At 36.6% G+C, this 123404-nt stretch overlaps 2 protein-coding genes across 3 annotated transcripts; both read right to left on the bottom strand.

Annotated features, from left to right (window-relative positions):
• Window positions 1-47963: 47963 nt before the first annotated feature.
• Window positions 47964-55800, bottom strand: LOC139119604 (glycine receptor subunit alphaZ1-like). The gene is made up of 9 exons (XM_070683447.1): window positions 55651-55800; window positions 55005-55096; window positions 53991-54058; window positions 53326-53546; window positions 52499-52581; window positions 52079-52213; window positions 51626-51858; window positions 51145-51282; window positions 47964-49088 (listed from the first exon to the last, which is right to left on the bottom strand). The coding sequence occupies exons 1-9, from the start codon at window positions 55698-55700 to the stop codon at window positions 48714-48716; spliced, it is 1395 nt and encodes a 464-aa protein (XP_070539548.1). The 5' UTR covers window positions 55701-55800; the 3' UTR covers window positions 47964-48713.
• A 6481-nt stretch (window positions 55801-62281) lies between these two features.
• On the bottom strand, window positions 62282-115467 carry LOC139119734 (prominin-1-A-like). 2 transcript variants are annotated; one of them, XM_070683608.1, is made up of 28 exons: window positions 114717-115467; window positions 88379-88449; window positions 87981-88189; window positions 87120-87240; window positions 86540-86606; window positions 86283-86372; window positions 85322-85518; window positions 81767-81871; window positions 80705-80768; window positions 80370-80446; window positions 80069-80145; window positions 79593-79745; window positions 77538-77664; window positions 76859-76962; window positions 76275-76359; window positions 75681-75827; window positions 74984-75070; window positions 74435-74527; window positions 70947-71000; window positions 70423-70506; window positions 69969-70037; window positions 69460-69549; window positions 68364-68479; window positions 67932-67949; window positions 67549-67581; window positions 66701-66724; window positions 65883-65927; window positions 62282-65148 (listed from the first exon to the last, which is right to left on the bottom strand). In XM_070683608.1, exons 1-27 carry the CDS (start codon window positions 114967-114969, stop codon window positions 65924-65926), a joined length of 2619 nt encoding a protein of 872 aa, XP_070539709.1. In that variant the 5' UTR covers window positions 114970-115467; the 3' UTR covers window positions 62282-65148; window positions 65883-65923. The 2 variants fall into 2 exon arrangements, with proteins under 2 accessions (XP_070539709.1, XP_070539708.1); XM_070683607.1 differs by lacking the exon at window positions 65883-65927 and having other exon boundaries at window positions 114717-115453.
• Window positions 115468-123404: the final 7937 nt, after the last annotated feature.

Below are 123404 nucleotides of genomic sequence, written 5' to 3'. Positions count from 1 at the left end.
GTTCGCCAAAAATTGGATTTTGGAATTTCACCAAAATGTAGATTCGCTGTACATTGGAGTCTATGAAGAAACTATGAATAATTTTTTTCAATACAAAAATAGGTAAACCTGTGTTTGTATGTACTCTTGATTATTAATGTACTTGATTAGACTACGGTGGTTACAAATGGATAAAGGTGCAAGAAATTGGATTTTGGAATTTCACCAAAATGTTGATTCACTATACATTGGAGTCTACATGTCTGAGAAAACTATGAATAATTTTTTTCCAATACAAAACTATCAAAATCTGTGTATTTATAGACATTTGATAATTCATTGTAAAGTACTTGCTTAGACTAGAATGGTTCAAGGTTGATATCTGTGCAAGAAATTGGATTTTTGAATTTCACCGAAATGTTGATTCACTATACATTGGAGTCTATGAGTAAACAATGAATAACATTTTTACAATGCTAAACTAAATTAATTTGTGCTTTTATAGGTGTTTGACAATTGATACAAATGAACTTGATTTAAATAAGGTATTTGAAAGTTCAGATGTTGACAGCAATATTTATATTGGAATTTCACCTAAAAGTATAATTTCACTTCTCATGGTACCAGAAGTCTACAGGTAACTGTTAAGTAATTTCACTGACAAAACTTGCTATATCTCTAATATGTAAGTAATAGGAAATGTACATTGCCCTCAGTGAGCTCAATTTAGAGTAAGACAAGCCTCAGAATTGCCAGGGCAAGATGTCCATGTGACAGATAATTATATTTTTGTTCAGATTTACAGTAAAATAACTTCAGAGAATGAAATCATGCAGCGAATCATTTTTATCTCCCAGAATATTTCTGAACACTGAAACTGCGTTTTGACGGGACGGATACTTATGAAAATTAAGTGACCCCCCCCCCCTCTGAGCTGTTTGAAAAATACATGACCCCCCCCCCTTTGCAGTTTTCAAATTTAAGGTGACCCCCCCCCTTGGATTTTGCCGGCCCAACCCCGGCCGTAATAACTGAACGCTCCCTTATTTATGATAATTTACTGACTGTCGGAGTCTAAAATTAAGTTTGCAGTCGATGTCAACTTGTCTGCCGTATTTGAAAATCAGAATGTCAAGAAGCCGGGATTATACATATGGTACTACCCACGATGGGTGTTGACGATGATTCCAATACCCCAATAGCTGCTGCGACGTTGGATTTATAATTGACAGTTTCCTGTCACGGCATTGGTCTTAGCGTGGTTGTCCTTCTGTCTAGGTTTACGAAAATCAAACCCACGAGAAGAGATTCAGATAATGTCTGTACATCAATTACAGTATCTTACTCCTGCACCGACAAAATTGTTAATATTTCTGCAAAGCGTTGCAGGATTCCCATTTTTTTCAAGTGCTCTATAACTGTACCAGTCCAAATGAAATCGAAAATGTCATGCTTTTCTTCATAGATTACAGATTCTTAATTCGCAAGATGTTTATAGATCTTAACATGTCATAATGCCACCGGCTGTTTGACTTCCTGCTGAACGGGCTGCTTGTCGTAAAACTTTGGTATAAATTGTCACACTCCGCAATAACCCTAATCACCAATGCGGCCTCAGGGTAGTGTTACGTCACTTTTGTTGAATTCTTTGTTTACAAAATGGCTGCATTTCCCACCGTTAATTCTCAAACTTGCAGATTACACCGCAGCCATAGCCGTGGGGTTAATTAGAATTGTACATGAATGACAGGAGAGACTAAAAAATTACAATGGTTGAATTGTATAGAAAAACGAGCAATGTGGAGTTACAAGTATCTGAAAATCTGTAAATGTACATAAATGAAAGGAGAGAGACTAACCTCGAGGTTGTGAGTACGGTCAAAACTGTCTGGACCTACGCCGAGAGCTGGAAATTGGCGCGCTGAAGTCCAGGGGGGGGGGGGGGGGGGGTACTTTAAATACTCCAAAGCTCGTATGTGGGGGCGCTGTCAAATGCTATGTAAATTTGGGCGAATGTTTAGGCAAGCTGGAGACAGTGTGTCAAGTTTTTTGATCCATTGTGATTCTAAATGTTTGCGTAGTTTGTCATCCTGTTTATTGACTTGGATGATGCCAATTATTGAAACATCACTGATACTGTGTTGATCAGAATTAAAATGTATGGCGACCGGGGTATCTTTTTTATGACGCACTGAGGAGAGGTGGTTATTGAAACGAAGTCTGAGAGATGTTTTAGTTTCCCCGACATATTGTTTATGGCAGCGTTGGCATGTGAGGAGGTATACGACGTTTTTGCTGTTGCAGCTGATGGCATTTCTGATTGTGTATGTTTTCTTGTTGACTGTGCTTTGGAACTGTGATGTATTAAGGGGCTGAAAACACCTGAAGAAGCTCTAAATTTAGAGCGAAACGTTGTGTTTGAGGTATAATAAATACGTTTGGAACCTAACAACCAGGTGTGGTAGTGTGTTTCAACCCACGTTTCTTCTATATATATATATATATATATATTATATATATATATATATATATATATATATATATATATATATATATATATATATATATATATATATAACATATATATATATATATATATATATAATATATATATATATATATATATATTATATATATATAATATATATATATATATATATATATATATATATATATATATATATACACACACAAAATGTATACAATGTGCCCTCCCGGTTATCACCATAATGGCTTTATGGCAACCTCTGAACTTGGGCACAGAGAGTACGGTAAAAATATATATATATATAATATGCGAGGTCCTGTAGAATCCCGTGGGATCCTTAGGTTGAAAGATTTGGTGATGAGTGTAGCCGTCTACTCACCATCCACGCACAACAGAATGAAAAGCCCCATCTAAGAGTCAGGACCGCCCACATTGTACCGACTGATCCATTAGCTCAGTTGGTAGAGCATCCGTAATGTCTACGGGGGGTTTGGGTTCGAGTCCCGCGTGGGTCACTTTTCATTACCACTGTATTTCATATAATATATATATTTTAATATATATATTATATTTCTAAGATTGGTTGGTTGGTCGAGGAAATGATTATTGATTTTCGCAAAAACCAGAGTGCCGATACTTCACAGATTCACGATCAAGTTGTCCAACAAGTTCTGTTTTTTAGATTTTGAGGCTAAACTATTATAAACACCTTAAAATTGGACAGCCTTATTCATTCTATTGTCAAAAAAGTATAAAATGGCTCGTTGAATAGAGACATTTAAGTTTTTGCCAAATTATTCTAAATTGTTTTTTCAGAGCAGTTACTGAGACTGTTATTACTTTTTTCTATCGCTGCAGGTACGGCAACACTACACGGCAGGAGAAATACAATAAAGACTACTTCCAAACTGATTTGATGCGATAATTCATCCATTGATCCATTTGCACATCAAACAACCTCATTGCGGATCTCTCTCACCCGTCGCATTATGTTTTCCTCATTCTTCCTTCTTGGAAAACGTTTTAAGTCTACAACTTGCAGGACTTATCGTCTTTAACAATGTATTTTATCTTCGAATACTTCAAAACTGTAACATTTATTAATAAATTTATGCTTTTAACGTTTGTTGAATTTTGTATTGGAGTTTTTATGTTGCTCTGTTATTTAGGGACCGAGCACAATTAACGGCAGGGGGGCCGGAAGAGAAAATGGGGGCCACGAAAAATAATGAGTGTTCTTGGGGTGGGCCATGAAAATTCCAGGGAAGGTAAGGGGTGGGCCACCAAAATTTTTTACACCATGACAGACAGAGAATATTTTTCAGCATTTTTGTTCCTTGTTGAAGCTGGAGTTCCTTGTTAAACTTCTTGTAGCATGATGAAATACCAAGTCTTAAACCTCACAATGCAGTTGTTTTGTGTAAAATGAGCAATATTATTATTGAAAATTGACTTGAGCTTGTTAGACTAACTTGGAGATGTGCAGTGAACACTGTCATCATTAAAAATAATTCATGTCTAAATCAATGCTTCAACTATAACAACTATAACAGCACTGAATGAACTTTTAGATTGTTTATAAGGTATTTGGTAATTTCATCATTCTTTGAGATTAAAATAGTACAACACAATACTGAAAAGTAGCTGTAGGTGTTACAAGTAGTAACGCTTGAACATATGTTATTTTGTTTGTTTATTATTTATATATTTATTTGTTTATTAGTTATTTCAAGAATGCAAGAATTTTGTTTTCACTAAAGCATATATTAAAAGTTATAAGGATTATATATATGTGAACAACTTTGTACCTATGTAATCTTTCTTTTTATGGAAGGGGGGGCCACAAAAATTTTGTTGCCGGTGGAATTTTTGCTGGTGTTAGGGGGGGGGGCCTGTAAAAAATATATGCACCACATATTTTCTCTTCCAGCCCCCCCCCGCCGTTAATTGTGCTCGTTCCCTTAACTGTGTGCATGTGTGTGCAGTGGGTTCTAGATATGCATGGTTCGTGTATTTGTATTCGTTATGTTTGTGGAACACCAAGACACATTGATCTAAGTTGGTAGACTTAAATAATAAATAAACACACAAATACACATACTCAAATTGTCACAAGTTATATATATATATATATATATATATATATATATATATATATATATATATATATATATATATATATATATATATAATCTGTTCTCTCTTTTTTATACTTGAGGGGAAAACAAGAAAAACAACTCTCGTTGTTCATTTTTTTTCATCGAAAGTGGGAACATACTTATTAAAAAGTAGTGACGTGTTTGCTCCTCTTGGCTATTTACCTGTTGACGAAACAGGGAGACCCAGTTTCTCAAAGACAGTCGTTGTTTGAATTTTTCAAAACAGAGATTTAACGGCAAAGTGACTACTAAAGTATTTGGCTTCTTACATGGATAATGGTGTGACTTTCCACGTTATCATTTCGTGAAACTGGCGTGACGCCGCGTTGTTAAAGCTAGTATGCGCCTGAAAGTGAAAGACTTAAAGACTTAAACTTTTACTCAAAGTTTTCTCAAGGAGTATTTCAACCATTCTCTTTTAAAATGAAGTATAAAAACCAGGGGTCACTGTGCAAAAATTTGGTACTAGGGAAACAAATTATCCAAAATTTACCGATATGTGGAATTCAAAATGAATACCGTCCCTGTGTGAACTCTATGGAGAAAAATAAAATTTTCGATTTTAGAAAAACTAAGACGGTGAAAAGTTTTCTTACACCACAAGCTTTAAAATGAAGCCCAAAAAGTGGTAGATCAGAAAAGAAGTGTAAAAGTTAGGAAGTCCCAATATCACGAGGCGCATTCTGCCTTACAGAAAATGAAACGTAGACTTTTTTGGAAGCGCGTCTGTGTTTGCACGACCTACCGGAAAGTGTAGTCGGTGGTGACCAAGATACTATTACGTTTATACTGGTATACCTTTGAATTTCGGCTAATAAATAAAATTTGTAACTTTGCAAAAGTTCAGACAATCTACAGCTTTCGATTTGTCTCTCTGACAGTGACATGGGATAATATTGAAACGTGTCTTCGGTTTCTTTACCGGACCATACTGTTGGAGAGCGTTTGCTGTTGCGGTTTTTTACCGAAAGACATAACGATAAATGGTAACACATTTTCTCATATTCCTTGACACTGGGAGCGTGGGATCGACGTTGTGGGAATAATCGATCCCACACTCCCAGAAATCGATCCCACACTTTGCAGTATATATTACACGAGCTCTGATTGGATGATAAGCAGCGTTCCAAGCGCAAAATATTATCCAATGGCTCGATGAATAACGGAGCGGAACTTTTAGATAAGCAGGTCAGAGTGCAATGACAGACAACAGGATTTTGGAGAATGTTGTTCGTCGTTGGTGACAGAGTCACAAAAAAACGGCCGGGTTTTCCAAATAACTGTTGAACATAGGCCACTTTTCTGTTGGACATCTCGTCCGATGCAGAACTTGAAGTCTCGGCAGTGGAACTCGCCTCGGAGTTAATGTCTAGGGCAACGAAAGAGACAAAATATCCCCAACTCGTATGAGAAATTTGATCCCAGGTCCTTGGGGGTCTGAGATTCAATTAATCTCATTTCCGAGAAACCAACGCTGGAATACTGAGCCTTTTTATGAAAAAAGCGAGTAAAATTTCTGTTACGAAAATTTTGGCCAATGGAATTAAATTTTGTTGAAATTCTTATGAGACGGTTACGCAAATACGGCGAATCGCGCAATATGCATGAACTCAATGGTCTTCATATAGGCACGTAAAGTCTTGAGCGATTCCAGACGCCAAGACGTTTGGTTTGTTAACGTCTTGCAGTCATCATGTTCTTCTTGCGTGATGTCAGCGACAAGGGTCAATCCATTTCAAATTGAGGGGTTGAGGAGAGACTTCATGTACTGTACCTACTTTGTCAACTTTTGAAAGATGTTTTATTTTCAAAATGACTTCAAATGGGAAAATAAAAAAGTGGTAAACAAACTAATTATAGGAGTGAATTTTCTAAATGTAATCCACCTCCTTTTAACAGGAGAGCGAGTTGAAGTTCTTGTGAACAGAGAGAGAAACAGAGAGAGAGAGAGAGAGAGAGAGAGAGAGAGAGAGAGAGAGAGAGAGAGAGAGAGAGAGAGAGGTGACATTTCGATATCACACTACACTTTGAGCTCACGTGAAGTAACTGAAACCCAAAACAATTCTACTTTTTCGGATGAAATCCCGATATTTATTCAAGTTCTTTTAATAAATCACAAAAATCAAACAAAAAAGTTTGTGCAGTTAGAGTGCATTCGTAGTTCAGAAAGTCAGATAATTATCGCTAAAACGACAAGATCCTTAACTTCTTATTTATTTATTTATTTATTTATTTATTTATTTATTTATTTATTTATTTTTCTTGGATAACTGTGAGTTTCTTTGTATCACACTTGTTTACGCAACAGCTCACATATTTACAATTATATACTACCAAGAACGTTTTCTGAACATTCATTTGTCCAGACAAACCTAAGATAATGAGAAATCATTGATTGATGATCTACATAGAGACGCATTTGTTTATTATGGGTAACATTTAATAAAACAGTACTGCCATTGTATCGAGATTGCTTCGTAATTTGTTCTTAGAAACCTTCTTACTACCGTCTACGCAACCACGCCCACGGTCCCGTAGACAGGAAGATTTATGACATTTCGACCCCAGTACCGAAAGTATATCCGGCCAATTTGACGGAATGGGGAAAGTTTTTCATGTTTTATAAATTTTAGTGTTTCAAAACAATTTTGATAGAGTTGAGTCACGTCGAAAATGAGCTTTTTATCGGAGTTACACTTTCTTAATCGTATTTTCTGTGATGATGAAGTTGTGTAAAATTAAGGGGATGGTGGGTTATAATTGAGAGCTCTGTAGTGTGAATTTCATAATTAACGTGTTTCCAATGTCGTTAGAAACTTTAGGGACTGGTCAGTTTCTTCGGCCTGTCGGGGGGGGGCAGTGGATTCATCAGTGGGGGTCACCCTGTTTTTGACTTTGGTGATAGGGGGTCACCATGTTTTTGAAATGCCCAATACGGGGGGTCAGTATTTTTTGAATTTCGACACGGGCTCATACTTGCCTAAATGCATCGTACCAGCCACAAAGTTTATCATTCAGTTGCATTTTTCGGCGCGCCCTTCGGGCGCGTAACTTTAATAATAATAATAATAAGACAATTTTTAGAGCCCCCCTCCAAGTGCGAAACTTTAATATATCAGACATATATGTCAGAGATATTTGTATGTTTAAAATTTTTCTGCGCACCCTTCGGGCGCTTTACTTTAAAACATCAAACATACAGGCCTTTCCTTACCGCCCCGTTTCGATGTCTGGTATGCACAAAGTGTGAAACGGGTAGGTATTAGCAGCAAAGGCCTGTATTTCACAGCATGCCCTTCAGCCGCATGACTTCCATATATGAGATATGTATATCAGAGATATCTGGATATTTAATATTTTTTGGTGAGCCCTTTGGGTGCAGTACTTTAATATATCAGAGATACATGTCAGAAATATCTTTATGTCTGTAAATTGAAAGTCTGCTTTGCAAAGTGTACTAATAATTATGAAATCTGCAGTTCATATGAAAAGCATGACAAGTTCCTGATACTTTTCTGTTTTTCTCTATGAGAATTCAGTATTAGAAGCAATATGCACTAATATTTCACAATCACGTTTGTCTTACACCAGTTCAGGACCTTTGGTTATGCATAAAAAGAGTAGAATACATTCACAGCTCATTCAAAATACTGTATTCAAACTTTAGAATTGACACTTTTAAGTTCCTATCTTACAACTGACATGACAACAATTTCATTTTTCATTAAAACACAGAATGACTGAATGTTTAAAATATACCCCAAAATTATATATATATATATATATATATATATATATATATATATATATATATATATATATATATATATATATATATATATATATATATATATATATATATATCACATGAACTGGCCCGAATTCCAACCCGTGTGACGTAGAACACTAGGACGGATAAGAAATCCGAATTACCCCTGTTGTACGTCATCAACCGGAACTTTTTCTTGCATGGTACCGTTCATACATGCGGGTCGCGACGTGAACATAGACCGATTTGTCGTGATCGATGCCGTGCTCTCATGACATTTTTACAAAAAAGGTGACCCGATAAATCCAGACATGGAAACATAGAAGGCATGTCCAGCGAAATTTCGAGTCGCTAAAACTATAGCTGCTCCCGAGAATCGAATGGGGATACCGCCGATCCAGCCGAGTCTCCTCGTAAGGCTCAATGTGGACGTCATACCTGGCGATCCCGGTTGGCGATAAACCTGAAATCTACACCTCAACGGAAGTTCAACTGAATAAATGAGTACAGTATAATCTTCGGGAAAGCGACATACAGGCACAAGCATAAAGTCATTCGACTAACAACGATAATTTCCTTCATCATACAAAAATTTCCGTAAATTCTTGCTCGGAATCAAACCTGTAGCGCGGCGTAAGGCTGTAGCGCTAGCGAAGACATCAGCTGTTGAGCTGTATATGCATTGCAGCGCTGTGGAATCCGATCACGGTCCGTCCGTGATCCGATGTACTTCGAAAGTTGACTCAGACAACACTCAAAACAGAGTTTCCGTCAAGTAAAATTAGGATGTATCTACGGGTTAGATATATGTCACTGCAAACATCGAAGTCCTTACGACAAAAACATTGACGACCGAGATCGGGATTAACGAGTTGACACCGGCATGGCAGAGACCTGTGACTGCAGCGTTGCGTTGTTTTGGGCATAAACATGCAATGAGGTACACTCTGTGTGTCATGGCCACGGAATCTCTGAGAATGAGAATTACTGTTTCGATCGTGTCATTGCATTCACTTCATAAATCTATTTGTAAATATTCTCAATAGCTCTGAATACTATGGCTATCCGTCGCTAGCACAATGAAAGTTATGTCCACCGTACCGATGGCCGACTTGCCTTGGCATCGGTACAGCGCGAGACAATGATTGACAGGTTCACGTGACAGAATCCGTATGTCTGGTTGGTGGAGATACCATTTGATGTAGCAAATTTCAGCTTGATGGGATTTATGAATGAAAGTATCTCCTGGGTGACGGGCCACTTTACTCTTTAAATGAAAGTAATCCGCGTAAGTAAAACACAAATCTCGACGAAATTCATGCAATTTGTTACGATAATTTTGATCCATTCACGTCAAAAGAAAAATAAGAAGACTGTTCATGTGATAAATATATAATCCCATGGTATTTTCTCTGTTTGACGTCATCGTATACTCGTGTTTTTCGCGGAGCCGCACAACTTCTCGCCGTCGGCTCGAAGTTGTACGGCTCCGTGAAAAACACTCGTATACGATGACGTCAAACAGAGAAAAATACCATGGGATTATATATAATTATATATATATATATATATTATATATATATATATATATATATATATATATATATATATATATATATATATATATATATATATATATATATATATATATATATAACCGTACTCTCTGTGCCCAAGTTCAGAGGTTGCCATAAAGCCATTATGGTGATAACCGGGAGGGTACATTGTATACATTTTGTGTGTATATATATATATATATATATATAATATATATATATATATATATATATATATATATTATATATATATATATATATATATATATATATATTAATATATTTAGGGGTATATATATATATATATATATATATATATATATATATATATATATATATAATATATACTGAATTACTGAATTGATGTTCCACCTTTTGTTTTACCTTTGTCACGCGCGCGCAGGGGGGGGGTGTCACCTTGTTTTCGAAAGTTGGAATAGGGGGGTCACCCTGTTTTCGAAAGTTGGAATAGGGGGGTCACACTGTTTGACGTCGGCAAAAAATAATCCACCAACCCCCCCCCCGGCCGAAGAAACTGACCAGTCCCTTAGTCGTTTCTATAACACTGTATGCATACGAACTTGCAGAGAGGCTGTAATTTGAAGATGTGTTCAAACTCAAAGCAATGCCATATGGCGTACTCACTTAAACCCGCACCATGCCGTTTTGCTTATATAACATGTTACATATCTTAGCATTTAGTCAGTTTTTGAGTATCTCCCCGCCGCTTTGATAACTGGAAGCTCAGACTTGAACAAAATCGCAAGAGGGGGAGTCAAACGTTTTTCTCAGAAAAGCGTAGTTATTACCCGTAACTTAAGGCGTTTTCTGAGTTAAATGGAGAGTTTCCCCTCCCAAGCAGAAGGCGCAGAATGGCACAGTTGCCTGTTTGCCGCGCCCTCGAGATCGTTTCCTGTGATAGGAAAGAGCAATCTTGTCCGGCATTGATGCGATGATTAATACAATGACACGAAGAATATTTTTGTAACGATGATATCATCTGGATCTTGGGATCAATAGATCCAGATATTTGTGCACGAGTCTGGAATTATATAAAAAGGCAGCTTTTGAAAACTTAGAAACACTCGTGAATAGTTACCAACCTATCATCTTAGCAGGTTCCGTCAGTTACAACCAAAACGCTCTTCAACCATCGCAATCTCCAACTTTTGCGTTAAAATCCGGCATGATGGCAAACGGTAGGAGCATGCATACAACTTTCTCGAAACACGTGAAACCTATGACATTTCCAACTACATTATTTCAATTTATTTTCGCTTCAGGTTTTGTACAGTGTTCATCTAATCGCAGATTGTATGTTATTTGCAGCTTTAGCCTATCTTCTTATTTCAAGTGTGGTTCCACTTTCTTCGGCCATACCTGTGATGCCGCCCTCCCATTGCTCTGAATATGGTGTACTCCTGGAACATACAGAGCATTTACGAGATGAACTACAGACAATTACCCAAGATGTAAGTTACGTTATTATTCGAATCAAAAAACAGTCAAAATTAGTATAAATATTGCTATAAATATGTGATATTAATATAGGCTGCATGAAAAACGTAAACATACCAGCAAGGTAAGTGGCCACCCCAGTATCGGAAATCGCGTGTAGTATTTCCCGATTCCAAGAAAGTCAATAGAACCAAAACATTTGCATATTAAAACTGAAAGGCACTGTGACGTATTCTTCCCTTCTCGTAAATCCGGGTCTACGTTCTACCTTTCTTGTTTTTCTCTGAAAAACCCGAAGACTTAAAGGCATGGTTCCGGTGTCAGATTGTCTTGCCAGGAAATTTACTTACTAGATTACAAATTCAATGGAAAACAAAAGGCTACGACGCCTGTGATATTCAGGCATCTAGAGATTTTTAGTGCATTTTGGCGTAAAACATAACATTTTTGTCCAGAATACAAGCAGGTAAACGTTATGATATTGCTCTGTAAAAGTCTGTAAAATTTCATATTTGATCGAACACATGCATCAGACGATGCGATTTGACATGCTAATCGGTTCATGATAAGATGCGTGTTAAAGTTCACTCTAACGTAGAGCGGGAAAGTGTCGATCGATTTGACGCGTCATTTGTGTCTGTTGGTCATTGCCGATGATAGGATATAGAACTTATCTTCTGCCTTTTTGAATGTCCAAGTACTTGAATTTGAAAAGGCCCCATGCGTTCTATTAGATCGCATATCCTGAATTTCAGTATCGAGCGGCAATCCACACCCTGCATTGTCAAGCATTTCGTTGGAAAGTAACCATACGTTTATACAAAGCTATTCCCGGCGACATGATATTGACCGTCTGGGCACTAACCCTGGTTTTTGTTTTACTTCAGGGAGCTGGAAACTTAATATCTGTGTTACCGGGTCCTCTTGAAGCAGGACGCTGGCATTGTCCGGTAAGAAGGAATCTCCTTTACGTTCAGCCATGACCATTCAAATGTAAAAATAATGCAATGGAAAGACAGGACACTCATTTCAAATGATGGGGGTCATGTGAAAGAGAAGGATATAGATAAGACTTCAGCGGCAATCGGTGCCTTGTACCAGCGGTAAAGGTCATTTAAGGTCATCTACCCGGTTTACTCGATTCTGTCTGCTCTGCAAATAATTGAGTCCATTAAATTTACTCTCATAAATGCTGGTTTTTACAGCACACAGTCTGTTTCATAACATAATAATCATATTTACTAATAATAAGAAAAACTCATGGCTTTTTTCCAGGTCTTATCAAATATTGACACTGAGATCAACTACTTGCGCAAGCAAATTGAGAACTTAAATAGATATCGCGTTGCTTTAAAAGATATCGGCAGTGACGACGCCTTAAACATCGCAGATATATTGAACATGACGATAACAAGAGCACAGTCTGTAACGACGGTAAGATACCACTTTTTCTCATTCTGGCCAGTTTGTCTTTTTCCCAAGTAACAAAATACCCCGTATATGCACTTGTTGATAGCCTTCAATCGATAAATGGATGGAAAATTAAACTTGAGAAGGATCTTAGTGTGGCATTTTACATCAATGCTACACTGCAATATGTCGCCCCCTCAATTTAAGTGACACATGATAGAGGCGTCGGTTAAGGTCAAAGGGTCACGCTCTCGCTTCGGCTTAAGGCTGTAACCCTAACAGGGTCACATGAAAGGAATCCAGCATTTCTCGGAGAGAATCCAGCATTTCTCGGAGAGAATCCAGCATTTCTCGGAGAGGCACCTTTTACGTGATTTTAGTCTCACTTTGTATTTCTTCTGGTTAAAAATGAAAAATAAATGTCCTTGTCGATACTCATCACTTAAAGCCCCATTAGCTATATGTGTATCTATTTGCTTAACAAACAAAAGACCATCCAATCTTTGGAGAGATGTTGGGATTGTTGTTATGAAGTCATACTGTCTTTGAAAATGTAAGCATTACAATACTTCGATTGGCGATGGTCGATTGTTCACATTCTTTGTGTACTCAATCCAGCGACCATCTATGACTTGCGAGTCAAAGTTATTGTACGTTCGTTACCGCTGTGCGAAAAGCCTTCTTCGGTCACACTTCGGTGAGCATTTGTACTTAAGTTGATTTAGATTTCAAACCGTGTTATCGACGAAAAAATATAAAATAATACAGTAAATGGGGCTTTCAATCCTTGACGACGAATTTACTCGATTGTTCACAGTTTTTGTGTACTCGCTTGCGATGATCAACTATGACTTGCAAGTCGAGTTTTTTTGTTGATTAAATCTAAGTTGTACGTTAGTCGCAGATGTGTAAAAACCGTCCGAAATGTGAACAAACTTCAGTAAGCATTTTTACGTACGTTTATCCCGACTTCAAACCGTCTTATGGATAAAACTGCAAAAATAACTACCGAGGCTTTAATGGATGAATGAATTAATCCAGATCATTGTCGATTATATTAACAGAATTTCGCTCTCTGTATATAACTTCACAGGCTTTAAGTGGCTCTCTGTTTGACGAGCAAGATTCATCTGGCAGCCAAGAAATCGACGGCAGTTTAGAAATGAGAGTATTTTTCCAACTGAAAGAATACATCATCAATTTCTATCACCACTGTGAAAATTGTTCTCCGAGTCGACAACTCTGCCATTGAGAGGGAAGAAAGCAATGAAAGACATAAGACTGCATTTTGAGAGTAAAACTGTGTGTTTTTAATAGACTGGAGCGGATGCATGCCATCCAACACTGTCGTCATCACAAGCCTTTCAACAAAGTGTTCCATTCAAGGTAGTATATGCCTCGAAAATCAGAGGTTTAAACTTAAATTTTAAACTTTAAATCGGAGTTTACCTTGCAAAGTTTTGCACTTATGAAATATATAACATTTACTGATATTTGAAATTCAACTTCATATCTTTGTTAACTCTAAGTGGGAAAACATGATTTTCAATTTTGAAAAACTAAGTTGGTAGGAACTTGTCTTACCCCAATGGCTTTAAAATGGGCCCTCACAAGCGATAGATTTGAAAAGAATTGTAAAAATTTGAGAGTCCGAATATTTGTTCCCGAGGCACATTCTACCTTGATTCATTTAGAGGGGTATCATAGCATCCTCGATGGGGATGAGATTAGTAATGTGCATACTTACTACGTTTTACGCCCTCACTGGCAGACATGCGACACCTTTAAGCTGCATTACCATGAGTCCATACTTTTTATTGTTTACATAAAAGTGGCAAAACCTAGTTACTACGGTACATCCAATCCGTTCCGTCATCTAGAATAAAACTTAGGTGACATCGTGCTTAGGAATGTGAGGCAAACAAGCCAGTTACAATTTCCTTTAGGGCCCAGATATCATGCACGGAGGGGATCACCCGATTGGAAAAAATTTGGGAGAATTGGATCTTCATATTTTCTCAAAAGTGTTAGATGCCGTATTGCTGAATGTTGCAATATTAAATTTACTCATAAAAACAAGTGTATATGTAAAAAGAAAAGTGGATTAGCTTACGTTCAATTGCAGATTAAACCGACATTACTTCACCATCAAATTATCCTAAATTAGTTCCAATCGTGTTAGATGCTTTCTGTATGTAGGTGCAAAAAAAAAAATTCCCGCTCCTTCTTCATCTCCGCTACGCTAAGTAATATGCATTTCAATAGGAAGTCTTCTCTTATAGCTTTTCCATGCTGCTAATAGAAATGACAATCATTTGTCTTCCAAACCCAGCCAGGATATATCTGAGCACTCAGTACGTATGATAATGTCGACAAAACGATATCAGCAGTTTTTGTGTAAAGTGTAATATTGCTTATTATGTCAAGTGGACAACGCCACACTGACAAGGCAATGCAATATTGAACGGGAGATAAAAAGAATTTCGACTTTGTAATAACAGAAATACTAAAAAATTATGTTTTGGTCAATAGCAGTGACAGAGTTATTCAGTACTTAATTGTCTTTGTTCACAAAAGTATGTCCTTGTCATTGAATGATATTTTCAATGCAGATATATATTAAGTGCAATATGAGGTTAAAACTCCATAAATATTATTTAACTGATATGAAAGAAAGTTTTTGATATGAAAGAAATTTTATCTATGTAAGTTATGTTTGGTTATTCTATTTACATGCGACTTAAGTATTTATTAAAGTTATATACTTTGAAAAGCAATGTAAATGCTGAGTGTCTTTTTAACTGTTATAAACGGTACCATTAAAGGCAAAGCTCCAGTGTCCTAGATATGTATCTATATAGGACACTGGAGCTTTGCCTTTTCTTGTATATACTTGGTAATTTCCCAAAATGATGGGGTAAGAGACTGTAACTTTGGATGATTTATTTCACTGTCCGCCGACAACAGTTCCTTGTTCAACTTCCCAAAGCATGTTGAGCAAAGCATGGTATTGATCTTGTCAACTCAGCCTGCAGATGCTTAGACTGCACTGTTACTTTTGACAAGTCAATTCTAATCAGGACTTGAATTCAAAAGTAAACAATGATAATCGCATTGAATTGTACACACAGAGACGCCGTGTTGACATGCTAAATATTTGGTATTTGGTATTTCAAGAGCATGCACATACAAAAAATGGTGGAAAAGTCATCAAAAGTTAAAGCCACTATCCCTTTTTAAGTCTTTGTTTTGTGCAGTAACATTTCAGTGCAGCGTTTTAAAATATTAGTTGATCTTTTCCGTATCCTTGCAAAAACATTTGTGACCGTCACCATGACTCGTGCACTGAAAGTTATAACCCTTCAAAAACTGCTGCACGAAAATTGGTAACCCTCCCAAGTCAAACAAGCTCTCCCGCTGTTAATTTTTTTCACGCCATTAATTCCATAAGATCTGCAGTGAGGCCACATCAGCAGCAGGCCAGCTATGAATTGTCGAAAATTGAAGATCCAAAAAGCTGCTGTCCCCGCAGCGCATTTTAACTTAATGGAGGGACTGTGTTAATATGATGTCATTCCAAGATGTACTTTCGACCACCCCCAATTAAAGGGGAAGTTCACCAAGGATGATTTTTACATATGTGCTAGCTTTGTGGTCAGTTACCCTGGAAAAGCTATTTTCGCCATTAATAACTCGCGCGATGTTTTACAAAAACCGATAAAAATAGAACAGGAAGTTGTCCATGTAATTTGAATCATGGGAAAAAAGTTCCAAGCTTGGAGCTTGCATCATGTGATATGGAAGGGCCCATCTTCGGACGGGTATGGCCCCAACATTGTCCACTCACAGTAACACAGTAGTAAACAGCAACACAAAATCTGACAGTTGACAGTTTATTATAAGTGATTCATAATTTATGCAAGGATACTCAGTATATACAAAAGTTATGTAAATACGCACAGCCTGGTTTGAGCATGGGTGAGTGGACAACGCACACATTACAACCACATGGTCCCTTCCATATCACATGATGCAAGCTCCAAGCTTGGAGCTTTTTTCCCATGATTCACATGGGCAACTTCCAGTACTATTTCTATCGGTTTTTGTAAAAAATCGCGCGAGTTATAAATGGCGAAAATAGCTTTTCCGGGGTAAGTGACCTCAAAGCTAGCACATATATAAAAATCGTCCTCGGTGAACTTCCCCTTTAACTCCTGAACCGTAATGGTGTATCCGGTATGGTCAATAGAATCGAATTTCCATTTCGGTGAAACCCCTAAACCTCTTTCTTTGTAATTCAATAATGCTTCCTTTCTGCGTCATCGACACGGTGGCGAATGGTCGTGCAGTCGAGGTTAACTTTATTGCTATTCATGTAACCGCTTTTAAGTCTGTATCCTTATGATTTCCTTACGATTTCTCTCATAAAATGGTATATTTGATCAGCAAGTCTGCAAGCTTTAAAGCGTTCTTCCTACACACACTATACAAAACATCTCTCTCTCTCTCTCTCTCTCTCTCTCTCTCTCTCTCTCTCTCTCTCTCTCTCTCTCTCTCTCTCTCTCTCTCTCTCTCTCTCTCTCTCTCTCTCTCTCTCTCTCGCACACTGTTGAATATATCAGTTAGTGTTCGCAACAAGTAATGCTGTGCGTTGTATCAATTACTTAACTCTCTTGTTTATTTTCCGTTTACCATAAAATTATTAAAAGCATTTGGAAAGTAATGTTACTCGCCATGAAAAGAACGTCAGAGATTGACTTTCATCGAGAAACGAACTGTTCAGAGCGAGGCTATAACATCCACCAGTTTTCTGGAAATATGCTGCTCGATGTTCGTGCATGTCGATTGTATGCATGTCGGTTCCGCCCTGCGGTCTTGGTACTAGTAGTATCCACATGCGTAGGTGGACTGGACAGTTTTCGTGAAGAGTTGCCACGTTCTGACGTTCTGAGACGTAGACTATCCCTAAAGGTGTGAGACCGACTTGTAAGGCCTGAAAATAAAACTGCCCGTTCTCGTCGAAAATAAACACAAATCCCCTATCCCCCGAAGAGCAGTTACAACGTCAACTGTAAGCTTATGGGTGTAAAAACTTGCTCGGATGTAATGCTCAAATGTATGGGTATGCCAACATAGCTCTGTGCCGTGTCTTTATAAGAAGATTCGCAACCTATGCTACAAAATACTCGTGTCTTTTTACCTGCAAACTTTTGTTTTATATGTTTAATTAGACCTGCTCCAATTCTGTGGGTATATTAATCAAGAGAATAAACTGAAGGACTAAATTCAGCAGACTGTCGCATTGAATGGTAGGCTGTTTTGTACATCGTGGGGTGAACGCTTTGGCCGGCCAGTAACTCAGCTGTGCCGAGAAAAGTCATGCTACTGGGGGCCAGTCTTAATGTTTGAATCTTAACCTACATGTATCAAATGACGTCTTGAAAGTTTGACTCGCTTGGCAGTAACAGAAAGAGTTGCTCAAATGTATGACTGCCTTCGGTAAATTGTGTAAGTCGGGGTTTTGTGTGTAGACCCACAACCAGAAAATAAGAGCAAATACCCCAAAATTTACAATGTCACAAGACTTCTCTTCCAGTTGGAGAACGTGCCTTGAGTCAGTGTTATTTAAAGGGAAGCTGTCGTTGGAAAAACGCGTGTGCGACTTTCTTGTTTATAAACAATGTATTTCATGCATGACATCTAGATGCATCACGTAAACATTGCTGACATTTAAATGTTACGATATTCATTGTCATATATTTATGAGCAGCGCAGCCAGTGATAGAAATGGGTCAGACTAATGATTGAGGTCAAAGAGCGCCCGCACATGATGCTTGTTAAACTCTGAAATTCGGTGAAAGATGTACTTTAGGATAGGGTAACATTATTTTTTCTTCCCTCTTTACCAATTTAAATGCTGAGATTTAATTTAAATAATCTGTAAAGAAACGCATTACACATACATTACCAAGGTCCAGTCCTTAGATATTTGGATACCAGAATACGCCATAAAGGATATTTTTAAAGAAGTACAGATTAGTGTTTCTTTAGCACTTTTCAACATAGAATTGTCCCGTGGTCACGTGGAAACTGTCTTACACAGGTCCTTTATTTGCCAGTTTATAACACAATTCATAAATATGAAAATTATCTCAAACGTTCCCCAATCAAATATTCCGAAAACGATCATTGAACGAACAACCAAAACTACTTAACAAAAACATTTGGCAATCATTAACGTTCAAAGCGTCATTATTTGAAACAAATTGACACAAATACTTGTAAACACAACTAAAATTTCAATAAAGCTGCAAGCGGCATTGCCGGGCCCAAGAGGAAAGGCAAACAGAAGTTACCGCGTACTGGTCAATATCTAACGAAATCAAACTCTATCCCTATTGGTTGACCGACGTTTAGATATGTGAATAATTAACAAGGTGAATAAGTGGAGAAAGAGAAAAACATGCGCAGGGGCCATCACAACACTATATAAGTGAAAGTACTTGAAAGGTCTGAGGTGAACTCAAGATTTGGAATAAATTTTAACAATCTCTGCCCCTTAAGATTAGATTGAAAATATAGGAATGACTATGATTGATTAACTGAATTAGTCATTAGTGAGACGGCCTTCATGAGATGCCTATTACCACTGAATACGAGAATTATAGCTGTCGTCGTTGCTGAAATGCATGAAAGTAAGTCTGACATCATGAAAGGTCATCAAAAAAAATGGTTTTAAATTTCTGTCCCCATATTAGTCCACGTGCAAAAAACCAACTGACTTGCTACATTGGTCCAGAGCTCTACACACCCCCTAGAGTTAGATATGGCATGATAATGAAGTCTGTTAGTCATCAAAGCGAAAGAAGCTGTACGAGGTTTTCCATACCAGTAAATACCAGGATTGTACTCTCTGCAGTTACTTATAGATACGTGAAAACAAATCAAACGTAATCCAAGGTCATCCAAAAATCAAGGAATAAAATTGTGTCCCATTCTAGTCAATATTCAAGAAAAACCAACCTCTAGCCCTCTCGGCTAGATTAGATTAGATGTGCGCGTAATTCCATAAAAAAGTGAATTAGTCATTTTACGTTCCTGCAACTGAATACTAGAGCAGTGCCTTAAACAGTGGCTGAGATACATGAAACTAGATCAGAGGTCATCAAACGTCACTGAAGGGGTTTGGTTAAAAATTTCTGTCACGTGATCATCCATATGCGAGAAAATCAAACCTCTAGCCCCGTTGGCTAGCCTTAAAGCCCCAATAGCGGAGAATTTTATGCATTATTATCATGATTTTATTTTCAAACCAAAGTTGGTTCGTGTGAATGTGTTACCTTAAAGGCCTGTGTTGGCACCAGATTGTCTCATCAGAAAATTTACCCGTAAGATTACAATTTCAATGGAAAACAAAAGGCTGTCACACCTCCATAATCCTCTTACAGACTAGAACAAAGGCGATCCAAGGGATCGCGAAAAGTGCCTTTAAGGACGTGTATAGAAGTATCACTGTTCGCTGTTTTGGACCATGCCTAAGTGTTTTAGAAGGTTAAATATTAAACGGGTGCCGCACCCCAAAAATAACGCCCCCACCGACAAAAGTCAAGTACAAAAATGCAGTATTTCATGCACATACATATTGTGATCATCCAAGGAACAAACATGATGCCATTTACTTGAATGCACAACACACGATGGCCAATATCTTGTTGCCGTGATCGTTCTTTTCTCTGTCACGTGATTAGTTTTTGAATTAAAAGGTTTGAATTTACATGCCGCTTTTGACATTAAAGACAGTGTTATGCAGTTTTTCAGTCTTTTATGGGTATTATTTAAAGAAAGCTCTTGGAAAACTGAGGATATTATGAGATCTGTATATAACACATTTGCAGCTATCGGGACTTTAAATTTAGATGTGCACATAATTATTTAGATGGCTCAAAAAATGTATACACAATGTTTGTTTTCTTATTGTTATCTTACTAACAAACGTTAATGAGAGACCACATTTTGGGAAATTCTGACGCTTAACAACAATTAGTTATGAATTTAGTTACTGAGGTTGTGGCAATAATTGATGACTTACAGCTATATTATATTGCAAACTAAATAACAGTGTAGCATTTACCATTTTCTTTCCAAATCCCGCCCTTAGGTCCTTTCTGGAGACTTGCAATAAGGTAGGCATATAATGAATGAGGCCATTTAACTTATTGACCCTAAACTCTTTGACGAGTCGAAATGGCGCTTGCTAAATTTGAACTGAAGAAGCCATTCTCGAAACTCGTGTGAATTGTCTGTAAACTTACTGACGAAGTACGGGGTCACTTGTCGTGATTTTGGCTTCCGTGTGCATTTCGTGAAGACTCTTGTCAACATATATCATTTTGTTCCTTAATATCTGGAGAATCCAAAAAACATTGTTGGCATTTTTTCTTTCCACTTTGTCAAGGTCAAATTCAAGGTCATTCGTTACTCCTCAAATTCCATTGATTAAGAATTGTAGTGCGGACAAAATGGCTATACTCATTGACCAAATTACTTTATAATACCTTCAGTGATGGAAGGGAACTTCAGAGCTCATAATAGATTTTAAAAACCTTTTTTGTTTTGTTTTTTTTACCATTTTATATGGATTTATATGCAATTACAAGGATTTGCTTGTATTGCAGTTGTACATCTTTTTCCATGCACTGTGTTAAATAATGACACAGATCGGTTTTTGACATGCACTGTGCTTGACAACTACATCATAAATTTCCGTGCATCTCAGCGTAAGCCATCCGCAGTATTACCAACTCTGGTAGGTTGTAAATTCCAGACCTCCGTGCAAAATTTCACTAGTGTAGACAGGATTGCTATGCAGCTAGCAGTGTGGACTCTCTGCTTGTAGTGAGAGGAAGTTATCCCTTTTCCTTGCATTTCTCTCCAAGTCATATAAAACGATTTGTATTTTTTCCTAACAATAGTAGGGATTAGAGACTTGTTGCTAATCATAGGCTACATGCAGAAGCAATTTATCAAAACTAAGCCTCTGCGCTGAGAAATATAGGCTATTACCTGTGGCTTTTGAAAATCAACTCCGGTACGCACAATGCTGTACTAACCAAGACACCCATTGTTAAAATATTGATACTGAGTACGAAAAATGATTCATGAACAATGGATTGAACCTTTATTGTGAGACACTGGAAGTCTGTAGATTATTTTGGGTTAAAAACGACGAGATTGGTCATATACGGTGTTATTAGTTTCTCAGAAACCGTTATCCAAAGGCTATTTACTCGATATTTTATCGTCACCGAATCTTGACATTTAGTTGTTGCATTTCACATATACATATTTCACATAACTGACATTGCATGCAAATAACTTCGTCAAAACTTTCAGTAAAAAGCATTTCATTCCTCCCAAAAGAGGACGTTATGCTTGATATGTCAGGAAGCAAGTAGTGAGCTTGTGTCACATATCCCACTGAATATGACACAGTGCTGGAGTTTGTTCACCAGAGAGGTGAATTTTTTATTGATGTCTTTCCAAGAGTATGTTCAAGACTCAGGGATGATGATTCCTCTTCCCTTCGAGATTGTAGTGCTAGCTGGCATAGGGAATGCTATGCAAATACTTGCCATAAAGGTCTACTCCAGTGAGCAAAATTGCGACATGAAAAAGCTTAAGAGCAGGTGATAGCTCTGTATTAATAGGTTAGCTCGTGGACGACCCTGTACACCAACTTTACTCTCATCTACCATGTAAAGTGCTGGTTCATCTGAACCTAAAGTTGCTTTCACTAGATCATCAGCTAGTACATACGACAAAAACATGTGTTCTTTCTGTCAACACTATATATTTCCTTCGGATCCTCTCCATAAGGTTTCTTCATTCAATGCTGGGGAAATTACTACAAAAAGCAGTAAACCAAGGAAAATCAGACTTGTTGAAAGTCAGACTCAGTGGTGCAAAAGATCCAAAGGATGCTAAAGCCATGACATTAAATATCAATAACAAAAGATGTTGGACCAAAAACATTGAAAATGTATTGCGAAATTTAAACACAAATGCAGACACATTGTGTGAGACTTGATCTGCAAATGTCGGTAATGATAAATACCACCATGTTTGCTGCAGATATCAATTGTTTCCTTGTTGGAAAATTCTTTAGCTGAAGGTTCAGTTTTAAACCTGGGTGAAGTACATGACTCATATTTTGCAATACGTAAGGAACATGGAATTGTGACCCCATCAATTGGAAATAGGAAATTAAATAAAATTATAACTGATCACACGAAAGTGTGGAATTTGGAAAATCTGCACGACACAGTGAACCAGAATTGGCTTTGCTAAATAAATGCTACTAAAGATGCAGCAATACAGGGAGTTGCTGAGGAAAGTACAAAAGAAAATGTAAGAGTACTGTTCAAAGCTGCCAAAATTTTGAGAAAAGCAATATAATTTGCAAGAAGTACACTAACCAAAGGCAGTCTTATCAAAGCAATTCTCAGAGCCCATTATCAAACAATGATATGGAAAATGATATCATTGCCTAACCCGACTTGCCACCTCCAGCAAACTAACAATGGAAGCTGGAGGAAAACACATTCATACCCATAGTAAGCATGCTTCCTCCTTTCCCTGAAGCTGTTGTGCATTTGATCAGATATTCTTGTAAACAAAATATATACAAAACAAATATCTGCTCTTGCAAGACGAATGCAATGACATCACATGTACGGAAATGTGTCACTGTGAGGCTGATGAAAATTATTGTCTGAACCGTTCACCTCCTATAAGTGACACTTTTGTTGATGATTTTGATAATGATTAACAACTTAAGCATGAAAATCTTCTGTTTTTTTGAAAGTCACTCATGCAGAGTTATCAAAGTTTTGAAGTTGCTGTGTGATCGTATAACTTTTATAACAAAACTTTCTTCATATTAGTGATTATGGCATTAAAAGTCATTGACCTTTGACAGGAAATGTTAGACATCTGACTCCCTGAGAATGTTGTATAAGTTTTATGAATCTGAAATAGTATGCAAGATAATCATTGTGATGTTTTAAGATATGGAAGGCATTTCTACGAAAATTAGAAAGAAATTTCATACTGACCTTCAATTGACCTTTGGTAAAGTAGTTCTATAGGTATTTTTAATACAATAACCTTTTTTTTCAAAAAACCTCAATTTTAATGATTGTAAGGAATAATTCACATCAAAATGCATGTTTCCAAATGTAATATGGTTGCAAACTGGCCATAAAGTCTGTTCATGGCTAAGAAAAAACAATTTTTGTCGATTTTAAGGAAATGACCTTGAAATGACCTTCAGAGTTGTCAGAAAAAATGCCAACAATTTTTTTGGAAAAACTTGGCCATTAAGTAAATCGATGAGCTAGGTTGGCAAAAATCTTCACTAAAAACACACGGAATGACAATTGACCCCGGACTATACTGACGAAGTACTGCAGGTAAGCAAAGTTACTCATCGTTCATGGGTATTTTCCTTTTTTCAAAAGTTAGCTGCCACATTACCTGGCAAATTCAACTTCATAAACTATCTTGTACGTACGCAGACGTAGGACAATTCACACAAAATTACAGGTCAAACAGTGTGTTAACTTAGTGTTGGAAAGGATTTTTTAAGTGTTATTTCATGGGTTATCGTAGGGTATTCACAAATGACAATATGTTGTGGTTTTCTTGAAAAGAAGTCATTTTCGGATTTAAAAAAAACCGAATGTGGCCACAAAGTTACATGGCTAGCAGAAATTTCAAGGATAAGATGAACGAGCATCCCCTGTAAGCTTGAGAAGATTGCGTGATGTTGTTTCAGAGTTCTCGACAAAAAGTTATAGAATAATCAGCCAGATATGAACAGAAAGTGCTCCCGCGTTCCAGTATATATAGCAGTTGTCTGGAAATTGAACATCTTGCAACAATTTGTGCAACGTCAATGAAATTGTTTTGATCAGCATCATGAACAATGTTCATTATAGATTAATTCAAAAATTCGTTAAGTTTACCATTATGTAATCAGTTGAATAACAAATACTAAATTTCTTTGACTGCTGTCATTGTATCACCACTTACGTCAAGCCTTTCACTCTTTATATGCCAAACTGTGAAAGCTCTTTAGATATGGAAATTATAAACGAGCGGACACGAAAATGTTGAATTTCTTCACTACTATTACATAACTTTATCATCAATATGCACGGCACTTTCATCAATTTTGGTCAAGTTCTTCTATTTATCACTTATTTTGAAAGATCATCGAATACGCAAATTGCCAATCAGCTGACATAGCAACTCTGTCAGCTTTGGTCGAGTCCTTCAAGTTTATATACCCAATTTGGAATGTTCAATAAAGTGCAAATTATTAAATACCTGACACAAAAATGCAAAATGTCTTTCACTATTACAATATTACTGTCTCAATGAGCTATAATATGTTTCGTACACAATGTCTCCAATTGGGAAAGTTCGTTAAAGATGCAAATGAATATCTAGTTGATGCAAAAATGCTACACGACTTTCATTAAAGGGACAAAGTCGGCCATTTTTCATGAATTTTGTTTGATACGAAATACTACTTATATTGTTTGATTACATAATAAGGAAGCGTAAAAAAATAACTCGTCAACCAGTGATTTCAAACAAAGATTACAACAGACAACTTATAACACAGAAAAAATTCCTGCATTTCAACAGAAACGCACAACATTAAACATGTTGACGACCACATGTATGTATCTTTCAATCTAGTAATCACAATACGAACACGACCTTGAACACAACTGAACAAATTTAGACATCCTAGCTTCCAGAATGAAAAAACAAACTTCCAGTGGGACAACATAGGAATACATACAATCTGCCAATATACACACAATCTATCCACTAAACATGATCTTGAGGCGACTGATGAAGAACGTCTGGCAAACTTTCGAAACATAGCGTTAAAGGATCGCAGTGTCGTACGCAGTCTCTCCACTCTGGAGTACAGTATGCACTGACACGCAGATTACAGCTGTGTCTCGCCGTGCCTAATCGGTTCTATACACAAGATAGTGAAACAAAAAATACACACTCTATACATTAAACGCAAATCACTAATATATGAACGACGTGTGGAGTTGCTTTCCCTTTACTATGTCCATCCAAAACAAACAAAATTTTAGCAATTACCAAACTAAATTTCCATTTATTGAAGCATTCCTGCGACAGACAGACAAGACAATCATTGCCAAGACACTAGCTCGTGTACGTATGAATTGTCATGAATAACACCCTAAACGTTCGTGATTTTTTATTTATTTATTCATATTCATATTCATTAGATCCCTCAGTCATGAAAACTGATTTCCAGGGAGACACTTTCTGTCTCAATTTACAACGGCTATCAATCAAGCACCGCAAAATACTAATAAAATATCCGATAGAATTAGGTTAAGGGAAAAAATCAAATTTTGCGACAGACAAGTCTTTATCTCGTTACATTTTTAGACGATGCAACGGAATAGATTGGGTCAGGGTAAAAAAAATCGTGTGGTTCCTGTTAGCCGATGTACCCTAATTTTATCCGCCGATCTTAAAACTTATAAAGCATTTCGTGAAGAAAATTGTAAAAGCTTGTGACATCAGGCGAAAAATAGAAATCCGCTAGAACTTCAGTGAGATCTCCGACGCGTAATTCGTCGTCGCACGCCAAAATCCCTTGCCTTCATATTCGAAATCACGCCCACGGGTCCGTAGACACCAAAGAAAAATTACTGTCATTTCCATACTGAATGTGACTATGAATATGATCTGTTTATTTAACCAGATAAAAATAAAGTTACAAGAGGAGTATAACAGTGAAAATATAACTTTATCAGTTTTGGACCATAGAAATAGTCCACTTGAACTAGTTGAGCTGATGGCCCACTATTAACTAATACTATGATGCCATAAAGGGCTTGAATAAGGACAAAAATACATGTCAGAGATAAAGAGATAGTAAAATATATTAGATAGATGAACAACTCAAGAAAAAAGATACATATTATTATGTGTTCATTAAGTAGCTTCTTATTCCACTTTAAACCTTTGTCTACATGTTTTTTTGCTTTAGTGAAGAAGGTAGAGAATTCCAATGTTTGATTGCTGCATACTTAATGTTGTGTTGTGTGACTGTAAGCCTTGTTTTAGGAATGCAATAACTGCTATGCTCAACTGAACGAGTAAAGTACCCATGGTGAGGAATTTCAAAGCAATTGTTAATAGTGATTAGAAAACCGTTATTTTTTAAATCAAAACAAAAAGATAAGAACAGTAATTACTTAGTTTAAAAATATGAAGGATGTTTAGTTGACGAAAGAGGGAATTTGAGTGGGCATGAAAATCAGAAAAAGTAATCAAACGGACAATTTTTTTTTTGTAGGCGGTAAATAAGTTCAAGGAAAGTGGTGTATTTCCCCATATTTCTAAGCAGTAAGTTAAGTGTGGTAGAATGAAGGCTTTGTACAGTTGAAGTAGGATAAACTTTGGAACGAAATATCGAAGACGTGAGATAATTCCAACTTTGGGGGTTATTTCATTTATCACATTCTTAATGTGCGGTTTCCAGGAAAAGGAATTGTCAATTGTTACACCAAGATAACTAGCTGATGAGGCTTCCTTAATCTGTTGATTTCCAAGGTATAAATTACCGTGTAAAGTTACATGTTTTGACGTGTTTTAACTACCATGTAATTAGTTTTTTCTGCATTAACAGTTTTGTTCACCATGCATCAATCGTTGATTTTATGAAATTCACTATTTATGTGGTTGAGATGTAGTGTTTGAGAGTCTAAAGATTTCAAAACATTAGTCTAAGTGTCATCTGCAAAAAGTCTCAAATTAAAGTAGCTAGTAGAGTTATTAATGTCATTGATATATTTCAAAAAAAGAGTTGGTCCTAAAATGGAACCCTGTGGAACTCCATTGACGTGGTTCTGACGCTATTCCATCTATTATAACTGAATGCCTGCGATTTTCAAAGTAATTTCTAAACCAAAGTGTAGTGGATGACCTCTTATTCCATAAAATTGGAGTTTTTGTAAAAGTATATCATGGTTGATGGTGTCAAATGCCTTTTTAAGGTCGACAAATATACCAACAGTTGTGCAACCATACTGGAAGCATATGTCACCGGATTATGTTTTAAGATTTGACATGAAGAACGCGAATGTCATGTTTAATAATAGTAATATTTATTTCAGATGCAGGGGCCACAGCCCATCACATGAAAGTAGTTTACAGAGAGAATACATTTTAAATTAAAAAAGAACAAGGAAAAACAAACAAACAAACAAACAAACAATCAAACAAACAAACAAGATTCAATGTTGTTGTATCTGTTGCAGAAATTTAAACCGTATCTTGAATGACTTGTGGACAAAAAGTGCAAGTTTGTACAAGGTGAATGGTTTTTGGATGCTAACAGATGATAACATTTTTCATGAGTAGGGTTGACACGAAATGTTTGAGCGATTAATTGCGTTCTAATTTCCCCATAGAATGGACAATATAAAATAAAATGACATTCATCCTCTATAATTGTTACACCTCTGTACACAATGTAAGCAAGTTCGCTGATTTTGAGGAATATGAGACGTACAGTGTCCTCCCTTTTCAATGGGTAGCTTATGACTTGAGCATCGAAGTCTGGCCAAATCAAATCTAAATTTTGTTATATTAATACAAGACACATGTATTTTTCTTCATTCGTAATTTGTCAGACTTCATTTCTTTTCAATAAGTATTTCCAGTTATAATGTTGTTGTACTGTTTCTTTGTTATTTCCTGATTTCATCCCTTTTCCTAAATTGTGATATTCTTTGTTGCTCTGTTTTCCCCACAAAGTCCGATTATTTTTTGAAGTTATTTCTTTATGTATTTAGTATCAGAGTATGCACCTATTTTGTTCTACATGTATAATATTTTTGCAACTCTAAATACCTTCATTATATAAAATTATTTATTTCATATATTTTGTTGGGGCCATGAAGGCTACTCTTCTGCTGAACTATATTTCATGGCCCCCACCAATTGTACATACAGTCATATTCATGAAATGTAAAACATTTCTTATGGTGAAATACATTATTATTATGTAACTCAGGTTCAAGAATGGATTTGAATTGAGCGTAGGTTTGAATCCTGTGAGATTGCCTGATCGAAGCTGACCATTCTTATTTAAAGCAGTCTTGCAATCTTTCATGAAACATTTTCAAAAATACATTTGTATCTCCCGCCTGGTGCTCAAACCAAACAATACCAAATCCATACCGAATGTCATATTCTTTATACGTAAGTATATTTTATTCTGTGAACTCTGGAACTGATATACCAGACAAATGTTACTCATCGGAATAACAAACTCTTTATCGGTAATGTACTTTCTCAATGATGTTTTCTTGATTACGAGGTTCTGTACGGTTTTTAACTTCATCGGGTACTGGATAAATAATGAATGAACTCAAAATTACATGCCCTGCCGCTTTGTGAATGTTTTAGTTAATGGGTGTAATGTCGTCTGAATACTTCATGCTCTCCAAATTGCTTACTTGCAGTAACTTGGAGACAAGTTTAGACGCACGGTCAGACATTATTACACCCACACTCTATAGCTTCTCCGTCACAAAATCATGGGGTGTATCTTTTCTCTGAAAAAAAGAGCAGAGACATTACTTGTGACGTAAAAGCATTCTCTAACTTTGAGAGATGTTTTTCACCCTACATCAAGTACGGTGCTGTCTTGCCTGTTTGCCGCACCCGTGTTTCCTGTGATGCGAAGTAGGAAGATGATCCGGCATTGATACGATGACTAATGCGCAATAAGTGCACGTGAAATGAAGAATATTTTTGTAACAGTGATTTCATCTTGACGTTTGAATCTGTAGATCCCGCTAATTTAAGGACAGGTCAAGAATTATATAAAAGAGAGATAATTATGAATTTGGAAACACTCATCGATAGCTGCCAAACGTGAACGCTATTTCACGTAGCTCTTCTTATCTGTTACTATCTTAACGTACTGTATCAGTAACCGTATTCTTCAACTTTTGTGTTTAAGTCAAGCATGATGTCAACAGGTAGGAAAATGCATGAAAATATTGGTGAAAGTTACACAGTTTTCAAATGTATAGATTCAGTCCGTCCCTCACGGTTTGTTCAGTGTTTATCTAACAGTGGATTGTATGTTATTTGCAGCTTTAGCCTGTCTTCTTATTTCAAGTGTGGTTACACTTTCTTCGGCCATACCTGTGACGTCGCCCTCCCATTGCTCTGAGTATGGTGTACTCCTGGAACGTATAGAGCACTTACGAAACGAACTACAGATACTAACGCAAAATGTAAGTTAGTTTAATTTTTAGATCCTAAACCGGACAAAAAGTGTATAAACATGTGATATCGAAGTAAACTGCAAGAAAGACGTTGTGCAGATTACAGTACTAGTTCTGTCTGTGACCGTCCTAGAAAAACGCGTATAGTATAAAATCCCTTGTTCTAAGAAAGTCAACCGAACCAACATGAGCATGCAAGACCAATTGTGACGTACTCTGAATATGTCGAACGATGTTCTCCCTGCATTGTTCTTCTCTAAAATCTCACGATCAGACATTTTAGGTAAAAATTGTATTCTCGCCCACATGCAGGCATACATTATGATCTTGCTGTGTAATATTTAAGCAGCAAGTCATCGTTGATGACACAGTCCCCGCTTGTCCATTTTGTTATAATCTTTGGTGTCTAGGTAGCTGTGGTCTAGGTAACTGTGGAATGACATTGATGTAACAGGTGCATCAGGCCTGTGACTTGCATAATAAAGCAATCTGAGGAATGTTCAATAAATGACTCATCTCTGCTGGTAATGACCACTGAAGGAACTTTGATTACATCACACATAACAATGCCCTTACTGCCTCCAGTGTCATGATGGCACATACTATACACATCGTTTGGTGGCATTTTCGAAATAGTATGGGATCGGGTATGTTGTTGTAATCAGCCATTTCGGATCATATAATGAAACAAATTAATGTGCACAAGAATGCAGCCATAGTATTTTATCTTCGTATCACGTTTGCACAAAATCAGTCGAGGGAGAGTGACCTATTTATGTCTCAAAGACATAAAAAACACACCAAAATTTAAATCCAATGGCTATCTATTGACCATATGGATCATAGTACAAAATTAGTAGAAATGCATATGTATGCCATAGTACTTTATCTTTGTACCAAGTCTCAACAACATTGGTTAAAGAATATTTGCATATGATTAAGCCTCAAAGACATGAAAAAATCCAAAAATGACCATCTGACAGCGATACTGGAAAAAAATGACAATCTGGCAGCCATATTGGAACATGTCATGAAGTAAATTGACATGTATATGTATGCCATAGTGCTTGATCTTTGTGCCAAGTTTGGACAAAATGGGTGTAATGACCTTTGAATTACGATTCAAAGACATGCAAAATTCCAACAAAATGGCAGTTCTGCAGCCATATTGGACCCTATCGCAAGCTTAATTGATACATGCATATGTATGCCATAGTGCTTTGCCTTTGTGCCAAGTTTGAACCAAAATCGGTTCAAGGATGTTTGAGTTATGGTTCAAAGACATGAAAAAATCGTAAAAAAATGGACGCCTGTCGGGGTTATTGGATCATATCACGAGATAAATTGGTGTTCATATGAAGTGCATAATGTTTTGCTTTTGTGCCAAATTTGAACAGAATCAGTTGAAGGATATCTGAGTTATGGTTCAAAGACATGAAAAAATCGCAAACAAAATGGCCGCCTTGTGGCCATATTGGATTGTATCACAAAATAATTTGACATGCATATGTAGGCCATAGTGTTATACCTTTGTGGCAAGTTTGAACAGAATCGGTTAAAGGATATCTGAGTTATGGTTCAAAGACATGAAAAAATCGCAACAAAATGGCCGCCTCACGCCCATATTGGATCGTATAGCAATATAATTCGACATGCATATGTAGGACATAGTGTTATGCCTTTGTGTCAAGTTTGAACAGAATCGGTTCAAGGATCTTTGAGTTATGGTCCAAAGACATGAAAAATCGCAACAAAATGGCCGCCACGCGCCCATATTGAAACAAATCGCAAAATAATTTGACATGGATAGGAAAGCCATAGTGATATGCCTTTGTGGCAAGTTTGAGCAGAATGTGCTGAAGGATGTCTGAGTTATGGTCCAAAGACATGAAAAATCGCAATAAAATGGCCGCCTCGCGCCATATTGGATCGTATCACAAAATAAATCGACGTGCATCTGTAGGTCATAGTGCTATGCCTTTGTGCCAAGTTTGAACAAAATTAGTTTAGCAGTGTCTGAGAAACTGTTGATGACGGACGGACGGACGGACGGACGGACGGACGGACGGACGGACGCACGGACGGGACCCAATCTATAAGTCCCCGCCGGACTTCGTCCGCGGGGACTAATAAAGCACACCCAGCGACGGTATGCCACTCGATTTTGACAAGTTCACGACATATCGCTCGTGCACACATGAAGTGAACTTGACAAAATCGCGTGGTGTGATGTTTTGTTATTATATCATAACAGAATATTGACATTCTGGCGTGTAACGTCAAAAAAAACCCGGATTTTTGCTCAAGCTGAGAGCTCGCGCATATGCCAGCCGTGGTGTATCGCCAATATACCATGGTTCTTTTCGCGTCTCGACCAATGAGATCGTTGTATTTGCGCCATCGATATACTGGTATGATATAATGCAAAGTATTTAATATTTTTAACGAAGGCATTGATCAATTGATCTATTCCTAATTGACGTGAGAGACAACAAGCATCGTCCGATGAATGGGCAATGCGTTGGTCGATATGCGTCTGTCGAAAAATCGTATCTTCGTATGGATTGGTAGATCTCGTTTATAGGATAAAGGAGTTACCTTTTGCCATTTAAGAGTCTAAGTGCTCGACAATAAGCTAAGTGCACTTGATGTTGGTTTCATACATTCAATTTCAGTAGTCATACTTAATCGTCATTCATATTCACTCGCAATTCGATATACGCTGAGCAACCCTACTATATAAAGGAGGACATCTTGAAACAAACTTGCGGTCATTCACCCATATGGCCAAGTTGAAAATTGTTATAATTCGCAAAAACAGGCGCAATTCATTCAATAAATCAGCATGGGTGGTTACCTATTCCAGGCCAAAATTTATTCCAACTATCCTTTTTGCATTGTCGTAGGTCTTGTTTCCGAACTTTGCGGTACGGACATGTATAGCGGCGAATGCGTTTCCTAACCTCCTCTTTTACCATGTCATAGGGCTGTCCGATGCATATAGGCTATGACAAGCGAGTTGTGTCCTCACTCTACCTTGTCACGAAGTATGGCGTGAAAATAACGACATGACCATTAACCAACTTAGCTTTCGTTTCTATTCCAGAGATCTGCCAGTGGAAACTCGATATCCCAGTTACCAGGTCCCTTTGAAGCACGACGTCGGATTTGCACGGTAAGAACCATTTCCAATACTCACAAGACATTCCGAGGTTTCCAACCAATCAGAGACACAATACCTTGTAATAAAGGAGTATTCGTTTTTTTTCGGGGAGGGGGTCGATGGAAATCAGGGGTTTGACTTTTACAAAACCTTTTTTAGGGGGATCGAATTTTATAATTAATGATTGGGGTCAAATTTTACGGAGCTTGTATGGAGTTGTGGTAAAAAAATCAGAATTGACCAAAAGTATATAAAACAGAATACGAACATGGCTCTAGTCTGTCTGAACAGGTGATAACAAGCAGAAAAGAGCACTTTTGCTCACAAAATAAAATTTTGAAGTTGACCAAGAGAAATAAATGTCACGATATAACTTTCATGGTACTTTGAATACTGGCGAAAATATCGTCAATTTTTGTTTGCAAAGATTCCTCAACTTTGTATTTACATTTAAATGACCAGGATAAACAAATATAAATAAGAACACAAATGGGACAAGTGCTTGTTAATCAGTTATTCTGAAGAGCCACTTTGACTGACTGTTAAGTTAACAGAACCAAACTTCATCTTTTGCACTACTTTGTTCTGCTCTTGTTTACTCGAAATAATATTAAGCATACTTTATTCCGTCACTCTGTTGCTGATTGAGTTTACACATTTCATTCTTGTACTTGCATCATTTCTTCAGTATCTAAACTGTTCCGTTCACCAGGCTATAGTTTTTCTTACTCGGACTCACTGATTTTCAGGTATTATCAGATGATGATTCTGAGATCGAATATTTGCTCAAGCAAAGTAAAAACTTGAACGAATATCTTGTGGTGTTAAAAGTAGGGTGGCCAAGCCATTTTTTTCTCTTGTTTATACACACAGTTTAAATGGATTTTAGCAAGAATGGGGTAAAAGAAGAAAAATAAAAAAAAAATTATGCAAATAGCTGTATCCAATCAAAAGTTATGAATTTTTAAAGCAATAAAAATGCCATTTTTTCGCGGACAATTTTCGGCAAATTTTAAAATTATTTCAATGAATGCCGATTCCTTCAAGTTTGGCAACCCATAATTTTTTATTTACTTCACATGGAATCATTAAACTATGTGTCTTGTGCACAGATTTACCCAATATTACGGAAAAATCAAGATTTGACTGATGCACAGTCTTGGATTTTGAAACTGTGAGTGTTGAAAATTGAAAATATTTTGTCTGACTTAGTCAAAATTGCGGCGGCACCGTACCATCGAAAAATGGATGGATTTTTATGTTTTTATGAATTTGAATTCACATAACTTAAAAACTAGAGCTCGCAATACAATGAAATTTTGTCACAATGTTATAATAACACTCAATTCTAACAAATCAATTTAAAATGCCAATTGTCTTTTGATGCAGTTCATTTTCAGCCATGAAATTGTGAGAAATAGCTGTCCCTAACTTCAGCCTCAGGCAGGCTGTCAATGGTGTGTCAGTGTGACTGCCTTCCGCCGCCATCTTGAGGTCTATGAATGAACACGATTTTGTTTTTATGATTCGTACTTGTGCTCGTGGACAGATTTTCGTCATATTTCACAGAAATGTTGGAATGATGTTTAAAAAGAGCATGCTACAAGTTTTATGGCAAAAATATGTATCTAAATGGGAAAAATCTACACCGAATTTACCGTACTCACTTTACCTCGTGTTTGCTGGCTAAAATTCCCAGAATATAACAAAAACTCACCACTACATGTAAATGGGATGGTCTGCCACTTCCTGGCCAAGTTTCACAGTTCTATGACAGCGTGCACAGGGCCCGAAAGCAGTTCCGTTGTGAAATAGGTATTGACTGGATTCAGAAGTGCGTGCCATGAGCGGCGACCGCTCGAGCGCTGTGGCCGGTCAGTACAAAGTGGCATTTTTGGAGAGGAAAAACACTATTTTTCTATCGTTTTTTCTTCAGTTTTTTAATGAAACCTGCCTCATACATCGATTTTAATTGGAAATATCCATTTTTTCAGTAACTGAGCTACTTATTTTCAGAAAAAATGGCGTTTAAAATTTCACGAAAATCAAATTTCACTTTCAGTGTGCGTGAGTTGCGTATAATGTCGCAACATTTTAGCTTAACTTTGGCCACCCTATTAAAAGAAATTGGCAGTCCGGCCGCTACACATATCGCCGAAGAGTTGAATCGAACGATAACCAGAGTACATTATTCTGTAGCACAGGTAAGATACTACTATATACTGGAACTCGTGTTGATTTAGTTGATGTTTTGAAAAAGGTTATCAATTATGTAAATATTTGATTGGCGACCCTGGGAGGGATATCAGTTTGAGGTTTAACATCTCTATGCTCATTTGTTTTTCCTACTTCCCAACCTTCGCTGCCTTTTTAGAGACAGGTGTTAGCTAGATTGGTAGAGGTCAAGGGTCACATACTCGGTTCAGCTTGTCATTGTGATACTAAAGCGTTGGCATGAACATACATAAGACATTTCTAGTCACAGTTTGTGAGTCACCTTAACCCTCTGAGCGCCAACGTTTATTTTGTCACCTTTATAAATTATACCACAGTCAATTTTTTTCTGATTTTTGCCAAAATTTTGGTAAAAACTGTAGCCGGTGAAAAAGTGATATCCATTTGGTCCAAAATGAATAACCTTACAAAAGAGTTCACAAAAATTGGTAAAATATTGCATTAAAATTTTGGAGGGAAAATTTACAGCAGTCAAAGGGTTAATACGGGTTTCTGATCGATGTAAGGGAGGATGTTCTTCACTTAACGAATAAACCGCTCTTCGTAAATTATATCGCAGGCATTAAATGAAACTCTATTTGACGATCAAGACTCGTCTGGCAGCCAAGAAATTGACGATAGTTTAGAAGTGGGTGTGTTTCTCCAACTGATGGAATACGTCATCAATTTTTATCGCCACTGTGAAAGCTGTTTTCGACAACTCTGCCACAGAGGAATGAACGAGGAAACAAGTAACGTGATTTAGAACTACGTCGTGAGATAACGTACGGTGGATACCTCTCAATATACCACAATTGATCACACAATTGCTCAGTATAATCGTCACTGCCATCATCTTTATACCGGTGTGCTTCATTTTATACATGACGGGACGTTTAGTTAGATCATTGAGAGGGCATGGTTACGACTTGGTTGAGCAAATGTGAGCTATCAAACTTTTCACCTTCCATAAATGTGAATACTTTCTGGCAAAGCAGCTAGGCCAAGCTCTTGCTAAATCAAGAATGACAATCAGTGGGTCATCGTGCAAATTTTGGGGATTGAAGAAACAAGTAACCTAAACTTACAAATTTGAAATTAAAAATAACCGATATATCCATTGTCAACTCTATCGGTATACAGTATGTTTTCAGTTTTCACAAAAAATACGACTGCATGCGACATTTTTTTTTTGTTACAAAGTAAGTTTCAAAATGAGCTCACTCAAGCGTTAGAATTGTGACGTACTGTAAAATATGGAATTACCGAACAGCTGTCCTGGAGGCCCACACAACTCGATTCGAATTTCATCCCGCGATCTTTCAGTTCTGAACTGACACACGCTGCCCAAGTCTACGATGGCGCTTCCGGTATCCTGTAAACCTCTTTCTTCGAAATGTTATCACAAGACTTCCTCCACGCCTCATGCACAAAGACTCCAGTCCTGCAATTAACGTCACTTCGATTCTCATAACTACGTACGTGAAACTAAGTGACACTGAGATGTGCTTTGTACGAAATACTTAGCTCCGGCGTTTAATTTCTGCTGACTGCAAAATTATTCGGCAAAATATTATTGGCGTTGATATCACCGAGAAACTGACTGCATCGAGAGATAGAGCAATCATCAAGAAGTTTGCTGGAAGTAAAGATTTGCGATCATTGTGTGCATACCCGTTCCGTCTTGCGTTCGTTGGCAGTTTGCTCTCGGAATTCCAGACGAGAAAATGGAATCTGGACTCTCTTCGACCTCTCTCACACTAAACGCACTCTTCCGCTCCGAGGGTAGCGCTGCCATAGCGACAGCCTTCAAGATATAAAGCCAAGGTCAAGTGTAAAGGGTATTTTAAACGTAACCGTCTGCTAAGGTATTTCGCAAACGTTATGCGCAAATACCCATTGCCCTTCATTTGCAAACCTGTGTTTGTTATACTGAACTCAAGTTGACAGGTGTCAAAATGTCATTGAAGCTTTGACTCACGAGGTAGCAACAGGAAGAGTCTTTCCCATGTACAAGTAAGGCTAGGTGGGGATTTTTAGTTTCGACGCCAACAGCCGCAGGAAAAGAGGACATTTACTGTAAAAAAATCACAGTTTGTCAGGACCTTTGAGGGTCGGCCGTGATCGGTAGGGTGTAAAGATATTTTTCTTTATCTCCATGGCTAAAGAAGTGATCGGATATGGACTGAGCAACCATAATCCTGTCCGCTATATGTTAAAGTACAATGCACCATGGGACAGATATTCGGAGAACAATGCACCATGGGACAGATATTCGGAGTACAATGCACCATGGGACAGATATTCGGAGTACAATGCACCACGGGACAAATATCCGGACTCTTCGGTTTCTAGTCTACAGTATCGTGGAGCTAATTTGAATTTCTGAATGGAGTAAGTTCAGCTAACACCGCCTTAGTTTTGTGAAAAAAAATAATGATAACAATTTTGTCATTAAACTTAATAAAGCTTTATCGCCCATTTTCAATTTAAAATATCGGTAAATTTTAGGTCATTTGTTTATATCGTGCCAAAATTTGCAGAGTGACTCCTGACTTTTATTCTTGCTTTATTAAGATGATGTTTCAGATTCGTTGAGGAAAGTTTGAACAAAAGTTTGCGTCTATCAGTTTTGAGGCGCATAATACGTTGAGGGGGGCTTGTCGTCCAATGTTCACACTGAACCGATGTGTGTTTGACTGTCGAAAAATGTGTTAAGTATTAGCAGATTTACTGAAAGGTCACGTGTCGTATTTTTCAAATGAAACCATAAATCTATAGACTTTGTAATGTATAGACTTTGTAATGTACATGTAAGGCGGAGGTCGAACAGCGCCCTTACGTGATGCTGCCGAGGTTTCCCGACATTGACTGATTCTGTGCATTATACAGACTGTCAGCCACGTTTGTTCTTAAGGATAAAATCAACTGTATGAAATTGTGCACTTTGTTGTGATTTTAATTCTGTCAGTGTTTCTAAAGAGTACATAATTCTTTTAATTAACTTTTACATTTTTACAGATTTCAAGAATACATGTATTTTATGTACTAATTATGTAGTTTAAGTTTTGTATTTAAGAAAAGTATGAATAAATATTTCAGATGTACCTATTAAATTTTAAAAACTCAATAGAATTTTTGATTTTTCGCAATTTCACAGATGTTCTGTGTCTTGTGTCTGTCAAGCAAAAAGAAACAAAATATGATCAACTTTAAAAAATCTATATCATATTACAGTTTTGTCAATGCCAGTAAATTTTATGACGTCATCCCCAAGATTGTGGCAGATAATGTACCCGTATCCGGTATTGCAGCCCCGGGTGTTTTCTACATCCATAAATTCCCTGGCACAGCCATATCTATAAGATAATAGCAATAATGTAACCCCTCCCGGCCCATAATAGACTCAAGAAAACCGTAAGATACACGGCTTCGCCCATCGTGGTCTTGCGTGAATAATAGTATGAAGTGTATGCTCATTTATATTTCTGATATCAACGCAATTGGACTTTCCCACATCTTAAATTCCAGTGGCCTCGATGACTCATCATAAATTTAAAGATTTGAAATAGTGTAATGCGTTTTCTTTCCCTTCCCTTTCAATGTTTAAATCCCCAAATTCAATGTAAATGTCATCCAGGGAAACCTCCCGTGATCAGCTCTTCTTTAATGACAGGTCTGGAACAAGTACAAGCTTGCTAGAATCAACCATAGGAGACTCTTGAATGATTAACAGAGTGTTTCATTTCCATTGCACTTTTCCTCCAAGAATTGTCGACTGGCCGTGTCTAACCGGTCACGCTCAATCACAAGATTATTGTATCATTTAATCCTATACAATACAAAGATATCCAATTTTTATTGCAATCACCCCAATCAAACATCCAGAAAATGGTCAGTCGGCTGACAGCTCGAAGTCGAAATCTCTAGGAAACCTCAACTTATAGTAATTATAACTTTCAGGTAATTCTTTTAAGCTTTTTCTAGTCTCATGACAAAATTTAATTTCAAATATCATATCAAAAATTAATATCTTTTGAATTTCCAAACACATTTTAGTGTCCGTGTAGGTTTTAGACTGGACATCAAATAAATAATGATCTTAATATCATATAGAGGAAACGCTATAGAGCTATAACTTCAAACACAAATAGAGCGATTTACAACGATACAGACAATAGTTCTGCAGTTCATCGAACTTCGTTTTACGTAGTTCCATATGCAAGTGTGTGCATGCTGTGACGTAGCAAGTTTGATACCGTACCAGTCTCACGGTGGCACGCATGCCAGTGTACGGTGACTACAGGATCAGATATCGGAGAGCGTCGCAACGCCTCAATTCAGGGACAGTCCATGAATATTCTTGTGAAATGGTTTTTGAAAATTGCTCGGGGCAGGAGGGCGCCGAGAGTTCTCGTGGTGGAGTGACGGACACTGGGTATTTGGGTAGTGGGAGGGGAGAGAGGAAATTCGTGGGTGGGAGGGGAAGCTGTCCAAACCGTGATGGGAGGGCAGTTAAGAACAGCTTTTACTTTGCCTGAAAAATTATATTTTGCCAAAAATGGTTTTAAATGCTATATTTACTGTCATTTAAGGTAGTATGCGCCTCGAATATGAAAGAATTAAATTTTTGCACAAACTTGCTTCAATGAAAATTTCAACAATTCTCCTATCAAATCAAGAATGAAATCAGGGGTCACGGTTCAAAGTTTGGTACTACAGAGACAGACTACCTAACATTTACCGATATTTAAAATTCAAATTGGGTGCCATCCCTATGTTAACTCTATAAGAATGTTTGATTTTCACAAAATTAAGACGGTGTAAATTTTGTTCACTCAAAGAGCTTTACAATGAGTCCCCACGAGGGGTAGATCAGAAAAGAATTGAAAAAAATTTATTGTCCAACTATCTGTTCCCGAGGCGCATTCTCAGCACAGGTGCTTGCAGCGTTGCTTGTATATTCGATCGAAGACCCGGGATCGAAATGTAAGGACGAAGGCCGAACATTGGTAGTAGTATTACACTAACAGAACGTACATTACTAACGGCAGGGGGGTCTAAATACAAAATATGGCCTCTTTCTTTCGCCTCCCCAAAAGTACTCAAAGCCCCCAACCCACCATTGGCAAGACAGTTTTTGGTACACCCCGCCTATATCTATCTATCTATCTATCTATCTATCTATCTATCTATCTATCTATCTATCTATCTATCTATCTATCTATCTATCTATCTATCTATCTATCTCATAAATATATAATCATATATATATGTTACATTTGAGTAACTGCTTGCTTTTGATAGGATTGACCATGATATATGAATGGTCCCAAAGGATTGTAAATTAAAGTTCTTAACAGAAATACAGTCAAATTAAGCTACAGCTGCATGCAGAACATTGACAGTATTATAAAATCACAAAACAAACGGGTCACCCAGCGCAATGATAGAAAACTCACTGACGTATGTAAGTGCCGCATCAAGACCTATTGCCCACTCCAGGGGGCTTGCCAGTCTAAATCCATTAGGCGAAAAATTACATCGGTCTAACTGACAACACCATGTCCAATCTTTCCGAAGTAAGGCATACGCCAACAGCACAGAATTGTCGAAATATGTCACTTGAAATCTCAGGACAAACCATGTACTTCAGCAAGACAATGCGAAAAACTGAAAAAGGAACTCACTTCCATTTTCCACGCATTTGATCTGCGTATAACTATCCAAGCAAATATCAAGACCACTAACTTCCTTGCGTTTTCAACCTGGAAAATACTTCTTATCAGCCATACAGCAAACCAAGCAACCAGCTTCTCTACTTCGACAGGCGATCCAACCACCCCGCAAAGCCTGGAACAAATACCCACCTCAGTCAACAGCAGAATATCAAACATCTCAGATTGTGAAACAACATTCAAGAAAGCAGCCCCCGACTTCGAAAAGGCGCTGAAACAAAGTGGACACACATACAAAATGAAGTTCGAGCCCCCGTCACCAAGCAACGAAAACAAAAGAAAACGAAGCAGTCGATACTTATGTATCTTTGAAAATTGATATGAATGTATTTCACTAGAATAAAGTAATTAAGAGGGAAATTTTGAACAAAAACATTGATTTTAAAATTTCTCCTTACCACACTTTGACTATCAGCATTACAATGATCACAAGCACAAACTGTAAATGATCACCAGTCATTGAAACACACTGAGCTGTTTCATTGGATAACCTCAGAAAGCTGGTTTATGAAAAAATTGTTTTCTGTCCTGTAAGGACTGATTTATCGGTATAATTTGCATTACGTTCAAACGTTGGAGGCCCCTTATGGTACTGTGGAATTTTCAAGGGCACCTTGAACACTGTTTTATTGTCGGCCTCACCTCATTTTCTCTCCCCCGCCTCCGTTTAGTGTTTGTTCCCGAATACTACCGAGGTTCTGCCTTAAGCCCCACACTTCGATCGACTATCCAAGCAACGCTACGAGCACCTATGGACTCTGATTCTTCAGATTGTTTGAGTCACCGTGATGGCACTTATTGGAACGTCCACGTCTAACATAATCTAATTATCAATTCTATACTTGTACTTTTGAAAACTACTCAAAGAAATAAAAGAAACGCCCTCTTGTGGTGCTGGTCTTTTCAATGATTAGCTACTTAGGGACTGGTCAGTTTCTTCAGCCTGGGGGGGGGGGCGGTGGATTCATGGGGGGTCACCCTGTTTTTGACTTTGGTGATAGGGGGGTCACCATGTTTTTGAAATGCCCAATAGGGGGGGGTCAGTGTGTTTTTGAATGTTGACACAGGCTCATCACTGCCTAAAATGCTAGTGTCAGCCACAAATTTCATCATTCAGTTGTATTTTTCGGCGCGCCCTTCGGGCGCGTAACTTTAATAATCAGTCATATTTTTCAGCACGCCCAACTTTAACATATCAAGCATACATACATCAGAGATATCTGTATAATGTTCAAGATTTTTCAGCGTGCTCTTCAAGCTCATTACTTTAATATATCAGACATTGTTTAGCATGCCCTTCAGGTGCATGACTTTAATATACAAGGCATATACATGTATATCAGAGATATCAGGATGTTTCACATTTTTCGGCGCGCCCTTCGGGCACCATACTTTAATAAATCAGAGATATCTTGATGTTTGCTAAGTGAAAGTGTACCATTATGAAATCTGCATTTCATATGAAAAGGATGACAAATTTCTGATACTTTTCTGTTCTCTCTATGAAAATTCAGTATGAGAAAGCAACATGCACAAATATTTCACAATATATATTTGATACAGTGACTTATTTTAGAGATAGAAAAAGATATCTTTCCTTCTGATTGATACAATTATTTTCCTTTGTGTCACAGGTTTTCTGTAGAAAGATGCTTTTTTATGAACAAAATAACAGTTAAAAAAGGCAGTTTTTGTCATTATTAGCTGTGCTTTTATGGTTTCAATGTTACAAGAAAAGGTCCTCTCAGACACTGTACACATCAGATTTGGCTAAAAAAGCTCTCTATGGCTCCTCAGGAGATTTATTGGATGGTTGGCAAGTCTTAACACCCATCAAAGTTTTTGATTCACTGCTTTTCCTCTTTGATATTAATGATTGACTTCCATTTCTGTACAACAGTTCAGGACATTTGGTTAAGCATAGAAAGTGTGAAATACATTCACAGCTCATTCAAAATGCAGCTCATTCAAAATATACTGTATTCAAACTTTAAGATTGACACTTTGAAATTCCCATCTTACAACTGACATGTCAACAATTTCATTAAAAAATAGAATGACTATTTAAAATATAAATATATGTAAAATGTAAAATATATATATATATATATATATATATATATATATATATATATAATTTATGTCCACCTTTTGTTTTACCTATGTTGCGCGCGGGGGGGGGGGGTCACCCTGTTTTCGAAATTTGGAATAGGGGGGTCACCCTGTTTTCAAAATTTAGAATGGGGGGTCACCCACTTTTTGACGTCGGCAAAAAATAATCCACCGCCCCCCCCCCCAGGCCGAAGAAACTGACCAGTCCCTTACAGGTAAAACCATTCATGTTTATCTTCGCATGCAGTTTCAGCCTAAAAAAGATGTTAAAGTGGCAAAATCTAAAATTTATGATCAACTTGTTCGTCTCAGTGTCGACGCTCACCAGCACAAAGTTATCCGTTGGCATTGTAAACTACGCACCAGAAGAGACGCGTCTAAACTTAAACTACAACGCTCGACAACACGGTATGTCTGATACGAAAGTAATGGCTTCGCTTCCCAAAGTGAAGTAACTATGCTATCGACTCGACAGCATATTAATTCCATCGATAGCAAATGTACGGTTGAGCACTGACAGCAACAGAAAACGCAGATGGTATAGCGGTTGCCTTTCCATCATGTTAACGTTGGTCAGACCTAACCGTTAATCTTAGACTATGAACAGACTAGCATTCATTCGTTCAGTTGAACTTAGCGTATAACCGTCGATGCAAAAATTAAAACTTTTCTCAAATTTGTAATTGAGAGAGTAATGGTTTGTTACTGTCGACTAAGTCCATTATCTATCAGAACTGTGCATATTTAGTGTAGAATTGACATGTCACTATCGAAAAGCCCAGCTCATCTAATTTACTTTAGACATCTTCATGATCTCGTTTCCATCTGCTGTCATATCGATATTGTTGCTGTTTGTTTTGCACCATTTTCACTTACATTTTCATCGACAATCGGTAGTTTGTGTCCTATCAAATAACCAAATTTAGTGTGTCCAGTCGTCCGTTAGTTTTTTCGTAAACATTATATATCTGAGAAAAGTCACCGCATTGTTCATCAGTCATACACCATGAAAAATAAAGGTTTAAAATCTCGCTTACACTTTCCAGAAGGTAACTCTACACCATTCTGTTTTTTTCAAAATCAAGAATCATCTCTGATCATCGTCACTGTGTTTCGCAATGCAGAAAAAAATTCACCGTTGTGGATATTTGAATTACAATATGGCCATTGTCTTTAGCTTTACCTTAACTCCAGGAAGAAAAAAAATCGATTTTTCACAAATGTAAGACAGTCAAAACTAAATATGTCCCACGGTGATTCAAAATGAGTAAACAAGAGGAGGAAATGAAAATATTGCAAGATTTTAAGAGGCTTATTATCCTGGGCGTATTCTACATTAGGGACTATCAAAACATTACAGAGAGGCGGGCCATGTTTTGTGGGTGAGTCACCGTTTTATGCGCAACTATAAGAAGGCAAGATGTGGCAAATATTAAAAGAGAGAAGGATTAGAAGGATCGAAAGAGCATGTGTGTTGGAGAACTTTGATTTTGGAATGTCACCCAATAATATCAATTCACTTTACATGGTAGTCTAACGGTAGACTGTTAAAGATGATTTCCCGACAAAACGTGCCAAATAAAATAAACTATACATTTTTTTTTTGTAAATGTTATTCAATAGTGACTTATAGGCTGTAATAAGTTTCTTAACATACAATGACAGTGCTCTCTGTATGATACAAGCCAAACTGTGACGGTAAACATTACCGCTATTGTCCCTTTTAATAACCGATTATACTTCAAGTAGTTAATAGAATTATTTTTGTTATACCACTTTTCTCCTAGTGCCCATTGTTCTAATCATGCTTTCCAATTTTCATAACCGAAAATTTTATAATTAGCACTAGGCTTTCTTTTGTTTAAAAGGGTCCGATTTACAAGTTCCTTTGTTTAAAATTGTCAGATTTACTAGTAAATCGGACATTTCTTTGGTTGAAAACTGTCCGCTTTACTAGTAAATCGGACACTTTTAAACAAAAGAAAGTCACGTGGTGACGAGTCAACAACCCTAACAGTGATATATTGACCTGAAGAAATGTATTCACTATCAAGTACAGAGCAAAGAAACTTTCAAAAAAGATTTATCAGACTGAATAAATTTCTAAAGTACATCTCAAAGGCAATTACAGGTCATAATGAAATAACGGTATCGATTGCGAATATGACTATATAGTACGGAAAGGTTATTGTCATCATGATCATTCGAAGGTAAAAATTACGATTTCAAAGTCACTTGTCCAAACTGGACAAGAGTTTTCTGTCCTCTTTAATAAAATTTAAATTTACTGGAAAACACGCAGTACCACACTCATTGTAGTCCAGACATATTGCTTTGTTTGTACTCACAGTTTCAGTTGCTTTCTCTGACGTGGAGTACACTCAGCTTGATTTTCCTTTTGTTGGGAATGAAAGCGAAGTTCTTGGAAATCTTCCTTATTATCGATATCAATCTGCGATAGAATGAATTCTGTTTTCCAGTCAACCATGTCAGCCAGTGGTTCGGCTATATTGAAGTACGTCCAGCGACTCTGCAATTGTGTCTGCTGCTTAAGTTTTCAACCTATGAGCCACGCGTGACTCCAACGTCGATCCGCAAACACTTGTTCACTTCATTCAACCAATCAATCATAATTCATAAAATTCAAATCAAACCAAGTGCTTAACACGTCATCGTACTACAATAGCAACACACGTCAACTTTGTTTTATCCAATCATAGATTATTTTTCATACTTTCCTTCAACAAGGTGACAAAACGCTTCAATGGTTTCCTGCCAACTCTTCAACTTACAATGCACTAAAACTACGAATCTACATTTTAAGCGGGCAAATAAGGCTCTAAAACTCGGCAAATTCGTGGTATACCACAGTAAGTGGACTCTTACTCGGCAGTTTATGGAATTTAACGGTATGGTTTGCCTTAAAACTCCTCGGCCTTGCGTGTCTCGGACTTTTACTGGCAAACTGTACCTTTCAATTCCGTAAACCACCTTCTACTCGTCAGATTAGATATAGTAAGCACAAAATGGAAGCAACATATTTTACATTGTATGCGGTTCCCTTCATATTTTGTCTCCTGACCTACATGCAGTGAACTTTTCATAATCATAATAATGTCATACTGAGAGTTATGTAACCGATTTTTATCTGCTCCGATAACGATGTTGTGTTATTGTATATTTTTCATGAACAGTTTCTTTACAAATAAAAATTTACATTGTTTTCTTTCACTGTTAGCCATTTTAGCCGTTAAAGCAGGCTTAGTTTTTTATTATTTTATGTTTGCTCATATTTCAGGTATCCTTGCTATTCTGAAAAAAGTAACAAGTAGCAACAAGCAACACAATTTCTGACAACAAAGACAAAATCGCAAATAGTGTGAGAAAGTCACGCTTGACAGGTTGAAAATGCATACAGTAAGTACCAGCAATAATACGAACATGTTCTCACATATCGTTTATATCAGTAATACAATGTCTGAGCTTAAACGGAAACTGTCGTCTACGTCAATCACCCATGCAAATTATGACGTCACAAAAGTCAGCCAAAGAAACCAAGTCGCCCTTACCATTGTGTAAGGGGTCCGGAGGAACAGAGAGGTATCGGGACTTTCAAACCTTTACAATATTCCTTTAGCCTACCATTTGCATCCACTCAGTTTGAAGCTTATGAAGTAAATAAAGTTTTCACCGGATCAGTTTTGTGAAAAATCTGAATTTTATTTTCTCTATAAAGGTAACACAGGAGTGGCGATCATTTTGAATTGCAAATGTCGGTATATATTGGGTACTTTGTTTCTCTAACACAAAAATTTGCACGATGACCTTGTTGATTTTGAAAGATTGTGGTTGATAGTCTGCCTGAGAAAAGTTTCAACAAAAGTTCGTCCTTCATTTTCCAGGCAAGAACTATGTTAATTGTTTTCAAAAATTCAAATTTTTCATTTAATTTTTGAAACTCAGTCGCAAACTTTACCTATTGAAGTAGACTTTGATGCAAATTAGCTGAGATTAGATAAACTGTTTTGTTTTGCTTTGTTTGTTCTTTTGCAATAAATAGTCGTGGTTTCTTTACTTGATTTTGGAAAATTTACCGTTGTATAGGCTGTCAAATAAAAAATAACCTTTTCAAGAGACCATATTTACGCTAGTGGAAGTCAGTAACATTGAATTAGTAATCTATCAATAAAACAGACTTTTATCGTCTGCAAACCCTAATCCACCAAACTACTACAAGAGCGCCGAATTTGAAAGTGGTGTCGATGTCGCTATGATATCGTTACGCTTATCTCTCGGAGAATGGTTGCAATGAGTTCGGGCATCTGTAACTCATAGAGATCCAATGGAACACAGTTGATTCCTAGTGTGTGCAGCCTTCAGACGTCATATAACCAAGTTTCTAGATTCTCCCACACCTCTGAGTGTCGTCTACGTCCGTCCTCTTATCTAGGCTTAAGTTGTTCCCCTGCCCCTAATGTTGTTCAAACATGGGTTTTGTAAAGTCGCAGCTTCAATGCTGTGGGTATCAATGAAAATCGAAAGCAGTTCTTCGTGAAAATCAAAACAGCTCTTTATTTGTCGAATGAAATTTATATACATAAAAACCAACCTCTCTTGATACCTTCACATTTTGATCATGAGCATCAAGTTCCAACAGAGGTACTATTCGTGAAAAAGCTTAGCAAACATGAAGATATTGTCAAGAATAGCTAACAAACTCGCAAAATAGACACAGTCGACGTTCTCAAAGGTATCGTAATCAGTAAAATGTCATTAGATCCATGAAATATACAAATAAAACCGTTACAAATCAAGATGCGGATAAAATCTCTTAGACTTGTCAATTTTAAATGAATAATGAATATTACACAGCAGTGATACTTTTATATATAAAGTCGGAGAGAAAGGAGAGCTACAAAAACAAGGAGGTGAGAAGGAACACTAACAAGAGCAGTTTATCAAATTTGGAAAAGCATAAAGGTTCAAAAATGTGTCATATTTATTGCAACCTGTTGCTAAAATCTTATTTATACTTGATAATTACAGTGCTCTGTGCAATAAATGTAACGTAAGCGTAATGTTTTGGTTTTATCCTAATTTTGATGCATATTCGTATAAATAATTCTTTATTGAGCAAAAAATAACAATTCAGTGCACAGAACTTCCCTCCCCGGGCAATGAGGCTGGTGAGTCACCCCAATCCCTATTTACAATAAACGTTACAGTATTACGTTTACGCTTGAAATATGTCATCGCGCCTTTAATCACATAATTCTCTACGGGTCTTGATTTCCGTCATTCAAGAAAGTGACGTGTATTTAACCAAAATACAGAGTAAAAACACCAATATGCAAGGTTGAACAAGAGGAACAGAACTGGAAATAGTATTCTTGCGATCCTGTCGGTCGAATAAGCTTTGGATTCACTCGCTTTCTTTTCTGGTACGGTAAGTCTTGCATCGGAGCTTTCTACGGCAAAATCATCAGCCACCATCGTTTTATCGCGAGATACTTCGGTGGGTCGGCCGTTACTTAGATTTATCATATTCAAGGCCCCGTTTTCGAGATGCAGGCCACCATTTGCATGAACGTGACCACCATTTTCGATGACCAGACTACCATCTGCATGAATGTGACTACTGAGAGTCGCGATATCAGTAGACTTTGTCGGCTGCAAAAAAAGATGAAAAATGCAATCGTTCATTAATTACGTAAAGCCAAAATGCCCATGAACTATTTTAAACAACAGCTAAAGAAAACCATGTGATGCATCGATTACATTTTGTGCAAACTGCAGTTGCACGACCGATAAGGGGTGCACTGGCTCCATATTTGTATTATTGACAATGTATTGTATTTGCACGGGTCTTTTTGAAAAAGATACAATCTACGATCTGCAAATATTCTTCAAAACGCTCATCACAGCTACTGACGTAGGAGCGTGTAGCTAATTAGCGAGGAGAGAGAAGAAGCAAGACAGACAGACGCAAGACAGACAGACAGACAGACAGACAGACAGACAGACAGACAGAGGGATGGTAAGGAGAATGTTAAAATGAGCGCTACTAACTGCTCGGAATTATTTTATGATGTATCTGTCAATGTAAAGGTGTATTGGCCATATTATGTTAGCGAATATGCAAATGCCGTTTTAAGGCTCATCGCTCATTTTATCATTGAACGTGAGCAGTGCCTCAAAGACTCTGCTGATGGAAAGATGGTGAATGCAAAATGATGCTTTGTTTATGTTCCCTGTCTGAACATTTTCCAATACCTTTGGAACCTTTGTGGAGATGAGTTAGTTCACTATCATGCGATATGCTTTGGTTACCAAAGGTTTAGCCCGTAAAGAAAGTAGTATTTTGAATTTTCTAACCTGAGCAATGTAAGTTGACGATTGCAAGCTTGCAGTTAATATGCAAGCCTCGTCCTAATCATTACTAACCGTTACGTATCTCGCGTACCCCCTCTTTATGACTATCGGTGGATGGTGTATTTAAATTTCAAAAGTGTGTAAATTCAAAAAGTTCAGATTACGGTGCAGCTCAATCGAGACAAATAATCTATAAACGGAGCTGCCTCGATTTCTGTTCTGTTATATGGAATCCATGGCAAAAGAACCTAGTTGATAAAGTTGAACGTGTTCAAAAGAAATTTATCAGATACTTAAAAACTATCTACTGTTGATTGACCAATCAGAGTGCTCAATTCAGGGTGTTTTATCTACTTGTAAAGCTTGGTCCTCAAATTCCAGAAGCGAATGACAGCGCCGTAGTAAAGTACTGTCCAATCAAAAGTGAACATGTCATATTCTGTAGACATCTGGTACGTTTTAATATTCAAATTTGGTAACACAGCGGAACCAGCTGCAACACAAAATCTGCTGTGCCCTAGGGCATTTATATAATGTGGCCCAGGGCATTTATAGGATGTTCCATTACATTGGAAGGCTATTTCACAAATAAAAGTTTTAATTCATATCCTAAACATGTTACATTGACAAAGGGGACGGTTGACGTAAACACATTGAAAACGAAAATATATCAGTTAGGGGCGATAGTTTTTAAGTCGGATAAAACCCTCGTACTCGGGCTCTTCTGGTATATAAAGTCCAACCCTACGATAAAATGTCTCGGCCTGCGGCCTCGACATTTTATTGTTGGGTTGGACTTTATATACCAGAAGAGCCCTCGTATTCGGGCTTTATCCTATACTTATGCTTTAAACAAAACAAACTACCTCCCCTCTTTAATCGTAGAAAAGTTTCTGACCTCTGTTTTTTATACAAATGTATTCATTCTGTGGTTAACAGTTCTTATTTAAACAAATCCCACTGAATGTTCAACGAACTTTAAGGTTTAACTGTCCCTTTCGGGTACCAGCAACCAGAATTAATGTTCGCAAGTACTCTTTCATTCCACGTGCTCTGTCCACTTTTAACGAAATTGCAAAATATAATCCAAATATTGATATTTTTGACAGATTTTGTCTTTTTAAAAATAGTGTAAAGAATTATTTTTATACATGATCTCGTTTGTGAATCGCAATTGTCTGTTTTTATTGTATATATTGTTTTTATTGTTTATTTTGTGTGATTGTGCTTGTATTTCTTTTTATGTCGAGCGGAGCCTGTAATTGGGATTTTATTCCTGTTGGTCTTCCGAATAAATAAATAAATAAATAAATAAATAAATAAATAAATAAATAAATAAATTGACCGGCGGTACCTGTTTGGACTTATTGGTCGATTTCTTTCCTTTGGCTTCTGCAGCTTTCTTGTCAAAGAAACACTGATTCACCAGGGCACTTTCCATCATTGCACAGAAGATTAACACCAAACACGTGGACATCCACACATCGATTGCCTAGCAGAAAGTCAAAAAGGAAAATGAAAAAAATGGTTTCTATTCTCTACCCAAGCAACGTCACAAGACGCATGAAATATTCACTGATAAAAGCAATCTTTGTCTTTCCAGTTTTCAAGTTTCTAAATATCTTAATTATTCTCTCGATTTTGTTCTCCTTCCATATTTCTTGTTCTTTTTCTCGACTCTTTCTTCACTTTTTGTACAAACTTGTGTCCGTCTAAAGCTTTGTCATTGAATCGGATCAAATAGTGTTGCCATGGATAACTAGTGTCTCCTTTTGATAATCTTCCCGCCAACATTAACATTTAACATTTTGTCGTCTGTCGTCGGATAGACTTACCGTGACATAAGACACACTTGGTAATGACGCCCTAGACGTGGACAAATACGTGGCAGTTGTCAAAATGGTGGTGGCGCCGAGACCAATACGAGCCGGCGTGGCGTCGGGGCGCAGCCAGAAAGATACCCACGAGACAATCACCAGCAATGCCGATGGGATGTATGTCGTCAATAGGTGGTAAGCCATCATGTGTTCCAAGTTGAATTGCACGAACAACATTGACCTATTCATCACTGTCACAGATAAAAAATGACAATTAATATTATAAGAATGACAATTTCTTTCCAAAGCCATTCAAATCACACTGTGTCGACATGTGTGTTGTTAGTCTTACATCATTCTACGGAATAGCACTAGCTTGATTATGACATCAAAATTAACTCAAGCCGTTCATTATTTCTCTTTGTTAGACCGTGTCAACTTTATCAGTTGAGCCATACTTGGAACACCTACTGTCTTTGTAATCTCCAACCGTTTGCCAATACTTGATGTCTGTCAGTTTGAACTGCGGGATTTCGATCGAGTGAGAAGTAACTATTGCACCTGTATCTGCCCACTCAAGGATCATCTGGTCTGCGCTATTAGCAACTGCGGGGGAAAGAATAAAATGGACATTTACAAATTTTAGAAGGCCATAAAATGTCGTCACTAGAAGAAATTCAACCTATCATGACACCAAAGGCCAAAAGCGGTGCCACCCAACAAGAGTACAATTTGAACTGTATATACATAGATCATATAAGCGTGGGCAAAGCGAGTACATACATACATACATACATACATACATACATACATACATACATACATACATACATACATACATACACATTAACATTACATTACATTTTAAATTCACAAAGAATAATAACTTACAACTTAGAATTTTCATTCCACATGTGTGATTATCCATGGGGTAGTTATAAAATTGCATATAGCATCCAAGGGTGAGTGTTATTCTGCGAAAAAAATAACAGATACCAGGGTTAAACTTCAAAACTAATACAGAGGTCATGAAATAATGCATGTGTAACATTCCAGTTGATGGTACGTCATATATTCTCCGACTGTGAGCGAGGGGAAAGGGATATCACTTAAGGTAGAACGCCTCGGGGACAAACATTCGGACTTTCAAACTTTTACAATTCTTTTCTGATATACAACTTGTTGGGGTTCATTTTAAAGCTCTTATTTTCACCGGCTTAGCAGTAGAAAGTTTTATTTTTCTCAATAGAGTTAAGACAGGGATGGCGGCCATTTGGAACTTTAAGTATCGGTAAATCTTTGGTGATTTGTTTCTCTAGTTTCAAACTTTGCACGGTGACACCCGATTTTTATTCTTGATTTGCTAAGAGTATGGCTGAAAGTTTCATTCAGGAAAGTTTGAGCAAAAGTTAGTCTTTCACTTTCGAGGCGCATACTACCTTAACCTACACTATATTGAATTCGGTAATCACACTAGATTTTGTCCTTTATGATGGTATGAACATGATGACAATTAACTCACGACCATTGCCATTTTGTCTTCATCAACCTGCCTAGCTCAAAATGCAGTAGCTTGTTAAGGAACTTTTGAATCTGGATCAGCGAAACCCTAGAAATAAAGCTTTGATGCAATCTTGTATGCCCATCGCATTTACTTCGACAATTTTTTTTTTAAAAAGTTTTTAATCTCAGAAATTTTAACAGCGTTTATCCCTTACCTTAGTCGGTATTGGATTATCCCACCCGTCAAAATACTGACAGCGACATTGTTGGTAATGATCTTGTGAAAGTCACCCTTCTTCTCGTGGTCGAAATACACGGCAGGTCTCCACACACCACCAACATAGTAATCGCTATTGAGTATTAATGGACTGGTACTGTTATGAAATAGGCGTGGATCTTGCCATTGCATTGACAGCAGAACAGATAATGTGTAGTCCTTGTGGAAATAAAAATATTTTCTCGGAGTTAATAGTATTATTAATGTTTTAAGTGTTAGCCTACCGTAAGAATGGTACATAGAATGAACTGACAATGTTTTCTGACCACAATTTGAGTCTGGGACTTTAATAAAATATTATAAAATATAGTGAATTCATGCATTGTGCAGTTGCCACCAAACAATGGCCAATCTATTTTGTATCAAAAAGAAAACACTTGTCAAATCTAAGCTATTGTAACACGATACTTGCTCGATCACAAATATACGACGCTGGATTCAGCTCCCGTGATATCTTTTGCACTTTCCTTGTAAAAGAAATTCTTTGTTGGTTGTCATACGCTATACCATTGTCTCTAAATGTAGTCACTGAACAATTCTCATTGTCTGCTATCCTTGCTATAGATAAGCATCCCTAGCTAGGGAAAAAAGAGTAGCAATTACCATGGATTCCACACTGACTGAGTCAAAACTATCAATGTACATACTAAAGTTGACTTTCACTGGGGGTCCTTTTTGAAAAAGAATAAGAGGCGTATAAACAAATGTTAGTTAAGTGCAGGCGATACAGTGTCTATTTTGCTTTGTGCAGACAATTCATCATCTTATGCCCAATTTCCTAAATAAAAGTATTTCTCTATGCAAAGTTTATTAATGTGTGTGACTTGGATTGACAGGTCGAATAATAAGTAATTTTCGACAGACAAGAATCATTGCCCTTAACCCATGCACTGCAGCATGAAATGTACCTTTTCAACTAAAAAGTTTAAGCCTTATAAGGGTAGGACGATCATATCTCGTGGGATGGTCTAAAAATGGAGACAACCTACTGAGCAAGATTTGATAAAACGTCTTTGTAGCCATGCTGAAAAATGTTAACATAGAGGTTGGCTGACAGAGCGTGTGTAAAGTTCGGCCAAAATAGTATGCATGTAATGCAAAATCAGAGAAAGACGTTGATTTATCAAATTTTTGAACGGGAAAAAAAAGTTCATACTCGCATTCTGACCACCCTCTTCCAAGATTGGATTGTCCATATTCAAAGCTCTATGAGAAGATGATGCAGACTACTCAACTACAACTTGCTGTTCGAATTAACCTTTTTTCTCAAAATTAAATGAACAACACCATAAGTAAACGATAAATGTTGCCCTCCCTCGATAAGTGCCATTATTTGCGTCTTTTCCTTTTCACTTTGATTATCATATTTTTATATTTTAAACCTACTTTTATTCGAAATCGCTTAGTACAGGTATGAGTAGAAATATCCTGTTCAAGCAATATTGAAATATCAATGGCCTATTTAGATGTCCTTATGCATGTTTGTTTGATGGTTATTTTGAGACATGAAATAAAGTGGTATTACGCCTAGACACAAATAAACTCGATGAGATGAACTGTGAGAACACTCCGGCGGACAAAAAGTAAAGAAAAACAGGAGAGTGAGAATGAATATACCGCCGTCGTTCGGTCTTAAAGCACTAGTTTCGTGGCCGTTGGTCAGCTTTTCCAATATTCTATCGTGCTCGGAATCATTTCCATTGACAAGTCTGTAAGCAATGAAGAAGTCAAAGGTGAAAGAACCACAAGGTCAAACCGTGAAAAAACCGAAGCACCATCCAAATTATTTTACTTTTGAAAGTTGTAAATACTTCTTTGTCAGAGGAGACAATGTATGGTAATTTAAAAATAATTTACCGAGGGCATGCAACAACAGACGGCTAAACCGACTTCATTGAAATGTAAAGCTGGCTATACAGGAAAGTTAATTTGCATATATTTTAAGTTTTTTAATTTTACCTGGTTCATGAACTGTGATGACGAATTCTAATCCCAATCTACGAAAAAAGATCTCATCAGATATACTCCCACAAATAATACCTTTCCGTCTAGGCGTGCCAGGGCGAAGGGGAAATGAATGTGTTCATTCAAAGATGGAAAACCCGCGTAAAACTTTCCTCTGAGTAGTGAATTGAAAGGAAAATAATAATGTGCTATAATACCCACATCTAGATTTTTGTGAAAAAAAAGACATTGACGTTACAAAATAAAGATTCAGTTTTAAGAAGTCTTCAATTTAGAGATGAATCGTATTTTGACTTACCCGAACACTAACAACAGCATCAGTACAAACGCTTTAACCAGCAAAAACATCTTGAAATCCCGTTAGAAAGCGAAGAGAAGACGAGACGCGGACTTCAAAATGCTACGTTCGAACTGCGTGCAACAAATGTGATATAAACAGTTTCATAGATACTTAGTCATCGACAGAACAATAGGAAAATGTCTGCATATGAAATAACTGTGCGCATGCGGAAAAGTAGGACATCTGAACATTACGTATGAGTCTATTGTAATTTATTTACATTGTTACAATTCTTTCGGAAGGTTATTGTCATTATTTGTGAAGTAAAATGGCACTTGTTGGGAAAATTTGCTCTTCCTTTAAATCCTAAACACGTGTTTGCTAGATGTAAAGCACATGATATTATTATTTACTATAAATAATAACAGCTGAATTATTAGGTCTGTCTGTAAAGTTGTTAAATTAGTTTATTACTTTGTTTTTTGTGTTTGATAATTTGTCTGTTTGTTTGTTTTACCATTCAAAGATTTTTTCGCCCATACATTTTCCTGCCACCATTGCCGTTATAACAGTTAGCAGCAATGTTAAACTAGTGTAGTCAGAGCACAGACGAAAAACTGATGCAGTTTTAAAATATTTATATTTCTCGTATTAAGCGACGATGTCGACTTTAAAACTACAATATAGAGTGAAACATTTTGCAGTGCCCTTGAAGTCAGTATCGCGATCAAAATTTGCATGACCCCATTTTCTATAACCTCTTCTATTGTCGTCTGGAAGAGGATCCAAAAACTTTGAGGTGAGCAGATTTTGGGATCACACGTTCATTGAACCCGAAAACCATTGCCATCCAACGCTTATTGAAACAACCGTAATTTGAGAATATCCAGTAAATTGCTAGCGGGATAGCAGAAACATCGACGTGGAATAGGCAACATGCAGGGAAGAGCTAAAGAGGAGTTTTGGAAATCTTAGCGACATAAAAATGCCATATAACACTGAGTGAAGAACGTGATGAACCAGAAGACTTATAAGCTTTACTTTTAAAAAAAGCAAGTTTATATCATAATTCCCCGTTATGAACGAACCATTGGATCTTGCGATCCTGTCAGAATGTCAACGAGTAATTTGACACTTATGATGGTTTTAATGGCACCGAGAGTTTTTCAAAATTTCCATACTTCCGGCTTTTTAGCCGACTGCAATGCGTACATATATTTTTTGAGCACGGTCTACTAAAAATCGAATTTGCCAATCTCTGTGTCATCAAATAAAACCATGATTTCGAGATAATAACAAGCTAAATGTGTCTTTCCTCTCGTCCCTCCTGCCCACCAGTCACCAAACACATCTGGGTTACGAAATTACGTCAATAGAAAACTACCGTTAGCAAATACTTATAGATTTTTTTTTCACCTTGAAAAGTGACAGAAGTTACCTCCACCTGCCATTTATAAGGCTAGACATTTGAGTGTTTACCTGACATACCAAAATTTTTTTATTAAAATTGCTACCGTTATGTCAAAGTAAATCAACAATCATGTAAAATTCTCGGAAAGCAGAAACTGTCAACATCAGAATCAAGAGAATGAAACTTTGACTGAATTCTGTTTCGAGATATGGATGTCTGACTACATGTGCTGACTGTACGCATGATATGAATGTGAGCCCTCCTCCCTCATGTGTTTTTGGTGGCATTTACGGGGTTTTGTTTCGTATTTTTGGGGGATGGGGTTGTTTTTTTAGAAGAAAGTTTCTTTAAGGCCACCTCTCCAACATTATCCTTTATTTAGGTAAGAAATTGGAGTTGTGTATAAACGTAATTCATGTCATTTATTAACGAAAACCCTAAAATTAAATTAATCTAAACATCAAACTAGTTGGGTTTTATGTCATGCTTCTTCCAAGGGAAGCATCCTTTCTGAAACAGGAAGAAAGTCTAGCTTTCTGTGTCCTTGCTGCTTCCCCAAACCACGTCACAGCCGTCTAGACATCTAGCTGCAGTACGTTATTCATGTTCTTCATGATCTCCAAACTTTGTTTTGGCCGTTATGGCGACAAAGGTCCTTTTTAATAATTACGTAACACAATTTTGTGAATCTGAACGTGTGACCTAAAATTTGATGACCCGATTGTTTACTATTAAAAGTCATGCCACTATTAAATACGGCATCGCCTTATACAGAGACTCAAAACGCGTGTCTCGCCTGGATTTGTTTTCCCATCATAAAATAATAAAAAAGCGACATTCTCCAGTGTGACTTTGAATTTTAACTGAATAATAAGAACTCATATGAGACCATGGAATTGTTAGCTATTTAAAAATACATTGCAAATCAGCAAAAACTCAAAAATATTACCACGCTATATCCGTTTGACGCTTACAGCCACACCCTCCCTCCCTCAAGAATTCCAAACACTTAACAAGGCTTTGTAAATTTGAGCAATAATACATAATTCGGTCTGCTTGTCCAGAGTCATAGGAGCAACATTCAAGTTTCAATCGCGAAAGTACTGTAAATTACTGAAATGCGGTTGCATCGTTACACTTGTTTGAATATCTCCATACTGCGAATTCACATTGCTGGCGAATAACCATGAAAGCATTTCTGATGTATGCATACTTTACATGTCATGCTAAGTTGTTACAAGGACACTTTTCGATGACATACATATGAACGACCCCTTGCTTTGTCAGCAAATGTTTCAACACGTTGAAGTTCCTTTAACACTTCCTGTCAGAACATTTACTCTGAACATTGTACGAAGATATACCTATGCCGTTCAAGTTGAAGAAGAGGGTAAATGGCTGAACGTTGGCTGTTCCTCCTTAAACCGGGCGAGGAGGCGTATTCTATTCATACCTGGTTGAGATTTAGATTATTTTCACAGAACGTTGAAACTTGCTGAAAAGTGGCCAATAAAGCATATGCATGAGGCGCAAAGCATTAAAGAAATAATGAGATACCAAAAACCACATCATTCTGGTAGCTGTCACAAGTGTATGCTAATAGGCTTCTGCCTCGTCGAGTTTATGACTCTATGGTTGATGCTTAGGTTCCCGTTTCCTAAATTTGTCTTTAAAATCGCAAGTGATACACTTATGTCATATAAGTTAATTGACATGATGTTGTCAGCACGGGGGATGTACTCAGATCTGCGTCTGGTAGTTCAGTTTCTCGAATACTGTAGTAATATCAAGAAAATGCATATATCATTTTAACTTTCAAAATTCAACATATGTTTGTAGTAGGCAGTAATGTATCTTATCTTATCTGAAATTATCTACTTAATTGTGTCAGTAATTTTCCAGAGCTTGCTGTTCCAGCTGACAGATTTGTCTCTGTTCCCCGGCTGTGCATTTTTGAAAGCGTTTTTGAGACTAGAGAGACAAGGGGAAGTTCAGTAGGAGGCGCACGTTAGTAGATATTGTGCATACCGCACTGGTGCAACACAGGTCATTTTAAGAGTTCTATCAAGATATTTGACACGATTATCCTGACATGTGAATGTCTATTTCAATTGAGTTTCTCTTTATCACCTGAATTATCCTAAAAGTTCTGTATTTTTACTTTTGCCAACTGCTTACACGCCTTATAGAAGACCGTTCTTCCATTATTAGAGACACAGACAGAACATAACTATTATGCAACTGAGTTGAGGCTAGCAATATCACTGAAAAACTTATCCTTTGTAATTTTACTTATGATCATCTTTTGAGCAACTTTTCCCAGTATAGGCTGTGATTATGATTGCATACTGTATAAATATCAGTACTCTAAATTTGATCATTTGCTCGTAACAGTTTCATAAAACAACGTTGGGCCATCGCAGAGGAATACAGGCAATTTTTAGGGATACACCATTAGTCGTTAAAGGTATACTGTCCCCTGTTCCAATTTTGCCACAGTTACCATGGGAAAAGAAAATCTAACAAGTCATAGATTTAAGCGGGTGGCCGCTTTTTAAAGTCAGCGCACTCACATGTGCATTTTGAATACCAAGGAACGCCCCTTTGACCATATATGGGCATATTTAGATTACAGGTGACAAACTTTCCCCAGGAAATCTTTCAACAGTTCTCTTAGTAAAATCAAGTATAAAAATTGAGAGTCACAGTGCAAAATTTGGTACTAGAGAAACAAATTACCAAAGATTTACCGATATTTGATATTCAAAATCGCCGCCATCCATGTGTTTTAGCGCTATGGAGAAAAAAAAATTCATTTTTCAAAAAAAAAAAGCTAAGACGGTGAAAGTCTTCCTTTGTCCTAGGGCTTCAAAATGAGCCCTCACAAGTGGTAGATCAGAAAAGAATTGGAAAAGTTTAAGAGAGAAAATATGTCACCGAGGCGCATTCTAACTTAAAAGTGACGAATTCTGAGAAATAAGGATGACAAGAAAATAGTAAAACTTAAAGGGAAATATCTTTAGACTCAGTGTTTAAGACAAGAAAATGATTGCACGTCGTCCTTCAGCTCATCGTTCGCAAAGATATAATTGTTCTTCCCCTGTGTTATTGTTTTAGATGCAAGGGTAAATCTGTAATGTGTACGAAACTAAATGTGTCTTTCCATGTTTTTTTTTCAGAAATTTCTTTACCCTTTAGCCGATGTAAAATGTGATCAATCAAAATGTACGATGTGCTCCAATGGTGTGCTAACTGTATTTTTATTAAATTCAATTAACGTGACTTGCTTAAGGGACAGGGGGGCGGTGGATTATTTTTTGGATTATTTTTTGCCGACATCAAAAAGTGGCTGACCCCCCTATTCCAAATTTTGAAAACAGGGTGACCCCCCCCCATTCCAAATTTTGAAAACGGGGTGACCCCCGCACGCGACAACTGTACAACAAAAGGTTGAAATAAATATATATATATATATATATATATATATATATATATATATATATATATATATATATATATATATATATATATATATATATATATGAACTGTTGTACAGAAATGGATGTCAATCATTAATATCAAAGAGGAAAAACCAGTTAATCAAAAATTTTGATGAGTGTTAAGACTTGCCAGCCACCCATTAAATCTCCTGAGGAGCCATAAAGAGGCATTTTAGCCAAATATGATGTGTGCAGTGTCTGAGATGACCTTTTCTTGCAACATTGAAACCATCATAGTACAGCTAATAATGACAACTGTTATTTTTGTCATAAAAAAGCATCATTCTAGTTGCATCAATGAGAACGAAAGATATCTTGTCATTTTTCTATCTCTAAAATAAGTCACTGTATCAAATATATCATGTGAAATATTTGTGCATGTTGCTTTCTCATACTGAATTCTCATAGAGAGAACAGAAAGTATCAGGAATTTGTCATGCTTTTCATACGAAATGCAGATTTCATAATGGTACACTTTCACTTAGCAAACATCAAGATATCTCTGGTATATATCTCTGATTTATTGGAGTATTACGCCCGAAGGGTGCGGAGAAAAATATGAAACATCCTGATATCTCTGATATATATGTCTTGTATATTAAAGTCATGCACAGGAAGGGCGTGCTGAAAAATGCCTGATATATTAAAGTAATGCGCTCGAAGAGCACGCTGAAAAATATTGAACATAAAGATATCTCTGATATATGTATGTCTGATATGTTAAAGTTGGGCGTGCTGAAAACTATGTCTGATTGTTATAAAGTTATGCGCCTTCGGGCGCGCCGAAAAATGCAACTGAATGATGAAATTTGTGGCTGACACGATGCATTTTAGGCAATGATGAGCCTGTGTCGAAATTCAAAAACACACTGACCCCCCATTTGGCATTTCAAAAACATATGGTGACCCCCATCACCAAAGTCAAAAACAGGGTGACCCCCCCATGAATCCACCGGTCCCCCCCGGCCGAAGAAACTGACCAGTCCCTAAGAATTATCGGAAAAACTATGGTCGTTCGTTTTTGTTTGTTTGTTTTTGTGTAGTTAAATAGAGCTTAACATTCAAGTTAAATCCGTGACAGCACGCTTCTTTGACTACCACGAAGTTATCGATGTTTCGCTAAAACTGTCATTCCACCTGTTCTCTCGTAGCCTCAAATCACAACAATTTTACAGTTTTTCAGTAAAGTATACTCTCAAAGATCGAGCATGCACAATTTTTCTGCGAATTCTGATATGATATTTTTATAATTAATTTACTCGAAATTCTTAGCCTCTATTATTGTGACTGAAGCGCTGTTTCATGCCCAATCCCTTTTTGTTTTGAAAACTAAAAGATATAATTTTCGCGAAAAGTTAGCACTGTTTCGGAAGAAAGGCCAAAGGCTCGTGACCTTATGGATTTATAACACACAAGGCATTCCTGCCTCATCTGGTTTTCAAACTCTTCTTACCGTAAAAAAGTACAAAGTGACAAGCCTCCCCTCTGTTTTACAAATTGTCATGATACATATTAATAGGTACAGACTTCTATGGGTTAGACAAATCTTAACCTTTCTCTGTTGTTATGAGTAGCCGTCAAACTGAAGACCTTGGATAACAGAGCAACTGATGATGAAATATCGTATAAAAATAATCTATTGTCTATTTCGTTGTTCGTCTGTCATTTGTGAAATTTCCATAACCTTAAAGCGTAGTCATGAAGATACCCTACAAACCCAACACGGAAGAATGCTAATTCGGAAAAGTATTTTATTCAAAGCTAGAGGTGTCCTCAACACAAACTAACGTGAGAAGACTTTCAAAATACACTCTGTAAGTTTCTGAATATATACAAATAAAAGCACGTTCGAAAATTGCGATTACAAACAATTATAGTTAAGAACTCTTCTTATTGTTCAAAGTTAACTTGCTCTGCCAGCCTCTTCTAGATTTGAACAGTCAATATCTAACGATGGATCGTTGAAAGATTTCTTAGATTGTAAGATTGTCTCCTCTTTTTCAAATGAAAACTGTCGTTATTATAAACTTCAAGTTTTGCCTTTTGTAGCTCACAGGTACGAAGGCGCTACCTTTAGATATCGTATTTGTTACCATTTCAGAAGTTAGCCTCATTATTCGGTATTTGGAAACATGTTGCTGAAATAGTAGTCAACGAAACATACCTTAAACCAACCTTAAAGACACAACAACTCTGAAAAAGCTGTTTGATAATGTCTTGTATTTACCTTGACTATATTGTTGGTGAGCGATTGATATTTTTGTGAAGAAAGTAGGATTGTTTGATGTTATGTGCCTGATGTATTCATCGGTGCTACTTGGATTTTATTTTCAAAAGGAGTAAATTTGCCCTTTAAATGGTTGTTGCTGATGCCGACAAATACTTTTACAAGACTTGGCATACGTTTTCTACTGTATAAAGACGTGAATTAAGGGAGCCTGTGTATCAAAAATGTCCTATTTTCTTTACGTAATTACATTACAGACAATTCACACATGTCATAGATACTTAATATATACACATATATACACATGAAGTATATATTAAGATGAGTTCCGCTCTAACTCTTTCTTAGCCATTGTAAGTGTTTAGATGTAAAGAAAACTACCCAACAAAGATAATCTGTACTCTTTCTGTGTTTAAAAAAACAAACAAAAATATTGTAACAACGCATTCATATTCATTAGAAAATATTCAGCTTAGTAGCTTGTGCATCATTCAACCACACCGGACTTTCACAAACCGTTGGTGCAGCCATGTCTTCAACTAATCCGAAATATTATCTCGATCGCCACGCAATATACTACTGGTACTGAGATAGGGAGCCCCGTTCGTGAAAACGTAAAACTATCATTTTGTTTCTATGATTCGGGAAACATTGGCCCCCTTCACCGACTTCTTTACCGTTAAAATACATCTGAGTAACGTAGGAACCAAGTGAATATGCAGGAAATAAAGAGAAGAAACGTCATCAATGACATATCTTTCCGTTTGGGAATTATGTCTAGGGGTATAGGTACTAAGGCAAACCAAACCTCCATGTATAAATGCAATGCAGCTCTATCAATAGAAATATGCCACGTGGAAAGATAGATCAAGCATATTAAAAAACAAATATTATTTCAGTTTGTGACGGACCTGCGTAAAATTATTCACGATAATCTATATGTTTACAAAGGGTAACATGTGAAGTGGTTCGATAGTTGCACTGCGTAGTTCCGTTTCACTGCCACTGAGTACAACATAGAAATGACTGTGTTATATACATACGTAAAACACAGTCGTGATTCCCAGAACTAAAAGGGAGATTGTCGTTCATGCACTTCAAATCATCTAACTACGTTCAGTATGGTTACTAATGACCCCTAACAACTTTAAAAACTATAACCCTCATATATGTGCAAGGTTCTGTATTTCAAAAATTTCGCAATATACATGTATAATTTTCTGTAACTATTAGTGCTATCCATGCGTTTCAAGCAGTAATGAAAATCATGTAAAATAATGAAGTATGTTTTTTCCTAGAATTCCAACTAGACAATGAAGTTGCATGTTGGCCCAGAGGCCAGTCCTCTAGTTCTTAAACGATTCGTATTAAAATTAAGTTTCTTTGTAATTTTATGACACTACTTTCCTCAGTGAAAATGACAAGCTTGATGACGTTTCACATAAAATCCATCCGTGACTTTGTTCTAAATCTTATTCATATTTACCGATTACGATGTTCACAGAATAAACAAATCGAAGAGAATCACCATTTCATTTCAGCACTGTATTGTTGTGTATTACATGGCCTTTTCCGTATATTGATATTACTACCGATTGAAATTGACTTAATATACATTGTACTGTCCATTATCAGATATTGGTTTGAGTGGTCAGGATGCAGCAATGCGATATTTTTTTCATACTTCTGCGTGAGTGAGCGAAGCGTGCATACTTTCCCCGACAAACTCAAGCCTCATATTACTTTTTATTTATGTAAATATTCTTGCAAGGGCAGCTAAGCTAGAAAGATGTCTCATTCAGCCGACGTTTTAAAAATGTTGATCTCTATCAACTCCAAAGATGCAATTATTTCTTTAAAGGATGCTTTCTTGCCTCCATGGTCTTAAAAAGCTGCCCGTGAATAGATAAATAAAATGATACACCTATTTTTGTTATTTAAAAATAACATACCCTGTTTAGATACACGAAAGTCTATTAAACAAATAAAAATGTAGTGAGCCACATCAGCTCACAACTTGATCCGTCGCTTGAGGGCGATCTTGCCCTACCTTTCTGCGAGGAGCGCCCTCGAGCGACGGTTCTTCAGGTTGAAACTGACAGTCCACTTTAGTAAAAGCTTGTAAATTCTATGGAGTGTAAACCTTTTCTTTGCACTTTTAAAATAAAGAATCCCTCATTAAAATATGGACGGGCTATAAGATGCAGCACCAACTGAAGTCTTTGATTCGTCCATGGATGTAGAGCTGATGCCATGATTCGGGATCACTAAGCTGATCTTGTAGATCTTGAATGATGTTAGGCAACGTTTTTAGATTCCTTGCATTTCTATGTCAGAGATTGTCAATTGGGACTTCTTGTTGTTGCCATAAAAATCTCTGTAAAATAAATACAGGTGTCCTTTCTGTAAGTATTGTACTTATGGTAAATGTATGTATGTATGTATGTATGTATGTATGTATGTATGTATGTATGTATGTCAGTCTATGTATCCATGTATCAATGTATCTATCTAGGTATCTATCTAGGTATGTGTTATATGTATGCAATATACAGGTGTGTGCGTGATCCTGCTCTAAAATTGATGGACGGCTTTAAAATGGAGAAATATCTTTCTGTGTGCAATGGGTATGCAAGATAAGCCATGCTGGGCTTAAAACACATATTTTATTTTCCTTAACACGGGCATTCCATGCTCTTGCAAGACGAGATAGAAAAAATCGGAAGTGTAATCGGTATCATGTGCTCATGCATTAAGATCGATTATAGTGTGCATGCCCTTCAGAAAGGAATGGAGCATGCACTTGTTCGGACTAAAGTGAGACATGAAGGATAAGTCATAACACTGTACAACGCTTAAGCCAGATAGTTTCGTAGGTGTTTCTTGGTGTAGGTTACAATGACATAACAGTAAAACAGTACACGGGTCAATTCAAGCTAAGACAAAGACTCAAATTTAAAAAAAATACCGTGTTACGCGGAAATTTTATTGGCGTTCTGCACGCACACTAACATTTATTCCAATGGTAGCTACGTGTAAGTATTCCCCACATTGATTCTCTACGACTAAGAATTACGAAAAGATGAAGACAAAGAGAAAAAATGAATGCACCTTTTGTTGCCCAATATTTCCATCTGCCATGCATTTAACTGTTAGCTGTAAACCACACATCGTCACACGTAGAATAACAAGAGGTTGAATGAAAGATGGGAGAGAGACAAAGAACAAACCAATATATCATTAGTACAAAGGGGACAAAAACACGCAATCATTGACAATGAAGTTTAATTAAAAGAGAATAAACTAAGAGACAAAATATTACTGTAAATACTACCATCATAAACTTAGGGTCATTGATAATACTATATTATAATCGAACCACAATCTGAAACTGAATAGTACGTCTAAGTCTGTGCATTGGATTTTGAAAGTGAATGATTGAAAGATCGTTGAGGAAAATTTGAGCAAAGTTACTTTCGAGGCGCATACTACTTATACTACCTTAAAATTACAGGAGTGCATTTCGTTAATTACTCCTGGTATCGCTAATTTTGCAAAAACACTAACAGTATTGGCATACGTTGCCCACTCCAACACATGTCAAACCTTGGAACGTTCAGAAATTACATGTTCTCACTGTGAATAATCCCTCTTGGGATTCAATGGTTCAGCCCTAAAACGTCATGGCCTGGCAAGGCTCAGAAAATGGTGATCTTTTCTACTGACAGTTTTCAAAGTTAGTTCACTGATTCATAATAGCGTAAATTCAGTGACAAATTATGCATAGATCAATTGTAGCCTCATAAATCGAGGAACATTTTGATCAAACCTCACATACTAAAATTAAAAGAACGGCCACTTCAGATCTCTTCAATTTGTTGCCCGAGTTGCATCAAAATGTTTTAAGAAAAAAAAAGCGCTGTACTTACACTGGACCTGCTGCAACCTTGTTACTGTGGCAGAGAAAAAATAGGCCATGTTAGCACATAAATTACTAATTAAATTGACATTTCAAGATTGTTTATTTCACAGCCGTGTTGCAAAGCGACAAAAAATAGAGTCCAACTAAGACATGCTGAACATGTCCTTCAGGAGTTATCTTTTACTTTTTCCTTATCCTGGCAAAATCAATCTCCTGCGCCTTAAAACGTTGGTTACAATTCCCTCAAATTATCAAAATCATTATATCCTCAAAGGTTTGATAATTTTGAATGTTACAGGAAAACATTGATCTCTATCATAATGACAAAATTCAGCTTTTGTCTGTCGCCTTACGACTTACTTGGTGAGAACACAAGCAGCGTTCTGAGTCTCAAACTCTCAAAGCAATTTAAACAGATTGAAGTATCAAATTTACTGGGCATCACTAGAACTTCTACAAAATTTTTGATATGCTTGCTTCACGAGATGATTAAACTCAGGTGTGTAACACAATTAACTTTTATTGAACGGTTCGATAAATATCGCATGCCACACACATGTTACACTTATCCTGAGTATTCAATATGTATTTTGACTGATTATTGAGTAATATGTGATTGCTACCGTTGCAGTAATTGTGCCGAACGGAATCGTCGGCTGAAGGTTTATTTTTACAATGGTTGCCAGCATGCCTGCAATGTCATGGAATTTTGTACCGCCAATGTGGCGAATTTGTGGAGCACATATACAAGCAAAGCAAAACGTGCGAGGCACACATTACAATTTTATTTGCGGGTGGTGAAATATGCGATAAATGTCTGGTCAGCAATAGAAAAGTATGACTTGCAATACTCACTTGAAAGGCGCCCCCTGTCCATACTCAGGATAACTGTAAGAAAGCAACAAAAACTCACGTCTGAATAACTATATTATGAGTATGCGTAGACATATTCACTTTATGTTGATTGGTCTTTACAATCTTTGAAGTGCCTCGCCTTGTACAACGGTCTTTTACAAGTTTTGATCGCGTTAACCCTAGTTATTTATGTACATGTTAACAAAACCATTACAACAATTTTCAACGTGAAAATATAAAAACGCGGCGAGTAAGAAAAATACTGGATGAATGTTAAACTATTTATCAGTACGATTGGTTTGATCCATGTAGTAATACTGACGTCTCTCTCAAAATATACCTTACAATTAATCGTTTGTACAATAAGAAATGAATGAACTCACGTTTGCAGCTCCATCGTACTGAAAGAAAAGGAAATTAAACAAATAAAGTTATTTTATTGGCTGATAAGGCAAATATCTGAAAGAATGTATCGTGCAATTTCTGGCCCTTTTCAAAACATGGTTTCAATTTGTCGGTCAAATGCATTATTGTCACCGTAATAGCAGACGCCAGTGTTTCTTTGCTGACGACTCAAATAGGTATGGTTAACGAATTAAATATGGATTGAATGCCAAACTTTTAGGAATCTAATAGCAGTGATAGGTATTAGAGTGAAATTCAACACTCTAAAACTGTTTTCATGGATTTGCGAGTCACAGTTATCGGTGCTTTATTAATACTTTCCTTCAATGGCCCTTAGGTAATAACAATAAAGTATGATGTATCCATTTCATACTGCAATCAGTCAATCATTTCCTAATATAAATACTTACTCGCTGTGAGAGTCCGCTGTTTTCATTCTCCTGAAGAACTTGGCCAGCTTTATGCCAAAGATTATACTTGGCATGAAGAAGAACACATACCATCCATTTATAAACCAGAATGCATTCTGTTAGGGAGTTGAAAAGAGAACGGTGTTACTCTGAAATTGCTGTAATAATTTGAAACGCATCTGTTTTAAAAATTTACTGCATTGAAAATGCATCGTTGGCGTGTTCTAAAAACCTTGGGAAGTGAAGATCAGCAATCGTAGTGCTAAATGACCCAGCTACCTGAAATTTTGCCGATATTTGAAGACAGAACCGTGGGCGCACATTAGGGGGGATTAATGATAACGTAGCCATTTGCATACACTGGGTGGGGACTTTAAATTCTCATAGCATCGCTTGGACCATATGATAAATTTGAATAATCATGTTGGGCAATTTTGCGACATATGCAAAGAGGGGTCAAATGGTCGTACAGGGAACACATTTTGTAACATACGCGTTCTCCGACAAGAAACGGAACCTTTTTTCAGTTTATTTTCCACTCGTTTAGTCGCTATGTATTCACAGACATCACATGCAAGATTCAATGACAATGAAAGCCTGAAACATGGTAAAATTATGGGATTCTTGGACCAAACACGGTACGTCCGATCAGTAGCGTGGCTTTTTTTATATTGCATACTAGATTTACTATAATCCGGCCTTTGTAAGGGAAATTCCTGTTTCAAAATGGCCGCTTTCCTCACATTATCTCCATGGGGAAAACTAAATTTTCAACCTCCACAAAAACAAGACGGTGCCCCGAACTTCATGTACCGCACAAACTTAGAATTAATAATTGCGAGCAGCGCACAAGAACAAGTATCAGTATCTAAAAAACTATCTCGAGGCGGATGCTACTTGAAGTCGTTTTGTGATTGTTATTCGTTTGTTTACGTGGTCGTGCTTCCGAACTTGTCGCATGCCCTATCAAAGCACACGCAGCATGTACCGTTTTATATACCGAATACAAGTCGTTATTGGTGGGCCATTAACCATATCACGCTACACCCTTCTTTTAACACATACGCGAATAAGATGGCGATTGAAATAAACTCACAAATGGATCCAAGAACGAACGGCAAATCAGGTTGAAGATGTTATCTATGACATTTTTCACTGGTTTGCATTTGCCGATGTCTTTTCCGATCTGCAAGCAACAATGGTGTTGAGAAATGTAGATATCAAGTCATACATTTACTTTAGTAGTGCTACTCTGTATATTTGCCAATACAGTACTATCTGTCAAAAATAAATATCGGCCGATTTATTATTGAAACGTCATTCAAATATACAATGTACATATTTTGTACAAGTCATTTTGAACGTTAACAGGGGTTTAACTATTTCATGATTTTACGTCATTTAATTAACTTGCCCGTTTGATTTGGAATTCGGTGAAGTAAGATAAAATATCCATAACTTACACGGCATTCGAACATAATAATTAGATACAAAGAAATATCTCTTACAGAAGTACTGAACTTGTACAGTAAAATAACTGTGAACGATATGCACTAAATGTTCGATGTTAGAAAGTTGCTTATAAGCCTTTGAATGTTTACTTACACTCTTCTCCACATACTGCGAAAACTGGTCGAGGGTGGACTTGATGCGTTCTTTGTACTTTTCGACTTCCTTTTGTAAAGATAGGAATAAAAACATTCGTCAAAAAGCATAACATGCTCGACTGTGGTCAAATCTCCGTCAAACCAAAACAACGATTTAGTAAAGTAATTGGTGAGCGTCTGCGAGGTCTTGGAATACTTGAAAGGTATCGCACTTTACAATGAAGATGTATCTAGAAAGCTAGATCTCATTCTGTCATTTTAGACAGCACATATAGCTTCATACATCTCATGGTCAAATTTTCAGAATCTAGAATATTCATTGCATTGTTTTGCTGACCAGATTTGCTAACCTAAAGGACGACATGATGAAATGTGCTGTAAACACTTCCTGCGCAGTATGAACAACAATTTTTTAAAAAGAAGTTAACAAATATGAAACCTGATACACTTACGTCATCTACTACGTCCTTTATATCATTTTGTTCGAAATAATCATCAGCGACATTTCCTTTATTTATAGCATCATCAACGCTGGGCTAAGAAGAAAATGGGATTTAACCAGGTAATAGTAAAATGAAAACTTAATTCCATCATGACTGTACAGAAAATAATTCCTACAATCGGTGTACCCGTACTTCTAGCTTTTGTATATAAGTCGGGGCATTATGTGAAGAGAAGTGTTTAGGATATTTGAGTACAGTATCATTTTTACAGTATCATTTTTCCTCTCTATATTGTTCCTTAATATTCACATGGGCCAAATCTTAGACCTATAATTTTGTAATGCACAAATACAAGAAATATAGTTTTTTCAGCCCGCATATTAGGTAACTAAAGGATTCATTCAGAGTTTTACTTTATAACATTGATTTAATGTATAGCAAAACAACATTTGAATTGTATGCAGGGGATTATGTCCTCTTAAAATGCACCAGGTGCCTAACCGAATGCAAAAAGTCACATGATGAAAACTTACATCTATTGCGCCTGCATCTACTTTGAAAGCTTTTATTTCAGCATCAACAGCATCCTGAAATAAAATACCAACATTTCAGTGAAAAGAACGTTAAAATATTCCACATTTCCTCAGAAATATATGCAGTTTCTCGTGAATACCTTAGACTATATCATTTTAAACAAATAATGTAGTATGTTTGTCTCCGTATTATAAAACAGCATCACTGAGATGACCACTTAGATTAGCGACAAGTGCAATCATCCTTGGCATGTGTTTCCAAATGCACTGTCGGCATAATGAACCTTTAGATTAAGGTGAGTCAGGTTATTCTTATTCTTCTATTGACTGGTATTGGATATAAGATATTTGAATACAAATACTGTAAAGTGGACTGAATACCTGCCACTCACGAACGAAATGTGGATATACTGTGGTAGCATTTGACAACGTTCTTGTCTGATTGAAGATTACATGACTTACCGGACTTTGCTTGATAAATTGGATATCAAAGTTATCATAATGATTTTAGACAAATTTAAACACGCGGCTAAACAGTCGATACAATGGGTGTCACAGTTCTAAGTTTTGAATAACCTCTGTAGACATTATTGAATGTCACTTATGACAGAAATACTGGCAACACTGCACAACTGCAACAACTTGTCAGGTCCCTTTTTCGACCATGTTGCTTATGGTTACCGAGGTAGGTTATTTCGATAAGTCGAATGTTGTAAACTGTTAGACCGCTGTTCGGTACGACAATCACAGTATATTAATCTGTTATAGTGAGACACTTTGATTTACCATTTCTCCTTGGTACCAACGACGTTGGCCATATAGACATGACATGATGGTAAGTTTTTTTTATTATAAGGCGATTATATACTGTGTTCTGTGTTCGAACAGTGAAGGTTTCAGATTAAATGTGAACAGCTAGGCCGTGTTGACATTCTGTTGTTTGTTGCGTATAATGTAATTACACTAAGCCCTGATCTATGTATGTGATTCCATTAAAAATATACAACGATGAGAGGTCCGAGTTTCATTCAAATGAGATTTGCGCCTGTGTTCTGTTATATATAACTCTCGTGATATATATAATGTTGTGTTTGGCCTCATAGCTCTGACTTATAGCACAGAGCTTTAGTTATCAATTGGGTTGGTACTGCTATCACGTTCGTCAACCTGGAAAGGGGTACTTGCTTATTCGGGCAGGGATCCTCCTTAACCCCTTGACTACCAAGGCCAATGTATTCCTATATACCAGGCCCCTTATGTAAATATTGATAAAATCTTGGTTGTGGTCATTGCATGAACACTGCTTAGAGTAAAAATTAAGTAAGTACCAATAAACCATATATTTTCTGAATCAGCATGAAATTTTCAACTTTTTCATACATAAGTTTTGTATTTCCAGGTCACGTGACTGATCACATGACACATCACGTGACCAGAGTTAGCAAAGAATATGAATATTTGTAGCATCAGGACGTGTTTTGAACCCATAAAATGACGCAAATTTGAATACAGTTGCAATTTTCGTGGCATTGTCTTTACACATATGTAATATTAACTACCCTTTACTTATTTATAGATGTACCTATTCAAGATTTTTCTCAAAAAAGGCAGAGTAAATGAACCACAAACATCAGCATCTGACATGATTCTGTATTTGAAAATCAACACATTTTATATTTGTAAACACCTGCCTTATGTCTTCCTTCAGAAGCAATCATTTAAAATGGTTATTATTTATCGAAAAATAATTCATAATATTTAAAAATACATTTTAGGGAACAACATATCAAATGACCAAACACATGACCAGTCATGTGACCAATCATATTGATAATATGGCTGCTATAAAAGTTCACTGGCTTATAGTAAAAAATTGTATTTCCTCTAGTTTCATTCACGAATATTGCTGTTAACAGAACATATTTACATATAAATCATTTGTTTTCAATAAATAAACATTTCATTTCATTAAAAAAACAAACCATAAACATCTTCGCGATCGTCCGTACTTCTGAAAACTGTAAACAATCAGCGCGACGCTTCTGTGATCAGTCTGACCTTTTAGGGTCGAGGTCATGGGTCACGACATTTGCTTCCGGATTTTGGCCATACTCGGACGTACGGGGGCGCAATCACATTCAGGCCAGATCGGAATACATCAATCTATAGTTGCGCTGCGTGCCGACGCCAAAATTACGGGATTTTTAGCGACAAAAACGAAGCAAATACGCCTATTTAACTGTGCCGGATATTTCCGGCACTCAAGGTATATGGTAATTCAATATGGCGCCGGATATATCCGGCGCCATAGGTAGTCAAGGGGTTAAAGGGAGATTATACTACGCCGACCATACGTACAAAGCCGTGTGGACTCCATGATGCCTTTTAATTCACCATGCTCCTTATATGATCAACACCTTATCTGCTAATTCACCATGCTCCTTATATGATCAACACCTTATCTGCATCTTTTGACCGTCGATATAATACTAACGTTAAACGGTGCGACATAGTCGAGGACAAATGGAACCACTGCCAAAGCCTGTGTTACGGAAAGATTTACTACTGAAATAGATATGGATATTATCATTTGACAAAAAGATGTTCATGTAACAACCTCGTTCAGTTCTCGAAGTATTTTTGTATTATTTTGCCAATTTGAATGGGATGCTTGGTGCAATCGAGATGAAAACCAACGACAAGAAGGTCCAAATTTCTTGTATTCCATGTAACGTTCTACTATGAGGACAGTGACAGCTAATACAGCTGTTCACGCAAAAAAGATATATTTTAAGCGATCGGGCCGGTGAATTTCAATTCTTTTTCTGAGGGCAACCCTTCGAATTGAATATGAAGTATTGTTCGATTGTTTTTTCGGAGTATACCGATGGAAAGCCGTCAAAGAGTAGGCAAAGGATGAAAGTGGGGACTTTGCAGTGAGGAGAGGGAGCAGGGAGATTTCATGGCAGGTATTGGGGAGAGCTAGGGAAGATATAATGAGCGTGTGGGCAGACTTTTCAAACAGTAGCAGGAGGAGTGGTCCGAACCGCTATTATTTTCCCCCTCCAAATTTTTATTTTGTTCAAAATGCTTTATAATGATATGGGTTTTTTTTAAATAACACACCTCTGAGTATGATGTCTTCAAATCGCCTGGTTTACCGCCCTAGTGAGAAGCCCACAACGCAAGATACATGTAGCGCATATGGCGCCGTACAACATGTTCTCAGAATGGAAATAGTCCATCAATAGGCGACCACGTTGGGAAAACTTCCGCCTCAACAAGTTCACGCACACACAGACACAGACTCACTCAGACGCACGCACACATACATACAGACACACACACACACAAATAATCCGTTTTAACCATTCCATTCGATATTTCTGAATAATGAAACTTGCAAACTCGCGCAAAAACAATGCACGTAGGCAACAGTTGTTGACGAACGCATAGATGAAATGAAATTATGTTTTTAGCAAACATACCCTCTGCGCCACCATTGGCTCAACTACGCTCGTCTGAAAGTCCCTCACGGCAGCCGCTTGACCCAACAGTGCTGTTTCGTCAGGTCCCGAAAGCTGATAATTAATAATTCAAAAGGTGATAATGTTTATCAGTAAGTCATTAAATTTTTGGCATATCCGCAGGGTAATTAATTGCAGACTATGTACACTTGAATCGCTTAGTGTCTTTTTTTTACAGAGTGTATACTGGTTACTTCCCTCAAAGGAAATATGGTAATCATGTTCATCCGCATTGTGAAGATTTCCGTTCTGTTTTTTTCTATGGAATGAATGAATACAGTGCACTAAGTACTGCAAAGAGGCATTTTGACAAAGTTGCGCAAGAATAAAACGTTTATTACCAGGTATATTCGAAGTAATGTTTCATCTTGGTAAGTGTTGTTTCCCTGGCTTGATTTTAAAGAAAACCTTACAAATAATGTAAAGGCTTTTGTCTCAAGGCATTTAATTAGTAAGTGTAAACTTGACACATTTTTATGGGAAAATGGAAATATAAAAATGTGGACTAACTGCATGAGCTGCGACGTAGTCTTCTATGTCTTGAGCTAGTTGAATGATACTATCTTCATATGTAGCGGGTAAAAGATCTTTTGCAAGCTGTAAAGATGAAGAAAGAGACATGAATGTAAAACTTTACCGTTTCATTAACACGCAAGTATTGATGCAAGTAGGGTGACTGATGTCTTATGCATAAACTTATAAATCAGCAATACGATTGACCAGTCGTGAAACAAATCTCATCTTGATTTATAAGGACAAACTCTACTCAAGAAGTATCGTCATTTCCCCATGTATATATATAGCGGTGAAAACGAAATATTATGGGGAAACTTGGCGTATCTTGTTCTACTTTTTGAGATACATTACGCGGAAAGACATACCATTCCTTGATTTTATACAACCAAGGGTACTTTGTGACAATGTACGGCCTTCAACAAAGCAGAGAGCTGATGAAACTTAAAGTATCGCCATGTACTTTGTTAGAGTGTGACGAAAATAACAGTCATAAAATAGTTTTTTCTTACAGTGAACATGGAATTCGCATTAGCAGACACTGCACTACACATGACTACTCCTGAATCTTAAACATGTTCAGAAACTTCATGTTTGTACCTGACTTTGTCGCAGAGGTTAAGATATTCTGTGTAAAGTTTGAAAATGCTTAAGGCGCCGTTTGTGCAGTAAGGAAATTTGACAATCTAAATACCTCTGCTTCATAGGGTCCCCAAGCTATGTTATCCACATTTGCAGCCTTAAAATCATTCAGACTTGACTCTGTGTCTGGTGACATGATTTCGATATCGCTTAGGTCAATATCACTGGTCAAATCATCGAATTGATCGTCCTTTAAATACTGAAAAGAAGTCCATGATACACAATAAATATGTTGTCATAGCGACAGAAACAACAAAGATGACATATATATATATATATATATATATATATATATATATATATATATATATATATATATATATATATATATATATATACATATATATATATATATATATATATATTAAAGATGACATATATGTATATATATATGTATATATATGTATATATGTGTGTGTGTGTGTGTGTGTGTGTGTGTGTGTGTGAGGGGGGGGGGTGAAAATGAAAATTGCAGAAGTACAGCAGTTTAGAGAAGTATGCAACCTTCAATGCAGATAGAAAGCTTTTAGCACAGTGTCATTTTCCCAACGTTCAATGTTTTCTAACGAACATAATACTACTTTTCAGTTTTAAGAAATTGTGTCTTTTCAAATTCTTATAACTTGTAAAGGAATCACAAACATACCTGATCAAAGTCAGTGTATTTACTGATGTTGAAAAAGCTCTGCAGATGAAAAGCTGTGTACGATGTAGCACCGTCTTCACAGTCCCTGAAATCAATTTTGAAAATATGTAAGCTATTGGTAGTCGTATTTATACTATCCTAAGTCACTCATATATGTATGCTGATATCGCATTGAAATAAATGTGTGGAACAAAACTGGTGTCTCCATAGCCTATTGACGAATTAGTGACTTCAAAATGTTGGCATCATCGAGCGAGTCAAAAGGCCTACAGCAGGATTTCATTTTCCACGTTTATGCCAGAAATAAGATTGCATTATGTCCAGAGACGTGCTTACTTTCAGATGACAGTTCATCTGTGTTTATGCGACAAGTGTTGCAAGGCAAAACTTATCGTGCGTGAAGCTACGAAAAACGTAAAAAGAGCGGCTAGACATGTTGTAATGTCACTGTAGCGGAGCAAATAAAACTGGGAAGAGGCCATTGTGATTTTAACAGTTTGAACGACTTCAAACACAAATGTTGTCGTACACTGCCCTGTAGAAGTACCAAGTGCTGTGACAAATACATAATTCCAAATACTTACTCAAGAGCACCGGAAACCGTCAACTCTATGCTACCATCCTTCAGTAACATTTTAGCTAGGTAATATCCGTCACTGCCCATGAACCCATCTGGATTGTCGATTGTCTATGGGAAGGATGCAAATTATCGATGTTGTGCCAGTTGTCGTATTTGTTCATCTTGAACACTGGTAGGTGGTAAGTGCGGCAAATTTTAACTGATGAACGTTTTTCAAAATATTTTTTTTTAATTGCTCAATTGAGAACGAACTTTAAAAACAGACTACATTTCTCTCTCTCTCTCTCTCTCTCTCTCTCTCTCTCTCTCTCTCTCTCCCCCTCCCCCCAACCCCCCGCGAGACTTTACTTATCTAATCAATGTGGGCGATCTCGAAAACCATCTGTCGGAAATAACGATTTGTTTCGGTCATGAGAACATTTCGAAAACTAATCTAGACAATCGCATTGAAATTCTGATTGTCATTCGGTAAGGACTATTTTAATATTTTTGAATCCACTAGTTTACAGGTTGACATGCAAAATACAGCTGAATGCTTTCTGTGATTTGGAATGGTGTAAAGACTACGTTGAGAATTTCATATGATGATTAACCTGTATTCTATTTGTAACAAGGGAGTTTATAAAATACAGGGATAATATACTAGCATAATATGTAGGTAACAATGCTAAATTCACACTCACATCTTCAAGGATATCCCCGCTAAGAAGAGGCTGGCATATAAATTTATTGATGGGTGCTCCGATCACAAATGGAATGACAGTCAGAAACATGTAGAAGCAGGCAAAAATGAAACAGAATCCAGCGGACCTATGGGGAGAAATTGAGGATTTCATAAGTCATTAGTTTGCTCAATATATAAAAATAAATTCCTATAAGTAACAAGAATTACGCGTTAAATGAACTCTAAAGATATTTTCAGATTTTCACGTGCCTGCCTCAACCATTTTTAAATTCATGAATGAAAATTAGTACTAGTCAAAATAAATCCCTGTTGCCTATTTGGCTCTATTTGTTACCTTAATTTTGAATCAAGATATCAGAAAGGATTTTGAATTTTTTATAAAATTTTAGAGTCAACGCCTGGTATATTGTTTTATTATTTTGTAGATTTAAAAGTTACTTTATATTGTATAGTTAAAGACGATACTAGCGTGGCAACATGGGGACGTCTGGTCTAAAAGACACTATTTAAATCTACAGCCCACAATACTGCCAGAATCACAGAGTGAAGTTACCAACCTATCGAAAAAGACAAAGTATGACAAGATGAAAGTTTACTTGAAAACCATGATAAAATTGTACAGTCCTGAACAGTGTTCAACCGAACGTTTGGGAGCCTTAATTAATTACAGGGGGGGGGGTGGGCCCGGGGAATTTCGCGCACACCTGTACCGTAAAATGTGACCCTCCCCTATCCTCCTGTCTAAAATGTGACCCTCCCTCTTGTACGACATATTAAAACTTGATCCTCCCCCAACCACTGCGGTATTCTCCCCCGGAATAACTGAAACAGGATCAGCTAATTTACATAACAATTGGTTCAATTGTTATGTTAAGGACAAATTACAGAGGGGAGGGCTGGTGTTTTTTGAGGGACAGTCGCAATTTATCAGGCAAGAATTTTTGAATAGATATGGTATTTCATACATTTGAGGGAGGGTCACCATATTTTGTGCAAATATAAGAAGGCAAGATGTGGCTGATTTAGTGCTTCATCCAAAAATATCAAATCATAATCCATGGAGTCTATCAGGCTAATTATCGACAATTTTCCCCCACAAAACATGTCTGTATATTATATATGTTTGATAATGTATTTAAATGTACTTTGCTTGAATTGGGAAGTAAAATGTGCATTTGTATACAAGAATTTGATTTCTGAATTTCATCTAAAAAGTTGATTCACTATCCATGGCGTCTATGATGAAACTATGAATAGTTTTTCCCGACAAAAAAATAGCTAAATCTTTGCATTTGTGTACTCTTGATTATTGATATTAATGTTCTTGATTAGACTAGAGTGGTTACAAGTCTATGGTTGTGTAAGAAATTCGATTTTAGAATTTCACCAAAATGTCGATTCGCTATGCATGGCCGTCTATGATGAAACTATGAATAATTTATTTTCAGTACAAAATCAGATAAATCTGTGCATTTATTTATGCTGGATTATTTACATTATTGTTCTTGATTAGACTAGAGTGGTTACAAGTCCATGGTTGTGCAAAACATTCGATTTTGGAATTTCACTGAAAAGTTGATTTACTGTACATGGTAGTCTATGAGAGAACTATGCACAATCTTTTCCAATATAAAACTGACAATTATGCATTTATGTACATTTCATAATTGATATACACTTTTCCATCTGTTGCATATGTTTTTGTCGCTTGTCTTTTATCAGTTTTAACTCTTCAAGGTGTTTAATGTAGGATACCACTGCATTTTCTTTGCTTGTGAAACTTTTGGATAATGTGTACGTATTTTGTTGGTGATTTCCTATTCAGGAAATATCACACGGACAATTAAAGTTTTGGCCATAAAATCAGCTTCTGTCAAAAGTGACCCTCCCGCCCAAGATTGGTTTATAAAAAGTGACCCTCCCCCTTGAGCTGTTTTCTAAAAAGTGACCCTCCCCAAATTCCCCCGGCCCACCCCCTGTAATTACTGAAGGCTCCCTTAACTTGGTATAATCGATATATAACGGAGTAGAGAGAGTTCACAAAATAACTCACGCCATGAGGAACAGGCCACCACAATTTGATAAGCCAGACCTATCAGTTGGACTTGCATTTGCTCTGCTGCCAAGGAGTCCAAAAAGGATGCCGATGATATTGAACACCACGACCAAGAGAACAACACCATGTAAGCCGTTCATTGCATACCACCTAAACGAGAAATGCATACCAAATAAGACCCCTTAACCTGTCTATTCTCTTTTATAGTGGATCATAGACAGAGATGCTCAATTAAGAAACGCTGTTCTTCTAAAATTTATCGACGCCACGATGAAACCAATTCTCTCCGATCACTAAAACAGAAAATATTAATTTCCGATAACTAAATAATAAGTCTAAACAAGTTTCACAATGATTCATGACAAGCTTTACGTAAGCGAAGATTTGTCAATCCTAAACTTCTGAAAACTTGTTCAGGCTTCGCACAATGAAGAGTCAATGTTGATCGCTAATTTCTTACAAATCATTTTTACCTATACTTATCATACTGTGCCAAAACTTCGGACATTCCACTGATGCTATCCTTCATATCGTCTATGCCGCCAGTCATCTACAGTCAATAGAAAAGACACGTAAATAGTCAGAGCTGCTATTTATAACACGCCTAAATCTTGAAGCAAAGTCATTATATCGAAAGAATTGAATATAATCGAACAGCGACGCCCGGTTATTTTGCCTGATCGAAAAGATTGGAAAAATTGTTCTGCACTGATCGAAGAAAATAAAGTGTTTCATTTGTCTCAAGTGATTTTGTATTCAGTAAGATTAACTTACCCCAGACAATTGTTCCATAAGTGGTTCAATAGCTCCATCAATTTGTGAGAGAAAATCACCAAATGTACCATTTAATGCTGAGCAAAAAAGATAAATAGAATAGGTTATGCACCGCATATATCATATCATGTACATCAGTCGAAAAGACAATGTTAGAATTAACTTGTCGCTTCCCTTCACTTAATGTTTTTATCTTTCCCAAGCAAAGTACATTTATGTAACGATGTAATCGTGACAGTGGATGGCATATTGACCAAAGATAACTTGATTCTTCCAAACATTTGTCATTATGCATGTTTTCTCTGAAAAGAGAAAACAATAAAATTTGTACTCACATGATATTGCCATGCTACTTGCGTTTTGAACTGTTATCGGAATGTCGTCAAATTGTTTTTTACCCTGCACAGAACAACGGTAAATCGATACGCTATCAGTACAAAAATAAAATTGAAAGACAAAATCGCCATTCTATTATTTCAAAGGGCGGTTTATAAACCTAGAGAACTGGAGGATTCAACTGAAAGATATTCATTTTTTCCTCTGAAGCATTCATAAAAGTTGGTAATATGGACTTTGTCTCGATCATTTGTAACCTTCTGGTTATAAACCAATTTGTAGTATTCACACCCGTAAATTTGCATGATTTCGGATCTTACGTGTGAGGGACCCTTAAAGTACTGTGGCAGCACAAATATTGACAGGACTTACACTGTTAAGGCAACTATGATACTTTGCCCTTCTTACTCTTCATACCCTCTCTGTGTTGTGTACCCAAAAATAATTTATTGACCCTTTTAGAATGTACACTTTCATTTCTTTTTTCCACGTAGTAATTTCACGATTACATCGATCAAAGCTATCTGACATTTTATCTACAGGTCAGTAAAATCTCCCACAAGTTACATTTCTATTGACCATTTGGAGTCTAGATTTCAAAAACTTTGCATAAAAACGTTACAAATACATGCAGTATCTACTTAACAAATTCTGACTGTCTTTGTAAAAATACCGACTTTTCAACGTACTGATAGTTCACCCTTCCCGACTCCATACAATCGTCTTATTCGAAGTCCTGAACCAAAATAATTGCAATGTGGAGTATGTATTAGCCGCAGTTTCCGAAAAATTCCTAATTGGCTAAAATGGAAGTGGCCATTTCGTGGAAAACTTTATTTATTCTTCCTAGCCTAATGGCTCATGTAGTCAGATATAAAAACAATGCTTATTACACTCACTCAACTACAAAAAAGGTTTCTCGAAAAGCTAGGAATCAACCAATACTCTTTCACACATTTCGTTAAAACTTTTCGGAGACTTTCGATTTGTTTATTTGAATTATTCTTGAAGATTTAATCAAGCATAAACTATAAAAGTGTAATCATTATTATCATACTTACAGCTTCAGCTTCGTCTTTTGGCTTTGGAGGACCATCGATAATTACTTGCAGTGCAACTATCTTTGCATCAACCTCTGCTTGGGGATATGGATGTGGCACACCTGACTGTTGCATTGAAACATCAATGATGTAATGATCAGATTCTATTGAACACCTGTCAGTCTATTTATATTGTACTTGCTTTAGAAGACGTTTATGTTAATGTATGTTAATATATGTGTGAGTATATAAGTGTTGTTCTTGAATAAATAATTTCGGTTCTGCAGTATTCCCGAGTCAGTGTGGTCGATTGTTACAAATGAGATTTATTTGGCAAAATGAAAAACAAAACACTGTACCTTTAAAAAAGTCGTTCATCGTGCACTGAACAATTTTTAATAAAATCATTCGCTTCCCATATCTGTGCACACCTGCTTTACTGTGAGTGTTAGAATTACTGTAATGGTGTTGTGTGTTCCGATGTGTCGATCATATTTGTATTGCCTTTTACTTTTAAAATCACGCAGTGCTTATTTTAACATGTCATCTGCTGAAAGGATTGACATTTAATACTTTAAAGAAATGAACAAATAAAGTGCAAAGGACAGTTGGACAATGTGCAATAATGCTGGAGTTTCAATAATAACAACTTTGGCATAAAAGTAAACCACTAGCAATTCAGAGATTTATGAATAAGGACAAAAGACCGCATCTGACAAAATTCCAATTATCATCATGAACGTAAAGTCTAAATTGTTAAAATGTCTCTCTTCAAACGAAAAACAATATAGATCGCGTAAAGTGGGAACAAAGTCGTTCAATACTCGTTAGTTAAACCTAAACACAATAAATATGTTAACAAGCCGACAAACAATAAAACAAATCATGAACAAAAAGTGAAATAGTCAAGGTAGCACTTGGTTTACGCCAAATGAAAAAATCCTTGACATGAAAAAATAACAGAGTATTTTGCGAAGAGAACAGAATTTGACCACCTAAGTAAAGACAAATAACAACACAATTTAATAGCCTAAGTGTAAAGCCACTGTCCCTTTATTGTTAGTGAACTCGGTGCTTTAGCGATGATCTTATTTGTTAAAAGATGCGGCGAGAGACTGGTTCCAGAGTGCGAAAGATGCAATCCGGGACCAGCCCATTAATGCAAAAAATGTGATGTCGGTCAGACCAAAGACTGAAAAATAACGCAATCTGGGACCAGTCCCAGATTGCTGAAATATGACACTAAACTGGTCCAATAATCATTTCCATTCAAGGTAATACATTACCAAGTCAAGGGGACGTGATTTACAAAGTTAAGTATGACAATTCTGGACCACTAATAATCAGTGTTGGTACCAGGTGTTCGGAATGGGTACGCGTACCCTGCTAGCATGCTACACCCGTCAGGATTGGTCCTAAAATTAACTAAATTGTACGAAGTGATACAATATACAAGTCAAAGTTTGGAATGCTGTAGCTAATCATTTGAGTGACCGAGGTGTAATATTTTGGCCACAATGCCGTCATATCGACCGTAGAACTTTTTAAAGTCCTCACTAGCCCTTTCGGTGTGAATTTCTGTCTCACTATAGTATTGATAGCAATGGGCTGTGTGTCATTTGAAAAACAGCGTGGGAATTACAAGCCCTACAATATCTGAGAAGCTGAGATCGTACACACTGTAAGCAGGTGCAAACGGAATATTACTTGACAAATGGGGATAATTTATAATTTCGAAATCAAAATCATCCCTTTTGCCATACAGCAAAGTGTGTGGCCAATTTGTACCTACTTGTAGGAACAGATCGAGGTAGAAAGCTGATTGTTTACCCTCGGTTGTTTCTTTAATTTCCAACTCATCACAGTCATCAGGGTAAATATGATGTAAGTAATTTGATATGTCTGGATTGTCTAGACTAATCAGATCATCAATATATCTATGCGTGTTGTCAAAACGCCTTGCAAGTTTTTTAGACGCTGCTCTGTAGAGAGATTGTAGGAACTCTGCTTCATATGAATACAGAAATAAGTCGCGGTGCACAATTTGTACCCATTGCCCAGAGATTGTTGAAATGCCATCCCACCTTACTTAACAATTATGTTGTCGTTCAAGAAATTAAACATTTTAATAACTTATTAATCTGTGTATTTGTGCTTGGCATCCACGATGAACACGATTAGAACTACTTTGTGATAATTGGATCTTCATATGTTTTTCAAATTTCTCAAAATAGTTATGTACCCCATAGCTGAATGTTGTAATATTAGAAATTACTCATAAAAACAAGTGTATAACTTAAAAAGAAAAGCAGATGAACTTATATTTGCCAATTAAACCGACATTACTTCACCACCTATTTATCCCAAATTAGTGCTAATCGTCTTGTTGTTACTAAAATAACTTCACCTGTGTTTGGTGATAATGTATTATTACCTTCTACTGCCATTTTAAGCAGGAAAGCTTGTTTCACAAGAGTGTTAATGACAGCATTGTTTTTAGTTTATCGTGGGGAATTAAATGAAGAAGAAGTGTGATCTGGTCTAAGATTGCATCTTTGGTAAACTGGGGTGCAAGTAGGTATAGATATCTCGTTTTCCGGCGCGTCCGTTCCAATTCAAAACAAGTCGGAAATAGGGGAAGTTAAACATTATTGAACGACGCATCTACGGTGTTAAGTTTGTATGTTTCGTTTTGATTCAACGAAGTTTGATGACGATAGAATTTAATGAACATAACTAACCTACATTACTTACGAAAATTATGTCCACACGAATAACGTTTAACATTGTCAAAGTAGAACTGTCTCCGATCAGCTTTTCTTCATTAATTGAAGTCGCCTTGAATGTTATGTATTAATCAGACTCTAGTTTTGTTGCACGGTATTTTTGTCAGCTTCTCTCATTTTATAATATCCCAATAGCATGAAAATCTAACAAATTTTTGGAGACTTTCAAAGCGTTGACTGTTAAAACGGGAATAAGTTTTGCTCTGCTCGAGACGTCATCGCAAGATTAATATGCATTTTACTATCTACAAAAATTTTTTTCGAACGGTAAGCATTTGAAACAAAGTATAATTATTCATCAGTAAAATCTTTACCACAAGAAGTTAGGACCAAAACAATAGACCATGCACATTTGTGCATGTCATCCAGACGTGAAGAAAACCTAATAAATCAACATATGTACTTTCTCCTTTTCACTTCTCAAGTCTAAAGGAAGCAGATTATACGCAATTTCTTTTGCTTACACAAAGGTATGCAAAAAGTTATGATACGCGTGAATATTGTTGACTTAACATCCAAAGTCCTACAAGCTATTCGGTATATATTTCGTAACGCTGCATATATAAGGTTCGATGTCTGCGTGTCTCGTCTTTACGATCGAATAAAAATACACTGGAATGATCTAATAACTTGCCCAGTCGTTGTAGGCGTAAATTTTATTTATTCACGTAAATCACCATTTACCCCCTTAATTCAAATTTTGCCAACTCTACATGCGTTGAGGTTACGTCATCACTCATTACAAGCCCATTTAATTAAAAAATTAAAAATAGCTGATCCTTGCACTTACAACACTCAGGTTCAAAGTGTTGCAGATGACGTCTGTAGTATCAGGTAGTACCGACGGACAGGAACCACAGCCCGAGAATAAACTGTCAATGTCTGTTTTCAGAGCTTCAACATCGTCACAAAAAGTGTCAAAATCAGTTTCAAGATTCGTTGCAATAGATCTTATGTTGTCCAATCCATCTTTTGTGACCTCCATATCTATGTAAAGACAACAGGACAAATCAGATTAACGATGCCTCTTTAATTTTCAGTTACGCTAATGTTTGTCTCGTGTTCTGATCAAAATGCAGCACAGCATTATTCTGTAGTTCCGCAAATAGATCAACTAACAGTACTCCAAAGAGCAAAAACATTGTAAAAAGTTGGATTTTTTCTACATTGCTAAATCAGATTTAAGGTTTAGTACACGCCTCGAAAGTGAAATCATTAAACCATTGCTTAAATTCACCTCGATGAAACTTTCGACCATTCTCTTACCAAAATCAAAAATAAAAGTCAGAGGTCATCTCGTAAAGTTTGGAATCACGGAAGCATATTATATAACATTTACCTGCATTTGAAATTAAGAATGACCGCCATCCCTGACTTAACTCTATGGTAAATACACTTTTCGACTTTCGAAAAACTAAAACAGTTAAAATGTCTCTCATTCCAAAAGCTTTAAAATGAGCTCCAGCACGGTAGGTCAAAAAAAAAATTGTAAGATTTTAGAGTCCAAATATACGTCCCCGAGACGCGTTCCACCTAAAGTCAAATCGCAACTCACTGACAGTATAAAAGTATAAAAGTTTTTCATGTAGTATACCATTTAGAAGAGAAACGTAACAATATCTACTTGACAGTATCTTTGCGAAGGTTTTTTCCATTTTCTGTAAGCTTTGATAGTGGGGATAATGGAGAAATATCTTCTTCTATAATATGCAATGGAAAATGTATTGAATTTAAAGGACAACTATACTTACTGTCTACCATCGTGATCATGGCATCGATTGCTGGTTGGATCTGTCCTGATGCACTGTCCTTAATAGCTTGACCTAGAGTCCCTCCGACATCTAGAGCGTAAAATGTAAGAATAAATATAGCTGCTGTATCTACATAGAGTTCTGTTTTTACTGCAATTGCAATGCTAAGTAGTTACAAATGCAAACGAAAATGAAAATGAAAAACAAGTTAAGAATATAGAAAACACTTACAAACGGTGTGGACATTGTTAACTCACCTGAAAAATCGTTTAAAACTTGGCCAACAAGCCAAACTGTCTGTTCCAAAGCGACAAACGTCAGTTCCTGCGGATGAAATAATAAAAGTAACAGAAAAGCTAAATATAGTAAGATCAAGTTTATGAATACAAGCATTTTTAACACCAAAACATTTCATAAGTAACGATGTACGTGCGAATGTATGCTATATGAGAATGCAGTTGTCCTGTCTTACAGCTATCGGGTCGTAAACAGGCAAGCACAAAAGTCTTAGTGTATGTTAAACTATGTCTTACAAGTTAATGAAGGTTCATCAAATGTATTTTTCATTGTTTATTCTCTCATTACCATGAATCCTAAATTTATGTGGTTTTTAAATTTTTCTGATCATGATTTCTTTATTTATCAAGTAAGGTTCCCCTCACTATGTTTTAAATTCAACCAGGAAACATGAAGAATGCGTAATCTGTACTGCAAATGTATATGAATGACAAGTCGTATGAATAATCGCGAATAATATAATTTGGTATGACCTTACATTACGTAAATTTAAGGCACGTCTAGGTCGTTTGAGTAAAGTGATGAGAAACCAGTTCTTACCTCGACAGTGTTGTTGACAAACTTTAACATATCATCGATAGTATCGACAACGTTATCTTCCAAACCATTGATGACGTCACCAGTACGTTCATTCACGAAATACCCACACGCAACCCCGAATCTGTTGAGTCAAGTAGTCGTTATTCTAAGCGTGATTATTGTTTTTCAAATACAATAGGGCAAATATTGCTGTTTAGATCCGTTCAAGAATAACTTGAGATATTTATCAGTATTTGTATCTGCTCTGCCTTAAATATTGTTTCGTTCAAAGCAGATTACCCCTTGCACACTCCTACCATTCTGTTGAGGCCTCGAGCTTGGATTGACTCATTTTTCATAGCCATTTGGAGAAAGCGAATCTTAGTGATCATGTTTCATTGAAAACTATTTTTTCCAAATATAATTTATGATAAGTTACCAGTACGATAGAAAAGATGGCCCTTCAATTCTTTAAATTCTTTGTATCGATGTACATAATTTAGAAAGGGGAAAATGTTATCTGGTTCACCCCTAATCCCAGTAAACAGGTCCACAATGGCGATGAAACGGTTAAGGTTTCAAATATTCAGTTTCAAATGATGGCCTCTCTAGCATCTCTGCTATCCAACTTGTTGAAATACTGCATTTAACTTGGACATGGGAATAACGTCATGTATGTGCCTGTACATGTAAATGCCTGTATAAACATACATCCAGGTAGACATCGGGCAACTTCACTCACAGGGATAGTGCGACAGACAGTCACATTCAGCAAATATATAAATCATCTAAACAATGTCGCAAAATATGAATAACGAGAGAGAGAGAGAGAGAGAGAGAGAGAGAGAGAGAGAGAGAGGGAGAGAGAGAGAGTCCACATACCCGAGGATACTTGTCACGCTCAGAAGGACAATGATGAAGGCGATCTTCTTGCATCCCATCATGCTCGTCTCTTTCTGATGCATCTTTCCTCCACAGTTTCCACACATCCGACAACAGCAGAAACAGCAACAAACGATGGGGAAAATCAACAGGAACAGAACACCAATGACGAGGCATATGACAAATCCCATGAACAACTTCGTTAAGTTCTGATCAAAAACAATAGAAATAAGCCATTTTGACTAAAGAGATTGACGAAAAGCAACAGGATACTTTGATTGGCCATTATTTACCAGACCTATTTGCAACTTTGGAAAGCAATGTTTCTCTTCACGTAAATCGAAATATGTTTACATCTATCAAATTAAAGTTACGTTATGAGAAAATCGTCTACTCACAGCCATTGCAAGATCCTGGAGTGAAGATATATCTATGCCGCCGCCACCATTGAATAAACCTCCAAGCGCCTCTGAAAGGTTCAAATATGATTATGTCTTCAGAGACGTTCGGTCTTTATCATTTTAATCCTTTTCTGTAAATACGTATTTTTATCTTGAAGGATGTTATTTAGCGTTGGTTTGCATAATTTACGTGATTCGCATTTTATTTGCATACACAACAACTCATGTAGCAACTTTGATGTGTCCTGGGTTCTTACTGAGTTCACAATTATAAGTTGGGGAAACTGATCTTATTTGTTGTTGCAGTATTGGCTGTAGTTTAGATGTAACAAAACGATCTCAATTTTCGGGAGGAGGGGGAGGAGTGGGGGGAGGTGGTTGGTTCATTCCAGATTCAAAGTTTTAGCCTATGGCTATCAAAATTCAACTTTCCGATTCTGAGTTTCGGAACTTTCCCTATGGTTATCACGATTATTTAAAAAAGTGGTTTTGGTTTTCATGCTTTATTGTAATGCTTGTTTCCGCTTGAAATGCAATTTAAGTACCAAGGCATGTGATAGGTAACCAATATGGGCGGGACTTCAGTTTGTACTGATTGCCAAGGTAACATGTCCACTGCCTTGCGTTGTTTGCCAAATTTTACCTTTTAACTTTCCTGACTACTTGAAATATGTTTCGTTACATAAGAAAACAGTGGCAGGGTCAACTTTTATCCGAACCTTTGAACTGCGTGTGTAGGGCTTATAAATATGCCATGTACTTTGAACAAAATTGAAAAATTAGGGAGGGAAATATAGGTTTACGTTACTGTGTCATGTTCTGAAAACTACTTTCCGCCCATGGGTTTCAACTGACCTCATGGAACCACAGAATTTTCATGCTTCCTTCTCCCACTGACGATATAACTCCCACCGCCCGCGCCCATTTGCCAACACAAAAGGCAATGCCCATCACGCCCTCTATGGTTGCGGGAAAAAATCTAAAAATTGTTCAGCTGGTTGATGAGAGTTGCAAGGAAGTTGGCTCAAAATGTTAAGTATTAATTTTGGCCTTGATTACGCGCCATAAACAGCACCTGGTTTGAAGAGCTTCAAAGGCTACCCTGATCTCGTATCCTCATATACCTAATATTTTCAGTGGAATAATATCTTTAATGGAAAAAACGATGGCTGACTTGAGCTCATACATAAATCTGCCACCTTCGCGCGTTAATATGCAAGTCGGGGCTATAGAAAACGTTTAGTTTGTCACTCGGCAAAACTTCAAGATACAACTTAAAGATATTAATTCTGTGTAATATATTTAGCATTAAACTGACGCGTGCTGGAAAGAAGAATTGAAAGCACTTGTTCTGCAATATTGACAGGGAGGAAAATTTCATATTCATCTAAATTTGTTTATTGAGGGGTTTGTTTCGTCTTTTTAGTGCAAGATAATGGTCATTTGTCCAACAATCAGAATCCTTTTCTCAGATCCAAAATTGCATTGAGGAGGCTAGGTTCTGCTATTGAAAACGTGAATGTAGCCAAAACTCAGTTATTTCAGTGACACCAAACACATCGATGTGCACAAAGTTAAAATACTGTCATTTTTAATAAAGTCTCAAGCTGTTTTCTTGGAAGACAATCAATACTGCAGTAGGCCTACATGTGTTATATCAATTGCTGATGCTGTAGCAGTGCACTATTTGACTATTACATACGCCATCCTTTCAAAGCGGACTTTTAAACAGACAATGACGGGTTTTGAGAATGAAATTTCATCTATAGCACGATTGGAACTAATTTGGGATAATTGGATTTTCAAAATTTTCGAATTTCTCAAAAGTGGTAGGTGCCATATAGCTGAATGTTGCGATATTACAAATTACTCATAAAAACAAGTCTGTAACTTCAAAAGGAGAGCAGATGAGCTTACATTTGCAGATCAAATAGACATTACTTCACCATCCAATTATCCCAAATTAGTTCCAATCGTGTTCTATCGTATCGGTAATTTTCTGGATAATTCTGTTTTCTGAATGATGCATAGTCTAATTGTTGAAATGAGATCGAACCTTTAAAATGTGCGATAAAAATGCAATATACACCATGCTGGAGTGAGAGAATGTCGCTCGAATCTGACGTATATTCTAATAGGGGTACATCACTTTCCTGCACCATTGATGCTCGGCTTCCAAAATTTCAAGATCAGAGAGTTCAATTCAGGCTATTTGCGCCAAAAATTGTTTTAATGCTTATTCTTTGTCTGCTGCTGTTGTCAACGGAGAACTCTTCGTTGCTAGGGCATGAGCCTGAGTGCGATCGTCTTGTTTCCATGAATCCAATCCACTGGCTTTCCGAAATCAACGGTATTTACTATTCAGATACCGTATCATGGTGAGGAGGACGGGTTGATCGAGTGGAATTTTTTAGGACAATAAAACTAGCACGAGGACAACAGGAGGAAGTTCTCTTCACAACTCACTGTGCACAGACGCGCAGAAAACCTCGCCCAATAATACAAGTTCACAAATGGTCTGGGATGCAGCATTTGTATTAAATGTTATAGGAAAGTTGAAACTGCCGAAAGGTTTTTGAAAAAAAAATATTGATTTCCAAAACAAAGTCTTAACGGTGTTTGAATATCGCGCGTATAGCATGGCTTTCATAGTGTAACCGTGGTTAGTTTGAATTTGTGAACGATAAGCTTATAGCCTAAATCCAACTGGCGCAATAAGTTTCGTCTGTCATAAACCTTTGTCACTGGCACACTCTATGAACAGCGATGATTTTTTGCTGCAGTCACCCAACACCAATATGGCCGAAATCTCGTGCATTTCGAAGCTCATGCAACCGAGATTGCACTATTGATTTTGTCTTGTTTCGGGGAAGGGGTTATTTGTTTGTTTGTTTTGGATTGTCTCTTGGACCTGGTGATGTACTTCCTTCTTCGATAACGACTGCTTGGATTGATTTGATGTCGTATTGGCTTTTGAATGTGATAAATAGTGATTATCATTTCAGTTCATTTGCATACTAAATCAAAGCTCATAAATATCGCGGTCTACAAAAAAAAACATGTTTACATCGAAAATCGGGCATTGCATATGGAAACATATTAACGACAGGTAATAAAGATAAATTTTTATCCAATATGAAGTTGAAAAGGGTAAAGCATGGAAATTTGAGACTCTTGGATTCTTTTCGAGATCTTAGAGGTAAGGCACTTTACTGAAAAATCAAACATTTAGCTCATCAAATGTATTAGGTATACAGATATCTAACTACATATGTGGCAATTTTTTCAATAAATCATCAAAGATTAGCAAATTTTGTTATATCGTTATCTTGTGTGAACATCTTTTTATGACTCTTGTGTGAAACACAAGAGTAACTCTATGACTCCCATAAATAATGGTTCAGTCTAACAAATAGGTCAGGGTTATTATCCTCGAACATAGCAACCGTTTCTCTGCAATATATACAGATTGGATCGCCATTATTACTTGTAATACTTCAAATTCTTACACTTCGCTGACGAATTTATTGATGAAAAGTTGTCATGTGATGCAACTTGTAGTTCATACTGTAGGTTAATAGGTTTTTATTGAGTAGAGAATACATGATGTACCCGTACTTTTCCTATACCGAAATCTTTTCACACCTCAACAAGCTAGGTGGAATATACATGTAGGTCAGGTTGCAACACTCCTTTCTGCGTGTGAATCAAGACATTAAGTCAATATTTGACTTTCACATGTAAGTAGAATCTATGAACTTATTTCATTGACCTGACATATGAACTAGGTCAACAATTGTAACTATGACCTTGGTGGCTTTGCTTATCTCGGTTACCATGAAGACACGTCCAAACACCTCGTTGGGAAATTGGATATAAGGCGTGGGGTTTTCAAAAGGTTTAGTAATCGTGAATGTGCGGAAATGAATGACATTCTCAAGAGGATTAAGATAATGGCAGTTTTCACCGTATGTAGTTGCAAGCAAGTATTTTAGATACAGCACTTTTAGATCTACTGTGTGGCATTTCATCTCGCTCTCACCCGTCTGATATCACCGCACAGGTACAAACACTTGTATAACACAAAGCAAATTGGGGAACGGGCAACATTTCTACACGATAACATGTTTTCAAATGCACAATTCCAGCTCTTTATAAGAGAAGCTGGCGAAAGAATAGAGAGAAAGAGAGAGAATATATATATATATATATATATATATATATATATAATCATATATATAATCTTATATATATATTTATATGTATATGTATATATGTATATGATAACATATATATGTATAAAATAACAGATCACTTCAAGTTATTACTCTGTACTTGAAGTAATTTGTTATTATTTATAACACTCTGCTTTCCACATCAAGCACTGTAATTTCCCACGAGCATATATATATATATATATATATATATATATATATATATATATATATATATATATATATATATATATATATATATATATATATATATATATATATATATATATATATATATATATATATATATATATATATATATATATATATGTGTGTGTGTGTGTGTGTGTGTGTGTGTGTGTGACAGTAATTAGGACACAACTTGACAAATTTTCAAATGTCACCTTCAATTACATTACAGAGTGATAGCTGTATTTTTAGTGCTTTCATTATGATATTGTTTTTAGAATATTTTCATTTAATATTATTTTCATAATATTTTCATTATAATATTGTTATAGAAAACATTGTCTTTTCTCCAAAAAGCATGTTGAACCCACACAGTGCATTTTGTGAACAATATGCAATTATCTGTTATTGATAAATGAATTTTAAGAGTTGCAGACTGACATTTAGTTTCAAACTATGACATCATGACAAGCTGAACATCAGATCTTTTGACATAATTTTGGGAGAAGAATTTGAATTTGTACATTTAAAAAAGGATACAAATAATGAAAATATATCAAACATCATGGCCAATGAAGTATTCAGTCGCGATTTCTAAATTACGTTTTCATCAACAGTGTATATCAATTTTACAATAAATGTGTTGCTAATGTGACTCATGAAAGCAATGATATAGGACAAATGACAATATTCCTTGCAAAAATGCTTTAAAGACTGATATGTGTAATTGTTTTCCTGTTTATCATTTATGAATTTTCCATTCCCTGGTCCAATGATTTATATGAAAGGAATGAATTTTAGTGCTCACTGACAAAATATTTTATGTTTGCTTTATCACGTCTATCAGGAAGATTGACGACTAAAATATTGATTTTTTTTTAATTTGAAGATGGTGTATTGCTGTCAGTTAATGAGAGTTATTATGTTTGTCAGGAAAATGTAACAGTGCACTTCTAAATCATTTATCATTGGTAATGCTTAAATCCATTCATAGCACTGTTCCTCAACTTGTCTTTTTTCCCTGTGTCGTTCTCTAAGTGTTGGTTGGGTTTCTTGTAGCAAATACACCACAAATTATGGTTTTCTTATCAATTAAATAAATGATTTTGCTATAAGTATGACATGATGATAAATATCCCCGGGATAAATATCCAGAACACTTGTGTCTTCAAAAAGTACACCATATTTACATGACAAAGATTGTATCCACATTTTCTATTCAGAATATTAGAAACAAGTCATTGACAATGACATGGTCCCACTTGTCTTGATGGGACAGGGAAATGTGGTCATTAAGAAGTATCACTTGAGTGTATATGTTGAGATCTATGGGAACATAGGTCTATGTTGCTGTTCCCAATTTGAAACACATGATGCATGTCTAAGTTATGGTTCTAAATCGGGAAAAAAGATCAGACCACTAGCAGTATTGGCCAGCCAAGAAATACATATGCGCATAATAAATGAGGTACAAGATGTGACATCTTAAGGTCTAATATCCTATCAAATTTGGAGGGTATAGAACTTGTGGTTACTGAGTTATGCATATATATGTATAATCAAGGTCAAAGGTCATCGAGGTCACATGACATTTGGTCAAAAAATTTCTATCCTATAGTTATCCCTATATACCAAAAATCAGACATCCAGTTCTATTGGCTCGCTCAAAATTAGATATGTGCATAATTAATGAGGTACAATATGTGGCGTCATAAGGTGTCCCATCATACCATATATGAAGGGTGTAGCACTTGTGGCCACTGAGTTATGGACAAATATGTATATTTGAGGTCAAAGGTCACCGAGGTCAAGTGACATTTTGTCAAAAAAATTGTATTGCTAAGTTATCCCTATACAAAAAATCAGACCTCTAGCTCTATTGGCTTGCTCAAAATTAGATATGTGCATAATTAATGAGGTACAATATGTGGCGTCATAAGGTGTCCCATCATACCATATATGAAGGGTGTAGCACTTGTGGTTACTGAGTTATGGACAAATATGTATATTTGAGGTCAAAGGTCACCGAGGTCACGTGACATTTTGTCAAAAAAATTCTATTGCTAAGTTATCCCTATATACCAAAATTCAGACATCTAGCTCTATTGGCTCGCTCAAAATTAGATATGTGCATAATTAATGAGGTACAATATGTGGCGTCATAAGGTGTCCCATCATACCATATATGAAGATTGTAGCACTTGTGGTTACTGAGATGGACAAATATGTATATTTCAGGTCAAAGGTCACCGAGGTCACTTGACATTTTGTCAAAATATCTGAGATATCTGCGTGAACGGACAGACATGACCCAATCTATAAGCCCCCCTCGACTTCATCCATGGGGACTAAAATCTGTGTCACTGCATCCTTTTTGCAATATGAATACGATGAGAAACTAAATTTTTATTTTTCTTGCCCTTATACATGGGAGTCTATGGAGAACTGCCTTATACATGGGAGTCTATGGAGGTGTAAACTAAAAAGTCCTCTAACACGGCCAAATTTGATCGCATTGTGAAACAAATCTATGTGCATCTGTATGGGGTAGGGTACTATCCTTGTGCAAAGTTTGAAAGAAATTGACCATGGCATGTCTGAGATATCTGCGTGAACGGACAGACGCACACACGGACCGACGGATGGACGGACGCACACACACACAGGCGCACGGACATCATCAAACCTATAAGTCCCCCCTCCCCCGGACAGTGTCCGTGGGGACTAAAAAAATTTTAACGAAATTCTTGAATGATGCACAACTTACAATGTTCTTGGAAAAGGGTCTTTGTTTATGATCAAAGTTAATGAAATCAAAAAAGTTTCACCATACTCAAAGATGAGTTGTACAAGGTTAAAGAAGATATTTTCTAAATATAATTAATATTATGGCATCAATTCTTAGACTTCGTAAATATTTGTATATTGTTTCAATTTATATCCAACATTGTGTGGACAATTCTTCAAATTATCTGTTCTTGTGAAACTTGAATGAAAGGAGTTGCGATGAAATATTTTGGAGCATGTATGGTTGCCATTCTGAGAGTTTGACACCATTTGGATGATGGGAGAAGCCATCTGTGACCTCTGACCTCTGTTACATACACTGGCAGTCACAACAGACCTAAATTGCTTCACAGCCTTATTTTACAGATTTATGATAAAATGTCTACTTTATTACCTAGTGACTACAATAGGCCATAAATTCTTGCACTGTATCTGGATATTAGGTAAACATGTATGTTATTGTGCTGTAGTTTGTTATAATGATAAGAATTTCCATTGTTACAGACTTGTCTTATCTCTTCTCTAAATTTACACCAACAATGCTTGCCTCAATGTATCACAAGAAGTCGCCATTGAAACAAATCAATTTACATGAATGTCTGTAACAGTTGCTATATCATTATTAAAACTATTTTCATATATTCAATACACTGCATCAACCTTTGTAAGTGTTTTATGGTCATATACTATAAATATAGAAGGTTTTCAAATACCATACATGAATTTCCAAAAAAATAAATTTGGGATTTGAATTTGACTGAAATTAAAAAAGTCAACTTCTCTGATGAGGAAAAAGATTCTGAAATTCAACAGCTGAGCCAACCCCTTTCACACCCTCCTCTTTGCCCTTTCCCTCACCGTCACCCGGATTTTCCAATTACATATTGTGTGAAAATCATCCATCCAATCAGATTAATTTCAAAATACTTATCAAGGCAAAACACACTTGTGTAGTTTATCTTGTTGGCCATTATTTTGGAGGATTTTTTGCAAGTATTAAAACCCAGGTCCAGTTAAGGTAGTATGCACCCCTAAGTGAAAGCCTTAAACTCAAACTTTCCTCAATGAAACTTTCAGCCATACTCTTAACAAATCAAGAATAAAAGTTGTGTGTCACTGTACAAATTTTGATACTAAAGAAACAAATAACCCAAGATTTACTGGTATTTAAAATCCAAATGACCTGCATCCCTATGTTAACTCTATGAGAGAAAAATAAAATATTTGATTTTCCAAAATCTGAGCCACTGAAAATTTTTCTTAGTTTAATAGAGAGCCTTAAAATGAGCCCCAAGAAGTGGTAGATTGGAAAATAATTGTAAAAGTTTGAGAGTCTGAGTATCTGTTTGAGATGCAATCTATCTTTAGGCTACATTGGACCAACCTGTCATTGTGGATATTATTTAATCTCAGTAAATCTAACATTGGTAGAAGTTATCAAATTTCTATTAATCATTAAATTCTCTCTTATCAATAAGTATTGTGCAAACCTAATACATGTTATTACTGGTAAACATGAGAAAATATGTCTTATTTATACAAACAGGTTTAATGGACTATTTCTTCAACTCCTTCAGCTAGGCCTGGCATTGCAGAATGTGAGTAATAATGAAGGATGTCATTTTTGTCCCCCCAAAAAACAGTTAATTTATCACAATTACACATGTCAAACAGGTCAGACGTACCATATTTTTCACCCTCTACCGCTGAGCTTTCATTGAAAGAGTGTAGAACTACAAAACTTCGACAATTATGAATGGCATGACACTTAAGCCGTGGAGACTGTAATTATACAGCTCAATCGATTTCTGTAATTTAACCTCTTGGCTCTGAGCCAACCTCAGCTTGGTTGTTTTGTCCATTGAGACCACGCATGTACAGTGTGATGGTCCCAATTTTAATCCCCTACCTTATGGCCTACTTAAAGCTCCAGAGATTCTACTGAGGCTAAAGGCCATTTGAATCTCTCATGATCACCGGATAAACTAAAGAATAGTAATATGTTTACATTTCTGTCTACTTCTTTAAATATATGATGGATACTGAGGTTGATTATCGGCAAAATCTTCTGGTTCCCTAGAATCACTATTATTTTTAACATAATGAACCACTTTCTTGACTGATAGTTGATTTGTGCAAGCCACTGAAAAAAAACACAAAGCAGCCAAGAAATCTGCTCCGTAAAAATATTTCTTCAAAAACTCTTTTTTGGTGGATTAATGGGTACATTCTATTGTTTAGTGTGAATTAAACTTTCATCAACTTTTAGCCTAGAGGGAAGATAGGTGATTTGATCCCCTTTCCTGCTTGATTGCTGCTTTTGGATCTTAGCTTTATGAGGAGATTGGATATATAGCCACTTGTTAAGTAGGTAAATACTAATGCCGCACTTAAAGAGAAGCTATAAGGAAACTTTTGAGAAAACTGTGGTGAAGTGAGTATGGATTAAGACTATTAAACTACAAACTATAGACTAAAAGACTAATAGACTATAGACTGTGGAATATAAGACTAATAAAGACAATAAAACTTTGTCAGATGGAAAAACAGGAGTGTACTAGATTAACAAAATGTCAAATTCTCACTTTTTGCCAGAATGGTAATTTCAATTTCAAGCTATTGACATAAAATAGAGAATTTAACATTTGGCCTGTTTTTTTTTTTTTTTCATTTGACAAATGCATGTCACTTTTATGGCATGTATCAATACAAATATTAGCAAGCTGAACATACCATGGATTTTATGCATGAAGTAGCACAGTGATGGATAATTAATTAACTGATGAATTGGCTTCATTTAATGCTCATATCAGGTAGACGTTTATGTCGGTAAAGAGTAAACATGTACTGCAATTGAAATATGTTTACAGAAAGTAAAATGTGTACAAGACTGCATGTTCTTGTTATTGCTCTGGTCAAATCCTAAACATGGAACGCGGTAAACTCTGCTCTTCACATTTTTGTATGATGTGTTTGTTCTGTAAACAGAAACTTATATTGTTGCTGTTTAAGAAATTTAGAATTCAGGTGATCACTGCATCAAGACACATAGCAACTCAATCAGTATTATGGGATATACAGGGGCATTATGGGGGATATCATCATGCTTTAATGGAACAGTCCTGAAAGGCAAGATTCTATTTCTTCATCATTCAGAGAGACACTTCTGTTTTTATGTTTATATTCATTTTTTTTTAAACTTCACCTTTGGTTCAAAATTTTGGAATTTTGTTCCAATTTTTCATGATTACTGTTTTTTTCATATTCAATATGGAGTGTCAGGTAAAACATCATAGTGCAAACACTCTGAGATTAAAAGTGCAAATTACATCAAGTTTTTAAATATTTTAGATTTATAATGGCCGCCATGTTTTATTTAGCAGAGTAATGAGAAAAAAAATTCAACTTTTCTTCCCTTTTCCATTTACATTTGAAGCAAGACGGTAAACTTTTCGGAAGTTTTAAAGTGAGTCCGCTAAAGCTGTTGCTAAAGCAGAGATTTTGAAATGCAAAAAATCTCAGGTCCTTAGACAGATCATCTGTAATATTTTGATACGCATTTACTGGCATACACCTAATGAATGGTGTGATAATTTAGATTTTATGATAAGGAATAATATCCAATATAGTCCTTTCATAGTTTTTGTACCACATTTTTTTGTCAAGCTACTATTGACAAGCTGTGTCTAAAAATGATTATGGAAATTAAGACTGTCAGATTTTCTGTGTATAGTTATACAAACAGTTCTGTCGATAGGAGTCGATGTGGTGAAACAGTATGTGTAGCTATCTTGACAACTTGCTAAAAATTTCCATACAAACTGTAAACCCGATACTGCCATGCTATTTAATCAATTAGATAAACATTTGCCAGTCAAACCAAGGCATTTATTGTTCTTGATTTTGAATTTCACATTAATTAGTCCTGTTGCCATTGACAAAAGGTATATCGTGAAAAATGCAGGGGTTTATTTGTGTCATTCATGGTGTGATAATTGTAGCAGATCATAGTTCGTGCATATAATAATTCATGATTTCAGCAAATCAAAATCTATGATGTCCTCTTTGTTCAGATTTCCAAAACATCAATCATATAGTGTTTGTTTGTGCCAAATGTACAGACATAACATCACATGAAATCCAGTAGCCCTTGCATGATGGTTTATTTATTCAATTAGAATGCCAGTTAGGAACTGTCCATGGCAACTTACACTTAGAATATCAGAATTTTGTGATGAAAATTAACACATTCCCAGGCAATTTACTAGACAGAAAAGAACATTTCATGATCCAGGTGCTTGTCTTATATTTACCACCAATTAATCCACTTGTTAATTGCATTCAGAGGCTATTTAAAATATTTTATCAAACTCTGCCAACTTTATGTTTCTGCTTCAAGCTTTAAGAGAAAAGCTATAACCATTTGTTTTTAATTTTATTTCATGCCCGGCTGGTTGCTTGTCATTTCCTTAACTGCAGGCTTTCTTGTCCTGTAATCACTTTTTATCTCGTTTTACTAAAATCTTCCTGTTAGTACAGATGGATATGGATAAAAACTGCATAATATCTGTGTTGGAGTTATAAATAAATAGATAGATAAATGTGGTCAGTGAATACATAAGAAAAATGTTGGTATGAACAGAGTCACCAGTACCTGGACCTTACTTCAAAGTATGAGTCAGCAAAGGTATCTGGTTTGTTCTGGGTCTGAGAACATTTTCCCGTCAAAGGCATAAAAATGCCATGCCCAATAAATCTGTTGTAATTCAACAAAGGGACACTTCACATTTTTTCCTCGGTCATTGTATTTCAAAATTCAAAGAACACATAATGAATTGTCTGGGCAGGTATGAGGATAACTGATGTGTGCAAATGCCTGTGTCAACAATTGGTCATACACAACCCATTCACAATTCAACTATTACTTTCAAAGTGAGTCCCCGGCTACCGAGAAAAGGTATACATACACAGTGAAAAGAGCATTGTTGTCTTTGGAACAGAAGAAGTACGTGTTGGTTCACTAGTCTCTAATAGAGTTAGGCTGGTTCTGTTTACACATTTGCTGGTATAAAGACTGTCAGGGGCAACAACCCATGATTCATTGCATCTCTACATAGATATAGCAGTATAATTCTCTTTTGTCTTCCGCTTGATATTTGACAAAATACTGATATATATGAATGCAACATTTAACAGAACGGTCCCTCAAAGTGGCAGAGTGAACACTTGTCTTTATATGGCTCATATAGTAACCAATACTTGAGCAATTACTTTTTTCTTTGCTGTCACCATCAAATTTTAATAATATAGCCAATGACTGTAGCGTAACAGCTACACACTGCAAAGTCATGGCATTCAAGTCATTTGATATCATGTCACATCTATGCTAGATCTAATGTAATATTTAAATGAGAGCAGCTATAAATGTGCATTTCACTTCAAATTACAATTTGCAGCACATGGCCTAGCTAAATTGAATAATTGTTTGCAAAGCTCAAACTTGTGCAGTTTTAATAAGAGCTTGTAAAATGTGTCATATGCCAGGCCGGCCCTTACATTTACTCATGGCAAATCCATGTATAAAACACTGTTCTCAAATGATGGCAATGTGCCTTTCTTCACTGATTTTTGTCAGCTTCAAGGTAGAAAACCATCAAGAAATGAATCCCATTAACTGCAAGCTAAAAGGTTGCATCGATTACATCCCATTCTCATTGTATACACACACACGCACACAGTCACTTCTATCAATTTTAAAAACACAGATACTAGTAATTTGAAATTTACTCAGCAAAGTTTGCAGATACATTCAGCATGCACCAAAAATGCATCAAAATTTGATGCATTACTTTCACATTATGAGATCAAAGTATTATGTGACTGTCCACCCAAAGGTTTCAGGTCAAGAGCTTGAAATCCCCGGCTAAAAAAGGCCTGGGATTGGGATATTGGATGTTAAGAAGATTATTAGGTGTTTCTATCTTTTATATTCTTTTGAAATTGCAATCATTATATAAATATATTGTTAGATTTTTGGATTAGTTTGAAAGGGGGGGGTTAAATTCAAGCATTCCATACTTGTCCAAAGAAAGTAAACAACAAAAGTCTTTGTTTCTGTCACAGTAATCTACAAAAGTCAGAATACACAATAATATCAGATGAAAATTTGATAGTAACAGATTTCATTAAAATGGAATTCCTTCTTTGTTTGACTGAAAACAGTCATTTATTTTATACCAAAGACCATCAGACAGCTTGCCCATTTTTTTTCAATTTACAAAAGCATTCTTTATTCTGTAATTGCAAGATGTCAGATATGTATTTCATAATCTAAATAATTATTATGCTTCTGATATTGAAGTGAATTTCAAGAATGGCATTGATTTCTTCCATGATAATTAATCTAAGGGTGACATTTTTTATTTTTTTGTTTCTCATCTCCCGACCGACCGTAAATTTCAGCTCTGACATGAAAATAAAAAAAACTTTTTTATATGCGCCGCCTCTGAGGCGATCATCCTAGCAACAGCACCACCATCATCAAATTGTGAGATTGCAGCGACTCAGACTGAAAGGACAGAGAGTACAGAACACTGAACTGAAAGACAAGAAATTGCAGTGACTGAATGGACAGAACATTGAACTGCAACAAATACGGTACACGTTTTATTGTGCTTAAAAATTGCAGTTACTGAATGGACAGAACATTTTGCTGAAACAAGTACACGTTTTTCTGTACTTAAAATTGTAGAGACTGAATGGACAGAACATCAAACTGAAACAGATTTTTTTTGGTACTTGTTTTTTTTTATTTCGACCGCCCGCCCTGCCAGAGTATTCCTCTGGAGACGAGATACAAAAATATAAAAGGGTCACCCTAACATGCATCAAACTTTTCAAAAATTATGTGTTATGAGACCAAGAGGTTAAAAAATTTATTGCCCAAAATGTAAAGAGTATGTTTCACATTTGTCAAAAGTTGTGCAAATAAGATCACATGAATGAAGTGTTTTGTTTTCAGTCGAAAAAAATCAAAGCTAGAATTCCACCATAAATTATGGGCCTTGATATATTGTGAATCCTTCATGGTCAGTCTACACTGCATTGCAACTGTCAGTCAGTCAGTATTAATTCACACAGTTTTGTTGTAAGACCAATTTTAAATTTGCATTACTTTTCTATATAACACAAATTTGTTTTCTTATATGCCATGTATTCATGAAATTGCCTCCAACACACGACATTGTAGAAAAATCTACTATCATTGCCAAACACAGTCTAATAATAACATATAGTTATTTCTGTCCATCACTGTTAAATTGTTGGTCAGATATTTACCATGGTAACTAATGTAAATATGAAAAGTACACCACATTGAATGCAACGCATTAGCCACTTGGAAGGTAGTGATCTGCTCTTTCAATGTGTATGGATGATAAGTTACATTAAAATGAGGTTAAAACTATTGAATCAACAGGTGTCATATCTCTGCAACCCCTTGGTGATTACAATTTCATTTATGTTTGACTTAAATAAAAGACATTTTTCTCGCTGCACATATGCAAGTTAAGGTAGAATGCACCTCAGGGACATATATTCGGACTCTCAAACTTTTACAATTCTTTTCTGACCTATCACTTGTGAGGGTTCATTTTAGAGCGCTTGACGTAAGAAAATTTTTACTGTTTTATTTCTTCGGAAAATCGAGAACTTTGTTTTTAATTTTGGAGTTTACACAGATTGTGGCCATTTCAAATATAGAATATCGGTAATTGTTAGGAAATTTGTTTCTCTTTAATTCCATATTTTGCATGGTGACCCCTGATTTTTATTCTTGATTTGGTAATGGTTGAAAGTTTCATTGAGGAAAGGTTGAGCAAAAATTAAGGGCTTTCACTTTCAAGGCTCATATACTGCAACGAGTAAAATGTTTTTCAAGCACAGTCTTAAATATGAGCATTTTCCACACCAAATATGCATCATATGCGTGACTTTCATTTTGTGAGGTCAAAGGTTACATGAATTTCATCCTATTAAAACAGTTCAGTTCAAGAGCTTTGCTGCGTACATACTTATCCAAACTAGGTATATAACTCTATAAGCTCTGTCATGCAAATATACAGATGTCAGAATTCATCATAAATCAAATGCACATTTGATATAACAGATTTCATTAATATTGAATTCCTTCAGTCTTTGACTGAAAATAGTCATTTATTTTCTACCTAAGACCAACAGAAAACTTGCCCTTTTTTCAATTTACAAAAGCGTTCATTCATTGAAAGATGTCAGATATGTATTTATTATTATGCTTTTGATATTGACAGTGGATTTCAAGAATCATGTGTTATGAGGCAAAGAGGTACAAAAATCATTGCAAAAATTGTCTCCAGTAAAGTGTACCACTTAAAGTCTGTTTCATATTTATCAAAAGTTGCGCAAATAAGATCATAGTGTTTTTCCCCTTCACTGCAGTCAAAGCTAGAATTGCAAGGATATTGACAAAGCAGATATCATGTGAATATAATCCCTTCATATTGAAAATAATGCCACTTGGGAAAATTCAGCTGGAGTACGTGTTTCAAGGAATGTGTTTATCTTGGTTAGCTGTCTCTGGTATGACACTTTTGCAAAATGATTGTGAGTGAAGTGAATGCATGTGTCATATGTCAGAGAGGAAATGCCTTCATCTCCAAGTTCTTTATTTACCAGGTAAACAATCCCAATAAGACTTATAGCCTGCAAAGATAAGGCAGGTAAATCTTACCATATTTCATGTTCTTGTTTTTCTTGCAGGACTTAACTGAGAAAGGCCAATTTTGCTGCTTTTTATCCTTTGAGCACCAAAGTCACATTTTGTCACCTTTATAAAATGCACCGAAGTCAAATTATTTTTGGATTTTTGTCAAAGTTTTGATGAAAACGTATAGCCAATGAAATGTGATGTCTGTCTGGTCCAAAATAATTTTAAAAATTACAGAAAAATTCATAAAAATTGTTGAAAGGTTGCACTAAAATTTTGGTGGGAAAAAATACAGCACCAAAATGTCATACAGTTAACGAGCAACTGTTGGACAAGAATAAACAGTTATATGTAACTCCATGGCCATTTCTTAGCTGCACATTTCAAGTGTACCCCACCTTTACAAATATCCCATGATACCTCAGAAATATCTTCAAGCTGACAATTCTGGTTTAATTTATGATAAACAACAGTAAAATATCAAAGACATTTCCAACCATCTCAGGACATCCCACAGAAAAAAGAATGCTTTTATTCGTTCCAGGTCTAGTCATTAATTTGATTTCCAGTTTGTGAGACTTGCATTTTGCAGTTTACAGTTTTTTTTCTAATTACCATAGACTTTCTTAAGTTTGCCAAATGTGATGATGTACATGCCTGCAGGATAGCTACATTCAAGATAAAAGCGACATCAATGTCAGTGGAGATTCAACAAATGACATGTTTATAACAGACTTCTTACATGTTAAAGTATACATTGGATATTATCATGATCACTAAATCAGTATATCTCCAGAAAACACACTACAGTGGTGGAGAGACTGTGTATAAATTGACAAAGCGCTTCAGCTACTAAAAAGTAGTGATTATTCATTGAAATGTGGTCACAGAGCTATAGCTTTTGAATCGAGCACTATTAAAATCAATATAACTGTATAAATCTCAGCTCAATTTGACTGTACTGATTCTGACACTATGACAATTTTGAGATAACCACACTGGGTGGTATTTATTGTCACTTCATCTAATTAGAAACAAAGAAAAAGATTAAAGGGATTATTGATAAACAAGGGGTAATCCAAACTCACAAACGTCCTGGCAAATGTAGGTCGTTGAAAAACATTTGAATTAGGAAAATTGATTCTGCCGCAATATGCTATTCCCTGTCTGAATACTCATCAAATCAAGCTACGATGGAAAACATGACTTTCCAAAAAAATTGTCATAGTCATAGATTTTAATTTTCTAAAATGACTCATCAGAGAAGCCATTTTCAACCTCTGGCTTTCTGTGATCAATACAATTGTAAATTTTAAAGCATTATAGCATTTTTATGAGACTCCGTAATAAATGTCCATTTGTTTTATTACCTTCATATTTGGCCCTCACAATCAAAATACAGCTTTTAGAAAAAATATCCCCAAATCATAGTGTTGAGAGTATATATATACATTGAAATGATACAAATATTGAAACATTATTATCATTTGCATAATTTATCACAAATACAATTTATTTTTGTGATTCAAGAAATCCAAGTTTACCACGGAATTGTGATCAACCAAGATTTGACAATTTGTACTGCAAGACTTCTATAAATTACTTGAGATAACATTAAAAACAGGGAAGCCGTACAGACTCTCTGATAGCAATAAACAAATCAGCTCAATTATTTACCAATCAGCTAGGGATTGCTGGCCCAGGTGAGAAAACAATCATGATTGTGGCAATGCATGTTCATATTGTAAATTTTAGGCATTTAGTTCTGGTAAACTCATTTGCATTTTGTGTAAAATTTAAAAGCTAATCCTTAAAGATTTAGAAGCAATTGAGCATTCTCTCTTAAATAATTGTTGATAGGTAGTGTCAGATAATGAAAAATACCAAATAATGAATAAATATAGTCATTCAGTGCTCAGTCACTTGAATAAAAATGAATTCATCATGAAAAATGACGAAACCTAGTTGCCATGGTTCCCAGACTATTGCCCTATGATGGTGAAAGAAAATCAATATTCAATTACATGCATAAAATGTATGCAGTTTTGCTGCCAATATGTCTAATATTCATCAGTGTATACATGAAACTTGATTTTCTTGGTGAGTAGAAAGATGTTTTGTGAATGTTCATGCTATCAAGAAGAAGTAATTACTTTTTACGATTTGTGCTTTTGCTTTCCATGTATTTCTTTATCATGTAAAATTGAAAATTGATCATATATCTAATTCACAGAGTAAACATTTCAACATAAACTATTGTGGTTTTAAAAATTTTAAAAATTGTCCACTGTCTTGTTTGACCACTTAGGTATAGACAGCATGAAAACAAGTTCACTAATTCAATAAAACTTGGGTGCATATACACTTTAATATCATGTTGGCAGAAACATAACTTTGCGAGTTATCATAGTATTCTAACTACCATATAGTTGATGCAGACCAATAATGTGCCATTAGAGTAGGGTCCACCATGATATGAAACGCTTTTCATTGATACAAGCATAACTATTCCTAGATATGTTCCTAAAAGATGATCTTAAAACACAGTGACCTTTAGTTCAAACATTTTAATTCACAGTAGACTTTCACATAACACACCGACTCTAATTATGAAGACAAAAAGTATGCATAATTTACATGTGTTGTATTATCATTTACAATCAAACATCGCCTACAAAAACAACCTTAAAATACTGGTTTTCTTCTTACAGTCTGAAGAGCTCCATTTCCACACAAAATTCTAATTTTTGGCCTCTTTTGCAAGTGTGCAATATGCTCCATAGCAGCTAAACAGCTGTGTTCAAAATGGCTGATGCTCAAATTGGAGCCAGAGGCTGTTTTAACTGAATTCATTAATCATTTAGAGTTGTCAGTCAGTCCACCAAATGTTTGTTTGAATATTTTATAGTGTCTCTTGAAACTATACAAATCTATTTTCTAAATCAATATTATGTACTGAATTGGTTCATTATAAAAGAAATTTTTTTATTGGCATTCCTGAATACTTAATGTGAATAATTGTTAAATATTTAATTTTGCCACTCTCATAATCAGACTCCTTTCAACATGACAGCTCATCTAATTTTCACGATTATGACGACTCCTATTATGATCATGATTGATCGCCATTTGAAATCAGTGATTATGTCTCAATGAGTATAGTCTGCTCATTACACACACTGCATTTGTAAAAGATTAACAGATGAGCAATTTATTATGCTTTTTACTATGTGTTTGATAGTGCAATAAACGAGAACGAGGTTTTAATCATCAGCATTGGCTTGTAATGTCATACAAATGTATATTTATTATTTGTTTACGAGATAAAACTAGTTGCTAGTAATTAAATGGATATCTATCTCTCTACCTATATGTATATATCTACTGATGTATATAACTATATATTATATATAGACTAATATTATATGTCTTGTTGTTTGACTATTATACTTTCTTTGGAACACTAAATATATCTTTAAAACACATTAAATTTCATTATCGATAGAATTTTTGGATCAATAGCAGTTGATGGACTTTTTGAATCAATAGCCCAGTGGTTGATTCACTTTCAAACGACTGTGCTACACACTCTCTTAAGACTGAATTTTCAAGTATATCAGTAGTGGTGGTGGTAGTTAGTAGCTATAGTAACTTGTAGTTAATAGTAGTGAAACCAGCCGTGGTTAATATATAGCTATGGTGACCGACAATTGCTGTATCTGTAGTCCCAATATTTTTTTTACATTTTAAGCAAATATAAGTCACCTCTTCATATACTGATATATGTCTTGCAATGTATCTGTTCTACGAAAGGGTCATGAGGCGTTATTAATCACATCCAAAAATGTAAAAATATAATAAATTAATGATTATGAATATTGTAGGTAAAATCTTAATATTTCTGTCATTATTGTGTGCCCTAAGAAATACAGTCTAGCGCTAGCGTTAGAGTAATGCGCAAGTACCGTACTGCCCAATAATGCCTTACAACCCTGTGGTTCTGGTCGGTGTATGGGCTTGTGACGGTGACGGAAGTTAAATTGGCATATCATATATATGTCACGGCGTCTTAATTGTTCCGGCGATCGAATTATTTGCGTTTATTGTAAAAGCCTATGATAAACAGTGTTGACCAAAATTAAGTTTTCGAACAACATTCCATGTTGTGAAAAGGAATAATGGAATCGTTTGGCAGCCAAAATCAAGGTTTTTACTACATTTCATCGCTTTGAATGTTTGATATATATGTTCCAATACCTTTTGGTTTATTTTATTTTATTTTCTTTCAATATTGTGGGAAATTAGAGACAGGGTTGAAATCAATCACCTTTAGATGAGAAGAGTTCTGTTAATGCAAAACGAAAGTGCAGCCGCAACTGGTTTCCATGGCGACAGGCAGTCACATAATGAGTTTTATTTCTGTCGAATTACGAGCGTTTCGTGGAATTTTTACGAGTGCAACATAATTTCATTTCGTCGCCGCATTAAAGGGAAACAGTGTTTCTTTGGTGCAAACGAGTGCGATGACGTCACTTTTCAAATCACTGGTAACAGATGTGTCTCTCATAATATATATTGAGTCTTTTTGATAACTATTTATGCATACACGCAAGGCTGTGAAATGTAAGTAATATAAATACAATAGACTAGGACCCTGAATAACACTTATTTCCCAGTCGGTAAATTGTATTCCCGCATGCCGTCGATCGATATAGAACGGAACCGATTCAGAATACAGCCACTTAAAATAAAGTTTGAACAGCCGTAGAGTCATCTCAACTGATTTAAATATACATGTAGTTCTGTAACGCGGTGTTATTCTCTCGTCTCCATGGGGTGTGTATGTTTTTATTTTGGAAGTCTGCCGTTTTTTTACTCCCCTTGACCAAAAATTTGAATAGTTACACGCTTCTCTGCAAAACTCGCTGTTGATGAAATTAATCGTCTGTCATTACAGTAAATTGAGGTGGTACCGGTTTTCATGCGCGGTTTCAAATTTTTTCCTTCATCTGCCATACGATTTTTTTAACCGTGCGTTTCGGTGTTGGAGTGGAAATACATCAATTTGGTGGGCACAGAATCTTGCATAATCAATTAATCACACAATTTAGAACATTCCTTTTAAAACTGCATTTTGTTAGAACTGAGGCAGCACTGCTTCATTGTAAGGGAGTAATTTTAAGAGAAGGGGTATCTTAAAAGTGTATTATTTTGCTGTGCAGATTCAGTGTGCAATATTCGCAAAAGTAGATGCGCAGTTCATAATACGTCCTATAGAATAAACTGTGAAATACAGGCTTTGCAACGATGATAGGTTTTTGTGACGTCACATAATTGGCACGCCATTTTGATGCCTGTTGCTATGCAACCGTGTCATTGAATGCGTTGTCGCCACGCAACCAGCATAAACAAGTATCTGCTGTTGAGATGACCCAGATAGCCTACATTCTGTGACATGAAGTGAAGGTTTCTATGTTAGGTCGTGGTATTGTCCGCAAAATTAGGCCCGCTCAATGGTACCGTGTATCTATTGTCACTTATTTGAAACGCTGTGTACTCAACTGCGTCATCGTCCTCAGCCTACACACCAGAGTGATTCCGTCGCCCTGCAGTGTCAAGGCTAAATTGTATCTCCATTTCTATCATTATAATCACTAGACAGAAGCTGTGCCCTCTTGTCAGTAATTTAATTTGTTATACATCAAACGAGCGGCACAGAAAATATCGCTTCTGATTTTAATTGGAGTCGCGTTTGGAACATGAAAGCATCATACTTTAAAATATGGCGAATCGGAATATTGTACTTCCGGTTGCCTTTTCAATTTGTATGAATTTTTTTCTCTCATTTGAGAAAGCGGCGAATTTGCTAGCGATCATATATTCAGTGTACGCGCCTTAGTAAATTCAGTGAATTGATGTTAAAGTAGCTGTAAACGTATTGATAATATTTTGGAGTTTTTTGTGCTTGAATGTGTTTTGGATGTCCTGACGACCATGACGGCAAAATATTTTGAAATCACATTGCCGTGACCAGCCCTTAGCATTCTATGCAGTTTGTAATTACTATGCTCCAACATCTTTTTAATTCGTCGAAAACTATAGTGTACATTCAATGAAGCGACATCATTTACTTTGCCGAGTATTGTTCGGGAAAAGAAGTGATAAATCATTTACCCAGTAAAGCATGGTTCAACTCTTTATTAAAGTGTGGCGTATTTAGACTTTATTTCACTTTTTGATAGGAAATTATTTCCCTTCAATCTTAATTTTATAGAATTAAATGGAGAGAGTCGACAACCCAGATGAGATGAAACATTTCGCCCTCTTCAAGACATGTAAATCGTCGAGTTTCTTTATGTCTGTCGGTAGTTTGACTTTGAACAAACCAATCACTGCTTCATACTCTACCGTTTTATTCAATCGGGATTTCAACATTAAGGTTTTGCTTTGATATCGTGAATTAATTTCATCAAGGTCACGATTTCCTGTTTCTTAATGTGTTCTTTCAAGATCTCGGCAATATTTCCACCATTCTTTTTATGGTTTCTTCTACGATGCTGTATACGAAATACGCAACACGCCACTAAAACACTCACATGTAACGCGGCAGGCGAACGCTTGCTAAGATAATCCATCCACAGTAGGAACGACTTTAGTTGGTCGCTTGAAATCCAATGTAAAGAAAATGCCATCGGTTTTTTAATCCTCCTTGATCAAGAAAATGAGGAACTTCTTTTAAAATCTGCAGTAGCTTAGAACTATATGAGAAGATTATGTCATATCCGAATGCAGCTATGTACCTCTGAATAATCAAATAGCTTGAGGAATAAATTGATATTGCATTTTTAACGATTTTTTTAACAAATCGAAAAGTCGGCGGTAAAAAATAGATAATTAGACGTTACTCTTAGCTTGTTCAGTAATTGTCCCGAAATCACGGCAATCTTTCTATTCTAGGAATCGATATGTATCGTATTCGTTTCATAACTTAATATATATATATATATATATATATATATATATATATATATATATATATATATATATATATATATATATATATATATTAGATGGGGCCGATTGTATGCACTGTAAAATGAAAATATACCAGCGTTTTGGTTTCACAACATATTCGATACCTCTCTATATCCTCTTGTCCCTCTCAGTCACAACTATGACAGGCCTCCTCTGTAAATTATCGTGTCCTTCTAAGTCACAATCATGGCACGCTGACTGAATAAGGAAATTGGTTTATACAACTCTGGCATAGTACTTTGAGGGAAACTTTGATTTGGAAGAAAGATGGTAGTATCCGAAGGCCTCAGAGAAAGCCAACGGTAAAACGTGCAGCAACAAATATCTGCATGTGAAGAGTGGAACAGTCTGTCTATCAATTGTTAAAATGCCCTCGACAAAACTTCTGTGGGTACGACAATCTTTAGGAGAAACCTAAAGCTACACTTCACATTTTCGACATTCAGAATCCCGTCATCCGTGAGATACTAGGTTCAACTCCGGATAGAGTCCGAAGTCTAGACGAAAACATGATGCTTTAAATTATTCACTAAACCATTTTTCGTTTTTGATTTCATGATTGCAGATTTTGGAGAACAATTTACCCTCTGCTAAGATTATAGTTTTGATTTTCAATTTATCTAAGCTAAACGGAGTCTACCAGTTTATGTGCTTGACGTTTTCAAAGAGTTGTCTTCCAGAGGATTATGATTTTAAAAACATGTTCATGCGATCTGCAAATCATTACGAATCTCAAGACCTTGCGAAAATATAATTTTCCTGTGTTTCTTTCACCAGATCTTCCCAAAACCTCAAAAAATCACGGGAAACAGGTGTCTCCTGAATTATTAATTGCTTGACTGGGCAGACCATAGTTGGCCAGGGGATAATATTGCCGACTGAGTGAACGATCAACACACAGCATAAACCGGATAAATCTTGCATTTGGAATAACAAAGAGCTTTGTATTCGTGGCCTGCAGAAATGGACCACAGTACTCGATACCACCTTATAAAAACGGCTTTACATATAGCCATATGATAAAACCTTGAACCTATTATGACAAAACTGCCCTCGTCAATATATTATTTTCGCAATGTTCCAACACAGTGAGACTGCGATATCTTGGCACCATGTGAGTACTTGATGGAAGTAACATTCTGCCTCGGCAACGTATTGCTGCATTTTCGAACTTCAAATGGGAAGGACGAAAAGATGTTAATCTTCAGTTTTTTAAATTAGATGAGGGTTTTACTTGGAACACGATTTCTCTTAATGTGAACAGGTAATGAGAAATAACCACATCAATCATATAGGTCTATGCGAAAGAAAACTGTCTTTACCCTCTACTTAAAGTCTTTTGAGAACAATATATGATGACAAAGACAACGTGCACTGCATGAGTGACAGGATAATTATACCTGGGAAGAAAGACATTTGAAACGAAATACCAGCCATGTCACAGTGGTGGCACAGATACTTTGAGATGATAATGACACATGCCATCACTTCGAATCATGATTTCAGCTAGTTATATTGTTTCAAGATTCACGAATTCACAAATGCCATGCTTTCAATAAACTATCAGTCTTTCTTCATAAACCTTGTCCGCTGTCTCGTTTTACGGAACCGTTCACTATCGTTTCTGCTTGTGACAACAGAAATACCACTAGGCCTACATTGGTTTTCTGGTTTTTCGAACTTGAGAGTGTAAACCACGGTTTCTTCAACGGCGACATCACAAATTCAGGTTACATTTTGCCTATAATCATTTTTTCAGTACACTGAGAAAGAAAACTTGGATAAAATGCTTAATTGATGTGTCAAAATCTCCCTTCAAAACTATGATTTAGAAGTGGTTTTGCGTGTACGCATTGCGGACAACATGTCGATATGTTGCCTTAGATAGGTGCAAAATAGCATACCTATCAGCTTTGACACAAGTCTGGTGTTCCTTGAGATGACCAGCCTCAGCTAGCTAAGCAAGCTGAAGTGAAATGATAGTTTTGGAATTCTTGGGTTTTCTGTTTGTTTGTTTTCTTGTTGGTTATGGGGTTTGCAAGTTTATATTTACTGCAGAATGCGCCCAGGACAGGTTTTGAATTTGAAGCTCTTACAGTATTGATATCAAGCGGACAAATTCTGAAATTGGAGAGGTTAATAGCTTCTATCGTCTTGTACTCTCGTGGAAATCGAAAACGTAAGCACTTTCTTATCTGTATCAGCCATGGTGATGACTTCGAGTGTAATGCGAGGCAATCTTTCATCATAAAAATAATTTTCGTCTCTCGTGATAATTGCCTGTGCGTCGCTATGGTACAAGCTTGCGCAGTAGTACGCTCTGTTTCGCTAATGCAGAATTCGGCAACCTGTTGATTATCATGGCAACGTAACCTCCAAACGGTGACATGAAATTCATTGTCAACTCTTAAAATACCATGCAGGAGTACGGTATCCATGCCAATTATTGAGCAATTTATGTAATCGAAGAGTATCGGAGAATGAAAACGTACAGGGAATTTCAAAATCAAGACCTTAATTGGGAGTATATTCTAGCCTCTCAAAGTTCCTATCAAGCTGTGGTTTCAGATGAACTTTATACCAGCATTTGTAAATTACTCAGAATACAACAGCCGCAGAATCAGCGTTTGGTTCACCTATAGCGGTTTTAAATGCATGTTTGTTCATTGCTTTATGCTAAGACAAACTGCGTTCTTGAGATTTAAGACCGTGGCAACAGTTCAGCCAGACAGACCAACACTCAGGTGACACTAGGTCATGCAGACGACACTGAAGACCGATGAACTGTGTTTGATTCCGTGCAGTTCGTCTCGGTCAAACCTGTCGTGCGCGTCAATCTACTGTCCCTTCGCCTTTCAAGTATCGCAGAAAGGGTTAATTGACGAATTAACAGCAGGGGCTGTGGATTTCAGAATGCAATGACGCTTTACCTTGACACACCTTGCACGAACTGTTAACCGGCTTTACGACTGAGCAGTTCAATACAAAGGAAGAGGAGTGTCGAAAAGGGGAAAACACAACGTGGAAATATTTGATACTGTACGCCTGAGGAACGTTTGCCATGTGCAATGTATTTAATCACATGTAGCCTCTCTTTCCCTCCCCCATCCTCTCTGAGTCTCTCTCTCTCTCTCTCTCTCTCTCTCTCTCTCTCTCTCTCTCTCTCTCTCTCTCTCTCTCTCGCACACACACACACACACACACAATTGTAGAATTTTAATTTAGGGGCGGGTACTGAAACTGTTCGGGGTGGAGAGCACGAAGCGGTATCCTGTTATCCGATATTACATTGTAAATAACATAGCATATGCTGTGTATATATCACAAGCGGGCCTAATCTTTAGTGGGTTAAAGCTTTGTGTCATACCGTATATGTCGCCCGCATCTCCAGGTGATATTGTGTTGATCCAACCGTACATCATGTCCCACACTGCGGGGAGCGGCGGTGCGCCTTCATCGTATTCGTCGGGCGTCGAATATTCTTGCCCCTTCGGAAAGTCAGCCCAGTCAATGGTCCCGTTGCTCAATATAGCGTTTCCTGCTGCATCAGTCGAAACAAAAGTGAATGCAAGGACAACATATACGAGAAGAAGATGAACTGCAATCCTTCTGGAGTCCATCTTGGAAAACCTTCGCGAATCTAACCGAAGAGTTGACGAAGTCCCTCCCGTGTACGACCGAGCTCGGCGGCAGTATTCCTCAATCTTCCTCAACACCAATAGTACAGATTCCTTGAAGCACTTTCAGTCGATTCGCGCCGTTTGTAATCAAAACCCCTCCAAACAGATTGCAAGTACGCGTCAAAATAAACCGATAAGGTCGCTATCGCGCTGTTTTCTCTGTTGCACTGTAGTAGGTAGCACGTGAAAGGTGAAACGATAAGCTTCGTGATGCGTGAGCGATAAGCTCCTCTGTTGATGACCGTTGTTGTTCAAACTTACAACGAAAGGTTCATGTTTCACGGAGACTGTTTAGATTACCGATAAAAAAGGGCAGTTGTCAGCAAATGAAAGGCGAAATATCGCCAAATCTCCCCTCATATATTCACCACGATAGAGCGTGTGTAAACTGGTAGCTAGCCTCCCTGTCATCGACGCTCGAGACAACGTGAAATATATGACCTGCTCTTCAAGAATGGTCGAAACCATTTACAAAAGAGGGGTGACGTCACAGAAAGTGAATTTTCAAGAAGTGTTTTCTGTGACCGTTATGACTTTAATTTGCATTTTTGGACCATGATAAAAATACTGTTTCAGAAAAAAAAAATGAAATGCCGTGACTGTTTAAAAATTGAGAGAATGCAAAAATGCAAAAGCGCAAACATATGATCCTTGTAACGTGACAATGAGATCTACTCGAAGTCCTGAAAGAGGATACGTTCGCGCTGCCGCCAATATTTAGGCCGTTTTTTGTGTAGAAATGCTGATGGCATTATCCGTTTTAAGAACAACACAATTGTCGTGTTCAGATTCAGATTGTATCACCCGTATCGAGTAGTTAAAGGTGGGAGTCCGTCTGTTTATGGCGACTGTCTCTTCATGATACCGTGGTTACCAATGGGCGAGTGGTGACGTCACAAGCATGGCCTATTGTTATGAAAGTAGAGGTCATATAAGGTCACTGTACAAGTCTTTCAAAGTTACAAACGGAGCTGCCATTGCTTTTATTCAAGTAATCCGTCAACTGCTACGCTCAGAGCTCTTTGCAGTTATATCCGCTTTGTAGTAGTGAATCAAGAACAGAATCGTTTTAGGTTTGTAAATCGTTTTAACCCTCATAAATCGAGCAATACTGAGCGTTTCGGGTTTGATTCTTTTGTCGTGTGCGCACGCTTTTTGTCCAGCTACCGGGAGGTGCTGAGACTGCTGACTGCATTAATTGTAGTCCACGGGCCGTGCGCCGGCTTTTTCTGTCGTGTTTGCTGTGTAGCGCCGGCCTATATAGGTCACATTCACCTTCATGTCAAACGTGTAGCCAAACCTGTCTAATTGCAGCTAATCATCCGTGTGAGTTAGTGAACAGACAATTTACTTGACGAAACTACGGCAGCCACCGTAAACATGGTAACAATACACAGGTTGTGAACATGAATGTTCAAATATCGAGTAGTTTCACACTTCAATAGGTCAGTAATTTTCACCGTACGTGATTTTCAAAGTTAAGTTTTGCAGTAAAACGACACCATCCAAATAATTCAATGCCCTAACCATTTAAACAGGCATCCGTAAAGTGGGTACGTATTAAATATGAATATATGAATATATTAAATATGAACAGCACTGCACTTTGCAATTCAAATGTATATGCCAGTAATGGGAGGAATTCAACGCCATGGTTCAATAATCAAGAAACTTTGTAAAGAAATCTAATCAAATGATCCACGAGAAAACTGAACAAAGTGATCGACAATGATGGACTGTGGAGCTCTGTTGGTCTGAACTCTGCTGATCGAGTAATTAGCAGTACTTTTTTGAGATGTATAACTGTGCGAATTTTATTGTTCACAGATTTTCTGTTCAATGTATACAAAGTAATATGCAGCTTTATTCAAAACGTCGCTGAAAATTAGTGGATCTGTCGATTGTTTTCATTTGCAATTCAGCTACCATTTTCACAGCCAAATCAAACTTGGGCACCTCGGGGACAGATGTTTGGACTCTCAAACTTTTACAATATTGTATTGGCCCACCACTTGTGGTGTTTATTTTTAAGCTTGTGGAATAAATAAAATTTTCAACGGCTTAGTTTTGTAAAAATCGGGAATTTTATTTTGCCCAACGTTAAAGATTGGGTAATTTGTTTGAGAGCATAAGGATGGCGGCCATTTTGGATTTTAATATCGGTAAAGATTGGGTAATTTGTTTGAGAGCATAAGGATGGCGGCCATTTTGGATTTTAATATCGGTAAAGATTGTGTAATTTGTTTCTCTACTATCAGGTTTAGCATCATGACTCCTTATTTTTATTCTTTACTATGAGGCTAGTTGAAAGGTTACTTGGGGGAAGCTTTATATAGCAAAAGTTTAAGTCTTTTACTTTCGAGGCGCGAATTACTTTAAGATGAAAACTCACTTTTGTGATAACTAAGAAGAGGTGACGATTTTACAGTCAATACTGAGGGGATGATCTTGTTCAAAAGAGTAAGATTTAAAACTGCACACAAACTATAGTACAAGAAGAATTTGATTTACTAATTGCATAAGTCAAAAAATCACACAGTGGCCGAAATTCAAACTCAGTAGTTCGATCCATTTTTGTAAACCGTCCAAAAGCAAGTCCATGACTATTTTGGTGACACACATACACAACGAATCTCGTTATTGATGTTATTGATAGCAACTTCAAAAAGGTTAAGTTATCAAGATTATTACCCTCATCGATAAACAACGTGATCGTAAATCTTAAACTCAGCAGTTCGATCCATTTTTTGTAAACCGTCCAAAAGTAAGTCCATGAGTATTGATCAACTGAAAGGCATCTTACGATGTAGTATTCGGTCCTGTTGATGATGAGTTTCGCTGTCCGAATATGAGATTGTGATAACCAATGTTTGACTGAGATTATAATGAAATTCGATTTTCCCGTATTGGTTATAACAAATTTCGCGAAGTGAAAACAAACATAGCATGAAAGCTTTCTTTCGCAAACGCAGAATTCAGCAACAGTTTGAATTATCATGGCAATCTCCAAACGGTGACGTGAAATTCACCGTCAACTCCTAACAATCTTACATTATGTATGTTCGGTATCCAGGCCAATAATCCAGCCATTCTTGTTTTCATTTGAAGAGAAGAGAAGAGTATCGAAGAATAAAAACGTACAAGGAATTTTCAAAAGTAAGACTTTAATTGGGAGTATACTATCGATCGCATCTTCAAACTCCCAAGCTGCCCTTCAGTTTCAGATGAACTTTATGCCAGCATTTATAAATTACTCAGAATACAACAGCCGCAGAATCAGCGTTTGGTTCACCTATGTTAGGTACCGTTCAGTTTTTACGGCCGGGGGGGCCCGGCAAAATCCAGGGGGGGTCATCATAATTTTGAAATCCGTAAAGGGGGGGTCATCGCTTTTTCACTGGTAGGAAAGGGGGGGTCACCACATTTTCAAAAACATAATACCAACAATAAAGTTCACTTATGCCATGGCCATGATTGACCCTCTTTACCGGCGGGCCGCCTTCGGCGGCCCACTACAATAAATATACATTATGTATTACCCATGACCTCTTAACGAGCAGACGCCTTTGGCAGCCCACTCCAATTAGGTTTACTTCATGCAATGGCCATGATTGACCCTCTTTACCGGTGGGCCGCCTGCGGCGGCAAACTACAATAAATTGACTTTATGTAATACCCCACAGCAATCTTACCGTAAAATTCCCAATTGAAGCCGCGGCTTATATTAGAAACATTTTTGAGGGACCCCTGGGATCACGCACTGAATAATGGTAATGGCCGCGCGCCTTCAGCGGCCTGTCCAGTAAAGTCTACTTTATGCAATAGCCATGATCGACCCTCTTTACCGGCGTGCCACCTTTGGTGGCCCACTAGAATAAAGTTGACTTTACGTAATGGCCCATGACCCTCTTAACCGGAGGGCTGCCTATGGCGAACCACTCCAATAAAGTTTACTTTATACAATGTCCATGGACATGAGTTGTCTATGGAAATGAAGTTAAAAATTGCCTTACAGTCGTCCTAATTAACAGACGTTTCAATGGATGTGGCTGAGAAGTTTGTGCACTGGCATCTCTGCTACACGAATAAAGTGCGCCGCGTACCGGAGTTCAAATCCAAACCATGCGGGTAATTTGACGTATGGGTTTTGGTCATTTTTCAGGGGGGGGGGGTCATCAATTTTTTTCGTCTGACAAAGGGGGGGTCATCTTTTTCACAAAAAATGCAGGGGGGGTCTATATTTTTTGAACACCGGCGACGAGATTTTGCCGGCCCCCCCCCCAGGCCGTAAAAAACTGAACGCTCCCTTAGAGTTGTCGTCGTGGACAGCATTTTACTGCACTCGAGGTCCTAATGCATCTTTGTTCATTGCTATATGCGAAGACAAACTACATACGTCCTTGCGAAGATCGTGTCACCTGGTCAGCCAGAAAGATCGATTCTTAGGTTACATCAGGTCATCGTGCGGACGTGTGGACATGATTTATGGGTCACATAGGAAAGTATTAACATCGTCGAACTGCAGTTCGTCATGATGTATACCTCGGGGCAAATCTGGCTCGTGCGTCAATCTACGTCACCTCCCCCAACCTTACAAGCGTCGCAGAAGGGGTTAATATACGAATTAAGAGCTGAGGTTGTGGATTTAGAAAGCAGTGATGCTTTGCTTCGACACAAACGTTTTATGAACAGTCTACCGACTTAACGACTGAGCCGTTCAATATAAAGGAAGTGGAATGTTGAAAAGCGAAAAACAATCTGTCAGTGTCGAAATATTTGACACGCCTGAGGAACATTGCAGTCATGTACAATGTAATTGAATTACATGCAGCCCACCCCCTCTGTCTCTGTCTCTCTCTATCTCTCTGTCTCTCTCTCTCACACACACAATTAATTACAGAATTTAATATGTAACGAGTTTTTAGGCAGGGGAAGGGGGGCAGGGATGCGGTACCCTATTATTCGGCTGGATTAACATAGCATATGCTTGTTTACAACTTGATAAAATGATAAACTAGTATATCCTGAACCAAATTTTAAGAGGTAACCCCTGATTTTTATTGCTGATTTTGGCAGAGAATGGTTGAGAATTTCATTGAGAATAGTTTTAGCAAAAGTTTAAATCTTTCACCATCCGAGGCTCACACAACCATAAATCGTGTTTATTCACTACACATTCATTATTCCCCTCTGTAAACATGCAACTGTTTGACAATCCACTGGTAATGTTTTCAAATGCTGAAGATATGAATTTTGACCCTCACTTTTTCTGAGTACGTAGCTCACACACTTTATTTATATATGATATCAAGTCCCCGACAGGTAACTGGAATTGGCGTCCATTAATTGGTTATTTATTTTTGGTTTTAACTGTTTGGGATTGGATTTAAAGCGTCGAATTTATTGGGAGTGTATATTTAATCAGTATATTTTATTGATGACGTATCCACTCCCTCGCTGGAAATTCTATTCAGTCTTACACCTGCGCAACAAAAACCACTCCTATACTTGGACAGGTGCGATTTTGTACAGTTGTTGTGGTTCATTCTTGTCGTGCTCCGTAACTTCGGAAAATCGGAATTTGCATGTCTTACATGCACAAATGGCGTTAGATATTCTTATTGGTTTAGCGTTTTTGAAAAAATAGATTTTTATGGCCATGTTTGATCAAACAAAGACTCAAAGCATTGAAGTAGCCAAGCCCTATACCTCCTTGGTTGAAGTCAGAACAGGTGAACTAGCCTTCACATTTGAATGTGTCCGCATGTCATTACTAGTAAAAGCCTACACGGAGTAATACATTTGCTTTTGCCACCCTATTGATACATAGCACTGTACATGTAGAATGACACACCCATTCATGAACACTACAATAATACTCGGTAGCGATACAAAGAATTGGGATGAAACAGCGATAAATATTAATGTATGTTTACATTGGATGGCACATCAAGTGTTGAATTTTGTTTTATATGTTAGGGCTGTGCTCGGGTTAATCCGGACTCTTTGTCGGAGGTTCGTGTCTCTTTTCCTCAAGTGTGTATCTGATAAAGCAGTGGGCGGTTTCGCAATAAACTTTGCGCAAGTTGACAGGCGTATTAGGCTATTTTGTCAAGTGGGTCTTTGATTGCCTGAATAATCATCCATGGACTTAGATTTATTCAAAATCTGTTTATTTAGTCATGCAAAGACAGTGCATGTGCAAATTTTTAGGTGGAAGGAACAGCTGTCTCATGGTAAATGACAAGGAGTCGGAAAATGAAGATTAATGATGTAACTATGGGAACCCAGTCACTTACAAAATATCAAAGGACAGTGAATATTTTGGACTTATTAGCACATAGACATGTCTCTTATGTCAAACTGATTCATCAATATTTCATTTTTAAACCGAAATACAGAAATCTCCAGACTTCGTTAAAGGACAGCAACGTATGTCCAGCGACTAAAATTCCGTTCTCCACATAAAAAACAGCAGCGATCTAGATCTTTTGTTCAAATATATGTTGATAATGATATTATTAAACTACAATATAGAAACTGAAGAGTTGCACTGTACTTGTGGAATGGAAATTTCGTTCGTTCTCTCACATCCGACCATGAAAGATTCCCGTGAACAGCAACATGGTCACTCTTTGGTTGTCAGGTTCACACGATTTGTCGGAGAAAACTATGACTGCGGTATAAATCTTCAGCTATACGCTTACTGTGTTTTGATAAATGATCTAAAAATATGCAAGTAGGTGTTGTTTTACGCAGAGCAAATAGTTACAACAAAAGTCTCTCTTGCTGACTTGTTATTGACTTGCAGTCATGTCGTCGCTCCGACTATGAGGGCGTGCTATTTACCTCGTTCGTCAGATGAATTTTTAGAGTTTTATGAACAATCTCAGTGTATGACATAGACACATGAGATACTGAGACATGTCATTTTGATATGTATTGGGGTAAAACGCTGTGTTACCAACATTTGACTGTTCAGAGTCTTGCATATACGTGATAACTTGAACAGCCAATTTCAGCATAAAGGCGGCATACCTCACCTACCGGTATCACATTTCTTAGTTCCACCACACAGTATTGTGGTTGAGCGCTTTGTTCCAAATGACATGAACAGAATTTCCTTAGTGCGCGCCTTAAAGTTGAAAGATTTAAAGTTTAGCTCAAACTCTCCGTAAGGAAACTTTAAATCATTCCTTTTTGAAATCAAGAATAAAAACAAGAGTCGCCGTGCAAACTTTACCACTTGAAAAACAAATTACCCGATAGTTACCGACTCTTGGCCGACATCCCTGTGTAAACTTTATGGAGGAAAATTAATTTTTCTATTTTCACAAAAGTAAGCCGGTAAGAACTGTTGTTAATCCATAAGTTTCAAAAAGAGACCCCGCAAGTTATAGATCAAAAGAGTATTGTAAAAGTTTGAGTCCAAATATCTGTCCCTGATTCATTAGCACATTGGGGCCTACAGAGGAATATTTATTTCGTATGGTAAATTTCTATACCTACCCTACATCCATTTTTCATCTTTTTTATCATCCACAACTCATGCACAATACCATTACACATATATCTATTGATGTCAGTTTCTTTTTTATTTCCATTAAAAAGTAGAACTACGATGGAAAGTTTCCAGTAGAGACTGGATCGAAAATTAAGACATACAGAAACAGGAAGTATTTTTATCTTTGTTTAAATGGTACAGAGACAAAATAAAATATCATAAAATGTTTCAGCTAACTCATGCATTTGTAAACCCTTTTATTTCAAGTTAGAAGATTTACTGGCTTGTTAGAAACATCTTGGATGGTGCATTTCACCACCTCCGCCAGAGGATGTCACTCAATCTTTTTGGTGCAACTCTTGAAGTACTGATGTGAAAACAGAAGCTCAGTTTACGTTGGAATATACACCACAGCATAGACTGTAAGCAGTTTTTGGCGTTAAGTGGTGTTGAGCTCCAAATTCAGAGCAAGTCCTGGCCCTTTACCCGCTGGGCGATTGCAATTTAGCCATGCACAGAGATTGAACCAAGTAAACTCACCCCGGTAGCACCAACTGGTCAAGGTGAAATCGGCAACAACACTTGTGTTAACAAATGAAAAGGGCACAAGAGACCATCAACAGTCTACAATTAACCAGTACATCTCCATAGAAACATCTTAACAAATGATACAGAATGAATTTTGTGAACATTGCTGAAATAACAGAATTGCTTATCATGTTTATCGCCCTCTATGTATGGCATTCTGCATATCTTAAAAGACCCTGCCAGATTTTGTTCAATGCCTGTCAAAACAAGAAAGACGATCGGACGGAATTTGACGGTAAATTTTCGGTCAATTAGACCATGCATTAGGACGGAAAAGAAATTG

Source organism: Ptychodera flava, chromosome 20, assembly GCF_041260155.1.
Source record: "Ptychodera flava strain L36383 chromosome 20, AS_Pfla_20210202, whole genome shotgun sequence".
Classification (NCBI taxonomy): domain Eukaryota; kingdom Metazoa; phylum Hemichordata; class Enteropneusta; family Ptychoderidae; genus Ptychodera; species Ptychodera flava.
Note: the sequence above shows the minus strand (reverse complement) of the source record. Positions and strands in the feature narration are given on the sequence as shown.

What these genes read in the sequence shown, in the direction of transcription:
- LOC139119604 (XM_070683447.1), bottom strand. Translation starts at nt 55,700, where the DNA reads ATGTTTTTGCTGGTTAAAGCGTTTGTACTGATGCTGTTGTTAGTGTTC. An exon ending in GGTTGGAGATTACAAAGACA is followed by an intron (nt 51,859 to 52,078) that starts GTAGGTGTTCCA and finishes TATCTGTGACAG; the next exon opens with TGATGAATAGGTCAATGTTG. An exon ending in CGACCAATAAGTCCAAACAG is followed by an intron (nt 49,089 to 51,144) that starts GTACCGCCGGTC and finishes CTTTTTTTGCAG; the next exon opens with CCGACAAAGTCTACTGATAT.
- LOC139119734 (XM_070683607.1), bottom strand. Translation starts at nt 114,969, where the DNA reads ATGGACTCCAGAAGGATTGCAGTTCATCTTCTTCTCGTATATGTTGTC. An exon ending in CATGATCACGATGGTAGACA is followed by an intron (nt 85,519 to 86,282) that starts GTAAGTATAGTT and finishes GTCTTTACATAG; the next exon opens with ATATGGAGGTCACAAAAGAT. An exon ending in ACGGTTTCCGGTGCTCTTGA is followed by an intron (nt 76,360 to 76,858) that starts GTAAGTATTTGG and finishes AATTGATTTCAG; the next exon opens with GGACTGTGAAGACGGTGCTA.